The sequence below is a fragment of the Ambystoma mexicanum genome, chromosome 6p (genome assembly GCF_040938575.1).
Source record: "Ambystoma mexicanum isolate Mex_15411 chromosome 6p, UKY_AmexF1_1, whole genome shotgun sequence".
Classification (NCBI taxonomy): domain Eukaryota; kingdom Metazoa; phylum Chordata; class Amphibia; order Caudata; family Ambystomatidae; genus Ambystoma; species Ambystoma mexicanum.
In genome coordinates this window covers 5,570,584-5,711,813 of record NC_090935.1, presented here as the reverse complement: position 1 = coordinate 5,711,813, position 141,230 = coordinate 5,570,584, and the positions used below count along the sequence as shown (strand labels likewise).

Sequence of the window (141,230 nt, the reverse complement as noted above, 5' to 3'; positions counted from 1 at the left end):
ATGAGGTGCCACACTAGTCTGGTGAGACCTCAACCAGACGAGGTGCTACACTAGTCTGGTGAGAGCACAACCAGATGAGGTGCCACACTAGTCTGGTGAGACCTCAACCAGACGAGGTGCTACACTAGTCTGCTGAGAGCTCAACCAGATGAGGTGCCACACTAGTCTGGTGAGAGCTCAACCAGACGAGGTGCTACACTAGTCTGGTGAGAGCACAACTAGACGAGGTGCCACACTAGTCTGGTGAGAGCTCAAGCAGACACGGTGCCACACTAGTCTGGTGAGACCTAAACCAGACGAGGTGCTACACTAGTCTGGAGAGAGCCCAACCAGATGAGGTGCCACACTAGTCTGGTGAGACCTCAACCAGACAAGGTGCTACACTAGTCTGGTGAGAGCTCAACCAGATGAGGTGCCACACTAGTCTGGTGAGACCTCAACCAGATGAGGTGCTACACTAGTCTGCTGAGAGCTCAACCAGATGAGGTGCCACACTAGTCTGGTGAGAGCTCAAGCAGATGAGGTGCCACACTAGTCTGGTGAGACCCCAACCAGACGAGGTGCTACACTAGTCTGGTGAGACCTCAACCAGACGAGGTGCTGCACTAGTCTGGTGAGAGCTCAAGGAGACACGGTGCCACACTAGTCTGGTGAGACCTAAACCAGACGAGGTGCTACACTAGTCTGGAGAGAGCTCAACCGGAGAGAGCTCAACCAGATGAGGTGCCACACTAGTCTGGTGAGAGCTCAACTAGACGAGGTGCCACACTAGTCTGGTGAGAGCTGAACCTGATGAGGTGCCACATTAGTCTGGTGAGAGCTCAACTAGACGAGGTGCCACACTAGTCTGGTGAGAGCTCAACCAGACGAGGTGCTACACTAGTCTGGGGAGAGCACAACTAGACGAGGTGCTACACTAGTCTGGTGAGAGCTCAAGCAGACACGGTGCCACACTAGTCTGGTGAGACCTAAACCAGACGAGGTGCTACACTAGTCTGGAGAGAGCCCAACCAGATGAGGTGCCACACTAGTCTGGTGAGAGCTCAACCAGATGAGGTGCCACACTAGTCTGGTGAGAGCTCAACCAGACGAGGTGCTACACTAGTCTGGTGAGAGCACAACTAGACGAGGTGCTACACTAGACTGGTGAGTGCTCAAGCAGACACAGTGCCACACTAGTCTGTTGAGACCTTATCCAGACGAGCTGCTACACTAGTCTGGTGAGAGCTGAACCAGTCGAGGTGCCACACTAGTCTTGTGAGAGCTCAACCAGACGAGGTGCTACACTAGTCTGGTGAGACCTCAATCAGATGAGGTGCCACACTAGTCTGGTGAGAGCTCAACTAGACGATGTGCCACACTAGTCTGGTGAGACCTCAACCAGACGAGGTGCTACACTAGACTGGTGAGAGCTCAACCAGACGGGGTGCCACACTAGTCTGGTGAGACCTCAACCAGACGAGGTGCTACACTAGACTGGTGAGAGCTCAACCAGACGAGGTGCTACACTAGTCTGGTGAGAGCACAACTAGACAAGGTGCTACTCTAGTCTGGTGAGAGCTCAAGCAGACACGGTGCCACACTAGTCTGGTGAGACCTAAACCAGACGAGGTGCTACACTAGTCTGGAGAGAGCCCAACCAGATGAGGTGCTACACTAGTCTGGTGAGAGCTGAACCAGATGAGGTGCTACACTAGTCTGTTGAGAGCTGAACCAGACGAGGTGCCACACTAGTCTGCTGACACCTCAACCAGACGAGGTGCTACACTAGTCTGGTGAGAGCTGAACCAGACAAGGTGCTGCACTATTCTGTTGAGAGCTCAACTAGACGAGGTGCTACACTAGTCTGGTGAGACCTCAACCAGATGAGGTGCTACACTAGACTGTTGAGAGCTCAACCAGACGAGGTGCTACACTAGTCTGGTGAGAGCACAACTAGACGAGGTGCTACACTAGTCTGGTGAGAGCTCAACCAGACACAGAGCCACACTAGTCTGGTGACACCTAAACCAGACGAGGTGCTACATTAGTCTGGTGAGAGCTCAACCAGACAAGGTGCCACACTAGTCTTGTGAGAGCTCAACCAGACGAGGTGCTACACTAGTCTGGTGAGAGCTCAACCAGACACAGAGCCACACTAGTCTGGTGAGACCTAAACCAGACGAGGTGCTACACTAGTCTGGTGAGAGCTCAACCAGACAAGGTGCCACACTAGTCTTGTGAGAGCTCAACCAGACGAGGTGCTACACTAGTCTGGTGAGAGCTCAACCAGACAAGGTGCCACACTAGTCTTGTGAGAGCTCAACCAGACGAGGTGCTACACTAGTCTGGTGAAGCCTAAACCAGATGAGGTGCTACACTAGTCTGGAGAGAGCCCAACCAGATGAGGTGCTACACTAGTCTGGAGAGAGCCCAACCAGATGAGGTGCTACACTAGTCTGGTGAGAGCTGAACCAGACGAGGTGCTATACACTAGTCTGGTGAGAGCTCAACCATACGAGGTGCTACACTAGTCTGGTGAGAGCTCAACCATACGAGGTGCTACACTAGTCTAGTGAGACCTCAACCAGACGAGGTGCTGCACTAGTCTGGTGAGAGCTCAACCAGACGAGGTGCTGCACTAGTCTGTTGAGAGCTCAACCAGACGAGGTACTACACTAGTCTGGCGAGAGCTCAACTAGACCAGGTGCTACATTAGTCTGGTGAGAGCTCAACCATACAAGGTGCTACACTAGTCTAGTGAGGCCTCAACCAGACGAGGTGCTGCACTAGTCTGGTGAGAGCTCAACCAGACGAGGTACTACACTAGTCTGGCGAGAGCTCAACTAGACCAGGTGCTACACTAGTCTGGTGAGAGCTCAACCAGACGAGGTGCCACAATAGTCTGGTGAGAGTGCAACCAGACGAGGTGCTGCACAGTGCTACACTAGTCTAGTGAGACCTCAACCAGATGAGGTGCTGCACTAGTCTGGTGAGAGTGCATCCAGACGAGGTGCTGCACTAGTCTGTCGAGACCCCAACCAGACGAGGTGCTTCACTAGTCTGGTGAGAGCTCAACCAGAAGAGGTGCTACACTAGTCTGGTGAGAGCCCAACCAGACGAGGTGCTACACTAGTCTGCTGAGACCTCAACCAGACGAGGTGCTACACTAGTCTAATGAGACCTCAACCAGACAAGGTGCTACACTAGTCTGGTGAGAGCTCAACCAGATGAGGTGCTACACTAGTCTGGAGAGAGCCCAACCAGACGAGGTGCTGCACTAGTCTGGTGAGAGCTGAACCAGATGAGGTGCTACACTAGTCTGGTGAGAGCTCAACCGGACGAGGTGCCACACTAGTCTGCTGAGACCTCAACCAGATGAGGTGCTACACTAGTCTGGTGAGAGCTGAACCAGACGAGGTGCTACACTAGTCTGGTGAGAGCTGAACCAGACGAGGTGCTGCACTAGTCTGGTGAGAGCTGAACCAGACGAGGTGCTGCACTAGTCTGCTGAGACCTCAAACAGATGAGGTGCTACACTAGTCTGGTGAGAGCTCAACCAGATGAGGTGCTACACTAGTCTGGTGAGAGCTCAACCAGATGAGGTGCTACACTATTCTGGAGAGAGCCCAACCAGACGAGGTGCTGCACTAGTCTCGTGAGAGCTCAACCAGACGAGGTACTACACTAGTCTGGTGAGAGCTGAACCAGACGAGGTGCCACACTAGTCTCGTGAGACCTCAACCAGATGAGGTGCCACACTAGTCTTGTGAGAGCACAACTAGACGAGGTGCAACACTATTCTGGTGAGAGCTCAACCAGACACAGAGCCACACTAGTCTGGAGAGAGCCCAACCAGATGAGGTGCTACACTAGTCTGGTGAGAGCTCAACCAGACAAGGTGTCACACTAGTCTTGTGAGAGCTCAACCAGACGAGGTGCTACACTAGTCTGGTGAGAGCTGAACCAGATGAGGTGCTACACTAGTCTGGTGAGAGCTCAACCAGATAAGGTGCCACACTAGTCTTTTGATAGCTCAACTAGATGAGGTGCTACACTAGTTTGGTGAGACCTAAACCAGATGAGGTGCTACCCTAGTCTGGTGAGAGCTGAACCAGATGAGGTGCTGCACTAGTCTGGTGAGAGCTGAACCAGACGAGGTGCTGCACTAGTCTGGTGAGAGCTGAACCAGATGAGGTGCTACACTAGTCTGGTGAGAGCTCAACCAGATAAGGTTACACACTAGTCTGCTGAGACCTCAACCAGATGAGGTGCTACACTAGTCTTGTGAGAGCTGAACCAGACGAGGTGCTACACTAGTCTGGTGAGAGCTGAACCAGACGAGGTGCTGCACTAGTCTGGTGAGAGCTGAACCAGACTTGGTGCTACACTAGTCTGCTGAGACCTCAAACAGACGAGGTGCTATACACTAGTCTGGTGAGAGCTCAACCAGATGAGGTGCTACACTAGTCTGGTGAGAGCTCAATCAGATGAGGTGCTACACTAGTCTGGAGAGAGCCCAACCAGACAAGGTGCTGCACTAGTCTGGTGAGAGCTCAACCAGACGAGGTACTACACTAGTCTGGCGAGAGCTCAACTAGACCAGGTGCTACACTAGTCTGGTGAGAGCTCAACCAGACGAGGTGCCACAATAGTCTGGTGAGAGTGCAACCAGACGAGGTGCTGCACTAGTCTGGTGAGACCCAACCAGACGAGGTGCTACACTCGTCTGGTGAGAGCTCAATCAGAAGAGGTGCTACACTAGTCTGGAGAGAGCCCAACCAGATGAGGTGCTGAACTAGTCTGCTGAGACATCAAACAGACAAGGAGCTACACTAATCTGGTGAGACCTCAACCAGACGAGGTGCTACACTAGTCTAGTGAGACCTCAACCAGGCAAGGTGCTACACTAGTCTGGTGATAGCTCAACCAGACATGGTGCCACACTAGTCTGGTGAGACCTAAACCAGATGAAGTGCTACACTAGTCTGGTGAGACATAAACCAGACGAGGTGCTACACTAGTCTGGTGAGAGCCCAACTAGACAAGGTGCTACACTAGTCTGCTGAGACCTCAACCAGACGAGGTGCTACACTAGTCTGGTGAGAGCCCAACCAGACGAGGTGCTAAACTAGTCTGGTGAGAGCTCAACCAGATAAGGTGCTACACTAGTCTGGTGAGAGCTCAACCAGATGAGGTGCTGCACTAGTCTGGTGAGCGATCAACCAGACGAGGTGCTGCACTAGTCTAGTGAGACCTCAAGCAGAAAAGGTGCTACACTAGTCTGATGAGACCTCAACCAGACAAGGTGCTACACTAGTCTGCTGAGACCTCAAACAGACAAGGTACTACATTAGCCTGGTGAGACCTAAACCAGACTAGGGCCAAGGCAACAGGGCTGTGGTTACGAGCACTGTACTGCATGACCTAAACCAGACTAAGTCCAAGGCAACAGGGCTGTGGAGACTAGTACTGCACTGCACTGCATGACCTAAAGCAGACCAGGTCCATGGCAACAGGGCTATGGTCGCTAGCAATGCACTGCACCACCTAAAGTAGACTAGGGGCAAGGCAACAGGGCTATGAACACTAGCACTGCACGACCTGAACCAGATTAAGTCCAATGCAACACGGCTATGGTCACTAGCACTGCACTGCACGTCCTGAACCAGACTAGGTCCAAGGCAACAGGGCTATGGTCACTAGCACTGCACAACCTGAACCAGACTAGGTCCAAGACAACAGGTTTATGGTCACTAGCACTTCGCAACCTGAACCAGACTAGGTCCAAGGCAACAGGGCTATGGTCACTAGCACTGCACTGCCCGACCTGAACCAGACTAGGTCCAAGGCAACAGGGCTATGGTCACTAGCACTGCACGACCTGAACCAGACTAGGGGCCTCATTACGAGTTTGGAGGCAGCCATGCCCTTAATAAGGGAATGGCTGCCTCCAAACTCGGTTCCGGGTCCGTAGTCCCTGAATGGGGAAATACCGGGCCATTCCAACTTTGGAGGGCCCGGTATTTCCCCATTCAGGGAACCCGAACCCGGACCATCCCCATTACCATTTGAGCCCCCATAGGGCTCAAAGGGAATGGGGAGCATGCTAACAATGGGCCTGTTAATGACAGGCCCATTGTTAGCATGCTGGTCCCCTCGCAGGACCCGCAAAGGACGTATGGTCTGACCAGACATCCAGAGCGGGTCCCACGAGGGTACCTTGTAATGAGGTGGTACGGGGTTAACGGCGCCGGCACCTTTACCGGCGCCATTAACACCTTACCGCCTCACTTGTAATGAGGACCTAGGTCCAAGGCAACAGGGCTATGGTCACTGTAAAGACTGGAGGGGGGTGCCTGTACTCCTGCTCTCTATATGGTAGAGGAGAGGCACAGAGGACCCCAGACAAGATTCTCTATTTGGTAAACATGGGCGAGCAATCAAGGCCTAGCTTCTCAGGAGGTGATGCGGGCTGGTTCTTAAGTACAGTGTAGTCCACAAGCACCCACAAAGGAATGTCTGCACACTGTATTAGTTAAAACACAGTCTTTATATAATTAAGTTAACGGTTATGTACAATCTCACGATAACTCACTTGGTACTCGGTTATCTACAATGGCAAATCTATACAGTTCTACGTGGTACCACAATCACTATTCGATCTCTTTAAAAGTGCATCAACTGTACGGTTAAATGTCACACACATCAGTTTGTAAAGGAAACCAACAATAGATTTAAGAGGAAAGCAGTTGGTTAGAACAATTAGCAGAATACTGGCCCCTACCACTAGACACAGTTCTGTGTGGAGATCCCCCCTCCTGGACAACCTGTAAAATAAAGATATATCACAAGCCCAGTCCATATATTGTTCACAAGAGTCTTTCCAATAGTTCCGCAACCCCAAAGTACCTGGTGTTGTGGAGTGCTTCATCAGGAAATCGACGGCCCTTCTTGAGTGCACTCCCTTTAAGGCAGGAGCCACGGTTCGTCGAACATCCGGCGATGAACAGGGTGAACTACGTCATTGAAGTGGCAGCTTCGTTCCTAGCGGTGCTCGTCAATGACGGAGCGTAGATGTCCTGCAAGGAAGAGGTGTGCGGGGCACCTCAATGTCGATAGTTCAGGACCGCAAAGAGTTTGAAGAACTGTGGCCCAGCAAGGGCGTCGAGTCGTCCGGCGTCTCTGTGGTCTTCAGTTGGCGGCAAAAGCACCGGCAGACAAAGTGGTTGACAATGCAGACGAGAGCGTCTTTGGATCAAACGTTCTGAGGCAATGGGAGCACTGGGGCACTGGTCGGCGACGGCGGTCGTCGACGGTGACGGACAACAGTCTGGGTGCTTCTCCTTGGGATTCTGCGGCAGTCCCCATATCCGGTCGGCAGCCTTTCATAGGTCTGTCTACCAGGGAGCTTTGGCAAAGATCAGCTGGTGCACGATGGTCCCTCATAGCTCGGGAGAGGTCTCCTTGCAGGTCCTCTCTTGGATCAGTTCTTGGAGACACAAACGCTTTCAAATCGGCGAAGTAGAGCAACAGCAATTCTTCTCTTCCAGCAGGGCTTCAAGGTCAAGCTTCAGTTTCAACTCCAGTTTCTCTTCAGCTTCTGAACGATTTCTAGCAGTGAGAGGCCCCCCAGATATACTAGTTGATCTCTCATTCATTCCGCTGGGTCACACTCAGGCAACCAATCACTCAGAAGGGCATTCAGCAGTCAGTCAGCCAATCAGGCGCACAGTGCATTCAGGCCATTCTTCTCCATCCAGACACTCACAGCACAGAATGTGGATTCGGACAAGTACCACGCCATTCAACACTGCACACTGCATTCATACCAGTTTCGGGCAGGGCTGTCTCAGTCATTGTGTCAAACACCAGAGACGAGACCTCCACAACAAGAAGTGTCTATTTGTCACATACTCTATTCACCCAGGTCCTACCCACAGGTGTACCCAAAACATATGGTCATTGGGAAGGCTCCAGCCAGTCTGGTCGGCACTTCCCCATACTACCATATATGGAACTTCCTCCCAACAACCAGTCAGGGGGAATGGACAGAGTCAGGGCTCCCCAGGACTTTGGGAATACAAGGTAACAGGCGATGGAAGGCAAGAGGCCACGGGGACCATCTTGTTTCCATCAGAAATCTACCAATTCCAATGACAGGGCCTGAGCTACCCAAAATGGAGGACGCTCAGCGCACCAGTAATTTCAGCATGGATCTGCCACCAGCCCGTGCCCTGCTCTGTGGGCCACCCACAGGTGCCCAAAAACATACACTAGGGGCACAGGGTTCCGCCCCCACCCATGGGTGCTATAAGGGTATCCCATGGGTCTGTACACCAAACCAAAAGAGAGAGCTGCACCGCCAGGAGTCCCACATGAACTCCTGCGTGGAAAACACGACAGAACACATTATAGAAAGCAGTAAAGGACAAGGATACGGAGGCCCTGTCCCTCCGATGCATTTCCAGCATCACAGTTGCCCCCACACCCTCATCCAGACAGTCAACATACCTTCTGGAAAGGCCATCTGCGTTATCGTGACTCTTCCCTGGTCTATGCTCTGTGGTGAAGTCTAGCCATTGCAGGCTAATGGACCGCCTTCATCTGCATAAGCCACTTCAGGGGCTTATGATCTGTTTGGACCTTGAAGGTAGACCCGGTAAGTTAGGGACTAAAATGCCTAAGGCACCCAACTATGCTAAAACATTCATTTTCAAAAGTAGCCCACCTAAATTCTCTACCCTTGAGTTGTCTACTGATGAATATGATCGAATGTTCTCTTCTTTTGTCATCTAACTGGGACATGACAGCTCCAATTCCGGTGTTGCAGGCGTCAGTTTGAATGATAAAGGGCTTGCTGTAATCAGGTGCACACAACACAGGTGCCCTACACAGACTTTCTTTCAAGCCATTAAAGGCCCTCTGACAGTCTTCAGTCCAATTAACTTTCCTAGGTTGTTTGGGTGAAGTCAGAGCTGTCAGTGGTGCAGCTATGGTTCCATAGTCCGCCAAGAAATTGCGATAATACCCAGTGAGTCCCAAAAAGGCTCTCACCTGGGTTTGAGTAGTGGGAGTCTCCCAGTCATGTACATCCTGTACTTTACTGGGGAGTAAAAAAACAGCAGGCATGGCAGGAGGAGATCCCATTTCCTCCTGAGGGGCGCTTCCAAAGCACCTAGCATGCCCTTGAGAGTTTTATTAAATCTATCAACCAGACCATTGGTCTGGGGATGGTAAGAGGTGGAGAACTTGTAGGTCACTCTGCACTCTTTCCACATGGTTTTCATGTAACTAGACATGAAGTTGGATCCTCTGTCAGAGACAACCTCCTTAGGGAATCCAACACAGGTGAAAATGCCCAGGAGAGCCCTGGCAACCACCTTGGCAGTTACAGTCCGAAGGGGTATAGCCTCAGGGTACCTGGTGGCATGATCTACCAAGACCAGGATGAACCGATGTCCACCTGATGTGGGAGGGTCCAGGGGACCGACAATGTCGATGTCCACCCTCTCAAATGGGGTGCTAACCACTGGCAATGGCTGCAGTTGGGCAATGACACTGCCTCCAGTCTTGCTAGACAACTGACAAGTTGGGCAGGTCCTGCAGTGGGACTACACTTCTACTCCCATCCGAGGCCAATAGAAATGGGCAGAGAGCCTCTGCTTAGTCTTCTTGGTACCAAGATGACCAGCCAAGGGCACCTCATGCGCCAACTGCAGTAGGAAGGGCCTGTAAACCTGGGCTACCACCAACCTCTTGAGGGCACCAGGTTCAGGCTTAGTGGGCTCACTAACAAGGAGCTCACCCTCCCAATATATCTGGAAGGTCCTAGGCACTTCTCCTTGTGCCTGGGACAGGGCCAGTTTCCTCAGACCCTCGAGAGAGTGGCACTCTCTCGGCCCCGTACAGAAGTCTGCCCGGGAGGGCCCCCCTCAGCTAACAAGCATTGAAGATCGGGATGATCCTCCGGGTTGAGAACTTCTCCCACAAGAGAGTCTTCTGGCTCTTCTCCCACAGGAGTTGAGACAGGGTTTACCACTGGATCCAGCCCGTCCAGAGCATGGATCCCAATGGGTGCTGTAGAAACAGCAGGAAGAGAAGGGGCCCCTGGCACAGAGGTTGCCTTCTTGTTCTTCCTTCGTCTTGCCTTAGACCTCGCCTTTGGCTCGGGTACCTGACTCACAGCCAGACCCTGTCTCAACTGTGACCTAGTGACTGCAGCAGCAGTCATGGGAAGACCATCCGAGATCAACCTCAACTCTATTAGAACATTATCTAATAGAATGTTAGCAGGGACATTGTACTGAACCAGGACAGGAAGCTTTGCTGTCTTGTCTCCAATTATGAGTGTGACTAAGGCTACAGGCGATAATTTGGGAGGCCCACCAGCTAACCTGGTGGTTCTCAGAGGAGCACCTACATAGTCCTCTGGCTTGAGCAGGGTCCTGTCCACCACTGTCATGCTTGCCCCAGTGTCTCTCAAGCCAGTAGAAGGCTGGCCATTCAATAGGACACTTTTCAAAAACCTACGGGTCTTCTGTGGGATAGTCGTCAGTACTTCAGCGTACTGGTCCCAGGCCCCAAGGGACACTAAGAAAATCTCTACAGGGGCACCAAATGTGATCCCTGTAGAGGAGGGGAGGACAGTGGCCTCCACCTCAGACATGGGGTAAGGGTAGGTCAGGCTGACAGCCTGTACTCCAAGTGCCTTACCTTTACACTTGGAGTCACCCCTTCTGTGATCCAGAGCCCCACAATCCCAACAAGTGCCGGGAGTGTGGGGTACGGTACTAGAACCACTGGGAGCCTGCTTTGCAGCAGGTGGACCACTACTCTTATTCCCAGCCACAGATGACTTATCGCCACTAGATTTTTGGGTCTTAGGAGAGGAGGGTTTAGGTTTACCCGACTGTGACTGCTTTTGGGACTCCTCAGCTTTCTGAGAGGCCCCCTTTTCTTTGTCCTTGTCCTTCCCACTGGAGTCCTTAGGGGACACCCAGTGGGAGACCCACGTGTCAGCCAACCTAGCCAGCTTAAAGGGATCCAAAATGTTCTGGTCAGCAACATACTGACTCAGCTCTGGTGAACAGGCTTCCGAAAAATTCTCAAAAAACAATAGGTGGGACAATTCAACAAAAGTTTTCACCTTGTAACCATCAATCCACCCCCTTATGTTCATGTGTGCAGCACTCACCCAGTCAACCCACGACACATTCTCTCTTTTCTTAAAATCCCTGAACCTTTTAAGGTATTGGGTAGGTGTCTTGCGAAACTTGGCAATCAAAGCAGACTTCATACACTCATACTGACCCCTTTCCTCCACACTCAGCTTCAGAATACAGTCATACCCAGTCTGAGGCACTCTGCTTAACACTTAGCCCAATCTCTTTTGTCAACATCATGAATTGCACAAGCCATTTCAAATGCTTCAATCCATTGGAGGATATCAGAACCCTCCACAAACACACCAACCAAATCATTCATAAACTTGGTGGCTGGGGACCTGCCACTCTCAAATGGTTTCGCTGAAGTCTCCACTCTAGCTTTCTCTAGCTGGATTCTCTGACATTCAGTGTCCTTGCCTTTGAGTTCAAGATCCCTATTCTTGAGTTCCACTTGCTGTGCCAGCTCCTCTTTCTTAAGATCAGCTTCTATCTCCAACTTGCGGTATTAAAAGGCCAATTTCATCCTTAATAACTCAAGTTCTATGGAACTGCTGGGGTTCGGAACAGAGGCAGCAGGAATGGTGGCATTCCCAGAAACCGATTCAGCAGAAACCCCAGGGGCAGAGTCCTCATTGGTTGCATTCCCCCCTCATCAAGAGTTTCACCATCAGTCTGGTAGTCCACCAGGGCAGCTATCAGCTCAGCCCTAGACTTATCCACAAAGTCTAACTATCTGGGTTCACAAGCACTCTGGAGAGCCTCCAAGCTCATCCGAGTCAATTTACCATTTGCAAAAGACTCCATTGCGTGTAATGCAGTTATCTTGTACACAACTAAACCTTAATTTAATAAAGTCCAGATATTTTGTAAGTGGCACGGTTATACACAGATTCTTAAAAACATAAGCATCCCACCGCTGCCACCAGTGTAAAAGACCAGAGGGGGTGTCTGTACTTCTGCTCTCTATATGGTAGAGGAGAGGCACAGAGGACCCCAGCCAAGATTCTCTATTATGGTAGCAATGGACGAGCAATCAAGGCCTAGCTTCTCAGGAGGTGATGCAGGCTGGTTCTTAAGTACAGTGTACCCCAAGCCCCCAGAAAGGAATGTCCACACACTGTATTACTGAAAATACAGTCTTTATATAATTAATATTCAAAGGTATGTACACTATCACAATAACACACTTTGTACTCAGAAATCAACAATGGTAAATGTTAGGGAGAATTCTCTGTTTAGGCTGAATTTCCCTACCTAGTGAGTCCCCCAGCAGCTTTGCTGGATTTCTGGGGTTTCTTTTTTTCTCCTGCCAAGAGTGAGACTCTTTTACCCTCACTCTTGGACATGTTGAAGTGTGTTTTCTTGGTTAAACCTTGTGTTGAATGGGCTATGGGGTCTTTTACTCCATAGGGCCTCATGTATTTTTGTGCTGTGGGTTACACAGCACCCTCTGTGCCGTGACCCAGGGGTGTCCTAGGGACTCCCCAACATAGACTCCATACCCTGGGACTGACTACTGTCTCCCAGGGCATGTAAAGTCACCAAAGACTTTGCTAGTCTTGAATCCTGAACAGAACCAGTACAAACCATCCTATTGTGGACGTACTGGCTGGGGCAATTCGATTGCCCCAGGGTCTGTTAGTCGAGGGGGCACGTCTCCGTCCCCCCTGATCGAGTTTTGGCTGGTGGCAGTGGAAACTACTTTTTATATTCGACCGCGAATATTTCCCTATGGGATTTCCCATTGTTTTAGGCTAACACATTTAATTATTTATTTACGGTAGCCTTAAACATACCGCCGGTTTATATATTTATTATTATAACTCCGGTTGGGACTTTTTGCCAAAACTTGATTCTAAAATGGCGTTGGCGTTCGCCTCTGTAACTCTGACCCAAAGTGGAGCCCTTTGTTCCACTTTTGGCGGGCTTCTCCACAGAAGCCCTCCAAAGTGGTGCCACTCTGTCTGGGGTACCTAGGAGGGGTGGAGGGGGATTTAGGCACCCTGGACTGAGTTACCTTGGTAACTCAAGTCGCACTCCGTCCTGATTGGCCCAAATGGTGAGCCGGCCGGCTCACCACTTAGCATGTTTGAGTGACAGCTAGGCTGGGTGAATGGGGGTTTGCTGCATAAAAGCAGGGCTTTGGGGACTGGAACTTCAGAAGTCGCCACAGGACCAAGAATCCGACGAGGGAAGAGCTGAGCCGACCTGCTTCGACGACACCACCCGGTGGAGCCCTGCTGAACCGTCTCACCACTTTTCCCGACGACCGAGGAGAACTCTTAACGGAGTGGCTCCTTCCCTTGACTGGTGGGGACAACCAGTTTTCGCCTTCTTTTCGCTTCTCGAGGTATCTCGTGGCCCCCTTGCCAGTGCCAAGCACCCCGGCAACCGGAACCCCACCACTTTTACCCCAACCACGAAAGTCGGTACAACCCTTTAACCGGAGGACTCCGCGGCTGGTTTCTTCCCGGGCAGTGCAACGACCCTCTTCTTCTGCTCTTCAGCGAGAACTTCTTCTCCCCTGACCGACGTCGAGCCTTGCTGCCACTGCCTGGAACAACTGCCACCGCTGGAGGACCCTTTCCGCTTAAGGTACCGTGTTCCGCCTGGCTTCCCTTGCCACCGACTGTACGGGGTAGATTTAGCCCCCGGCTTTCGAACCTGGGAGTGCCTGGAACACCCTGGCTAAACTTTCTAAGCCACTCTAAACTCTTTCTAACTCTTTGCAAGACTTTGAATCCCTAATAACAGTGTGATCTTGGGCACATTTTCGCTCCGGCTACTCTAAGAGTGGGCCCTGCCTAGTGACTTTTGCTCACCTGTGACTTTGTGCTTCTTTGAGCCTATTGCAAGTGTTCTGGACCTTAGAGTGGTGTGTTTAACCCATTTCTGTTTCTTTTTTTTATCCCTTCCTTGAACCTACTAGAGTGTCATCTAACGTTAAGCACTCACCTCTGTTTTAATTATGTGGTGTTAACTTAGAGTTGGCTAGATATGAGTAAGGGTTGAAACTGCTTTCATTATAACTGTGTTTGAAGTGTTTTACTATATATTGCTAGAGTGTTTTCAACTTATGTGTCCTTGAAAATAAATCACTATATACTTGTGAAACCAAGCTCTGGTCAGTGTTTGCTTGTGCTATTGTGTCTGAGTACATATTGTGTATACTTTGCATACTGCCTAACTCTTCTTGAGGGAAGTCTGACTGCTCAGCCACAGCTACCAGGTAAATCTGGGTGGTGCAGACTGCTCCCAAGTGGGTTTACTGCTATACCTGTAGTCTTAAATCTTTTGCAGTGTTCCCCAAGGGAACTGCACAGGTTTCTGCCTAACAGTAAATATATACAGTTCTACAGTGGTACCACAGATATTATTAGATCTCATTAAAGTGCATGAACTATACTGTCAAAATGTCACACAGATCAATAAAGAGGAAACCAACAGTAGAGATAGGAAGGAAAGCAAGATGGCTGAAACAATAGGCAGAATTCAGGACCCTACCACTGGACACAGTTCTGTGTGGAGATCCCCCCACCTGGGCAACCTGTAAATTAAAGATATAGCACAAGCCCAGTCCATATTTTGTTCTGCCAGTCTTATTTCCATCTACAATAGTTCTACAGCCCCGATGTACCTAGATTTGTAGTGTTTGTCGTCGGGGAATCGACGGCCCTTCTTGAGTGCCCTCCCTTTAAGGCAGGAGTCATGGGTCGTTGAATGTCCGATGGAGAATGGGATGAACTACGGCGGTGAAGTAGCAGCTTCTTTCCTAGCGGTGCTCGATGACGACGGAGCGTTGGCGTCCTGCAAGGATGAGGCGTGCGGGGCACCTCGGTGACAATAGTTCTGGACCGCAAAGAGATGATGAAGAACTGTGGCCCAGCAAGTGCGTCGAGTCATCGGTGTCTCTGTGGTCTTTAGGTGGCGGGAAACCCACCGGCGGATGCTCCTCAGCGCGTCGAAGGTCGTTCCTTCTCCAGTGGGATAAAGCGGGCGACGATGCAGATGAGAGATCAAATGAAGCTCTTAGGCACACGGGAGCACAGCGGCTCCGGTCGGCGACGGCGGTCGTCAACAGTGGCGGACAACAGTCCGGGCGCTTCTCTTTGGGATTCCGCGGCAGTCCCCGTCCCCGGTCAGCAGCCTGTCGTAGGCCTGTCTACCAGGGAGCGTTGGCAAAGATCAGCTGTGCACAATGGTCCCTCGTAGCTTGGGAAGAGGGTGCCTTACCAGGTCCTCTCTGGGTCAGTCCTTGGAGACACAGCAGCTTTTAGAATGTGAAGGAGAGCGACAGCAATTCTTCTCTTCCAGCAGGGCTTCAAGGTCAAGCTTCGGTTACTCCAGTTACTCGTCGTAGTGGACTTCAGCTTCTGAACAATTTCCAGTGGTGAGAGGTCCCCAGATATACTATTCTGCCTCTCATCCACACTGCTGGGTCACACTCAGCAGCCAATCATACAGAAGGGCATTCATGCAGTCATTCAGCCAATCAGGCACACAGTGCATCCAGGCCATCCTCCTCCCTCTCAGACGCTCACAACAAGGAATGTGGATTGGGACAGTACCTAGCCATTCAACACTACACACTGCATTCAGGCCAGTTTCGGGCAGGGCTGTTTCAATCTTTGGCCCTCTTTACGAGTCCGGCAGGTAGCCATGCCGCTATTGGCAGCATGGCTGCTGCCGAAATTGTGTCCGTGTCCGGGTCCTCGGAATGAGGACTTATCGGGCCATTCCGAGTTCGGATGGCCCGGTAATTCCTCCCTCAAGGACCCGGACATGGTCCTTCCACATTCCCATTTCAGCCCCCATAGGGCTGAATGGGAATGGAGAGGGAGTAAACAACGGGCCATTACGAGATGGCCTGTTGTTTGCTCCCTCTTCCCCTCGCGGGACCCGGTAAGCACGCCTGGTTTTCCCAGGCGTGCTTACTGTGTCCCCCGAGGGGACCTCGTAATGTGGCGGAACGGGTTGAACGGCGCTGTCACCTCTTACGGCGCCGTTTAACCCATTCCGCCAGGGTCGTAATGAGGCCCTATGTCTCTCATACCAGAAACCAGACAGCCACAACAAGAAGTGCATATTGGTCACACACTCCATTTACCGAGGTCCCACCCACAGGGTGTACCCACAACATACAGTCACTGGGAAGATTCCAGCCAGTCTGGACTGGACTTCACAACAACACCATATATGGAACTTCCACCCAACAGCCAGTCAGCGGGAAGGGACAGAGTCAGGGCTTCCCAGGACTTTGGGAAAACAAGGTAACAGGCAATAGAAAGCAAGAGGCCACAGGGGCCATCTTGTTTTCCATCAGGAATCAAATGATTCCAATGGCAGGGCCTGGGTATCCCAAAATGGAAGATACTCAGAGCACCTGTCAAATTCAGCATGGAGCTGCCACCAGCCCATACCCTGCTCTGTGGGCCACCCACAGTTGCCCAAAAATATACACTAGGGGCACAGGGTTGTACCCCCACCCATGGGTGCCATAAGGGTATCCCATGGGTCTGTACACCAAACCAAACGAGAGAGCTGCACCGCCAGGAGTCCTACACAGACTCCTGCATGGAAAACACGACAGAACACACGATAAAAGGACAAGGATACGGAGGCCCTGTCCCTCCGATGCATTTCCAGCATCACAGGTCCCCTTCAGCAAACAAGCATTGAAGGTCGGGTGTTCCTCCAGGTTTAGTACCTCTCCCACAGGAAAGTCTTCTGGCTCTTCTCCCACAGGAGTTGAGACTGGGTTCACCACTGGACTCAGCCCATCCAGAGCATGAATCCCAGCAGATGTTGCAGCAGCAGCAGGAAGAGAAGGAGTCCTCTCCACAGAGGTGGCCTTCTTACCCTTCCGTTTCCTTCACGCCTTGGGTTTCCCATCAGGCATGGTCCCAGGCACGCAGCTGGAACCTGTGTAACCTGCGATTGGGTGACTGCCAGCAGCCATGGGTAGACCATCCGTGATCATCCCCAACTCGACAAATTCGTTGCCTAACAAAATGTTCACAGGCACGTAGTCCTGAACCAGGACCGGAAGCTTTGCTGTCTTGTCTCCAATCCTGTTTCAAAAAAGGTAGCTGGCGCTCCTCTCCAGAAAGAACAAGGCATGATAACCTGTTCTGAGATGAGAGTTTGCAGCACACACTTTTTGCTCACTGTGCCTTTCACAGATGGGAAATATCCATTTGTATATCAGCCTTTGTCCCGCCCAAATGGGCAGTCCAGCACCGACATGCTATGGCAATTCCTCTCTGAACAGGAGTACCAAAAGCAACCCCATACAAGTGTTTCAGTCTTGTAGGGCCTCATCAGTGAGGTGAAGCTTTGCCTCTATGAGCACAGTGAGCAGGGAGTCCAAGTCTGGTTGCCCCCAGGTAACTCAGGGTGACCAACCCCAAGTTCCTTGCAAATATTTCAAAAAAGGTAGCTGGCGCTCCTCTCCAGAAAGAACATGACATGATAACCTGTTCTGAGGTGAGAGTTTGCAGCACACGCTTTTCGCTCACTGTACCTTTCACAGATGGGAAATATCCATTTGCATATCAGTCTTTGTCCCGCCCACATGGGCAGTCCAGCACCAAAATGCTATGGCAATTCCTCGCTGAACAAGAGTACCAAAAGCAACCCCATACACGTGTTTCAGCCTTGTTGGGCCTCATCAGTGAGGTGAAGCTTTGCCTCTCTGAGCATAGTGAGCAGGGAGACCACGTCTGGTTGCCCCCAGGTAACCTAGGGTGACCAACCCCAAGTTCCTTACAAATATTTCAAAAAAGGTAGCAGGCGCTCCTCTCCAGAAAGAACATGGCATGATAACCTGTTCTGAGGTGAGAGTTTGCAGCACACACTTTTTGCTCACTGTACCTTTCACAGATGGGAAATATCCATTTGCATATCAGTCTTTGTCCCACCCACATGGGCAGTCCAGCCCCGAAATGCTATGGCAATTCTTCTCTGAACAAGAGTACCAAAAGCAACCCCATACACGTGTTTCAGCCTTGTTGGGAAGCTTTGCCTCTCTGAACACAGTGAGCAGGGAGTCCACGTCTGGTTGCCCCCAGGTAACGCAGGGTGACCAACCCCAAGTTCCTTGCAAATATTTCAAAAAAGGTAGTTGGCGCTTCTTTCCAGAAAGAACATGGCATGATAACCTGTTCTGAGGTGAGAGTTTGCAGCACACGCTTTTCGCTCACTGTACCTTTCACAGATGGGAAATATCCATTTGCATATCAGTCTTTGTCCCGCCCAGATGGGCAGTCCAGCACCGACATGCTATGGCAATTCCTCTCTGAACAAGAGTACCAAAAGCAACCCCATACAAGTGTTTCAGCTTTGTAGGGCCTCATCAGTGAGGTGAAGCTTTACCTCTCTGAGCACAGTGAGCAGAGAGTCCACGTCTGGTTGCCCCCAGGTAACTCAGGGTGACCAACCCCAAGTTCCTTGCAAATATTTCAAAAAAGGTAGCTGGCGCTCCTCTCCAGAAAGAACATGGCATGATAACCTGTTCTGAGGTGAGAGTTTGCAGCACACGCTTTTTGCTCACTGTGGGCCTCATTACAAATCAGGTGTTAAGGGGTTAACGGTGCAGTAAAAGGCGTTGGAGCCGTTAAACCCTTAACGCCTGATTACGAGGTCCCTTTGCGGGTTGCACTTCACCGCCTGCTTTTAGCAGGCGTTAAATAACGAACCCGCAAAGGGACCTTGGAGGCAATTACGGCACCATAATTTACGGTGCCGTAATTACCGCCTTCCCCATTCCCATTGAGACCTATGGGCCCAAAATGGGAATGGGGAGGGGGCAATGGTGAATGGCGTATTACCGACTCGCCAACCTTGGAATGGGGCGGTAATTCCGCCATTCACCATGCCGGAATCCGGCATGGACCATGGTGCAAATAGCACCATGGTCCAGCGCCTGGGTAGTAATGAGGAACTGTGCCTTTCACAGATGGGAAATACCATTTGCATATCAGTCTCTGTCCCGCCCACATGGGCAGTCCAGCACCGACATGCTATGGCAATTCCTCTCTGAACAAGAGTACCAACAGCAACCCCATACACGTGTTTCAGCCTTGTTAGGCCTCATCAGTGAGGTGAAGCTGATGCCTCTCTGAGCACAGTGAGCAGGGAGTCCACGTCTGGTTGCCCCCAGGTAACTCAGGGTGACCAACCCCAAGTTCCTTACAAATGTTTCAAAAAAGGAAGCTGGCGCTCCTCTCCAGAAAGAACATGGCATGATAACCTGTTCTGAGGTGAGAGTTTGAGCACACGCTTTTTGCTCACTGTACCTTTCACAGATGGGAAATATTCATTTGCATATCAGTCTTTGTCCCGCCCACATGGGCAGTCCAGCACCGACATGCTATGGCAATTCCTCTCTGAACAAGGGTACCAAAAGCAACCCCATACAAATGTTTCAGCCTTGTAGGGCCTCATCAGTGAGGTGAAGCTTTGCCTCTCTGAGCACAGTGAGCAGGGAGTCCACGTCTGGTTGCCCCCAGGTAACTCAGGGTGACCAACCCCAAGTTCCTTGCAAATATTTCAAAAAAGGTAGTTGGCGCTCCTCTCCAGAAAGAACATGGCATGATAACCTGTTCTGAGAGGAGAGTTTGCAGCACATGCTTTTTGCTCACTGTACCTTTCACAGATGGGAAATATCCATTTTCATATCAGTCTTTGTCCCGCCCAGATGGGCAGTCCAGCACCGACATGCTATGGCAATTCCTCTCTGAACAAGAGTACCAAAAGCAACCCCATACAAGTGTTTCAGCTTTGTAGGGCCTCATCAGTGAGGTGAAGCTTTACCTCTCTGAGCACAGTGAGCAGAGAGTCCACGTCTGGTTGCCCCCAGGTAACTCAGGGTGACCAACCCCAAGTTCCTTGCAAATATTTCAAAAAAGGTAGCTGGCGCTCTTCTCCAGAAAGAACATGGCATGATAACCTGTTCTGAGGTGAGAGTTTGCAGCACACGCTTTTTGCTCACTGTGGGCCTCATTACAAATCAGGTGTTAAGGGGTTAACGGTGTAGTAAAAGGCGTTGGCGCCGTTAAACCCTTAACGCCTGATTACGAGGTCCCTTTGTGGGTTGCACTTCACCGCCTGCTTTTAGCAGGCGTTAAAAAACGAACCCGCAAAGGGACCTTGGAGGCAATTACGGCACCATAATTTACGGTGCCGTAATTACCGCCTTCCCCATTCCCATTGAGACCTATGGGCCCAAAATGGGAATGGGGAGGGGGCAATGGTGAATGGCGTATTACCGACTCGCCAACCTTGGAATGGGGCGGTAATTCCGCCATTCACCATGCCGGAATCCGGCATGGACCATGGTGCAAATAGCACCATGTGCAAATAGCACCATGGTCCAGCGCCTGGGTCGTAATGAGGCCCTGTGTCTTTCACAGATGGGAAATACCATTTGCATATCAGTCTCTGTCCCGCCCACATGGGCAGTCCAGCACCGAAATGCTATGGCAATTCCTCTCTGAACAAGAGTACCAAAAGCAACCCCATACATGTGTTTCAGCCTTGTTGGGCCTCATCAGTGAGGTGAAGCTTTGCCTCTCTGAGCACAGTGAGCAGGGAGTCCACGTCTGGTTGCCCCCAGGTAACTCAGGGTGACCAACCCCAAGTTCCATGCAAATATTTCAAAAAAGGTAGCTGGCGCTCCTCTCCAGAAAGAACATGGCATGATAACCTGTTCTGAGGTGAGAGTTTGCAGCACACGCTTTTTGCTCACTGTACCTTTCACAGATGGGAAATATCCATTTGCATATCAGTCTTTGTCCCGCCCAGATGGGCAGTCCAGCACCAAAATGCTATGGCAATTCCTCGCTGAACAAGAGTACCAAAAGCAACCCCATACACGTGTTTCAGCCTTGTTGGGCCTCATCAGTGAGGTGAAGCTTTGCCTCTCTGAGCACAGTGAGCAGGGAGTCCACGTCTGGTTGCCCCCAGGTAACTCAGGGTGACCAACCCCAAGTTCCTTACAAATATTTCAAAAAAGGTAGCAGGCACTCTCTCTATAAAGAACATGGCATGATAACCTGTTCTGAGGTGAGAGTTTGCAGCACATGCTTTTTGCTCACTGTACCTTTCACAGATGGGAAATATTCATTTGCATATCAGTCTTTGCCCCGCCCACATGGGCAGTCCAGCACCGACAAGCTATGGCAATTCCTCTCTGACATTTTTAACGAGTCCTAGTTCGTACACCATGTAGTAACCAAGGCAAAGTAAGCGAAGCTAGAATCCATCTCCGTGCTGGGCCGGTGCTTTTGGGACTGTGAACGCCTGGGAAAGTTTTCTCCAGAGCGATAACGAAAACAGATTTGCATCAGAAAAAGAAGACTTCTTATTTTACTTCTAGCTCGCAGGGGCAGAGTCTCAGTCACCAGCAACGCCTTGCACCAAAACACACAGCCCACACACCAGACTCTACACCTAGTGTGATGTATGTGCCTGTATGTACACTGAGAGGGAGCTGGTTGTCTGTATGTACACTGGGTGGTTGCTGAGTTCTTGTATGTACAATGAGAGGGAGCTGTGTGCCTGTATGTGTTATACTGCTGAGGTGGGCCATTCACACGCACACGGGATGACAGACACAGGAGCCATTGCCTCTCCAACCTTCCCTTTATTCCTCCAGGCTCTTACTGATTTCCCTCTTCCGTCGCCCCTCCCTTTCCTCCCGCTTCCCGCTCCCTCCCATAGTCTCGAGCTCTCCCTCTTAAAGGGGCTCTGTCCTTTTTCCCTTACAACACTTCCCCCTTGCTTAACATGAGACTTCCGAGGTTACATTTGCTCGATGAGCCGTTGGGGTCTCTTTGTGGTTCGATGGGGTCTGCTTGGTTGCTCGTGGCTCTCCTCTGCACTCTCTCGTTGCGGTGTTTCATGAGTCTCCTCTCTCTCTTTTATCTCCATCTCGATCACCTCCCTTTCCGTTGGTTCATGCTCTTCAAAGTATAACTCGTGGAGGAGGGAGTAATTTGGCATCATATTGCTGTAGTTCCTCATCGTTTTTGTCACTTGTTCTTTGTCCCTTGTCGCTAGGATGGGATCTGCGCTGTTCGTCTGTCCTTTGGCTTTGCTTGTCTCTCCCGCATCTTGCTCGGGCACGTGGTCCTTCTTGTGGGTTACTTTGAATGACCTATAGTGGAGACTGATGAGTGCGTGCTGTAGTGCTGTCCGGTAACTGAGACGGCTGTGTCCTCTGGCGGGACTTGGTATTGTGCGGATGGTGTCCGGCACTCTGCGGTCTCCTTGGGTTGGGTCACGTTGTGACCGTCCTTTAGGCTGTTCTGTCTGTGCCGTCCTCCATTGGATGGCATGGTCTTGGGGTTTGTCTAGGGGGTATTCTTCCGCCCTTGTCTGGTACTGTTGCCTTGTACTGACGTTTCCTGTGACTTCCATTCCCCCCCCCCCCGTACGATATTTCAAAGGGTACTGGGCAATTGCAAAGCTCATAGTCCTCTTGCGGAACGGGTGGGGTTTATGTGCCAAGTGCCGGTCCGTCCCCTTTGTGGTGGGCTAACTCAGGGTAGAGGTTGTGTGCATGCCTGAGACCTCTGGGTGGGCTGGTGTTCATGTCCTTGATGTCTTTCCTGACGTCTAACCGTGCTCTAGGTGTACCCAGGCATCTTTCTTGAGGTGTGGGTTGGCATGCCGAGCTTGTGGGTGGTCCAGTTCTGCACATTCCTTGAAGGTGACCTTCCTGGCCACAGCGCCAGCATGTTCGTCTAAGAGCTGGGTATGGTTGTCTGTGGGTGTTATTCCACCCTCGCCCGTGGCATTGCTCTTTGCTCGGGCTTTCTTGCCGGTGTCTTCTCTGTTTCTTTTTTCTCCAGGGTCGAGTGAGCTCGGAGTGTTGCGATTGCTTTTCCGTGAGGGCCGCGATGGCGTCGCGTTCAACTTTCCTCTCAATGGCAGCTGCCTGTGCGTCAATTCTCTCGTATGTTTTTGCCATATTCAGTATTTACGCTAGGGGTAGGGGCTTTATGAGAAGGTGTTTTCTGAATGTTGACGAGGTGCACCCTTCTATGATCCTTAGTCTTATAGCTTCTTCATCATTGAAGTTGGCGAAGTCGCAGTCTCCTATCTTCTGCTGGAGACATATGACGAACTCTCCAATTGATTTGTGTGAACGTTGCCTGTGTTGGTTGAATGCAAGGCGTTCATAGTCTTTGTTGGATCCTAGTATGAGTCTGTCGTTTATTGCATCGAGGAGACGTTGGTACATGGTTTTGTCTGTGGCAGGGATTGTCTTGATGATGTCCTTTACCTCTTTTCCTACCAAATTCCTAAATATGCTGAGTTTGTTTGGCGGGTCTTTGTTCCCAATTGCACCTAGAAAATCCTCAAATTCTTCGACCCATTCCTCCCATCTTGTTCCTTGGTCGTGGTACGGGATCAAGGCGAATGGGTTGGGCTGTCTCATGACGGTGGCATATGACGTGGGGCCCAGGTCTGCTAGGGCTTGCGCACTTGCGTCGGCATCTGCTTGCTCTAGATCGGTCATGGTTGCCGGTGTTTAGTTCGGGTATGGATTTGCGGTGCACTTGCGTGCGGTCTTTGGCGGCAGATCGCTGTGTTTTGGTCCTTTGGTTTGTATGGGTGGTGTTTCTTTTACTTTCGCTGTTGCCGGTCCTGTCTGGTACGGGTCTTCTCTGCTGCTGGTACGCATGAGTTTGGGCAGCTTTCCAATATCTGTCTTCTCTTTGTCTTGTGCGTGTCCTTGTGGTGGTGTTGGCGCAGCTAGGCGCGAGTGCCACTGCGTCCTTGTGTCTCAGTAGGTGAAGTTGGGGAGGTGGGTGGTCACCATTAATTTTCCATTAGTGAAACGCCCCTATTCACTATCGCTACCTCCACGTTACCTTTGCGTTGGTCAGGGCAGCCGGGGTGTTAGCAGGGTGCTGGGTGCCCGTTTGTGTGCTGGCTCTGGTTGTGGTAGCTGGGCATTGGGGTCTGCCGCGTCCGTTCCAACGTGGTGGCGCCCCTGTGTATGCTGTAGCTGCTTAGGTGTCACAGGGCACTGTGGTCACTTGTTTAGTGTACCATGATGCGGCCATTCCTTATAGGTACTTCTGCCTGCTGGTTTGGTAGGGTATGGCCAGCCGTGTTATTCTTTGCCTCTTATTGTTCATATATTGCAGTTGAGTCATAGTGTTTGGCCTTTATTCCTGCTGTCACGCTTATGCTCATTCTTATTTCCTTTTACGTTTTCTAGGGTCACTGGGTGGGAGACACGGGGTCAATGCCGCTGGGCCATACGTTGTAGCTTTTATTATTTTAGTTTCCAATGTCACTTGTGGGAGACACGGGGTTTCCTTTGTTTTAGCTATATATATTTTTTTTTTTGAGTGTCACTTGTGGGAGACACAGGGATTCCCTTGTTTGTTTTGGTGGTGTTATTATTATTTTTTTTTACTGTCACTGCGTGGGAGACGCAGGGTTTAGTACCTGCAGCCGCTGCGCACTCCTCGCGGCATCTCGCTCTCGCCGTTGGGGCTGCTCCTGGTGGCGGCTCTGCTTCCTGCTGGGGGCCGCTTCCGCGTCATCCTCTGCTGGCCAGGGATCCTCTCTGCTGTCGGCTGCATCTGGCGGTCTTCTCCTTTGTCGGGGTGGGCTCCCGCAGCTCCTCCTTCTAATGGGCTGCGTCCGGCGGTCTTCTCCTCTGTCGGGGTGGGCTCCCGCAGCTCCTCCTTCTGCTGCGCTGCTTCCGGCGGTCTTCTCCTCTGTCGGGGTGGGCTCCCGCAGCTTCTCCTTCTGCTGGGCTGCGTCCGGCGGTCTTCTCCTTGTTGACGGGGTTGGCTCCTGCGGCGGGGTCACACGCACTCGCTGCGTCGTCCTACTTTGGTAGCCATTACATTAGGCCATCACTGCGTTCCTCTTCTTCGGGGCCCTCCTCCTGGGCTCTTCTCACTGCGGGGCACACGGGCCCTCCTCCGGAGCTCAACACACATTATCTTCTTTTGCGGGCGCACGGGCCCAGCTTCTGCCTGCTGGGCGTGCCGGCCCACCGTTGTTCCCGGGCACACAGGCTCCTTTCAGGGCACACGGGCCCACCGCTCTGCTGGGCGCACTGGCCCACTGTGGTTCCAGGGCACACGGGCCAACTGTTACTGCAGGGCACACGGGCCCACCGCTCTGCTGGGCGCACCGGCCTACTGTGGTTCCAGGGCACACGGGCCCACTGTCACTGCAGGGCACACGGGCCCACCGCTCTGCTGGGCGCACCGGCCCACCGTGGTTCCAGGGCACACGGGCCCACTGTTACTGCAGGGCACACGGGCCCACCGTCATCACCAGGCACACAGGCCCTTGCAGGGCACACGGGCCAAGCTTGATTGCTGGGCTCACGGGCCCGTCCTCACTTCGGGCTCTCGGGCCCCCGGTTGCAGCTGGGCACATGAGCCCCCCTCGCTGCTGGGCTCACGGGCCCCCGTTACTGCTGGGCGCACAGGCCCTCTGTTGTTGCTGGGCGCACGGGCCTCCACTGCTGCTGGGCACCCAGGCCCTTCTATCTTCCGCATGGGGTTCCTCCTTCATCATTTTCTCCACAGCGCGGGACGTTTCCCTTCGTCGCCAGTTGTTATACTGCTGAGGTGGGCCATTCACACGCACACGGGATGACAGACACAGGAGCCATTGCCTCTCCAACCTTCCCTTTATTCCTCCAGGCTCTTACTGATTTCCCTCTTCCGTCGCCCCTCCCTTTCCTCCCGCTTCCCGCTCCCTCCCATAGTCTCGAGCTCTCCCTCTTAAAGGGGCTCTGTCCTTTTTCCCTTACAACAGTATGTACACTGAGAGGGAGCTGTATGTCTGTATGTACACTGGGAGGGAGCTGTGTGTCTGTATCTACACTGGGAGGGCGCTGTGTGTCTGTCTGTACACTGGGAGGGAGCTGTGTGTCTGCCTGTACACTGGGAGGGAGCTGTGTGTCTGTATATACACTGGGAGGGAGCTGTGTGTCTGTATGTACACTGGGAGGGTGCTGTGTTCTTGTATGTACAATGAGAGGGAGCTGTGTGCCGGTATGTACACTGGGAGGGAGCTGTGTGTCTGTCTGTACACTGGGATGGAACTGTGTGTCTGTATGCACACTGGGAGGGAGCTATGTGTTTGTATGGACACAGGGAGGAGCTGTGTGTCCATATGTACACTGGGAGGGTGCTGAGTTCTTGTATGTACAATGAGAGGGAGCTGTATGCCTGTATGTACACTGGGAGGGAGCTGTGTGTCTGTATGTACACTGGGAGGGAGCTGTGTGTCTGAATGTACACTTGGAGGGAGCCTTTCTGAATCCTACATCAGAAATAATCTGACATGATGATTTCAACAAGACACAGAGGTCATTAACAGTTTGGGCCTCATCACGAGTTGGGCTATTAACCCTACCGCCAAACCCCCCGGCGCTATTAGTGCTGGATCACGGCTTTGGTGGAACGTTTAGTGCCATTTCCCCATTGGGCCCATTCGGGAATTCCTCATTCCCCATTGGGCCCAATGGGGAAAATTTGCGCTATTACTGCCGGCGGATTTCCTGCCGGCGGTAAACGTGCCGAAAATCTGCAATTTTGCTGCGGATTTCCCCCCAGCTCGGAGCTTTGGGGAAATCCGCCAAGGCCATGATCAGGCGGACCCTTAAATGCAGCGGTAATAGCGCTACCGCCACATTTAAGGGTTACCGCCAGACTCATGATGAGGCCCACAGACGGCATTAACAGTTTATTAAACACAGAGGCCATTGAAAGTTTATTAGACACAGAGGGCATTAACAGTTTATTAGATACAGAGGCCATTGAAATTGTATTAGACACAGAAGACATTGGCAGTTTGTTAGACACAGACGGCATTAACAGTTTATTAAACATTGAGGGCATTAACAATTTATTAGAATGCATTTGTAGAATGTAGGTGTGGAGCATGCGGAGCGTCTGCCGTCAAATTCACAGGAACATTGTTGTGGACAATTGAGTTTCCCTAAGGACTGCCTTGCTTGGAACACCAGCAGCCTTGTGAGCGCTTGTGTGGAGTGTGGTGAGAGTGTGCAGTCGACTGCAGTCTAGGTAAGGCAGTGGAAGGAGGTCTTGGACTTTGTCCGTTGGTCGCTGTGTGGCGCGGCAAGAGTAGTTTTTCCGCTGCCCCCTGTACCTTATACCTGAACACGGTTAAACTGAACATTTCTTTACTGGGTGTCTCAGTAAACAAGCTTCTTGGGTACCCGTTGAATTGAGCCCAGTTGTCTGGGGCGTGGGGGCTTGAGGGAAGTTATGCGCCTTTGATTCTGGCCAGCCTTTCAAGCACTGTTTCCTGTACTGCATTACTTGTGTTATATTGGCTAAGGAACATGCAAGCGGTATGTCTCAGCCTATCCGCCCGGTACTGGTTAGTCCTATAAAATCCCTCTAGAGTACTACGAGTCGGGATCACATCACGTCACCAGGGGATATTATAAGTACACCTATAAACAGGACATTGTTACCAGCAACCCATATAACGTCAAAGATTCTGTGCCATGAGTTAACAAGCTGAGCCACGAGGATTTAATAGAGGACCTGGATCATTGTCAGAACATGGACTTGATTTCTGAAGTCTCAATCCTAGCCCGGGTGATACCGCAGGAACTAGCAAAGAAAGTTCAATCATCCCTTCATCTAAGGTCACTGACACCCAACTGGTGCTTACTGGGAGATGATTTACTCGAAAGATACGGAAGGGACTGGTAATACCCTACAACGGCCTGGGGGATATTGGACTTTCTAGAAAAGGGAAATGGGGAAAAGACCATGGGCCTCATTACGACTTTGGAGGTAGCCATGGCGCTATTGGCAGGTGGTAAGTGCGAGAATAAGCTGTAGACAACAGGTGTCTGATAAGTGCTGGAAGGGGACTGTGGGGTTGCAGATAGAGCTCCAAGTGGAGGGGTTGCCAGGAGGCAGTGCTGGTGTGTGGCTGGGAAGGCAGGGATCTGGGCCCGAAATCAGAGGGTAGCCAGGTACCTGGTGCCGAAACAGACAGAAATCAGCAAGGGAGAGGAAGAGCGAAGGCAGAAGAAAAGAGGAAGGTCTCAAGGTGCTTCCGGAACCGAAGATGGTTCTCCTCAAGTTTCAGAGTGGCAGGGAGGCTGTTCCAAAGGGAGGCCACCGCCGTAGAAAGAGATGTACCACCAACTCATTGCTTGGGGAATCGACTGACCCAGAGGGAGTTGGAGCCAGAGGAGTGAAGAGCTTGAGAAAGAAGGTATTTACGGAGGGAGAGTTGAAGGTATTGTGGACCCAGGCCCAGAAGGCTGGGTGGACAATGCAAAGGGTCTTCAACTTGATCCTTGCAGTCACTGGGAGCCAATGTAGAGATTTCAGGGCTGGAGAGATACGATCCCTGGGATTGAGGCCAGGGACAAGTCTCGCCGTCCTGTTCTAGAAGCCGGCAGATTTAGAAAGAGGCAGTTGCAGTAGTCCAGCTGACAGAGAACCAGAGCTCTAGAGACAGTGAGCTTCTGGGGGAAGGAGAGGAAAGGAAGAATACCTCTGAGGAGGTGTAGCTGGTAGTTTGACATCTTAGAGACGTCGGAGATGTGAGGAGAAAAGGAGAGTGTGGAGTCGAAGATGACCCGAGGTTCTTAGCCTCAAGATGACCCGAGGTTCTTAGCCTCATAGGTGGGAGTAGGAAGAGGGCCAAGGGAGGCCGGCCAGAGAGTGACATAAAAGAAGGTGCAGAGGTACAGATGAGGAGGATCTCAGTCTTACTGGCATTAAGGCAGAGGTCATTGGCGGCACACCACTCTGGATAGCAGACACACAGTCGGAGATGAGAGAGGGAGAAGAGGTGGCAGAAGGGAGCCTGATAATGAGCTGAGTGTCATACGCATAGCACTGAAAATTGGAGCAGAGAGCTGCAATGAGATGGGCGAGGGGTGCCAAGTATTGGTTGAAAAGCCAGGGAGAGCGGTTAGACCCCTGAGGAACACCACAAGTGGAGAGTGAGATGGAGGAAAGTAAGGACCAAAGTTGGACCTGGGAGGGTCGGTTGTAGAGGAAGGAGGTCAGCCACTCCAGGGCCTGATCGGTGATTCCTAGATTATCACAGAGATGATTGAGCAGGATGGCAGGGTTGACCATGTCAACGGCAGAAGGGAGATCTAGTAGGATGAGGACAGAGGGGAGATTAGAATCAAGGTTGGAGAGCAGGTCTTCACAGATGCACAGGAGAACAGTTTCCGTGCTTCTGGCTGCTCTGAAGACAGACTGATTGTCATGGAGACAGCCAACAGAATCAGTGTGAAGATTAAGCTGGGAGATGGCCAGATTTTCCAGGAGTTTGCAGAGGAAAGGAGTGATAGAGATCGGGCGATAGTTAGCAGGGCCAGAGGGGATGGCAGTTGGTTTCTTGAGTGTGCTTCGGAAGGGAGGGGAAGACTCCAGAGGCTAAGGGGTGGTTGCAGAAATCGGCCTGGGCAGGAGCAAGGGTGTCAATATGGTCCTTGATGGTTTTGGATGAACAGGGAAGAACCTGTTCTTCCAAGACTTTCATAGATCAGACTTGTCTGGAAATCTCGTATGGGGAGAAAAGAGGAAGGGAATAGAAAGGGGGAGGAGAGGCATCTGCAGGGGGGCTGGAGGTAGCAGAGAGAGAAAAGGGAAGAGGATGAGAGGGTGGACAAGATATTCTGGGTTTTAGAGATGAAATGAGAGGCCAGGGCTGTGCAGAGGGCCTGGGAGATGACAGGGGAAGTAGAGGCTGCCGCAGGATTGGCCAGCTCCTTGAAGAGTTTGGCCGAGTTGTAAAATGCTGCGGAGATGCAGGCTTGGATGTGAGCTCTCTTCTTAGAGGATACACAAGAAGCCCGCCATTTCCTTTCAGCAACCCTACACTTGCGTTTAAGGGTGATGAGGTCTGAGTCGTACCAGGAGTTGCACTAGGCTCTGGCTTCAAGCGGATTCTCATGACAGGGGCAAGTACATCAAGAGTATCAGAGATAGTAGAGTGGAACTTGGAAAGGGCAGTGTCAGGATGAGAGTCATCCCAAGTGGGAGGAGGGGGAGAGAAAGTGGCAGCGAAAGCCTCAACTGACGTACACTTCATGGGCGGGGTGACCGAGAAGGTAGGTGGTAGTGCTGGAGCAGGCTTGGCTTGAGGGGTAGGGAGGGAGAGATGAGAGGAAAGGAGACAGTGATCGTGCCAGGAGAGAGGAGTGGTGAGAGGGTTAGAGAGGGGGAGATCTGAAGAGATCAGAGCATCGAGAGTGTGACCTGCAGAATGAGTAGGGCCAGAATGAAGAATGGAGAGAGAGAGTCACAAAGGTTGCGAAAGAGTCCATGTTAGGGAGAATGATCTTCTAAGGCTAATTCCCCTTACCTATAGAGTCCCCCAGCAGCTTTGCTGGATTTCAGGGGTTTGTTTCTTTACTCCTACTAAGAGTGAGACTCTTTTTCCCACTCTTAGCTGTATTTTGATGTATGTTTCAGCCTATTTTTGTGCTTATGGTCTATGGGGTTTTCTCACCCTCATAGGAATCATCTTTTTAACATGTGTGGTACACAGCACCCTCAGTGCAGTGACACAGGGGTGTCGTAGCGACCCCCAAACATAGACTCCATACCCTGGGACTGACTACTGTCCCCCAGGGCATGTACAGTTACCATTACCTTTACTAGTCAATAGTTATGAACAAAACCAGTACATACCATCTTACTGTGAAAGTACTGGGAAGGGTTCATAGTTTTTCCCTGGTGTTCATTTTTGAGGGGGTACCGTACAGTCCCTCTCTCCAAAGTTTCTGGCTGGTGACAGTGGTTACTACCGTAAATATTCAACCGCAAATATTTCCCTATGGGATTTTCCCATTGTTCGAGGCTACCACTTTTACTGACAGCCTCTAACATACTGCTGGTTTATTTTAATATTAACTTTACTCCGGTAGGTTTTTATTGCCAGAACTTTAATCATAGTTTTTTCTCGTGTCTTTCTCTGAAATCCTAACCCAGGTCAGGGATCCTTTGTTCGTCCTTTGGCGAGCTTCTGCACAGAAGCCCTCCTTTCGGTGCCACTGAGTCTGTGGTAGACAAGATGTGTGGGAGGGGGAATAGGCACCCTGGACAGGGTTACCTACGCAACTCAAGTCGCACTCTGCCCTGATAGGTCGGGGGTTATCCCGCCAGAATAGCCACCCCACTGTGTGAGTTACAGCTAGGCTGTATGAATGGGGGGTTTTCTGCATAAACGCAGGGTCTTGAGGACTGGAGGACAAGACATTGCCACTGCTACTAAGAAACCGAAGAGGAGAGAAGCTGAAGACATCTGCAACGACTGAACCACCGGTGAAGCCCTGCTGCAGATCCTCACCCCTTTTCTCCAACGACTTGATAAGATCTTCCTCTACAAGAGTCTTCTTCCCTTGAGCTGGTGGGGCCAACCAGTTCGCCAATCACCTTCCCGGACCTGCCTTGGTCGAATCGCCAGTGCCCTGCACTCGGAGACCGGATAGCCAGGCACCCGTCCACCACGACCGCGATTTAAAGGAGCGTACCTTTAATACGTTTTGGCAGCACCGCGGCTGGTTTCATCCCTGGGCAGAGCAGTAACTCGATCATCCAACATTGTCTTTCACCTTCAGCAACCGCCTTTTCAAATCTTTAAACAAAGACTTGACTGCAGCTACTAGAACATTTTGAACCCTGGAACTTTGCCTTGTACCACTGACTCTGGCACAGGCCTATTGACTCTGGCTAAATCTGTTACAACTGCCTTCTCTAGATTGCTTCTCACCTAGAAATGTGTTGGTTCACCATACTCTTATAACCACCTTTTTACTTCCCCTTTTTTAACTTGTGGAGTGCCATTTTGCTTGGTTTTCATCTAAGTATTGTTGATACTAAAGTATTGCCTTGCCTAACTTGTTGACAATCTACTTGGGAAGTGTTGCTGGTGTGTTAAAGAATCTAACCCTGTATTACTTGTCCTTTCCCTCCCTTTTGAGAAATAGTTAGAGTGCCATTTCTGCTTGGTTTACACTGTGCCGCTTTGCTCAGTTTTCACTCTTACTCAAACTTGTCTACAATTTAAATAGGGAGTTGTGTATACTTTTCTCGACTAATTTAACTTGTTTTATTAATAGTGATTTGTGTGTGAACATCAGAGTGTGTAAAATATATATATATATTCTTTTTGATACAAAGCTTTGCTCAGTGTTTCCTTGTTCCATAATACTGAGGGCCCTAATGTGTAAACCCTGAATACTGCTCATCTCCCTCTTGAGATAAGTCTGACTGCTTAGCCACAGCTACCAACTTAATGTTTGTGGTACAGACTGATACCAAAGGGGATTTATTGCATATACCTGTAGTCTTAATCTTCTGAAGTGCTCCTTCAGGGAACTGTACAGGATTCTGCCTAACAGTACAGAGGTGGGATAGGAAGCATCCAGGTAGATGTTGAAGTCAGCAAGGAGGTTGAGTTGAGTGGTGGAGGCACAGAGGAAGAGAGGTCCGCCCACTCATAGAGGAAGGCAGAGATCTGACCAAGTGGCTGGTTGATAGTAGCCACTGTGAGGGAGTGGCCAGGAGAGAGAATAAGAATACAGACCAGGCGCTCAAAGGAAGAGTATGACTGCATAGGAATGATAACGGCAGGAATCCACTACCGGAAGATCAGGGCTACACCACCACCAGAACGGTTGGATCTTGGCACGGAGAGGATCTTGTAGCCATCAGGCAGGAGAGTGTCAAAGCTTGTGATAGAGCTGGCTGTGAACGATGTCTCGGTGAGACCAAGGACATCAAGATCGAGTTCTTCCAGCAGACGCCAGATGTCAGAGGAGTGTTTGACGGCTGAGTGAGCGTGGTGAGGTGGAGAAGGTTGCCATCCTTGAAAGACTTCCGGGGAGGGGTACAAACCAGAGTTACTCCGTGCGGAGGTGTAGAAGGAACCCGGGGTGTGGCAGAAGCCGAGGGAGGAAGTGAAGGGACAGAAAGAGAGGGACGGAAATTGACAAGGTGTGGGAACGTTCTATCAAAGAGGAGGAGGTTGGCTTGAGGGCCTTGGACCAAGACAGTGCCATTCAGGTAAATATTAAAAATGACCTTAGAGGAGTGAGCCAGGAGGGCCTCCCACCGGGTGCCACCAGTAATGGGAGAGGAAGGGAAAGGATAGAGCACAGAGACCATATGAAGAGTCCATAGGTCAGGCCAGGGAGCGACAAAGAGGATGTCGGTGAGGGTCTTTCTGGAAGAAGCGCTGGTATAGGTATCAGCGATAGGGAGGCCTGGGTTGGATACCAGGATATCCATTTTGAACTTCCTACCAGACATAGGGCCTCATCACGAGTTGGGCGGTAAAGCTGGCGCTATTAGCGCCGGCGCTAATAGCCCTACTGCCAAACCCCCGGTGCTATTAGCGCCGGATCACGGGTTTGGCGGAAGGGTTATTGCCCATTCCACATTGGGGCCATTGGGGCCATTCGGAAATTCCTCATTCCCCATTGGGCCAATGGGGAAAATTCGCGCTATTACCGCCGGCGGATTTCCCGCTGGCGGTAATCGTGCCGGAAATCGGCAAATTTGCTGCAGATTTCCCCCCCTCAGAGCTGGGGGTAAATCCGCCAAATCCATGATTTGGTGGACCCTTAAATGCAGCAGTAATAGCGCTACCGCTGCATTTAAGGGTTACCGCCAGACTCGTGATGAGGCCCATAGTGAGGAGGGGAGGATAGTTGATAGTGAAACAATTAGAGAAGATAGGAGAAACAGAGAGAACCAAGAATGAAGTGTGAGAGGGAGGAGGAGAGGAGAGGAGAGATGGCTGAGTGGGATGAGGAAGGGTTTGACGGGTATGGGGGCACTAGGGGAGAACAGTGGAGTGGGGGGTGCAGGAAAGATGAAAGCACAATGCAGCCACTGGGCACACGCAGATTCAACATAAGCAGGGCAGCTGGAAAGCAGAGTGAGCCACTAGGGGCAAGTAGATTTAAAATAAGAAGGGGAGCTGGAAAGCACAGTGAGCCACTAGGCCCATGCAGATTTAACATAAGCAGGGCGGCTGGAAAGCAGAGTGAGCCACTAGGTGCAAGCAGATTCAACATAAGCAGGGCAGCTGGAAAGCACAGTGAGCCACTAGGCGCAAGCAGATTCAACATAAGCAGGGCGGCTGGAAAGCACAGTAAGCCACTAGGCACATGCAGATTCAACATAAGCAGAGCGGCTGGAAACCACAGTGAGCCACTAGGCGCAAGCAGATTCAACATAAGCAGGGCGGCTGGAAAGCACAGTGAGCCACTAGGCGCAAGCAGATTCAACATAAGCAGTGTGGCTGGAAAGCACAGTGAATCACTAGGCGCATGCAGATTCAACATAAGCAGAGCCGCTGGAAAGCACAGTGAGTCACTAGGTGCTTGCAGATTCAACATAAGCAGGGTGGCTGGAAAGTGCTGTGAACTACTAGACACAAGCAGATTCAACATAAGCAGGGCGGCTGGAAAGCACATTGAGCCACTAGGCACATGTAGATTCGACATAAGCAGGGTGGCTGGAAAGCACAGTGAGCCACTAGACGCATGCAAATTTCACATAAGTAGGGCAGCTAGAAAGAACAGTGAGCCACTAGGCGCATGCAGATTTAAAATAAGCGGGGCAGCTGGAAAGCATAGTGAGCCACTAGGCACATGCAGATTCAACATAAGCAGGGCGCCTCGAAAGCACAGTGAGCCACTAGGCGCAAGCAGATTCAACATAAGCAGGGCAGCTGGAAAGCACAGTGAGCCACTAGGCGCATGTAGATTCAACATACGCAGGGCGGCTGGAAAGCACAGTGAGCCACTAGGCGCATGCAGATTTAAAATAAGAGGGCGGCTGGAAAGCACAGTGAGCCACTAGGTGCTTGCAGATTCAACATAAGCAGGGCGCCTCGAAAGCACAGTGAGCCACTAGGCGCATGCAGATTCAACATAAGCAGGGTGGCTGGAAAGCACAGTGAGCCACTAGGCGCAAGCAGATTTAAAATAAGAGGGCGGCTGGAAAGCACAGTGAGCCACTAGGTGCTTGCAGATTCAACATAAGCAGGGCGCCTCGAAAGCACAGTGAGCCACTAGGCGCATGCAGATTCAACATAAGCAGGGCACCTCGAAAGCACAGTGAGCCACTAGGCGCATGCAGATTCAACATAAGCAGGGTGCCTCGAAAGCACAGTGAACCACTAGGCGCATGCAGATTTAAAATAAGAGGGCGGCTGGAAAGCACAGTGAGCCACTAGGCGCATGCAGATTTAAAATAAGAGGGCGGCTGGAAAGCACAGTGAGCCACTAGGCGCATGCAGATTCAACATAGGCAGGGTGTCTGGAAAGCGCTGTGAACTACTAGGCACAAGCAGATTCAACATAAGCAGGGCAGCTGGAAAGCACAGTGAGCCACTAGGCGCAAGCAGATTCTAACTAACTAACTAACTAACTAACTAACTAACTAACTAAAGAGTTTCTTATATAGCGCAATCACTCACCCAAAGGTCTCAGGGCGCTTACATAACAACACAAACAAATAACATAAATTGAAAAAGAAGAGGAATAAGAAATAGCAGCGATGGCGACTAACACGTCCTGAGAGATAGCCAGAGATCTTAGGATTCAACATAAGCAGGGCAGCTGGAAACCACAGTGAGCCACTAGGCGCAAACAGATTCAACATACGTAGGGCGGCTGGAAAGCACAGTGAGCCACTAGGCGCAAACAGATTCAACATACGTAGGGCGGCTGGAAAGCACAGTGAGCCACTAGGCGCAAACAGATTCAACATAAGCAGGGCAGCTGGAAAGCACAGTGAGCCACTAGGCGCAAACAGATTCAACATAAGCAGGGCAGCTGGAAAGCACAGTGAGCCAATAGGCACAAGCAGATTCAACATAAGCAGGGTGGCTGGAAAGCACATTGAGCCACTAGGTGCAAACAGATTCAACATAAGCAGGGTGGCTGGAAAGCACATTGAGCCACTAGGTGCAAACAGATTCAACATAAGCAGGGCAGCTGGAAAGCACAGTGAGCCAATAGGCACAAGCAGATTCAACATAAGCAGGGCGGCTGGAAAGCACATTGAGCCACTAGGTGCAAACAGATTCAACATACGTAGGGCGGCTGGAAAGCACAGTGAGCCACTAGGCGCATGCAGATTCAGCATAAGCAGGGCAGCTGGAAAGCACAGTGAGCCAATAGGCGCATGCAGATTCAGCATAAGCAGGGCAGCTGGAAAGCACAGTGAGCCACTAGGCACAAGCAGATTCAACATAAGCAGGGTGGCTGGAAAGCACATTGAGCCACTAGGCGCAAACAGATTCAACATACGTAGGGCGGCTGGAAAGCACAGTGAGCCACTAGGCGCAAACAGATTCAACATAAGCAGGGTGGCTGGAAAGCACATTGAGCCACTAGGTGCAAACAGATTCAACATAAGCAGGGCAGCTGGAAAGCACAGTGAGCCAATAGGCGCATGCAGATTCAGCATAAGTAGGGCAGGGCAGCTGGAAAGCACAGTGAGCCAATAGGCGCATGCAGATTCAGCATAAGCAGGGCAGCTGGAAAGCACAGTGAGCCACTAGGCACAAGCAGATTCAACATAAGCAGGGTGGCTGGAAAGCACATTGAGCCACTAGGTGCAAACAGATTCAACATAAGCAGGGCAGCTGGAAAGCACAGTGAGCCACTAAGCGCAAGCAGATTTAGTAAATGAAAAGGGATCTATTCAAAGATTTCTAAAAGCAAGGCCAGAAGAGGTTCTGGACTTCAGTATGTTGATGGTTTATTCGGACCCAGATTTGCCGAATTTGGAGATAAATGGGTGTCTTGACATGTGTTGTGTTAATAAATCTTCGAACACTACCGTTACATTGCTTAAGTCTAAGAATTCTGCTGGTATTAGCTCCTTGCAGCCCTCACTTTAATCCTGCAGCAGGTCAATCTTCTGTCTCTGCACAGGTGTTGCCCATCTTCCTGACTTTGGAGGAAGGAAGACAAAAACGAATGGTGCAACCGGGAAAGTCGCTCCTGGACAATCCTAATCTTCTTCAATCTAAGAATAGCACAGCTGTAGAAGCTTCTAGGTTCCAGGATGGGGTTGACTTTTCCCCGCACTCATTTGAAGGGAATTCTGAAATAGCTTTGCCGTCAGTCGAGCTGGTGATGTGCATTTTGTATTCTTGGAACGGCCTTTTAAAGTAAAAGGTGATGTTATTATTGTTTCAAATTCCACATTTGAGGCTTATTTCATGAAATGATTTGGCACAAGTTGAGTTCATTGATTACTCACGAGGGGATCTTGTAAAAATGGGTCTCTATTGCAGGTTGGTCAGAAATTCCATTTTGGCAGAGGCACCTGCCATTTGTTACACGTAGGGCCTCATTACAACTCTGGCGGTAGAAGGGCACGGCTTCCGCCAGAGTTGCATTTTTTCCGGCACCTGCGAATGGGCAAGAACCGGGTCATGCCGAGCTTGGCGGACCCGGTAATTGGCCATTTGCAGGAGCCGGAATCAAGGGCGTCCCGGCCCCCATTCTGCCCCATAGGGCTGAATGGGGATGGGGAGGTCGGATGCACGGCACATATAGAGTTGTGCCGGTGCATCCGGCGCGCTCTGATCACGGGTGCCGTTATACCCACCAGGAAAAACCTGGCGGGTGAAACGGCACCCGCGAGCAGAGCATGTAGTATGGTGTTCCGGGAACTCTGGTACCAGCATCAGGGGCGTTGCTAGGGGGGGCTAAGAGGGCTATAGCCCCTGATCTTTTGGTTGTAGCCCCGGATAGAATCCCAGGAGCTACAGCCAAAAGTCTAGCTAGCCCCCAGTCCCACCAGTTCCGACATCAGCTTAGCCCCGGGTCTTTTCCAGACCTAGCAACTCCCCTGACCAGCATGCTTACCGGTACCGTAGTTCGCGGACAGCCATGGTTGTCATGAGGCCCTTAGACTGTGATATCTTTGATTAATTTACAATTATTATTATTTGGAAACTGAAAACATGATTATTGTCGTGAGACAATGGTGGTTGGGGAGAGAGAGAGGCAGCGCGACCCATTGGTTATTAGTATAAGACCAGGGGACGAACAAGGTTGTTCGACAGATTTAGATCAGTCCCATATGGCTGGCCCCTTATGTTAAATGCTTTGGTTGGGTGGTCTCAATGCCCAAGTCAACTCATGGAACACGCGTGGCTACTCTCATCTCCTCAACAATCCTGACTTGTTTACTAATTATGATATATTTGGTTTCAGGAATCCTAGATCACTGATCTTCCAATAATTGATGGTTTTAATATTTGCTATGAAGCAGCAGTCGGGGGAAAGAGGGTGCCCCTTTCATGGCCTTCTGAGTGCAATTAAATCTGACGAAGGTCGACGCGCAGAGAAAGGATGTTTTAATGGTGAGGTTAAATTGGCGGGAAGAAAGTAGAGCCTGTGTAGCTCAGATGTATTGCTAAATATACACTTCAATCCAAACCGCACACATTTGGGTGTGTTTCTAAATGCTTTGTCTGACCTATTAATCCTCGGTATATCTGAGGTTAGCACTTCTCTTATTCTGATGGGAGACTTGAACAGCAAATGTTTGGACGCTGGATTTTATTCTTTGAGTCAGCAAAGATGTCTTTCCAATGGATCGAGAGATTGTGGGCTGGAAAGTAGAACCCAGATGGAGGCCTGGGACCCGATGCGCCTGAATGGCAACATTACACATGACATAACACTGTTTCTGAATCGACTCTGGATGACAATCTTGTTTCCAGAGAATTGTTGAATTCATGCTCCGAATTGGAGGTCCTGGGTACCCGTAGAGTGACCATAGATTATTACCTTTAACAATGCATGAGTCATTGGGCCTCATTACAGGTTGGGCGGTCCGGAAATGACAGTGGCGGTAAACCCGTTGCCACTGTTAATTCCGGACCGCCCGATCCCGAGTCCTGCAGGCGGGAGGTGGCATTCCCGCCAGGTCTGACCTGGCGGGTTTACCACTGCCCCCCTGCAGGCAGACGTGGAAACACCGGCACGAGATGGTGCCGGTGTTTCCATGATCCCCATTCCCATTGAGTCCCATAGGACTCAATGGGAATGGGGATTTACACCATTCTGCCTCCAGAATTCCCAGGTCACTGGGGTTGTAATGCCCCGGGAATCACGGAGGCGGAATGGTAATATGAGTCCGGCGGTAACCAGGTGGTTTTATCGCCTCGGTTACCGCCGGACTCATAATGAAGCCCATTGTTGCTGGATTTGCATAGTCCCCTGTAATCATAGAGACTAGAGAGAGAGGCCACTTTCCATTGCACTACACTTCAAACGCTCTAGTAGTGGAATCCAGCAACCAGGACATAGCAGTGTCAACAAATGCTTAAGTTTTAGAGTCTTTTACGAGGTCTTACAAACAGGAAGGATATTACATTCCGCATCTGTGGTAAAATTCTGTTCCCACAAGTTTGATGAATTGGTTCATTATAAGAAGAAAGAGCTGCAGAAGAATATAAGAGAAATTAGGAAACAGTTGGGGTCATTCCGAGGTTGGTGGTAGTCATGGCACTATTTGCACCATGGCAGCCTCCAATAACGGGACCGAGTTTGGTGTGGTGCAATGGGGACTTAACGGTCTAGTCCGACCCTGGCGGGACCGGTAAGTCCCCATTGCACCAACCATTCCCCATTCCTATTTGAGCCCCCAAAGGTCTCAATGGGAATGGGGAGGGCGCAAATAACGGGCTCGCAAATGGCAAGCCCGTCATTTGTCGCCCCGGTCCCTGATTCCCGCTAAGGGACCTCGGAATTGGGCGGTAGGGGATTACCGGCACCAGTCTCCTTACCGGTGCCCGGTATCCCCTACCGCCCACCTCAGAATGACCCCCAGTGTCTGGGTGGTCACCCCTTGATAAAGAAATTAAAACAGCGCTTTGCTAATCGGGTAAAATTCACAAAGACATTTGATGTTTCTTAGGGATGCAGAAGCCATGTTGGAATGTATCGAACAAAAGGACGCTTCTTTGTTTGGAACATTAATCAAATATCCTGGGGTTCAGAATTCATTGCAGGCCCAGCTTGTTTCTGAAGAGGTTTGGCTTCACCATTTTGTCACTCTTGATTCTTGTGCTCGCCTTTCATTAACTATATCTCTTTCGGAGTGTTTGTAGTTTGGCATTCGTGTGAGTGCGCAAGGAGTGGTGCCCTGTTGATCGAAGAAACGCTCACTGCTCCTCTGACTAAAGCTCCTTTATAAGAGAACTCAGAGCTCTGGCAGACAGAAGGCATAAGATCTCTGGAGCAGACGATCCTTCTTGCGACAGAAGGCAGAGGAACTCTGGAACAGACTATCCTCCCTGCGACAGAAGGCAGAGGAACTCTGGAGCTTGTTAGGCAGAAACCTGTGCAGTTCCCTTGGGGAACACTGCAAAAGATTTAAGACTACAGGTATAGCAGTAAACCCACTTGGTAGCAGTCTGTACCACCCAGATTTACCTGGTAGCTGTGGCTGAGCAGTCAGACTTCCCTCAAGAAGAGTTAGACAATAGGTACTCAAATACAATAGCACAAGCAAACACTGACCAGAGCTTGGTTTCAAAAGTATATAGTTATTTATTTTTAAGAACACATAAGTTGAAAACACTCTAGCAATATATAGTAACACACTCTAAACACAGTTATATGGAAAGCAGTCCCAACCAATATTCCTATCTATACAACTCTAGGTTAACACCACATAATTCAAACAGAGGTGAGTGCTTAACTTTAGATGACACTCTAGTAGGTTCAAAGAAGGGAGAGAAAAAGCAGAAATAGGTTAAACACACCACTCTAAAGTCAAGAACACTTGCAATAGGCTCAAAGAAGCACAAAGTCACAGGTGAGCAAAAGTCACTAGGCAGGGCCCACTCTTAGAGCAGACAGAGCGAAAATGTGCCCAAGATCACACCGTTATTAGGGATTCAGAGTCTTGCAAAGAGTCAGAAAGAGTTTAGAGTGGCTTAGAAAGTTTAGCCAGAGTGTCCCAGGCACTCACAGGTTCGAAAGCCGGGGGCTAAAACTACCCCGTACAGTCGGTGGCAAGGGAAGCCAGGCGGAACACGGTACCTTAAGCGGAAAGGATCCTCCAGCGGTGGCAGTTCCAGGCAGTGGCAGCAAGGCTCGACGTCGGTCAGGGGAGAAGAAGTTCTCGCTGAAGAGCAGAAGAAGAAGGTCGTTGCACTGCCTGGGAAGAAACCAGCCACGGAGTCCTCCGGTTAAAGGGTTGTACCGACTTTCGCGGTTGTGGTAAAAGTGTGGTATTCCGGTTGCCGGGGTGCTTGGCACGGGCAAGGTGGCCACGAGATACCTCGAAGAAGCGGAAAGAAGGTGAAAACTGGTTGTCCCCACCAGTCAAGGGAAGGAGCCACTCCGTTAAGAGTTCTCCTCGGTCGTTGGGAAAAGTGGTGAGATGGTTCAGCAGGGCTCCACCGGGTGGTGTCGTCGTAGCAGGTCGGCTCAGCTCTTCCCTCGTCGGATTCTTGGTCCTGTGGCGACTTCTAAAGTTCCAGTCCCCAAAGCCCTGCTTTTATGCAGCAAACCCCCATTCACTCAGCCTAGCTGTCACTCAAACATGCTAAGTGGTGAGCCGGCCGGCTCACCACTTGGGCCAATCAGGACGGAGTGCGACTTGAGTTACCAAGGTAACTCAGTCCAGGGTGCCTAAATCCCCCTCCACCCCTCCTAAGTACCCCAGACAGAGTGGCACCACTTTGGAGGGCTTCTGTGGAGAAGCCCGCCAAAAAGTGGAACAAAGGGCTCCACTTTGGGTCAGAGTTACAGAGGCAAACGCCAACGCCATTTTAGAATCAAGTTTTGGCAAAAAATCCCAACCGGAGTTATAATAAGAAATATATAAACCGGCGGTATGTTTAAGGCTACCGTAAATAAATAATTAAATGTGTTAGCCTAAAACAATGGGAAATCCCATAGGAAAATATTCGCGGTCGAATATAAAAAGTAGTTTCCACTGCCACCAGCCAAAACTCGATCAGGGGGGACGGAGACGTGCCCCCTCGACTAACAGACCCTGGGGCAATCGAATTGCCCCAGCCAGTACGTCCACAATATGATGGTTTGTACTGGTTCTGTTCAGGATTCAAGACTAGCAAAGTCTTTGGTGACTTTACATGCCCTGGGAGACAGTAGTCAGTCCCAGGGTATGGAGTCTAAGTTGGGGAGTCCCTAGGACACCCCTGGGTTACTGCATAGAGGGTGCTGTGTAACCCATATCACAAAAATACATGAGGCCCTATGGAGTAAAAGACCCCATAGCCCATTCAACACAAGGTTTAACCAAGAAAACACACTTCAACATGCCCAAGAGTGAGGGTAAAAGAGTCTCACTCTTGGCAGGAGAAAAAAAGAAACCCCAGAAATCCAGCAAAGCTGCTGGGGGACTCACTAGGTAGGGAAATTCAGCCTAAACAGAGAATTCTCCCTAACACTCGCCCCCCCCAGACTAAGGGACAGGAGGATTTAATCCACTCCTGGATGAACCTCATACCTCTAGTCGATGATATACATCCTAGAGAGTCCATCAGCATTTTGATGGTGACACCCTGACCTGTGCTCAATGGTGAAATCAAACCCTTGCAGGCAGATTGACCATCTCAATAGTTTTGGATTTTCCCCTTTCATTTGCATCAACCATCTCAAGGGTTGGTGGTCAGTCTGAATAACAAAAGTAGAACCATACAAGTATGGCCTAAACTTCTTCGGTGCCCACACAATAGCAAAGCATTCTCTTTCGATTGTTGCCCACCTTGTCTCAGGATCCTTCAGTTTTCTACTGATGAAGCAAATGGGGTGCTCCCTACCCTTCTCATCCAGTTGGCTAAGAACTGCACCTATACCTACATTGGAAGCATCAGTTTGTACAATGAAAGTTTGGTGGTAGTCAGGAGCTCTTAATACTGGAGCTTGGCAAAGAGCTCTCTTTAGTTTTTCAAAGGACTGATTGCACTCCTCATTCCATTTTACCTTTTTAGGGAATTTAGGAGAGGCGATTACATTCAGTGGAGAAGCTATGGTCCCATAGTTCTCAATGAAATTCCTGTAATACCCAGTGAGGCCTAGGAAGGTTCTCACTTGGGTTTGAGTAGTTGGTGTTGTCCAATTTTGCACAGCTTCAATCTTGCTGAGCAAAGGCCTTATTTCTCCACCTCCTACCTCATGTCCAAGGTAGACCACTTTACTTTGACCAATCTGGCACTTACTGGCTTTGATTGTCAACTGGGCCTGTTCCAGAGCCTGAAACACATGTCCTAGGTGGTTCACATGTTCCTCCCAGGAGTGGCTGAAGACTGCAATGTCATCCAAGTATGCCATGCAGAAATCTTCCATCCCAGCCAGAACTTGGTTCACCATCCTTTGGAATGTGGCAGGTGCATTTTTTAATCCAAAAGGCATGACCTTAAACTGGTACAAGCCAACTGGGGTTGAAAATGCAGTTTTCTCCTTGGCATGGTCTGTCAGGGCTATTTGCCAATAGCCGGACGTAAGGTCAAATGTGCTGAGGTACTTGGCTGCACCAAGTTTATCCACCAACTCATCTGTCCTGGGCAAAGGGTGGCCATCAGTCTTGGTGACTGCATTTAGAGCTCTATAGTCCACACAGAATCTCAAGTCTTTGGATCCTGCCTTTGGTACTAACACAACTGGGCTAGACCATGGAATAGTAGAGGGCTCTATTACCCCGAGATCAAGCATCTTCTTGACCTCTCCTTTGATGTGGGTTCTGATGTGTTCTGACATTCTGTACCCTCTGCTTTTGACTGGCAGACAGTCACCAGTGAGTATATCATGCTGGCCCCAAGGGGTCAAGCCTGGTGACAGTGAGAACAGGGAGGCAAACTGATTTAACATAGATTTGCACTCCTCTTGTTGCTCAGGGGTCAGGTCTGAAGAGAGATTGACTCCTTCAACTTTTTCGTCTAAAGGCACACCTCTGAGGAGATCCGGGAGAGATTCACTCTCTTCTTCCTATGCAGCTGAAGCTAGAAGCAAGGCTCCTACGTCAGGTCTGGAGATGTATGCTTTTAGTCTGTTGGTGTGGAAGACTCTAGGAGCTTCCCTGGGTCTGCCCAGATCCACCAGATAGTTGACCTCTCCAAGTTTTCCCACAATCTTGAAGGGTCCCATCCACTTGTCTTGCAAGGCCCTCTGCCTTGTTGGGAGCATAACTAGAACTAGCTGGTCTTGAGTAAACTCAACCATGTTAGCCTTCTGGTCATGCCAATGTTTGACCAGAGCTTGACCAGCTTTCAAGTTGTCACTTGCTTCTGCCATCATGTGTGACATTCTCCTTCGGAGACCTATCACATAGTCAGTCACTCTGACTGGCTTGAGGGGAGGAGCACCTTCCAATCCCTCCTTAATCAGGGCCAATGGACCTCTGACCGGATGGCCATAGAGAAGCTCAAAGGGAGAATAACCTACTCCCTCCTGAGGGACTTCTCTATAAGCAAAGAGAAGGCATGGCAGTAGAAGTTCCCACTTCTTTTTAAGGGGTTCCTCTAAAGCACCTATCATGCTCTTCATGGTTCTGTTAAACTTTTCAACCCATCCGTTTGTCTGAGGGTGGTATGCTGTTGAGAACTTGTAAGTAACTCCACAGGTTTTCCACATGGCTTTCATGTAGTGGGACATAAAGTTTGACCCCCTGTCAGAGATTACTTCCTTAGGAAACCCAACCCTGGTAAAAATACCAAGGAGGGCCTTAGCCACAGCCAGAGCTGTAACAGTCCTCATAGGAATTGCCTCAGGGTACCTAGTAGCATGGTCTACTACAACAAGTATAAACCTGTTGCCTGAGGAGGTTGGGGGATCAAGGGGACCAACAATGTCAATCCCTACCCTCTCAAATGGGACTCCCACAACTGGGAGAGGCACTAAAGGTGCCACATTCTTGGAACCAACCTTACCAGAAGTCTGGCAGGTATGGCAGCTCTTACAATATCTATCTACTTCGGTCCCCATCTTTGGCCAATAAAAGTAGAGAGAGAGCCTTTCCTTGGTCTTCTTGAAACTCAAGTGACCAGCCAAAGGTATCTCATGGGCTAGTTGTAAGAACTGTTGTCTGTTCTCTTGTGGGACTACAAGGCGCTTGTAGTCTCCAGGTTCAGACTCAGTTGGTTCACTGTAGAAGAGGCCATCTTCCCAGTGTAACCTATACTTCCCAGGCTCTTGCCCATCAGCCTGAGAAGCTGCCTGGTGGCGGAGACCTTCCAGAGTTGGACACTCTCTTTGCCCCTTACGAAAAGCCGCCCTGCTAGGCCCACCTTCTGCCAGTAAAGACTGCAGCTCAGGATGGTCCTCAGGGTCCAAATCTCCAATAAGGTTTGGGCCTCCTTCTAGCTCTTCCTCAGAGTCTAGTTCAACCACACAGGGTTGTACCTCCCTCTCAGCCTCAGCTGGAGGTGAAGTTACAGGTAACTTTGGACAACCTCGGGGAAGTCCTTGTTGGAAGCACTGGAGTGCTTGCTGCTGGCTTTTTCCTAGGAGTCTTGGGTTGCCCCTTTTCTCTGGATCTGGTTGTTACTGCAGTAAGTTGCTCCAGTGGGAGAGGAGTGATTTCTGTCATCATCTCCTGAGATAACCCTCTCAGGGTTTTCTCTCTTGCAGGTCTTGTGAGCTCCTGTAACCTTTTACTAGGTGGTCTGGGGGTATGAGACACAACTCCAAGAGCTTTGAGGTCATTACCCAACAGAACCATACCTGGCACTTCACATTGTACACTGACAGGTATTTTCACAGCCATATCATTACATTGGATGAGAACTGGTAACTGGGGACACATCTGCACAGGCCCACCAGCTAACTTGGTGAGGCATTTGGGTGCCTTAGCAACATCCTCTGCCTTGAAAAAGGATTCATCCACCACAGTTATGCTGGCTCCAGTGTCCCTAATGGCAGGAGTCTCCTGACCATTCACCTGGACACTGTCCTTATAATACTCTTTAGTATTATCTGGGATAGAGTTATAGACATCTAAATTCTGTTGTTCCCACAACCCCAGAGAGACTAAAGAAACACTAGCTGAGACTCCAGTGGGTTCATCAGCTAGTAATAGAAAGTTTCCACTTGCCATATGTACTTCCTCTTCTGGAGCGAAGGCTAAGGAGGCAAGCTGGACCCCTGAAGGTTTACCCTTACACCTGGGATCTCCTTTCACATGGTCAGTAGCCTTACAAACAAAGCATGAGCCAAAGGCTCGCTGGAATGGAGGCTTGTTCTGATCTCCCTCTGGTCGAGGACCAGAAGGTACACTAGCCTGATTCGGTTTCCCTTGTGGCTTACCCTTATAGTTTTGTTTGGGGCCCTCTTTGGAATTTGTAGTATTTGAATTCTCTTTGGAGTCCTTTTTAGGCTGTTTCTCCCCATCCTTTTTCTGAGTTACCCCAGAATCCTTGTGAGTGGCCCTGTTGGCAACCCACAAGTCAGCAGCCCTAGCTAGTTTCCAGGAATCTAATTCCTTGGAATCAGCCAAGTGCTGTCTGAGCTCAGGAGAGCAGGCATCATAAATAGTCTCCAACATAAACAAATTCTTCATACCTTCATAAGTGTTCACCTTGTAACCCTTAATCCATCCCTCTAAGTTTTTCAACCCTTCACTCACCCAGGTAGCCCAAGGGGTACCATCATGCTTTTTGAGGCTCCTAAACCTCTTAAGATACTGGGAAGGGGTCTTCCCAAACCTAGCTATCAAAGCTAGTTTCACACATTCATAGTCCTTCTTATCCTCCTCCCCCATCTCCATTACCACATCAGTTGCAACAGGGGGAAGCCTAGAGAACAACCAGGTGAGTAAGTCATTTCCTGTGATGTTCTGGAGCCCATGATTATATTCAAACAGAGACAACCAATCCAACACATCCAACTTAGGCTCATACATACCAACCAATTCTTTAGGCATCCGGGGTCTTTTAGGACTGGAACTTCTAGAGGAGCCAGAGAGAGAAGCATTCTCAACAGATAATTTCTTCATTTCTAGCTCATAATTGAGCTCCATTTCCCTTAGCCTTAGTTCTTTGTCAGTTTGAGCATTAAGTTTCTTATACTCCAATTCTAGTTTCATTTTCTCCAGTTCAAAGTACTGAGGACTAAATGTGGGGCCTGGTAAAGGCCCAGTAGGTACAGCAGGTAGAGCAGGCAGAGGCCTAGGGGGGACAGTCACAACAGCCTCACCCTCCTCTTCTGACTCTTCCTCAGAATCATCAACATTTTGCTCCATGTTAATTTCAATACTGTCATCTACAGTTGCTGGAGTGGTAGGTTCCTCTGAACCCTCACCCAGACTTTGGTTAGCTAACAATCTTTCAATCAGCTCCATTTTCTTGCCCTTAGTCATGAGATCCTTATGTTTACAGAGCACTCTTAAACAATCAGCAGTTTTGGCTGCAAGGGACTCTTGACTACAGCTTTCTATAACTGACATGTTAGAGGTTTACTTTTATAGTGCTAAGCTTTGTGGTTAGTTGCACTAAGGTATCTAAAGCACACCAAAATGTATACTCAATACAAATCCCACCGCTATACACCAGTGTTAGGCAGAAACCTGTGCAGTTCCCTTGGGGAACACTGCAAAAGATTTAAGACTACAGGTATAGCAGTAAACCCACTTGGTAGCAGTCTGTACCACCCAGATTTACCTGGTAGCTGTGGCTGAGCAGTCAGACTTCCCTCAAGAAGAGTTAGGCAGTATGTAAAGTATACACAATAGGTACTCAAATACAATAGCACAAGCAAACACTGACCAGAGCTTGGTTTCAAAAGTATATAGTTATTTATTTTTAAGAACACATAAGTTGAAAACACTCTAGCAATATATAGTAACACACTCTAAACACAGTTATATGGAAAGCAGTCCCAACCCTTATTCCTATCTAGACAACTCTAGGTTAACACCACATAATTCAAACAGAGGTGAGTGCTTAACTTTAGATGACACTCTAGTAGGTTCAAAGAAGGGAGAGAAAAAGCAGAAATAGGTTAAACACACCACTCTAAGGTCAAGAACACTTGCAATAGGCTCAAAGAAGCACAAAGTCACAGGTGAGCAAAAGTCACTAGGCAGGGCCCACTCTTAGAGCAGACAGAGCGAAAATGTGCCCAAGATCACACCGTCATTAGGGATTCAGAGTCTTGCAAAGAGTCAGAAAGAGTTTAGAGTGGCTTAGAAAGTTTAGCCAGAGTGTCCCAGGCACTCCCAGGTTCGAAAGCCGGGGGCTAAAACTACCCCGTACAGTCGGTGGCAAGGGAAGCCAGGCGGAACACGGTACCTTAAGCGGAAAGGATCCTCCAGCGGTGGTAGTTGTTCCAGGCAGTGGCAGCAAGGCTCGACGTCGGTCAGGGGAGAAGAAGTTCTCGCTGAAGAGCAGAAGAAGAAGGTCGTTGCACTGCCCGGGAAGAAACCAGCCGCGGAGTCCTCCGGTTAAAGGGTTGTACCGACTTTCGCGGTTGTGGTAAAAGTGTGGTATTCCGGTTGCCGGGGTGCTTGGCACGGGCAAGGCGGCCACGAGATACCTCGAAGAAGCGGAAAGAAGGTGAAAACTGGTTGTCCCCACCAGTCAAGGGAAGGAGCCACTCCGTTAAGAGTTCTCCTCGGTCGTTGGGAAAAGTGGTGAGACGGTTCAGCAGGGCTCCACCGGGTGGTGTCGTCGTAGCAGGTCGGCTCAGCTCTTCCCTCGTCGGATTCTTGGTCCTGTGGCGACTTCTAAAGTTCCAGTCCCCAAAGCCCTGCTTTTATGCAGCAAACCCCCATTCACCCAGCCTAGCTGTCACTTAAACATGCTAAGTGGTGAGCCGGCCGGCTCACCACTTGGGCCAATCAGGACGGAGTGCGACTTGAGTTACCAAGGTAACTCAGTCCAGGGTGCCTAAATCCCCCTCCACCCCTCCTAAGTACCCCAGACAGAGTGGCACCACTTTGGAGGGCTTCTGTGGAGAAGCCCGCCAAAAAGTGGAACAAAGGGCTCCACTTTGGGTCAGAGTTACAGAGGCGAACGCCAACGCCATTTTAGAATCAAGTTTTGGCAAAAAATCCCAACCGGAGTTATAATAAGAAATATATAAACCGGCGGTATGTTTAAGGCTACCGTAAATAAATAATTAAATGTGTTAGCCTAAAACAATGGGAAATCCCATAGGAAAATATTCGCGGTCGAATATAAAAAGTAGTTTCCACTGCCACCAGCCAAAACTCGATCAGGGGGGACGGAGACGTGCCCCCTCGACTAACAGACCCTGGGGCAATCGAATTGCCCCAGCCAGTACGTCCACAATATGATGGTTTGTACTGGTTCTGTTCAGGATTCAAGACTAGCAAAGTCTTTGGTGACTTTACATGCCCTGGGAGACAGTAGTCAGTCCCAGGGTATGGAGTCTATGTTGGGGAGTCCCTAGGACACCCCTGGGTCACTGCACAGAGGGTGCTGTGTAACCCACATCACAAAAATACATGAGGCCCTATGGAGTAAAAGACCCCATAGCCCATTCAACACAAGGTTTAACCAAGAAAACACACTCAAATCATGCCCAAGAGTGAGGGTAAAAGAGTCTCACTCTTGGCAGGAGAAAAAAAGAAACCCCAGAAATCCAGCAAAGCTGCTGGGGGACTCACTAGGTAGGGAAATTCAGCCTAAACAGAGAATTCTCCCTAACAGAGCTGACTATCCTTCTTGCGACAGAAGGCAGAGGAACTCTGGAGCTGACTATCCTCCTTGCGATCTCTGCTAGTCAGCAGGTGGTCTTGTGGTGAGACACGTTTCATTGTATCCACTTGTAATTACCTCAGTCTTTGATCCTCTGCTTGGTGTGCTACATTGAGCCGTCAAGGTGGAGGAGACAAGGGGGTGAGACGGTCCAAAACAATTGTGTAAAAGTGTCTAATGGGCCCTTGCCCCCTTTGTATTTAGTCTAAAGAAAACCGTTCTTTGTAATTTACTAGACTCCGGCTTTAAGGGCTCAACTGTACTAGTCAAAGAGCGTCTTTGTGAAGTGAACGAAATACACATTGTTCCCCATTTTTCTATAATAGATGCCGCTTAAGAGAATTTACAATCTACGCCGGAAGGGTAAATCCGGTGACACTGTTCAAACGGCATAGGCCATGCAAGTGGGAGAGACTGGTTTTCAGCACATTATTGGAGCAACACGTGTTCAGTCATCAGCTCCTCACGCATTCATATCTCAAGAGGCATCAATAACTACTAAGTATTTTAAGGTACCTTTAAGAAATGCAATTCCTGAAATTACCAAAAGGCGTGCCCCGTCCTGGGTATCCATGTAGGACCTGCAACCGCTCCAACAGAGATCGATGATAACTCTCAGCTTAATCTCGGTCTATCTCTCCAAAATGCAGTACACCATCCACTACTCTAATAGTCCTAGTAGGACCTGGAACCGCTCCTACAGAGATCTATGATAACTCTCGGCTTAATCTCGGTCTATCTCTCCAAACTGCAGCACAACATCCACTACTCTAATAGTCCTAGTAGGACCTGGAACCGCTCCAACAGAGATCGATGATAACTCTCTGCTTAATCTCGGTCTATCTCTCCAAAATGCAGTACAACATCCACTACTCTAATAGTCCTAGTAGGACCTGGAACCGCTCCTCCAGAGATCTATGATAACTCTCGGCTTAATCTCGGTCTATCTCTCCAAACTGCAGCACAACATCCACTATTCTAATAGTCCTAGTAGGTCCTGGAACCACTCCTACAGAGATCTATGATAACTCTCGGCTTAATCTCGGTCTATCTCCCCAAACTCCAGTACAACATCCACTACTCTAATAGTCCTAGTAGGACCTGCAACCACTCCAACAGAGATCGATGATAACTCTCGGCTTAATCTCGGCAACTGCAGTACAACATCCACTACTCTAATAGTCCTAGTAGGACCTGGAACCGCTCCAACAGAGATCTATGATAACTATCGTCTTAATCTCGGTCTATCTCTCCAAACTGTAGTCCAACATCCACTACTCTAATAGTCCTAGTAGGACCTGGAACCGCTCCAACAGAGATCTATGATAACTCTTGGCTTAATCTCGGTTTATCTCTCCAAACTGCAGTACAATATCCACTACTCTAATAGTCCTAGTAGGACCTGGAACCGCTCCAACAGAGATCTATGATAACTCTCGGCTTAATCTCGGTCTATCTCTCCAAACTGCAGTACAACATCCACTACTCTAATAGTCCTAGTAGGACCTGGAACCGCTCCTACAGAGATCGATGATAACTCTCGGCTTAATCTCGGTCTATCTCTCCAGACTGCAGTACAACATCCACTACTCTAATAGTCCTAGTAGGACCTGGAACCGCTCCAACAGAGATCTATGATAACTCTCTGCTTAATCTCGGTCTATCTCTCCAAACTGCAGTACAACATCCACTACTCTAATAGTCCTAGTAGGACCTGGAACCGCTCCTCCAGAGATCTATGATAACTCTCGGCTTAATCTCGGTCTATCTCTCCAAACTGCAGCACAACATCCACTACTCTAATAGTCCTAGTAGGACCTGGAACCGCTCCAACAGAGATCTATGATAACTCTCTGCTTAATCTCGGTCTATCTCTCCAAACTGCAGTACAACATACACTACTCTAATAGTCCTAGTAGGACCTGGAACCGCTCCAACAGAGATCTATGATAACTCTCTGCTTAATCTCGGTCTATCTCTCCAAACTGCAGTACAACATACACTACTCTAATAGTCCTAGTAGGACCTGGAATCGCTCCAACAGAGATCTATGATAATTGTCTGCTTAATCTCGGTCTATCTCTCCAAACTGCAGTACAACTTCCACTACTCTAATAGTCCGAGTAGGACCTGGAACCGCTCCTACAGAGATCTATGATAACTCTCGGCTTAATCTCGGTCTATTTCTCCAAACTGCAGTACAACATCCACTACTCTAATAGTCCTAGTAGGACCTGGAACCGCTCCAACAGAGATCTATGATAACTCTCGGCTTAATATCGGTCTATCTCTCCAAACTGCAGTACAACATCCACTACTCTAATATTCCAAAACCATCGGACGTGATCTGCATGGAAAATATTATGTTAAGGGACGAGGAGGCGGTGCTGGCAAGTGCCAGTCAACGACTTTCCTGCTCCCCTCCATTAATGGGGATAATTCAGGACGCTGTATCTGAGGCCAAAAGTCAGAGTTTAATAGGTGATTATCAGGATGGGCACACCATCCCAATTGCTGTGGACGAGAACCTTGTGGGTGATATATTGTGAGAGCAAAAAAGCTCCTCGGAAGAATATTCAAGAACACGTTGAGAATGCTTCAATTCATGTGAACTGAGGATGATTCCATTGAAATAACCTTAATGGAGCCTCCTCCTATACAGGAGGTGGGAAGCCTGAGTGGTAAATCAGCCAACGACTCTACAAAGACCTTCATTATGCTTCCTTGGACCTCTTTGGATGCTTACCAGCTCTTCCTGTTTTACAGAGCAGCGATCTGGACTTTGTGGAACAGATGGAGGGTTATTTCTCCGTAGTAACTAGGGTGCATTGTAAGGACCCCGAAAGTCCAGCAGTGGTCAGGGGTAATGCGGCATCCCTATAAAAATGGGGTTATGACATATAGTAGTCATTAGTGAGAAGCAGCCGCGAAAGTGAAAAGCCATTGGGGTTCCGCACGTCATTAATACCAATCAAAAGTGTAAAGCCGTTCCTCAGCCACCAAATCTTTCGGATGAGCTAATGGCTAAATCCATAAGGAACGGCTGCTTTCGTGTTTACCTGTCTCCAGCCAGTATTCCTAAAAATCATCTAATATTTTTTTCCTGGAATATTCGTGGACATTACCTCTTATTTTCAGAGGGTGGCTCTTATAGCCACTTTTTTTTTTTATAAAACGTTTATATTGATTTTTTAACAAGTTCGACATATTACATGTTGGCTTCACAGTACTAGTCAAGGGCGTGTCGGTACAACAACTAGAATGTGAGAATCTAAAAGAGAAACAAAGCGTAACTTGTCATAACTGCCCCTCCCTGCCTGTCCACGCCCCTCCTCCCACCCTCACTCATCGTGATTTAATGGGCGGGACTTCACATAGCACCACTCATTGTACCTAATTTACAATGCACAGAGTACATCACAGGTTCATTCACATTAAAGGGAAGTCAGTGGGTGACTTGAGGCAATTCTAGGGGCATTGCTCAGTAATCTCTGCCTGGGTATCAGTCCGTTGGTCTTACGGATTCCCAGTATGCTGTGTAATATTCTAAAAAGGGTAACCATATCAAGTCTATGTTCTTACGAGATTCCATGACAGCGGCTGTCAGACTTTCCATTTCATAAGTGGCGTGTGCTTTGGCTAGCCACTCTCTTTTTGTGGGAAGGGAGGCTGCCTTCAATTTGACTGTGAAACATACTCTTGCCGCCAACAGTAGCTTGCGAGGCATATGCGAGAGTGACTCACAAGTGTCTTCGTCATCCGATTCAACGGCAAACAAGATTAGCACTTATGTGAGAACTCTGGGTATCCCATCTATGGCCTGAATCCACCCCAGGACTTCCTTTCAATCCTTGGGCCTCATTATGAGTCACCCGGTATGGAAATACCAGTGGCGGTAAATCCACCGCCACCATTGTTTCCATACCGGGTGATCTCGAGTACTGCAGGAGGAGGCGTCATTCCCGCCAGGTCTGACCTGGCTGGTTTACCACCACCCGCCTGCAGGCAGACGTGGAAACACCGGCACCATCACGAGATGGTGCCGGTGTTTCCACTTCCCCATTCCCATCAATGTAGATGGGGATTTCCCAAATGCCGCCTCAGGAAATTCCAAGGTCACCGGGGTCGTAATGCCCCGGTAATTCCGGGAATCACAGGGCGAAATGGTAATACGAGTCCGGCGGTAACCTGCCGGAATTTCAGGTACGGTCACCGCCAGACTCGTGATGAGGCCCATTCCCACCACTGATGCCAATAGTCACACCTCTCGCCACAACCTCTCCAACAGTATGGGGAAGTGCCTGGAAACATTTTCGACAATCTTTGGGGAGTGTAGTGCCACCTGACCAGTAGGCGCGCATTATGCTATAGCCACTTTTTTGATTAAAATATAATATTACTCCAGGAAACATGGCTGATGCGGGAGGTGGTTTTCGGTGGCTCCATGGGTTTTTCTAAATCCGCCAGAAAAGTTGATACGGATTGCCCATATGGTGGATTATTGACCCTTTGTGCGAACACCCTTTGGGCAAGGGAAATTGCTACAACAGTTGAGAGCCCTAATTTCCTGTTGGTAGATGTTGAGCTACGTGATGGTCATCATATATTGGTGATACATCTCTGCAACCCTCCTGGGTGACCCAATCGGGAGGTGATCCAATCGGCCATTCACGAAACCGTTTTTTCAGATACTAATAACCATCAGGTCATGGATCTTCTAATTGGGGGAGATTTGAACCTGCAAACGAAGAAGCGGAGTTGCCTGTATTGGTAAAAGATACCGAGCAATGTCCCGGCAGCCAAGACTTGGCACAATGGTTTTAGACAATCGACTATTGATTATTTGTATGGGGGTAAGCCCTGTACAATGTCTGTAAGATTTACTGATTTTAGCAATCAAGCTACATTGAAAATTAAGTTCATTGTACAGTCAATGAATAGGGCTGGGAAGGTAAAAGTGACAAATGCTGAGAACAGGATAGGCTGGCCGGACAGAAGCATAGAGGCAGTTACGAGATATATGAGCGGCCTCAATGCATACCCGGGATCAGCACGATGACGAATTGCGTTCTGTTTAGAGGGCAAGGAACAATATCCAGGATTGGGTCTAAACATACTTATCGATATGAAAACGGTATAATCCAAAAAAATAATTTTGAGGCAGGAGATTAAAAAGGGAAACTCTTGCATACCAATAGTTTGATTAAACATGCACAAATCATGAAGCTAAAAATCCATTAGCGCTCCTGGCTGAAGTGTGAACATCCCTCCTGTTGTACACATGCCTGGAGCGATTTATATAATGTAATTCGTAAACATGATACTAAACCCTTGTGGCTTTGATTTAACTGCAATAAAATTCAGCCACAGTCTTCCATGGCTGATCCTATTGCAGAAAACCTGGGAATTGTATCTGAGCAACACGTTTGGTGCAGAAAGAGCCTTTATCTGAGCCTCCCACCCAACACTAAATTGTCCTTAGATACAGAAAATTTGGTTAGCATTGTAAGGAATCTTTATAGAATCCTGAGCACCCAGTCTGAACTGTGTCTCAAACTTAGTTATGAGGTCTAGCCGAAACTTTGGCCAGATATATTGCTACCCCTCTTTAAACAAACTGCAGGGAGAGGTCTAATTCCCATTTCCAGGAAAGAACCCCATTTCATACCAATATTCAAGGGTGGCACAACAGACAATCCTTCTAACTATAGGATACTATCTCCACGAGATGGTCCGGATACAATATTTTATTGAATATTGGAAAGAATTGGTGAAAATCACATTCTCAGTTGTTCCCAGGCGGGATTAAGGAAGGGCCTATCCACAAATTAAAACATGTCTATCCTTAATTCTTTGATCCAACAGGTTTGTGTTAAATCGACATTACCACTCTATATAGTATGCGTGGACTTTGCGTCTGCATTTGACACGATTGACTGTTCACTATTGTGGGACAAATGAAAGAATTTAATTAAGGATGCCAAAGGATTTACTTATTGCCTGTCAACTATAACACAAACAATACAGCATGTGTGAAGCTGAATAGTAATGGTGAACTATCTGCACCCATTGGTATTGCTAGGGGAGAGAAGGGGGGGGTGCATATTGACCCCTGCATTGTTCAATCTGTTTATGTCAGATATTGGTGAGTATTTAACCAATACTCACATTTTTCCACCCAAGGTGGACGAATCAAAAATTCTATATCTGCCATGAAGACCTGACTATCTTTGATACTACCGACGCTGGTTTATGTAGAAGTGTGAACGCAACGGTAGAATATGCCAAATCTAACAACTTGGTCCTAAACTTAGATAAATCCAAAATATGGGAAATCTGTTCCAATTAGGACCTGCTCTGGATCGTAACTCGGAGTAACACCTGACTAATCGTAACTCATTCTGTGCATGAACCAGGGTAATAAGACCTCTCTTGTTTCGGCCGCTCACCCTTCTCTCAGCCTTCAATGGATACCCATGGAACCTCGGGAGGAGACATTCATCTGTAAGCCAAATTTCCTGTAGATAGATGATGTCAAATTTCATTACATAATTCCTCCAATCTGTATCATTAGACTATTTCTACTACATCATTATTTTTGGGAAATGTTGACACCTGTGGCCCATCTAGACGATTGCTAGTTAGAGGTGGATTTGTCCTTGTATCATAGTACCATCATAAACCCTTTCAGTCGTGTGTTTAGACAAAAGCACTTTAGGTCTGAGCTCTCGTTTTCTTACTACTAAGTTAGTTAAATCAATAATACCCGGATCATGCACGTTCAAGGGCGCAATGTAAAGACTGGAGGATGGTATCTGTACTCCTGCTCTCTATATGGCAGAGGAGAGACACAGAGGACCCCAGCCAAGATTCTCAATGCAGGAGCGTAATGGAACAATCAAAGGCTTCAGCTCTCAGGGGGTGATGCAGGCTGTTTAGTCCCCGAGCACCCAAAAAGCAATGTCCACACACTATGTTAGTGAAAACACAGCTCTTTATATAAATAAGGTTCAAGTTATGTACACAATCACAATAACACACTTTGTGCTCCGACAATTCTAAAATGGTAAATATATACAGTTCTAGGTGGTACCACGATTACTCTGATTCCATTAAAATGCATCAACTGTACTCAGTTTAAATATCATATGAATCAATACAGCAAAGGATATCAACCATAGACTTAGGAGGAAAACAAGTTGGTTAGACAACTGGCAGAATATTGGGCCCCTACCCTAGGCACAGTTCTGTGTGAGGATCCCCCACCTGGGCAACCTGTAAATAATGCAATTCAACAAGCCCAGTCCATATATTGTCTATTAAAATCTTATCTCCTTCTATAAAAGTTCTACTGCCCCAAAATACCTGGTTTCGTAGAGTTCTTCAGTGAGTCGTCAACGGGCCCTTCTTGAGTGCACTCCCTTTAAGGCAGGAGCCACGGTTCGTTGAGAGTCAGTGAAGAAAAGGGTGAACGATGTTGTTGGGGCAACAGAGTCGGTCCTTGCGGGGCATGTTGACGAAAGCTGTGAACGTCCTGTGAGGAAGAGCTGTGCAGTATACCTTGATGATGATAGTTTGTTGTCACACAGAGTCAATGAAGAACTTTGGCTCAGCAAGGGCATCGGGTCTATGGCGTCTGGTGTCGGTGGACGGGACGGGAGCACGGCTGGCTTCAGTAGCTTTGTCTGCGTCTCTAAGGTCTTCGGGTGGCGGGGAAATCCACTGGTGGATTCTCCTCGGCGCGTCGGCAACCTTGATTCGCTCTGGCAGGAAAAAGCGGTCGTCCGTGCGGAGCGATGGAGTCCTTGGATCAAATGTTTTAGGCAAGAGGAGCACTGTAGATCCGGCTGGCGACGGCGGTCGGCAACGGTGGACGGCTGTCCGGTGCTTCTCTTCGTTCTCCTTGGAGGTCCCCTTCTCCAGTCGGCAGCTTTTCGTAGGTCTGACTGTTAGGCAGAAACCTGTGCAGTTCCCTTAGGGACCACTAGGGACTACAGGTGTTGGCAGTAAACCCACTTGGTAGCAGGCTGCACCACCCAGATTTACCTATTTAGCTGTGGCTGAGCAGTCAGACTTCCCTCAAGAAGAGTTAGGCAGTATGCAAAGTATACTCAATAGGCACTCAGATACAATAATACAAGCAACACTGACCAGAGCTTTGGTATCAAGGTATATTATTATTTATTAAAAACACACAGTTGAAACAATCCAGCACTCTTATTGTAAAATATTCTAAACACAGTTACGATTATGATATATACACCCCTTTTTCCCTATTAGAAAATCACAGTAAACACCACTTATTTTCATACAGAGATGAGCGCTTAACTAGATTGCACTCTACTAAGTTTGTGAAAAAGGGAGGGAAAAAGATAGAATAAGAAGAGGTACACCACTCTACGATTCCAGAACACGGTTAGCAAGGCAGAGAGCAAAAAGTCACTGGTGAGCCAAAGTCCAAAGGCTGAGCCCACTCTTAGAGAGAGCAGAGCACAAAGGCGCCCAAGATCACACAGTTACACTAGGCTTAGAAAGTCTTGCAGAGGGTTCAGCAAATCGTTTAGAGAGGCTTAGAAAAGTTTAGCCAAGGTGTCCCAGGCTAACACAGGTTCGAAAGCCGGGGGCTAAATCTACCCCGTACAGTCGGTAGCAAGGGAAGCCAGGCGGAACACGGTACCTTAAGTGGGAAGGATCCTCCAGCGGTGGCAGTTGTTCCTGGTAGTGGGTACAAGTTGCGTCGTCGCCCAGGGGAAGAGAAGATCTGGACTTGGAGGAAAGATAAAGGTCGTTGCACTACCAGGGCAGTAACCAGCCGCAGAGTTTTCCGGTTAAGGGTGGTACCTTGGTTTTGCGGTCGTGGTAAAACGTGGTATCCCGGTTGCCGGGGTGCTTGGCACAGGCAAGGCGGCCACGAGATACGTCGGGAAAGCGAAAAGACGGTGAAACTGGTTATCCCCACCAGTTAAAGGAAGAAGACTCTCTGGCGGGAGATCTCCTCTGTCGTTGGGAAAAAGTGGTGAGACGGTCCAGCAGGGCTCCTCCGGTCGTGATATCGTGGCAGGTCGGCTCAGCTCATCCCTCGTCGGATGCTTAGGTCCTGTGGCGACTTCTGAAGTTCCAGTCCCCAAAGCCCTGCTTTTATGCAGCAAACCCCCATTCACTAAGCATAGCTGTCACTCAAACATGCTAAGTGGTGAGCCGGTCGGCTCACCACTTGGGCCAATCAGGATGGAGTGCGACTTGAGTTGCCTAGGCAACTCAGTCCAGGGTGCCTAAATTTCCCTCCACCCCTCCTAAGTACCTCAGACAGAGTGGCACCACTTTGGAGGGCTTCTGTGGAGAAGCCCGCCAAAAAGTGGAACAAAGGGCTCGACTTGGGTTGGAGTCACAGAAGAGAACACAAACGCCATTTTAGAATCAAGTTTTGGCAAAAAATACCAACCGGAGAATTAATATTAATTAAATAAACCGGCGGTATTTTCGAGGCTACCGTAAATAATTTAATAAAGATAGTAGCCTAAAACAATGGGAAATCCCATAGGAAAATATTCGCGGTTGAATATAAAAAGTAATATCCACTGCCACCAGCCAAAACTCGATCAGGGGGGACGGAGACGTGCCCCCTCGACTAACAGACCCCGGGGCAATTGAATTGCCCCAGCCAGTACGTCCACAATATGATGGTCTGTACTGGTTCTGTTCAGAATTTAAGACTAGTAAAGTCAATGGTGACTTTACATGCCCTGGGAGACAGTAGTCAGTCCCAGGGTATGGAGTCTATACTGGGGGGTCACTATGACACCCCTGTGTCACTGCACTGAGGGTGCTGTGTAACACACATCACAAAAACACATGAAGCCCTATGGAGTAAAAGACCCCATAGCCCATTAAACACATCTAGATTCAAAGAAACACACTCAAATCATGTCCAAGAGTGAAGGTAAAAGAGTCTCACTCTTGGCAGGAGAAAAAAATAAACCCCAAAAATTCAGCAAAGCGGCTGTGGGACTCACTAGGTTAGGAAATTCAGCCTAAACAGAGAATTCTCCCTAACACTGACTTCTAGGGAGCTTTGGCAAAGGTCAGCTGGTGAACGATGGTCCCTCGTAGCTCGGGAAGAGGTCCCTTAGCCAGGTTCTCTCTTGGATCAGTTCTTGGAGACAGTGAAGTAGAGCAGCAGCAATTCTTCTCTTCCAGCTGGGCTTCAAGGTAAGCATCAAGTATCAACTTAAGCTTCTGAATGATTTCTAGCAGTGAGAAGCCCCCAGATATTCTAGTTGTTCTCTCATTCACTCTGCTGGGTCACACTCAGACAACCATTCACTCAGAATGGCAATCAGGCAGTCAGGCAGCCAATCAGGCTCACAGTGCATTCTGTCCATTCACTTCCCTCCAGACACTCACAACAAGGAATGTGTATTGGGACAAGAACCCAGCCATTCAGCACTCCACAATGCATTCATACCAGTTTCAGGCAGCACAGTCTCAGTGTTTATATTACATACCAGATACAAGACACCCAAAACATGAAATGCGTATTCGTCACACACTCCATTCATCCAGGTCCCACCGCAAGGGCGTACCCACAACATACAGTCATTGGGAAGGCTCCAGTCAGTCTGGGCAGGACTTACCCACAATACCATATATGGAACTTTGACTCAACAGCCAGTCAGGGGGAAGGGAAGGAGTCGGGGCTTCCCGGAACTTCGGGAAAAACAAGGTAACAGGTGATGGAAAGTAAGAGGCCACGGGGGCCATCTTGTCTCCATCAGGAATCCACTGATTCCAATGACAGGGACTGCGCATCCCAAAATGGTGGATACTAAGGGCACCTGTCAATTCAGCATGGAACTGCCACCAGCCGATACCCTGCTCTGTGGGTCACACACAGGTGCCCAAAAACATTACACTAGGAGTTCAGGGTTGTACTCCCACCCATGGGTGCCGTAAGGGCAACCCAAGGGTATGTTCAACAAACCAAAACGAGGAAGAGCCACACCACCAGGAGTCCCACATGAACTCCTGCGCAGAAAACAAGACAGAACACACACGATAAAAAGCAATAAAGGACAAGGATAAGGAGGTTCTGTCCCTCCGATGCATTTCCAGCATCACATGCAACAACCCCTAATGGTCCATTGCAACCCTTACGTACAATCTCGAGGGGGTTGGGATAGATGATCCGCAATTTTCTAGTTAAACCATGGCTCATGAATATGACAGCGCTTGGCGTTTACATCCAGAAAGATTTCAGTTAATTTCTCTGCCAGAACATCTCTACACTGGATTAGACAGGCTTGGAAATGGTGTTACACCCCCCACAATACATACAATCAGAAACAATACCAACATTGGAACATTTTAAAAAAAAATTCAATTAGACCTAATGGGCTTCATTACGAGTTTGTCTCGGCGGAGCAAGGAGGCATGCAAATGTTTTGGAGCTGCCTCCAAACTCGGGTACAGGTTCCTTGAATGAGGAATTACCGGGCCATCCCAACCTTGAAGGACCCGGTAATTCCTCATTCAATGTAGCCATCCCCATTCCCATTCAAGCCCCCATAGGGCTCAATGGGAATGGGGAGGGAGCTAACAATGGGCCCGTTAACAACGGGCCCCTTGTTAGCTCCCTGATCCCCTCGCGGGACCCGCAAATTACGTCTGGTCTGACCAGATATCCAGATCGGGTCCTGCAAGGGAACCTCGTAATAGGGCGGAATGGGTTTAACGGCACCGGCACCTTTACCGGCACCGTTAAACCCATTCTGCCAGGGTCGTAATGAGGCCCAATGTCTCTTGGATCGCCGCTACCAAAGTCTGCTTATAGGAGTTTTAGTTCCTGTAGTGGCGGGCTTTGAAGGTCACAATTAAGTTCTGTTTTCAGTTTCCTATATTCCCAGATTGAGTGGGGTTCCTCCTTTGATGGTGGAATTGGGTTCTTGCTTCCCACTAGGGGCTCAAAGGACCCTACCCTCCCAGAGCTATCCTGGACATATATCCAGAAGTGGTCTGAGTCAACATCATTAAGTTCCCAATATTTTCCGAGGCCAGCTGACTGTTTTTTCCATTTGCTCTGACAATAGGCAATATTGGTACAAATGGATCCATGACACCATTGGTGTTGATGATTGCTGGTTCTTATACCACACCAGAAGCATAGTTTGCAATGGGCAGGTTTACTACAGCATTCCGTGGCTCATTATGCGGGGAGGCAGGAGCTTCCGTATAGTGTTGATGTTTTTTTTTACATGATATGATATGATATGGCATTTATATTAAGACTGGTTCCCGGCCTATCTGATAATTGATTTTTCCCACACACCCCACCACTCCTACATCTGGGTAGTTTGGAGTATCCCAGATGAGGGCGCCCCTCTCCACCAGGCTCCACTAATATCCCCTTATTCAATATGTCCATTTTGTATGTGGCCTCCTTCGGCTCTCAGCTAAAAAGGTTTTCTTCATAGAGCCTACCAATCGATATCTTGAGCGCTCTTACAATCGTCCTATCTGATATATAGAGTACCTCTCGGCGGAGCAAGGAGGCATGCAGATGTTTTGACTGAGATATAAGAGGTGGGCTGTTTGCCAAGTCTGAGACCAGTCAAGTCCAACTCTATTTTACGCCCAGTGGTGGGCCAGATCTCCTTGTTCTTCAGTCCGGCTCTCTCTCTCCCCCACCGGCTATCTGGTTAATGCATGATCACTATGAACGTAGCTAAGAGCTCAAAATTGGAAGCTCTGGGCCATAACGCCTCAACCCCCGGCATTAGAATTCGTGAAAATGGGTTAACATATTCAGGCAGCCAAATATGGTTAAATTAAAAGTCTGGGGCTCCATGTCATTTCATTGCAGGATGTTTTTTCGCAGGGTATTTTACTGCAAATATTTTTACGAAAAGGGGGTCGAAAAGCAGGTGACCGATGACACGTGACCGGGATGTATGCTGTTTGAAGGAGACGAGCCCCACGAATGCAATATTGTGTACTTGGGCCATCGGAAGTTGGGCAGTTCAATGAAAAGGAGGGAACGAACGAATAATGTACCATGCACTAGGATACAGATCTAACTTGTTCCGAGATGGTCCTGCTAGAAACGTTGGATTTAAGAAAATCCTCAAGATAGGATTACAGTCTACTATGAAGACAACCCCACTTATCCGTTGAATGGTCAAACAATTTGTACCTTTACGCGGTCCAGGTGATTACCAGTTTTTATGTTGATGTGGAAAAGAAGAGCATGCCAAAGTTTTATGTCCTTTTGTTGAGCTCCCCTGAAGAAGTTCTTACAAATGAGTTATTTATGTAAAAGGAACGAGACATGTTGGGTGTTATGTACGCTGTAATATAAAACAGTGTTTGTCAATAAGTTATTGATAAAGTGTAGAACCTTGTTAAAAATGTTTAAAGGATTCGCCCAATAAGTCTAACATAGGATTGAAGAGTACAACCTGTATTGTTAGGAGTTCTCTTGTTACCTGACAGAAGTGCCAGATACTACATAGGTCATACTCTGATCAAATTTAGTTAGCGGAAGTGTGTTTTCTTAAATTTGTGTATACCATTTTTTTCTATTGTACTTTATGAAATATTTTGACATTTATGATAATGTGCTTAATAATGTGTAATGTTTTTTTAACTGTATGTGATTGCTTTTAATGAAACTTGAATTAATTAATAAAATTGTTTATACTTCAAAGAAAAGTATGCCTTTGGTATACGAGAGAATACAGCTCCACTTGTGTTAGTGGCCTGCAGAACAGTGTTCTTGTCCACCAGTAGGATTTACAACATGAAGGCCGCGAGATCCTCAAGTTTAGATGGGGATGGATCTCGGAGCCTCTAAAATTATTTCCCTGTGTGTCTTAGTTGTTTTTTTAGGATGTCGTACCAAGTCAGGATATCATCTCCAAAACGTAAAAGTTCAATAATCTATAACTTTTTGTAAAGGTGAATGTGTTCTATCCCTCCATCACTCATGGGTTTACAATCTCCTGGGTCTTAGGTTAGTGACAATGGGGTACCACCAACTCCTGTGGCAGGGTAGACTCACTGCTGAAACTCCACCATGAGGTTAAGCTTAATTTGATCATTCCATTTTACTCCTATCTGACACCACCCAAGGGATCCTTGCCCGGTTTACACAGGAAGGCTATCATGGATCCCCAGTCCCGTTGTCCTGGCTTCAACACTCTTTGGCTTAACCTCTCACTGCCTCTCTACTCCAGTTCACCCTTGTTCCTCTACAATGCCTTACCATGTGCTCATTCCTTGTCTCACCTTTTGCTCACCTCAACCGGCACTCCTTCCTACTTCTGATGAGACCTCTCCACCTCCTCCTCAACTCCTACTGTGTTTGTAATGATGTACATTTTTTGGATTTGTAGTGTATTGTGCTTTGTATATTTTGATTGTATTTTCATTTGTTATAGTTGTATAGTCTTTTTTATATGTTGTCTTTTATGGAGCTTTCCGCTTCAAAATAAAGATTATTTCTAATTTATTTTCTAGCAGAGACGACTTCTATCCTCAGAGCATTGGTAAATTCTCTTCCTCAATTTCTTGCAGGGAAGACCTCAATATCTACAAAGGATGCTGCCCTCTCACACCTGATGGGAACGAGAGTGAACCCTCAAAGGTCATAATGAGACGAGCAGACCACTCTGCTTGAACACTTCAATCAATCCTCAAAGCTTTCTAGTCCCTCATCCCCATTCTGGAAGAAGACCAGGACAGCATAGATTTATAGAAATGATCAAAGTTTTTAGAAGAAGCTGTAACACTCAAGGGTCAGTCATCTGACACAAGCCATGGTATCTCAAACTCCTTGAACCACCAACTATCTCCCCCAAGTATTCGTAGTGTCTATCTATTTTGCTGCTCATAATTTTCTAAAATAGTAATAGTTTTAAACCTTCTTCTGCCTAAAATGTGCCTTCATCATGCAGATCAATGGGAACAAACAACCCGCCAGATATGCCGGAGTTCTCCCTTTTCTTCCATGTGTTTTAGGAGAATTGACAGGTCTGCAACGCGGATAGAGTTATAGGACAACCTGAAATTGAATCTAAAAATTAAGAAGCCCCACTGCAAACCTCTCCACCCATTAAGTACCTAAGGCAGGTGAAATAGGTCCTATTAAAGTCTACCCGCAATAAAAAGTATTTTTGACTCTTGAGAGAGGTTTGGCTGGGCGGTTGATTTCATTGAAGTTGATAGTGTGTTGGGAACGGTGAAAACGTTTCAGCGGCAGGTGACACCCTCCAAATTCAAGTGATTTGAAAGGTGTGCACGTTAACAGTTAAAAACTTCAAACACAAATAATGACCAAATATAGGATGAAGGAAAACAGTGGCGAGGAAAGAGGCAAACAGACAACCCTGAAAATCTGAGAAAACTGAATCTGTAACCAGTGCAACATGGAACTCATCGAAGACAAAACCCTCTTTCTCCATCGCCAACACTGCACCAGGTATGAGCACAACCCTAAAAACCTGATGAAGACAGCATCTGTAACCAGTGCAACATGGAACTCATCGAAGACAAAAACCTCTTTCTCCATCACCAACACTGCACCAGGTATGAGCACAACCCTAAAAACCTGATGAAGACAAAATCTCTAACCAGTGCAACATGGAACTCAACGAAGACAAAATCCTCTTTCTCCATCACCGCCACTGCACCAGGTATGAGCACAACCCTAAAAACCTGATGAAGACAGATTCTGTAACCAGTGCAACATGGAACTCATCGAAGACAAAAACCTCTTTCTCCATCACCAACACTGCACCAGGTATGAGCACAACCCTAAAAACCTGATGAAGACAAAATCTCTAACCAGTGCAACATGGAACTCAACGAAGACAAAATCCTCTTTCTCCATCACCGCCACTGCACCAGGTATGAGCACAACCCTAAAAACCTGATGAAGACAGATTCTGTAACCAGTGCAACATGGAACTCATCGAAGACAAAATCCTCTTTCTCCATCACCAACGCTGCACCAGGTATGAGCACAACCCTAAAAACCTGATGAAGACAGAATCTGTAACCAGTGCAACATGGAACTCATCGAAGACAAAAGCCTCTTTCTCCATCACCGCCACTGCACCAGGTATGAGCACAACCCTAAAAACGTGATGAAGACAGAATCTGTAACCAGTGCAACATGGAATTCATCGAAGACAAAGCCTCTTTCTCCATCACTGTCACTGCACCAGCTATGAGCACAACCCTAAAAACCTGATGAAGACAGAGGGCCTCATTACGACCCTGGTGGGAGCCGTGGCACGGCTGCCGCCGGTAATGATTTTTTACCGGGTCCAAGAAAAGGGCACTAACCGGGTTATGCCGACCTTGGCAGACCCGGTAATTGCCCTTTCCTTGAACCCGGTAAAAACCAAACCCCATTCCCATTGAGCCCCATAGGGCTCAATGGGAATGGGGAGCATGCTAACAACGGGTCCGTTAATGATGGGCCTGTTGTTAGAATGCTGGCCCGATCGCGGGACCCGCTAAGGACGTCTGATAAAACCAGACGTCCAGAGCGGGTCCCGTAAGAGGACCTCGTAATAGGGCTTCCCATAATGAACGGTGCCGGTCCCGTACCGGCACCATTCATTACAGGAGCGCCAGGGTGTTTAAGAGGCCCAAAATCTGTAACCAGTGCAACATGGAACTCATCGAAGACAAAACCCTCCTTCTCCATCGCCGCCACTGCACTAAGTATGAGCTCAACCCTAAAAACCTGATGAAGACAGCATCTGTAACCAGTGCAACATGGAACTCATCGAAGACAAAAACCTCTTTCTCCATCACCAACACTGCACCAGGTATGATCACAACCCTAAAAACCTGATGAAGACAAAATCTCTAACCAGTGCAACATGGAACTCAACGAAGACAAAATCCTCTTTCTCCATCACCGCCACTGCACCAGGTATGAGCACAACCCTAAAAACCTGATGAAGACAGATTCTGTAACCAGTGCAACATGGAACTCATCGAAGACAAAAACCTCTTTCTCCATCACCAACACTGCACCAGGTATGAGCACAACCCTAAAAACCTGATGAAGACAAAATCTCTAACCAGTGCAACATGGAACTCAACGAAGACAAAATCCTCTTTCTCCATCACCGCCACTGCACCAGGTATGAGCACAACCCTAAAAACCTGATGAAGACAGATTCTGTAACCAGTGCAACATGGAACTCATCGAAGACAAAAACCTCTTTCTCCATCACCAACACTGCACCAGGTATGAGCACAACCCTAAAAACCTGATGAAGACAAAATCTCTAACCAGTGCAACATGGAACTCAACGAAGACAAAATCCTCTTTCTCCATCACCGCCACTGCACCAGGTATGAGCACAACCCTAAAAACCTGATGAAGACAAAATCTCTAACCAGTGCAACATGGAACTCAACGAAGACAAAATCCTCTTTCTCCATCACCGCCACTGCACCAGGTATGAGCACAACCCTAAAAACCTGATGAAGACAGATTCTGTAACCAGTGCAACATGGAACTCATCGAAGACAAAAACCTCTTTCTCCATCACCAACACTGCACCAGGTATGAGCACAACCCTAAAAACCTGATGAAGACAAAATCTCTAACCAGTGCAACATGGAACTCAACGAAGACAAAATCCTCTTTCTCCATCACCGCCACTGCACCAGGTATGAGCACAACCCTAAAAACCTGATGAAGACAGATTCTGTAACCAGTGCAACATGGAACTCATCGAAGACAAAATCCTCTTTCTCCATCACCAACGCTGCACCAGGTATGAGCACAACCCTAAAAACCTGATGAAGACAGAATCTGTAACCAGTGCAACATGGAACTCATCGAAGACAAAAGCCTCTTTCTCCATCACCGCCACTGCACCAGGTATGAGCACAACCCTAAAAACGTGATGAAGACAGAATCTGTAACCAGTGCAACATGGAATTCATCGAAGACAAAGCCTCTTTCTCCATCACTGTCACTGCACCAGCTATGAGCACAACCCTAAAAACCTGATGAAGACAGAGGGCCTCATTACGACCCTGGTGGGAGCCGTGGCACGGCTGCCGCCGGTAATGATTTTTTACCGGGTCCAAGAAAAGGGCACTAACCGGGTTATGCCGACCTTGGCAGACCCGGTAATTGCCCTTTCCTTGAACCCGGTAAAAACCAAACCCCATTCCCATTGAGCCCCATAGGGCTCAATGGGAATGGGGAGCATGCTAACAACGGGTCCGTTAATGATGGGCCTGTTGTTAGAATGCTGGCCCGATCGCGGGACCCGCTAAGGACGTCTGATAAAACCAGACGTCCAGAGCGGGTCCCGTAAGAGGACCTCGTAATAGGGCTTCCCATAATGAACGGTGCCGGTCCCGTACCGGCACCATTCATTACAGGAGCGCCAGGGTGTTTAAGAGGCCCAAAATCTGTAACCAGTGCAACATGGAACTCATCGAAGACAAAACCCTCCTTCTCCATCGCCGCCACTGCACTAAGTATGAGCTCAACCCTAAAAACCTGACGAAGACTGAATCGGTAACCAGTGCAACATGGAACTCATCGAAGACAAAAGTCACTTTCTCCATCGCCGCCACTACACTCATTACAAGAAGGGCGATAAAGAGATAAGAGAGCCGGTAAAGGCGCCGGAGCCGTTAACCCCATACCACCCTATTACGAGGTCCCCTTGCGGGACCCGCTCTGGACGTCCGGTTTTACCAGATGTCCTTAGCGGGTCCCGCGAGAGGGACAGCATGCTAACAACGGGCCCGTCATTAACGGGCCCGTTGTTAGCATGCTCCCCATTCCCATTGAGCCCTATGGGGGCTCAAATGGGGATGGTCCGGGTTCCCTGCATGGGGAAATACCGGGCCCTCCAGAGTCAGAATGGCCCGTTATTTCCCCATTCAGGGACCCAGACTCGAGTTTGGAGGCAGCCATGCCCTTATTAGGGTCATGGCTACCTCCAAACTCGTAATGAAGCCCAAAGTATCAAAACATGAAAATCTACTGGGCCTCATTATAAGTTTGCCAGTCCAGAAACAACGGTATCAGTAAGCTTGCCGGTACCGTTGTTTCTGGACTGGCAAACTACGAGTTCTGCTCGCGGGTGCCTTTCGGTGTATCTGGCCTCCCCATTCACACTGAGCCCTATGGTGCTGGAATGGGACTGGGGAGCATTTTTTTCCACTGCTCGGGAATGGTTAATACTGGGTCCCGATAATGCCTATTCCTGGGCGCCGGAAAAAAATTATACCAGCGGCAGCCATGCCAGTGTTACCGGCCCAGCTACCGCCGGTCTCATAATGAGGGCCATTTTCTTGGAGACCTTGAAAAGAAGTTCACAGGCTTCCCAGAGCTGGACAATGAACAGGCATTGTGAATTCTACTGGATTAAATCTGTGAAACAGTAGCAATAGCATACTTGCCAACCCTACCGATTTAGGCGGTAGGATACCGCTTTTTAAGCAGTCCTACCGCCTACCGATTTTTTGACATCAAATACCGATTGTTTTAGTAAAAAAAAATATATATATATATTTTTTTTTTTACTTTTTTTTTTTTTTTTTGCCCTCGCCAGCTCGGGGGAGTCTTTCAAGGGCTCCCCCGAGCTGGCGTACCGGGAGAAGGCCCGGCATGCAGGCTTTTAATGTCAAAGGCACCCACGGCGGTGGGCTAAAGCGCCCCTCCGCCGCGGGTGCCTTTGGCAAAAGGCGCCATTAGTCCCCCACCACGCCAGCTTGGGGGAGTCTTTCAAGGACTTCCCCGAGCTGGTGTAGCGGGAGACGGCGTGGCATGCAGGCTGTTAATGTCAAATGCACCCACGGCGGTGGGCTAAAAGCGCCCCTCCGCCGCGGGTGCCTTTGGCAAAAGGCGCCATTAGCGCCCCACCACACCAGCTCGGGGGAGTCTTTCAAGGACTTCCCCGAGCTGGCGTAGCGGGAGAAGGCGCAGCATGCAGGCCTTTGTTGTAAAAGGCGCCCACGGCGGTGGGCTAAGGGCGCCCCTCCGCCGCGAGTGCCTTTCACAAAAGGTGCCATTAGCCCCCCACCACGTCACCTCCGGTGAGTCTTTCAAGGGCTCCCCCGAGCTGGCGTGATGGCAGAAGGCGTGGCAGGCGCCTCATTGTCATTGAATTGACCCGCGGCCGCAGGCTCATTCAATGACAATGGGCTGCTTACGCGCCCTATTCCTATCATTACCTCCTCGCCTGACTATTTTTGAAACTTTAAGATTCCTACAGATTTTTGGTCACAGAATGTTGGCATGTATGCAATAGTGGTGGAATATCTAACATTTTAAAACAATATAAAACATCAAGACTCTAACCCATACAGAATAGAGTATCCGAACACATTTTGCATGCTTCCTGACCTATACTCTAATGCTGAATATGTATTGTACTTACACACTTGTCAACCCTACCGATTTACGCAATAGGCTACTGCTTTTTAAGCAGTCCTTCAGCCTACAGATGTTGTTTATAGATCTTACAGATTTTTAGCTCCTCCCTGGCTGCTGTCGGACTCAGGCACAGCCAGCAGTCCTGCAAGAGCAGCATCCAATCATGCACAATGTGGAGGTGGGTGGGCTAATGGTGCATGCATGTGATTGATGCCAACAGTATTTGCAGCCTGGGTCTGACCTGATGTGAGACACACAAGGTCCAGGCGCGTCTCACAGCTATGAATGTCTTCCATCTGATTGTTAGTCAGGTCATTAAAATGTGTAAACTAATACATTCGATTTTTTATACATGATATAGTTTGATTTGACAAGCCAATGTGTTGAGGGCAGTCACTAGCATCTCATAATTAGGACTCACCCACTGCATCTCACAACCCGCACACAACAAAGGCCGCATCCTTGACTGGATAGCTGACCTCAACTGCTATACCACCATCCTCTCCAACACACATGCGCCTGGACCGACCACCACCTCTTTACCTTCACCATCAACAAAGACACTCAAACACCTGTTTCCCCTCCCAATGCTCCACCTACACTCACAAGAAACAGCAAAAATATCACACTTGAGAAACTCCTCCCGCTCCTCTAACCTATCATCGACTTCTCACCCACCATTACCAGCCCCACTGAATTAGTAGATCTCTATAACACAACCATTCTCAAGGCCATAAACACTGTAGCACCACTCAAACTACGGAAAGCCAAACCACGTGTGCATCTCAACTCCTGGTTCACTCCCGAACTAAAAAACTCTCAGCAAAAACAAAAGACAAGCTGAATTAGCGTGGAAACAGTCTCCTTCCACTAACAATAAAACATCCTACACACTAGCCTTCAATACGTACAAGTCAGCAATCATCCAAACAAAAAGAAAACATGTACAACGAAAGAGTCTGCAACGCCAAATCCAACACCAAAGAGCTCTTCAATATCCTGAGAGACCTCGAGTCCCCCTCCCTCATCCCAGACACATGTACCAAAGACATTTCTTCGTGTACCAACATACAAGAAGCATTCCTTGGCAAAATTGCTATGTTACAAGCCAAAATTGAGTCAAAGAAAGAAAGTCTCACTTTCGCTGATAATCCTACCCCTTCCACCCACTCCCCACGAATGGATGACAAAAACCTATTCGAATTCACCACCATACCTACCAAACAGGTTGAAGATATAATTAAATCTCTGAAACCATCCAAATGCCAAGGTGATATCTGCCCGGCACCAGTCATCAAAGACGCGGCCAAACATCATGCTCCCCTCATCACATCCCTCATGAACTCATCTTTCACATCCAGCATAGTACTTAACAACATAAAGGATTCCTGGGTTCTACCACTTCTCAAGAAAACCACCTTAGACGCAAGTGTACCCACAAATTACAGACCTATTACGACTGTGCCCTTCCTCCTAAAAATCCTTGACAGAGCTGCCTACCTGCAGATACAGAACCACCTTGAGAAAAACAACTTACTAGGACTAAGACTATCGGGCTTCCGCCCCAAACACGGCACAGAGACTGCCCTGATTGACCTCAAGACACAAATGGACAACATCAAAGACAACGGCAAACTAGTCCTTCTTCTCCTCCTCGACTTGTCAGCCACCTTCGACTTAGTCAACCATGACATCCTTTGCAAACATTTAACCTCAGCAGCCAAATCCTCCGACAAAGCTAATGCATGGATTCAATCATTCCTGAACAACAGATCCATGAGGGTCTTTGCTCCCACAGCCTCTGCCAATCCAGCCCCGGTCACATGCGGCATCCCCAGGGCTCCTGCGTTTCCCCCACGCTATACAATGTATTTACAAAACCCCTCTTCGACATACTGGACCGCTTGGGTGTCATCTACACAAATTTATGCAGATGACACCCAAATACTCATCCCACTAACAGGCGACTATTCCACAGACAACACAGTACTCAACAACATTTATTCCATTATCCAAGAATGGATGGCCAAACACAGCCTGTGCTTCACGACGACAAGACTGAGCTTCTTCTCCTAGGCTCCCAAACCAGACTCAATAAACTTGACAAACATTACCAGACATTCACCATAGACAGCAATAACATTTCCGTCTCCAACAGCGTCAAAACTCTTGGGGTTTACCTTGACTCCTCCCTTACACTGACAAGACAGATCAACGCCATCTCATCCGCCACTGCTTACACATGTAAGCTCATCAATGCCAGCAGACATTACCTCTCGTCTTCCAACTGCACCACCTTAGCCAGAGCACTTGTTCTCTCTAAGGTCGACTATTGCAACGCTCTCTACTTGGGTACCAGCCAAAAGAATATCAACAAGTTGCAAGTTATCCAAAACAACACACTAAGAGCAGCTCTGAACATACCCAAACACGAACACATCTCTGACGCCAGACGATCAAGCCAATGGCTATCTATAGCTCAAAGAATTGAATACAAAACACTCTCGCTCACACACAAATGCTTATCCAACCAACCACCCAGATACCTCTCAGACAACTTCACACACCACACCCCATCTCGCCCAACCAGATCAGCCCAAACACACTGCCTAAATATCCCCAGATACAAACTCCAAAAAGCAGGAGGCTCAAGCGTCCCTGTGCTTGCCACGAAACTTTGGAACTCACTACCAGTCGATCTTAGAACCAAACCATCCTTTCACCGATTCAGACATAGTGCCAAAACTTGGCTGCTGGCCAAAGAAGTTTAGAATGCTAATCATTACCTCACAAATGTTCTTACTGCTTGCACAATCTGCCCAACCTCAATCTGTGTAAATTATGTCATATTATGTACATTACCTGTAACTGTTTTATATTGTCTATACTACCTGTATTGTTTACCTATGACTATTGACTTGCTCGCAACTCTTGCTACATTGTAACCATGTCAAGCGCCTGGATGCTCCAGGGCCAGGCAGCGCTATACAAATAATAAACTAAACTAAACTAGCAAACTGAACATTCAGTGTGATTATAAAAATGGAAAAGCAGCCAAGTTAACTAGGGGTTAACTGGAAGTTATACAGTTTAAAGAAAGGTTTCAAGCGCATACATGCCAACCCTCCCGATTTAGGTGGAAGACTCACGATTTTTAAATTAAAAATATTGCCATTTTTACTTACTCTTACCTAAAATAATTAAATCCCCAATGCAATCCAATGGGGAAATTCCTGCCTCATGTTTTTGTCGTAAAATATCCCTCTCAAGTGCTCGAGAATGTTGGCATGCATGCAAGCGTGACCACTTAAAATGTTTCCCTCAAGTGTGCGATGGGTTGTATTTGAAAGCTCCAGTGGGGCTGGACTTGATTGAGAAGTGAAATAGGTTTGTCACACTGATTTATTAGGTTTTCTAACTTTTTTCCTCCATATGTTATTAAGATGGATTGTATTGCAGATTTGACCACCTTTTCTACTGCAAAATGTGAGTGGAGGAACCTGGTACCCCTTCTTCCACCCCCAACCTCACAACCCTCTATTGACCATACCTCAACTTAGCACATATAAGTCATCAAATAGCCATTCGCTGAGAGTGAGGAATAGCTGTCAGACTACCTACGCTGGGGGATGAAAAGTCAATTGGCCCACATTACAAGTTTGGTAATTCCGTGACCAGCACTTTTTCAGGACCAGCAAGGTTCAATGATTTACCTCCAGCCAAGAGCTGGAGGTAAACAGGTGCCCACTGGCCAAACACAGACAGTGGGCCTCATTCCAACCCAGGTGTTAAGGGGTTTACGGCGCCGTAAACGGCGCCGACCCTTAACGCCTGATTACAAGGTCCCTTAGCGCCATGGTGAGTTTAACGCCTGCTTTTTGCAGGCGTTAAAATCCATGGCGCTAAGGGACCTTGGAGATAATTACGGCACCGTAATTTACGGTGGCGTAATTATCTCCTTCCCCACTCCCATTATGCCCTATGGGGCAAAAATGGGAATGGGGAAGGGTAAATGGGAAATGGGGATTTACCGCCCCACTCACCTTGGAATGGGGCGGTAAATCCGCCAACCACCATGGCGTAAATGTAGTTTACGCCATGGCGGTAAAGGTACGACCCAGGTGGTAATTTACCGCCTGGGTCGTAATGAGGCCCAGTATATCCGGCAACGGTATTATCGAGGCTGGAAATACTGGCAATCCCTTCATGGAGTTCTATGGGACTCCATGCAATGGGGATTTATCGTCCTTTCCGCCACCTGTAATATCCTGGTAATTCCAGGATATGAAGTGGAGTAAGTCTGTTTGCCGGTATCCCACCGGTATTACCAGCGTGATACCGGCAAAATGAGGACCAATGGCTCTCTTTAAGAGTATGAGGGAGGGGCAAAAAAGTGTCGGTAGCGGAATTACTGCCACTTTTACCGCTCCGCCATATTCTGCATTTCCAACTTTCCGTAGAGAAATCAGAGGAATTACTGCTTATGGTAATTTCGATGAAATCCATGTGGAGTACAATGGACTCCAAAGAATGGGGGCTAACTCTGCCTACCACCACATGTAATAATCCATGGTAAATCCATCGGACCCAGTGGCGGTAATGGTAATTCCGTTTGGCAGTATTTAAGCAGATTTCCCACCAGTATACCGCCAAACTCGTAATGATGGCCAATGGGCCTCATTACAGTTATGGATCTACATGCCGCTTTTTGCGGCATGGCTACGCCCATACCGGGTACCGGGTCCGGGTTCCCTGAATGGGGAAATACCGGGCCATTCCGACCTTGGAGGGCCCGGTATTTCCCCAATCCCATTTCAGCCCCCATAGGGCTCAATGGGAATGGGGATGATGCTGATGACGGGCCTGTTGTTAGCATCCTGGGCTGCTCGCGGGACCCGCTAAGGACGCCTGGTTTTACCAGGCGTCCTTAGCGGGTCCCGCGACCAGACCTCGTAATGGGGTGGTAAGGGGTTAACGGCTCTGGTACCTTTACCGTTGCTGTTAACCCCTTACTGCATTCCTCGTAATGAGGCCCAATGTATTAGATTTGAAAATGATTATACTGTGTTGCTCATGCATCACATGACATCATTTTGTATGATGTCATCATATTGCTAATTACAATTTTTGAATCGTTCAGATTTTTGGTCAGAGAATGTTGCCATGAAAGTACTTATCTGCTACCTACCCGATTGGTTTGCTTGTCTGTATAGCTGATGTAGCCCCGTACCATGAGGCGTGTCTCTGCCAGACTGTACAACTACCTGATCTTGCCTTGACTGACTGTATACCTGATGTAGCCCCGTACCATGAGGCGTGGCTCTGCCAGACTGTACAACTACCTGATCTTGCCTTGACTGCCTGTATACCTGATGTACAGACATGCCAACATTCCAACTCACCTGAGCGGGAGATTTCATCTGAGAAATCGGGAGTTGCACATTTTCCCATAGGGATACATTGGGGCTAGAAATACTTTAGGCAGGAGAATGTGAAAAATAGCAATATTTTTTTCACAAAAAGTCTGGATTCTCCCACCTAAATTGGGAGGGTTGGTGTGGTGCTGGCCCTTTAAGGGCACGCACGCGACGGAGTGACGTTTCACTTTGTCGTGTGCAGCTATAAATAAACGGGGCATTCCCGGCGGCCTCAGAGCCACCGGGGAGCCCGCACTATGAACACTGCGTACTGTGTGTCTGTGTTCGGGGAGTGAGGGGCTCACGGGGCGGCGGTTCTCCGAGACTGCTAACAGTGGTGACGAGCTGCGGATTATCACCCGGGAAAGGCGGTAACCTTCTGAAGTGCACGAATGATTGATTATGAGGCACATTTCACGGAGCATGTCGCGGAGAGGTGACTAATCCGCGCGATGGTGGCCATTTTGATTAGTAGGCCCTGGGAGGTCACAGCTTCTCACGAAGCATCAGTGAGCCATCCAGCCTTCATTTTTGGACAATCTTGTGGTGGACAGCCACAGGAAGCAGTACCTGCATTTTGGAAGTGAATTTTTCACAGTTTCACTGTTTTTCGTCGAGTGATTGGGTGTGGAACCAAGGAAGGCCTGCTGTCTGTGCACACCCTGGGCCCACCCTGCTCAATTTTTGGGACCTCTACACTGCCTGGCATCTGCTCTGCAACATTGAGGAACATTGTGACTGTGGGGTTGCCAGTGGCCACATCTGGGGCCTGTCTACTGCTGAATGATTACCTGCAAGTGTGGTGGTGAGTTGCGGCCCCATTTCTTTTGTACTTCTGGGGTGCCTGTGCCCTTGCCATCATGAGCCAGGGACAAGCTGCAGCCACTGACCAACAGCAAGCCACTCCAGTAGTGGGCCAACAGCCTCTATCCATACACTGCCAAGACCTTTACCCAAACCACCTGGAGCCCTTCAGCCAATGCCTCAGTTTGATATCTCGGGCACACCATCAAGTCTGGGGCCAAGGTGGAAAATGTGGATGGACAGGTTACAAATGTATTTTAGGGCCACCATGGAGACTAGTGATGACAGTAAGTTGGCCACCCTTCTGTACTGTGCTGGCACTGCGTCACATGAGGTATTCCTGTCCCAACAACCACTAAATGGGTCATATGTGGCGGCCAAGGACACGCTCCACAATCATTTTCTGCCCATGGCAAATGCAGATTACGAACGCTTCCTGATGGGTGCGGCACGCCAAAAGGATGATGAGACTCTAAATGTGTTCTATGGGAGGCTGCGCAGATTGGCAGTACCGTGTGCGTAGAATGACCCAGACACAATGATAAGAAATCAATTCATCCAGGGGTGTGGCAAGCTGCGCCGTCAGATCCTGAGGGAACCGGGCATCACCCTTCCCCGCATCCTAGAACTGGGGAGGTGCCATGAGGTCTCTGAGTTGTGGGCGACCAGAATGGAGGCAGGAGTGCGACCGAGCAAAGGGGAAGACATCTGTGCCGTCGGCAGGGGCCGAGGGTCTAGACGCCCGACCGGCAACCAGGGATTAAGAGCACAATCAGTGAGCAACTCATGTCTGAAGTGCGGTTTTGACCTCCCACATCCGGCGGAGTGCCCAGCAATAGGAAAGTCGTGTGGCCGCTGCAGAGGGACTGACCACTATGCCCGCATGTGTAGGGCCGTGACACCGACAGTTGTTCCCAGAGGGCCCCTCCGGGCAAGTTTCTTCCGCCCAGAGCGATCATCTAATGTGGCACAAGTGGACCAAGGGGACGACAGCAACTGTCCCGAGGGTGATGAAGAAGAAGAAGAAGAAAACGTGCTCTTCGTGTCCAGTGTGGGCATCCTGAAATCCAACTCAAAGTGACAGCCCAGGTGTAATGTCCTGGTGAATGGGGATTCAATACCAATGCTGGTGGACACTGGTGCGTCAGTCAATGTAATGGCCAGGGAACACTATGGGGGTCATTACGACCCAGGCGGTAACCATGGTGCTAGTAGCACCATGTTTGCTGCCAGTATTTTACCGATTCCGCCATGGTGAATGGCGGAATTACCGGCCCATTCCAAGGTTGGCGGGGCAGTAATTCCCCATTCACCATTGGCCCTTCCCCATTCCCATTTTTGCCCCCATAGGGCTCAATGGAATTGGGGAAGGCAGTAGTTATGGTACCGAAAATTGCGGCACCGTAAATACCTCCAAGGTCCCTTTGCAGGTCCAATCCTTAACGGCTGGTAAAAACCAGCCGTTAAGGTAGGGACCCGCAAAGGGACCTCGTAATTAGGCCGTAAGGGGTTAACGGCACCGCCACCTTTTACGGCGCCGTTAACCCCTTACCGCCTGGGTCGTAATGAGGCCCATGACACTATGCAATCCCCACCGGGCCTGTCTGCACCGAAGGCGCGCATCTTCACATTCGGGGGTGAACAGCCAATCCCGTTGGGCGGTGCTTTTGTTGCGAATGTGAAGTATGGTGAGACCTCTGTCCGGACCAAGTTCTACATCACACCAGTGAGTAACACCACCCTACTGTGCTGTTCTGCGGCAGAGGCCCTTGGCATTGTAACATTTGCGTACTCAGTGTACCTAGACGACATCCCGGTGTTATTAAGCAAGCACTCACCTCTGTTTGAGGGCATTGGACAGATGGCAGGTGAACCTGTCCGGCTACATATAAATGAGTCCATTCAACCGGTGGCGCTCAAACATCGACGAGTGCCCTTCCACCTCAGAGACCTGGTGGATCAGGAATTAGATAGCCTCGTTGAGCTGGACATAATTGAAAAAGTGGAGGGTCCTACCCCGTGGGTATCTCCTATTGTGATTGCCCACAAGCCCAAGCAACCAGATGCAGTGAGAATTTGTGTGGATATGCGCCTGCCCAACAAGGCGATAAAGCGGGAGAGGCACCTAACCCCCACCACTGACGACATCATAACGGAGCTGCAGGGGGTCTAGGTTCTTTTCCAAGCTGGACGTCAGGGCTGGGTACCATCCTGCACCCTGAATCACGCTACATCACAACTTTCACCACTCACCAGGGGCTATACAGATATAAAAGACTCAGTTTTGGGGTCTCCTCAGCGGCAGAGGTGTTCCAAAACATCATCAGAGGGGCCCTTGCGGACCTGGAAGGTGTACTCAATATCAGCGATGATATTCTGGTGTTCGCAAGGTCGGAGACTGAACACCTGGCACGCCTGGCAAAGACATTTGAGCGCCTGCGCTCCCTGGGACTCACTTTGCACAGGGACAAGTGCGAATTTCTCAAGATCACGATTGAGTTTTTCGGCTTTGTCTTTAAGGCAGTTGGCGTGTCCCCTGATCCACGCAAGGTGAGAGACATCAAGGACGCCAGGCCGCCAGAGAATGCAGCCGAGGTGAGGAGTTTTTTGGGCATGGTTACGTATTGAGGCCGATTCATCCGGAACCTAGCGTCCCGCTCTGAGCAGCTGCGGACAATAACAAGGAAGGACGTTACTTGGCAGTGGGGGCCGCTCGGGCAGGCTGCCTTCGATGATATCAATGGCACCCTCACTGCTGACGACACCATGGCGTTCTTCGACCCGGCCCTACAGACTGAGATAATTGTAGATACCAGCCCCTACGGCCTTGGAGCGGTCCTCACGCAGGTGGAGGTTGATCAAGAAGTCCGCCCAATAGCTGATGCCAGCAAGGCGCTCTCCGAGACTGAGCAGCAGTACTCGCAAATTGAGCAGGAGGCAGGAGACGCTGGCCATGCTGTTGGGCTGTAGACACTTCCGCCTATACATCCTGGGAAGGCCAGTCACTGTGATCATGGACCATAAGCACCTACTTCCCATAATGGCTGGCTCATCGTCCAAACCACCGGTGAGGATAGAGCGATGGATGCTGGCACTCCTGGAGTATGGTGTGTCACTGATTTACCGCCTGGGCAGCAACAACGCTGCTGACTACCTCTCCAGGCACCCGAGAGGGGGTGCTCAGCCGTCCATGGGTGCGGAGGAGGAGGATGAGCATGTACGGCGGTGATCGAGGCGGCTACCCCAAACTCCGTGCAGGTGGAGGAACTGGAACAGGCATCAAAGACAGATGAGTGTTTTGGGATCCTGAAAGCAGCCATGGAACAGGGAGCCTGGAAAACGGTGATGGAGTCCCTGGGCCAAAGGACAAATGAGGCAAAGGTGGCCCTGGAACAGCTCTGGCGGGTTCATGAAAAACTGGTATTCTCGGACTCGGGACTATTACTTAGAGGATACAGAATTGTGGTCCCCCCGACCAAGATTCAACAGATCATCGCTCTGGCTCACCAGGGACACCAAGGGGCACCCAAAACAAAGGCTTGCCTGCAACAAAAAGTGTGGTTCCCGAAACTAGAGAGGAGAGTGGAAGAGTTTGTGGTCTCCTGTGTGTGATCACTTGACACAAGAGGACCAGGGGGAGGGTCTCATACCTGAGTATAGCCTTATATATTCACACATTGGAAGGCTCAGGTTGATCAGTTCTGTTGGAGATATTTACTAAGTTCTTTAATTTTGGGTTTGGTTCGCCCTCTTGTGAGGTACTTGAGATTTCTTTAAAAACTGCTTCATAGATGAAAAATTGTTTTTATTGGGTTTCTCTTATCCACAGGGTGTTTAAAAAGAAAATACATTAAAACGTATTTCTATTGGATACTTCTGTTTCTTTATCCTAAGGAATAGTATCCGGTTTTTTCAGATTTTCTTAAGAGTTAAATTCTCCCGTATTTTATTCTCTTTCCTTCTATTCTGGTTTTTATCATTATTTTTCAGAGTCCAGTTTAGAAATCTTAACAGTTCCCATTTTTTCTAGGGGGCGAACCAAACTCCTGTGTGTGATGCTAGGTAACCTCACCGGCACAACGTGAGCCATCCATCGAAAACATGCTTAGACGAGGCCGTGGGAAGTTGTCCACGCAGACTTTGGATCCACGACCAGAGGCACCCACTTCCTAGTGGTTGTGGACGAGTGGTCCCGATACCCGGAGGTAGAATTTGTGGAGTCTGTGGCGTTTGATAGAGTGGTGGTAGCACTGGAGAAGATCTTTGCCACCCATGGACTGCCTAAAGTCCTATACTTGGACAACGGGGCCCCATTCCAGGGCAAAAGGTTCGCCGACTGCATGAAGTAATACAGAATCCACCACAGGAAGGTCACTCCGCTGTGGCCTCGTGAGAACGGTGAAGCGGAGCGAATTATGCGCACGCTGAATAAGGTATTCCGGATTGCACAAGGAAAGGGTGAGTGCCTACAGAGGGCACTATATTTATTCCTGCGAGGATACAGAGCCCCTCCACACTCATCCACAGGAGTGGCGCCAGCGGAGGCACTCTTGCAGCGGTGCCGGAGGGACATAATACCACAGGTGGGGGAGCGAGACCCGGCCGTCATCAACAATGACCAGTTGGAGGAGGAGAGAAAGGCACGGACATAAATGGAAAATAACAGGAGAGGTCTAAGACCACCAAGGCTGGCCCCGGGTGATGAGGTACTAGTGAGGAATGTTCACCCGCAGGGCAAGTTGTCTCTCACCTATGAGCCGGCTCCATTGGACGTGGTGGTGGTCAAGGGATCCATGGTGACCGCATCTGATGGAACAGCATCTGTCACCAGAAATGCCAGCTTCTTTAAGAGACGGGGTGAGCCAAGGGCAGAGACTATGGGGGACATGGACCTGGAGGAAGCGCCGGACGAAGGAGGGGGACAGCCCGCCCAGGTGGAGTCCCCGACCCATGATGGTCAAGGCGAAGGAACTTCGGCCAGAGAGACAGGCAGGAGGTACCCCCTGAGGACAGGGCAAGGGAAACCTGCCCATCTTACGGACTATGTCACGGGTAAGTGTGAGTTGATGTGTAATGAAGACTCTTAAGCCGTTTAAGTATGGTGCCACCTGGGGATCCAGGGTGGGTATCAATAAACGGGGGCATTTGGGTTTGTTGTTATTGTGTGATGTTATATTTAGTAGTTAGGTCCTCCTTTTCAGTTTGTTATGAAAAAGGAGGAGTGTGGCGCTAGCCCTATAAGGACACGCACGCGACGGAGTGATGTTTCACTCCGACGCGCGCAGCTATAAATAAACGGGGCATTCCCGGCGGCCTCAGAGCCACCGGGGAGCCCGCACTACGAACACTGCGTACTGTGTGTCTGTGTTCGGGGAGTAGGGGGCTCACGGGGCCGCGGTTCTCCGAGACTGCTAACAGTTGACATATATGGATGTAGCCCGTGTACCATGAGGTGTGGCTTCTGCCAGACTGTACAACTACCTGATAGTGCCTTGACTGTCTACCTGATGTAGCCCGCGTACCATGAGGTGTGACTTTTCCAGATTATGATTTTCAAGAACCACTTGTAGGCTGTGTTGCGTAGTGAATACGCATAAGGCGCATGCGCGAGCCTCGTTACAGGCCGCGCATGTGCATGTTGAATAAAGGAGGTCCTTGCCGGCAGTTGGAGCCGGGACCCCGCATCGGCAACACGTGTCCTGTGTGTGTTTTTGTATATGCATGCGTGTGTGCATGTGAGTGCCCGCGGGGGCCTGGTGACTACTCGCGCTCCATAATACTCGAGACGAGGAGCTGTGACGGCGAGAAACCAGGCATTGCTCTGACTTTTGTTGGGTTGGAGAAAGTGTCTTTCCTCACGTCTCGGACCTACACACTTTGGCTGGTGGCCATTTTGAGGTACGCGGATCGCTGCGTTTGAGGCCCGCCCGGGTGCTCGTGCGCCGGCTGCGATCGGAGCCCTCAAGGACAATTTTTGGACCCTTCATGGCCCTTTTGATATAAGGGCCTTGAAAAAAAAAAAAGAAAAAGGAGGAGGAAAAGCAGCTGTCAGCACCAATTCATCCATCCTGTGCCTGGTGATATTTGGGCACCCATCCTGAGGCCTGAGAGACAGTACAGGTGATCCAGGGCTGACCCAACTGAGATTCTCTTCACCCAACAGACACCATGGGTGAGGAAGGTGAAGAGGCGGGAGCCCCTGCACCTGTCCCACGAAGATTGCACAGCACCCTGGCACCCATGCCTGAATTTGATACCACAGGACTGCCATCGAAGCTGGGGCCGAAATGGCTTCTATGGGTGAAGAAGTTGGAAATGTTTTTCAGAGCTTCGAGAGAGACGGATGATGACGCAAAGGTAGCCACAATGGTATATTCAGCTGGCACGGAGGTCCATAGGATCTATGACTCGCTAAATCTTCAGGTGGTCACCTATGATGCAGTGAAGTAGGCCCTTCAAGACCACTTCCTCCCCATGGCAAATGTCGACTTCGACAGATTCTTAATGTGTGCTGAGAAACAGCAAGTTGAGGAGTCGCTGGACCAGTTCTGTGCACGGCTGAGGCACCTCGCAAGCACCTGCAGGTGGGTGAATGAGGAGGAGATGGTGCGGAACCAACTGATTCAGGGGTGCAGCTCGGGGAAGTTGCAAAGGCAAGTACTGAGGGAACCAGGCCTGACCCTGCAACAGATCCTTGAAACGGGGAGAGCGTACGAACTAGCGGAGTGCAGAGGGGCGAAGATGGACGCTGCTGTGTATCCTGCCAAGAGTGAGGACGCTTTTGCCATCGGGCGTACCACCCCATGTAGGGCGCGCTGGGCCCCTAGGAAGGTGGACGGCCCCTCTGCGCCATGAGCCCGCAGTCATGTCCATACCGTGGGTACGACCTGCCTCATGTGGGGGAATGTCCGGCAAAGACTAGAGTCTGTGGACGGTGTGGCACGTCGGGACACTATGCAAGGGTGTGCAGATCCTCGGCCCCAGTGACTGCATCAAGGGGGCCCGCAAGAATAGGCGGGAGTAACGCCTGGCGAGTGAGGGGCGTGTCGTCGATTGAGCAGGGAATGCAAGATCTGGACATCGCCGAGGAAAAAGAGGATGAGGAGGAAATCTTCATATCAAGTATCGCCACAGGGTCCAGGCTGAGCAGGCAACCTACGTGCACAGTGAACATTGGTGAGGTGCCCACCCCTGTCTTGATAGACACTGGAGCTTCGGTTGAACATTATGAGGCTCTACCAGGCCCTCCTAAGCTGGAAGAGTCCAAAGCCCGGATTTATTCATTCGTTGGGGATACGCCACTGCAGATTCAAGGAGTCTTTGTAGCTCTGGTGTCACATGGGCCCCACCAGATCAAAGCGAGGTTCTTTGTGACGAGAGTAAGCCTGCACTCCCTACTCAGTTGTGCTGCATCCGAGGCCCTTAACATTGTACATTTTACACTGGCAGTATACCACACTGACATTGATCGCCTGCTGCAGCGGTTCGAGGGCATCTTTCAGGGGGTCGGAAAGCTGAAGGGTGACCCCATCAGACTTCACATTGACGGATCTGTAAGGCCAACAGCCCTCAAGCATCGAAGGATCCCCTTCCACCTGAGGGCGCAGGTGGAGAAGGAACTTCAGTCACTCATCGACTTGGACATTATTGAGCGAGTGGAGGGCCCCACCCCGTGGGTCTCACCCATTGGGGTAGCACCGAAGCCCAAACAACCTGGGGCTGTTCGCATCTGCGTGGACATGAGGCTGCCCAATGCTGCCATCAAGAGAGAGCGTCATCTCACACCCACGCTGGACGACATTGTGGGTGAGCTACAGGGGGCAAAGGTCTTCTCCAAACTGGATCTGAGGTCCGGCTACCATTAACTGGAACTCCACCCGGAGTCGAGGTACATCACCACCTTTATGACTCACGAGGGACTATACCAGTTCAAAAGGCTCAGTTTTGGTGTCTCATCAGCGGCGGATGTCTTCCAGAACGTCATCCGGGGAGCCCTGGCGGGACTGAAAGGTGTGATCAACATGTCGGACGACATCCTGGTCTTCGCGCAGTCGGAGGCTGAGCACCTGAAAAGACTGGAACGGACATTGGAGAGACTCAAAAGTCTGGGGCTGATCCTGCACTGTAAGATATGTGAATTCCTCAAGGACCGGACTGAGTTCTTCGGGTTCGTGTTCCACGCAGGGGGCATCTCGCCCCACCCGGAGAAAGTAAGAGACATACACGAGGCGGCCCCGCCGGGATCACCAGCCGAGATGATTCCAATCATGGAGGGTGCCTCCTCCAAGTATCCGCCCCGCATCGAGAGGTGGATGCTGTCGTTGATAGAATATGGAGTCAAGCTGCAGTATCGCCCAGGCACCCACAACCCTGCGGACTATCTATCCAGGAATCCGGGAGCGGGACGCTCTCGAGACGCTGCCGAGGTGGTGGACTGCATCGAGATGGTGCATAATGTCATAGCTCTCAACTCACCCGCTTTTGGCGGGTGTCACCCGCCTTGCAAAGGGCGGACTCACCCGCCAAGCCTCCTGCACGCCCATTCATTCCAATGGGCGTCTCACCCGCCAAAAACAAAATCGGGTGATTTCACCCGCCTTTGCGAGACAAATGGTTGAGAGCTATGATAATGTTGTTGAAGCAGCCCTGCCAGTGGCCCTGGCACGCCAGGAGAATGCGGATGCGTCAAATGTGGATGAGGTGTTCCTGGACATCAAGGAGGCCATGGGCTAGCGGAGAATGTCCAGAGGTCCTATCTAACAATGCCAGGATGGAGATCGGAGCACAAAAAGATCTCCAAGCACTGTGGAGGGTGCGCAACGAACTGTTGGTTGCGGACGACGGACTTCTGTTGAGAGGGCGTCAGATCATCATCCCTCGAGCACTGGTGATGAAAGTGCTACAGCTCGCCCACCACGGCCACCAGGGGACTGCAAAAACAAAGGCACGGCTAAGGTTGAAGGTATGGTTCCCGGACCTGGAAATGAGGGTGGATGAGTTTGTGAGCTCGTGCGTACCGTGCCAGGCGTCCAGCCCTGTGAAAGGGGACCGCCCATCAAAATAATGGAAAGAAGCGAACAGCCATGGGGGACGGTTCATGCTGATTTTGGCTCCACGGGCAGGGGACTATATTTTCTTGTAGTAGTCGACCAGTGATCGCGCTATCCCGAGGTGGAGCTGGTGGAATCCACGGCTAGTGACCACACCATTCTGGCCCTGGAGAAGATGTTTGCCACCCACGGGTTCCCCACCGTCAGTGGCGGCTGCTATCATAGGGCGGCAGGGCGCCGCCCCCCCACCAGGACCCCCACCAGTGACTAAGTGTGTTAAACAGATTCAGAAGATGTTGAAGTTCTTCTGAATCTGTAGCAGCGCGGGGGCGCTGTGGAGACAAACTTCTATTGTCACAGTCGGGCCAGCCCATGAATAGGAGTCCTATTCATGGGCCGGCTGCAAAAGCGGGGCGCGTCCCGTTTTACATTGCTCTTGCCCATTGTAAAGTGTGTGGAGCTCGTAGCTCCACGCACTTTACGTAACACTTTTAAGTAGGAGGCTGGCGGGGCGCTTGAAGGGTGGCCCCGCCAGCATCACTATGTGCGCAAACAGCGCACCAAAGATCTATAATCTGCAGGGAGGGAGGGAGTGTCCCTCCCTCCCTGCATAGATACAGTAATGTCATTGGCTATTTGCCAATGGCTGGCAAGCAGCCAATGACATTACCGTATCTGCAGGAGGCAGCCAATCACTTGAGAGTCGGGGTGGGGTGATGATGACTCAGGGGTGCATGAACCACCCACGCTTCTCTCTCTCTTCCATCTTGATTTCAACATGTTGTTGGTGTTTGTGCTGCGCTGCCCTGCCCACCAGACAGAAAGAGTAGGCCAAGTTTGCCCTCTGGTTCCGTCTCGGTCCGCCGCTGCCGCAGTAAGTAGATCTGTACTGGGCTGGCCATCAGGCCATGGCAACTTTTTCTTGTTGCTTGTGCTTGGCCTTCTAGTGCGGTGTTCAAGTGAGTCACTGATTCGCTCCAAAAGAAGCCACCGACTTCTAATGAAGCGACTCACTGGAACACTGCACTAGAAGTTCAAGCCAGTCGGGCAGCTGCGCCTGCACCTCTCTCTCGTCATGCGACTGCAAGAGAGGCAGGCGTGACTGCTTTGGCTTCTCAAGGTGGGGAGAGGGGTCTCAGAGCCGGCCTGGCCTTGTAGGCCCGTCTTCTCATGGCAGGGTCACCCAGGCATGAGAAGACGGGTCTGCAAGGAACGTTTCTCGAGCCAACGAGCAAGACACTAAGGTTGCGGGAGCCGGGCTGCTGCGTCTGCTCACCGCTGTCGCCTAGAAGCTGCACACCTGGTGGCGACAGGGTCTAGGGGGGAGGACTGGGGGCTGCCGGCGGCTGCGCTAGCATTAAACGAATTAGAGGGCCTTGTGGCTGGGTCAGTAACTCGGAGTTACTGACCCAGCCACAAGGCCCTCTACATTTCATTTCTCAATTTACCCTGGTTGTTTTCGGGAGGCAGTAAGGGGGGTGTAGACTGTAGAGTGGCAGTTGAAAGTTATTATTTTATTTTTTTAAAGAAATGTTTCCCTAAAAAAAACTGTTGCCTCACACTGCATACCTCTGCCTCCTGTTCCTACTGAAATAGGAACATTATAGTAAACAAGAATGTGAGCTGTTGTTCATCAGCAGCAGGCCAGCAGCGCGCACGCACAGGGAGTAGCAGGCCGTGTACTTTACTCTCCAGCACACCTTGGGGCACATGGGGCAGGCCTGGGCCCTGATAGTGCTGCGTGGAGCGCATCTGACTTCAGGCCTGGTGACCATGGCTCCGATAATTTAGCCTTGCTTTAAAGATGGCTCATGTGTTTTATTGTTCGTCCCTGTAGTGCACGGGAATGGCAGGGGGCCTGCCGTGAGTATTCCTTGCACACTCGCACACGCTGAAAAAGCACGTATTATCTATTTATTTAATTTTAAATGGCTTCTCGTTTTTTCTCCCCAAAAGTATCCAGTGGCAATCTTGAATGCTGGTAAATTTAGCAGTGTCTAATTCATCACAAGTACGTGGGCCAATCTACATGAATATTTTGCACACATTTCAAAGTTACATTGAGTGCCTCTAGTTGTACACTGTCAAATAAGTGCATCTTTTAGTTCAGTGGCAAGAGACCACACTCAATTGGAACCGTGCCATGTGATATGTGCTTTTAAATGCATTTATTATGGAAGATGTCATTCCTGTGGTCCGGGAACGCAATTTGTGAAAGGTTTGTGTTGTATCCAACACGTTATAGAACTTAATGTTTCATGCAAACTCTATACTTATAAGGAGGACTTTCTAAAATTGCAATTGGGGCATGGTTTATGTGGTGGGCATTTTTGCAAGTTATGCATTGCCATGAATTGTCAGTGAGCGCTGTATCTTCGGTTGTGAACTTTTTCCTTTGCTTTGGGCGTTTGCATCATTTTGTTACACCGTCACCGGTTCCGTATCTTGAACTTTAGTTTCAGCGCATATCTGTTTGGCAGTGATTTTGAATGACTTAACATTGCGAAGGTTTACACTCGTATTGCATTCTGAATTGCCCGTCTGTTGGTGTCTCCGTCGGTCGCCATGTCAAGTCACCTGCTTTTGCGCGAAAATGCCTTTTGTGTCGTCTGGGGGAAAACACTGCAGTTAGCAGTTGCACCTGATGCCGACTTGGAGGTGCAGCTGCGATGAGTGGGACTTGGTCAAACATTGAGTCTCTGCTATACTACTATATTTGCGCGCATTGTTTTTCTGTGGGAAAGGGAAATAGAATGATTTGCCCAAGATCACACACTTTGCCTGGCCCCTGCCCTCACGAGCCTGCACTCCCCAGCACCACTGCTTGTGCATTTTTTTTTTCAATCGCCACTTTCTCGGTTGAAAGATAAAAAGGCACTCACATTTTGTTTGACAAATTGACATCACTGGCATGCATTTCTAATATCATACTGTGTGCAAATGTTTTCCATACACAACAGTTGAAAATGATTTAGGTGACGATAAATCAGTACTTGTCTTAACAATAGTATCCATATTAAAAAGACCCCACTTTACTGCTCCCCCACTTCCTGTGAGCTTAGTTTTTGTGAGTGTGAGACGTCATGAGGGGCAGAGTTTGCAATAAATACCATAACATGCATGTAAGACGGTGGCCATGTCCATTGGACATTTTTGCCCAAGCCCCAGCATGTCACCAAAGCGGCCACTTTGCCCGAGGGTGGCGATAGGCCTGGACACGCAAAGTAGCCATTGGGCCTGGCCAAAGGCCTGGCTAGGCCACTGGGCATCTGGTCAGTCCAGTGGCCATGTTACTCCCATTGTGGGTCATCTATCTTTCTCAGCCTATCTATCCATCTCAGTGTATCCATCTCTGTGTATCTATCTTTCTATCTGTCCATCTTTTTCTGTATACCTCTTGTGCCTATGTGGAGTAAGCATGGGCATTTTTTGTCAGTACGTTTATATCGTAAACTCACCTGCATTTTGAGCTACACGCTGTGACAGAGTCATTCATAAGGGGCTAGCAGATTGAGACAGGGGAACTCAGAGGGTACCTTCCCCATGTCCCATTGTGATGTGACCTCTGAAAATATTAGACATGTGTGATCATCCAGCCTCCCCACCTCAGAACCTGCAGCGAGAATGATAAAGGAGGTAGGGAAGGAATCTCTAGAGTATAAGGGGTGGAATTTAGGGAGGGCAGAAACACATAATGGAGGGAGTGATTCCTGGAAGGGTCATTCATTGAATCATTAGCCTTTCATCCTTCTGAGGTCGATAATTGAGTACCACTCTGTGGAATAATAATGTCTTCTCTTATTTCAGCGCTCTGAGACCTATGGGTGTGTAGCACTATATAACAATGTATTATTATAACTATTATGTTGAGGCTTGATTAAAGTGAGCTGCAAGAGTTCCCATGAGGAGATGTTTTGGGCGGGGATGGACAGCAACTGGGTGGGAATGGCCATAGGGATTACCATAGCCATAGGCAGTCAACGGGTGGGTAAATAACCATAACATTTAAGTTGTTCTGTTATGTTTTTGTTTTATAAATAAGGCAACACATTTCGGTGGGGTGGAGGGGCTATTCCTTCAATTGTAGGAAGGGTAACTTCAGGGACATTGGGGACAGGGCAAACTCACTTGTGTGGGGGTATCTAAGTTCTTTACCCATTGTAATGAGACTATTCTGGTGCAGCTTCAATGTTACAAGCAGTTGTTACCTCCCTAATTCACGTCTGAAACCATTTTAATACTGCTCTGAGCCTATGTTGCCCTTTCTCAGACCAGTCTCTCACTTTCTCTTTCCACCATAGTACCAGCAATTCTCAATACAAGCTGCTGTAAAATACACCATCACACTTGCACACATAAGAATAATTTACCATTAGTATGTAAAACCTAATGCTTCTTGACATATTTCGGTGGTTTTTTGGACAGTAAATTGAAAATTTTGGAGGCCATGTTTCAAATAATTCCACCCCTTGAGTGGTGAAGGCTTGCGCGCTGTGCGCGCATGCTCACAAATTGCACCAGGGAAATTTACGCCCCACCAGGTTTCAAACTCACCAGCCGCCAGTGCCCACCGTGCTCTGTTCGGACAATGGCTCGCCATTTCAGGGGCAACAGTTTGCCCAGTACTGCATGGAGAGGGGGATCCAACACCGTAAAGTTACCCCGCTCTGGCCCAGGGCGAATGGGGAGGATGAGCGCTTCATGCGGACACTCAACAAGGTCTTCAGAATTTCGCTGGATGTGGGAGGGCAGTTACGTCGCAACCTCTTCGAATTATTGCGAGAGTACCGCACAACCCCACATCAGTCCACCGGGGTCGTGCCGTCCGAGGCCCTATTCAAGTGGTGCCCCAGAGGGCTGCTACCAGACATGGAGGGGCGCCACCCGGGGGTGATTGACAATGACTGCATATGGGTGGAGTGGAGCATCACGAATGAGTGGGAGAGCGCACACCGGAACCTGCCAGAGAAATCGATTGCAGTGGGCTACACCGTTCTGGTCCGGAACCGCAGGCTGGAGGGCAAGCTGTCTCTCCCGTACGAAGCCCAGCCGCTGGAAGTAACTCATGTCAAGGGGTCCATGGTCACTGCAGCTAATGCCAGGGGCACCGTTACGCGGAACGTGTCCTACTTCAAGCGGTTTGAAGCCGCACCCCCTCCCGCGCCACCAGAGGTGCCAAGATCCGGGCCTGGACCAGGGTTGTTGCCGAGGAACGAAGAACCTCCCGAAAGTCCCGGAAGCACCGGGGACACCTCGAGAGGAGCCCAGGAGGTACCTGAGTCGTGCGGGGTGAAAACCCCTGCAGAGGTTCCAGGACTTTATCATGGACCCCACGTCATAACGGGTCGAGAACTGTTCCTGAGTTCCATGACTACACCTGTTGTTTGTTAATGTTATGGTTACTCACTGTTTGGGGAAAAAGGAGGGATGTTGCGTAGTGAATAAGCATTAGGCGCATGCGCGAGCCTTGTTACGGGCCGGAAATACGCATGTTGAATAAAGGAGGTCCCGGCCGGCAGTTGGAGCCGGGACCCCGCACCGGTAACACGCGTCTCGTGTGTGTTCTTGTGTATGCATGCGTGTGAGTGCCCGCAGGGGCTGGGGACTACTCGCGCTCCATAGCAGGCTGTAGCCTCTATAAGTCGACTTTCACTTTAAAGAATGTTCACCTTGCATTCACTGTAACTGGCGCCCTGTGTGCAGCATAAATAAACGGGCGTTTGCCGGCCGCGCAGAGCGACCGGGAAGCCCGAACAGCAAGGACCTGTGTGAGGTGTCGTCCTTGTTAGTTGGGGGCTACGGGACCGCATGGGGGCATGGACGAACCCTCAACAGTGGCGACGAGTGGGGGAAACGATGCCCGGACCCGGCGGTGAATATTAATACAATTTTTTTCACCGAAACGAGGTGAACGCAACACTTCGTTTCTTTGCCGCGGGTAGTGCGTTACCCACGCGGCTGGCGGCCATTTTGGAACACAAGCTGTGGCACTTCACGAGGCTCCGGTTTCGGCTCGGAAGCGGCCCCAAGCTTAATTTTTGGAACCCCTGACAGCAGGAACGCATACCTGCAGGACTATGTGCCTATCTTCAATTTTGGCATTTTCTTTGGGTTTACTACGTCGAGTAGAAGCAAGGAAGAAGGCTTTGGGCATAGGATCAATATGACCCACACACTTTTTCCTCTTCTAATTTTTGGAACATTTGAAGGCTGAACAGTTCATCCTCATCTCTTTCATCATCAGGCTGATGGACACACTCTGTTTCATCCCCTTCATCATCAAGGTGGTGCATCTTCATCAGCAGGTGGGTGGCCACGCTGATTTCACCCTCTTCATCATCACAAGGTGCTGCAGTGACTGTGGAGTTTGAGTTGTGGCCCCGGTGTTCCATGCTGGGGTGCCTGTGCGCTCAGACTCATGAGTGACACTGAGGACCAAGGTGGCGCAGCGGCAGTTCAGCGGCCTCCTCCAACCCCACCACGTGCGCCACCTCAGGGGCAGCTTGTGCAGCAACCTCCATTTGTTTAGGCGGCTCCTCAAGGTCAGGTCTTCCACCTTTGGTACAGCCAGCGGCGGGGCCCGTTGCTCCACAAAACCTTCCGGTCATGGCCCAGGTGCGCACCCAGGCGGCTCTGCAGCCCATCCCCGAGTTTGATGTGTCGGGCCCACCATCTAGCCTAGGGCCCAGATGGAGAAGGTGGGTGGACCATCTGGACATGTACTTTCGAGCGGCCCAGGTGGTGGATGATGACACCAGGCTGGCAACCATGCTGTATTCGGCAGGACCGTCCCTGCAAGAGATTTTTGAATCGCTGCCGCCTGGGGATGGATCATATGGTCAGGCGAAGACTGCCCTGCAGGCTTACTTCTTGCCTCTTGCCAACGCGGACTATGAGCGTTTTGTGATGCTATCGGCCAAGCAGAAGGACGATGAATCTCTGGACTCATTCTATGGCCGCCTGAGGCGTCTCTCCTTAGCCTGCGCCTGGGGGGATGCAGAGGACATGATTAGGACAATGCTCATCCAGGCGTGCTCATCAGGCAAACTCAGGCGCCAGGTGCTACGAGAACCAGGCATCACGCTGCAGCGCATCCTTGAGTTGGGGAGGTGCCATGAGGTGTCAGAGGCGAGAGCAACCAAGATGGAGGCAGGGTCGCGCCCCATCAAGACTGAGGAGGTATGTGCGATGTGGCGCGGCGGCAGGGGTGTCAGAAGGCCTGGAGGTGTTCCCCGAGAGAGGGCCGGAAGGGCAGGGGAAATTTGCTTAAAGTGTGGCTATGACCTGCCCCACCCAGCAGAATGCCCGGCGGCCGGAGAGACATGTGGGCGGTGTGGCTTGCCAGACCATTTTTCCACGGTATGCAAGGCAGCAACGCCTGTGCTGGTACCGAGAGGCCCAGGGCGGGCAAGTTTCACCCGCCAGGGTCGGCCGCCCAACGTCGCTCAGGTGGATCAGAGCGAAGAGGACGCCCAGGTGGAGGAAGTGGAGGAGGACGAGGAAGAAAATGTGTTTTTTGTCTCGAGTGTGGGGGTCCTGAAGAGTAAGAACAGGAGACAGCCCAGGTGTGTAATGAGGTGAATCAATCTCCTGTTCCGGTCCTCGTGGACACTGGGGCATCCGTCAATGTAATGGCACGGGGACATTATGATGTTATGGACCAACCCCCCAAGTTGGCGGCACCAAGGGCCCGCATCTTGGCTTTTGGTGGTCGTCACCCCATTCCCCTGGACGGTGCGTTTGTGGCCAAGGTGGAGCATGATGGCTCGCAAATTAAAGCACGGTTCTATGTGACACCTGTGAGCACCAACACGTTGCTGAGCTGCGCTGCAGCGGAGGCCCTTGGTATTGTTACCTTTGCGTATTCTGTCTACTTGGAGGACATAAATGACCTGTTAGAGAAATATGCAACGCTGTTCAAGGGAATCGGACAGATGGTGGGGGAACCTGTGAGACTACACATTGACGATTCAGTGCAGCCCATTGCCCTGAAGCATCGGCGGGTGCGGTTTCACCTTCGAGAACAGGTGGATAAAGAGCTGGATAGCCTGGTGGATCTAGACATAATAGAGAAGGTGGAGGGCCCCACCCCCTGGGTGTCCCCCATAGTAGTGGCACGAAAACCCAAGCAGCCCGACGCTGTCAGGATCTGCGTTGACATGAGGCTCCCAAACAAGGCCATCAGGAGAGAAAGACACCTCACCCCGACGATGGACAACATCATTGCAGAGGTACAAGGTGCTCGTTTCTTCTCGAAACTGGACCTCAGGGCGGGGTTTGATTTGATTTGATTTTATTTATAAAGCGCAAAAAACCAGGCCCAGGGGCAACCGGTATCATCAGGTTGTCCTCCACCCCGAGTCGACATACATCACCACCTTCACCACACATCGGGGGCTCTACCGTTACAAGAGGCTTAGTTTTGGTGTCTCCTCGGTGGTCGAGGTATTCCAGAACATAATCCGGGGTGCCCTAGCGGACTTGGAGGGTGTTCTGAATATTAGCGACGACATCTTGGTGTTCGCGAGAACGGAGGTCGATCATCTACGGCGTCTGGCAAAGACATTTGAGAGACTGCAGTCCTTGGGCCTCATCCTGCACAAGGAGAAGTGTGAATTCCTCCGACCATCCTTAGAGTTCTTTGGTTTTGTGTTCAAGGAGGGGGGAGTGTCTCCTGATCCCAAGAAGGTGCAGGACATAAAGAAGGCGCAGCCTCCGGAGTCTGTGTCTGAGGTACGGAGCTTTCTGGGCATGGTTACGTACTGTGGACGGTTTATCAAGAATCTTGCCTCCAGGTCGGAACCGCTCAGGGAACTAACGAGAAAGGACACGATCTGGAACTGGGGCCCACTGGAACAGGCCGCGTTTGACGATATCAAAGGCGCCCTGGCAGCCGAGGACACCATGTCCTTCTTCGATCCCATGTTACCATCGGAGATCATTGTTGACGCCAGCACGTTCGGACTGGGCGCCGTCCTGACCCAGGTAGACCCGGATGGGGGTGTCCGCCCGGTGGCCTACGCCAGCAAAGCCCTGTCAGAGGCAGAACAACGATACTCGCAAATTGAGCGGGAGGCACTGGCGGTGCTCTGGGGATGCCGGCACTTCCGACTCTATGTCCTTGGACGCCCGGTGACGGTCGTGACGGACCACAAACCGTTGCTGCCCATCCTGGCGGGGTCATCTTCCAAGCCACCCGCGCGGATTGAAAGATGGATGCTCGCCTTGCTGGAGTATGGGGTCACTCTAATCTATCGGACTGGGGCGAACAACGCGGCCGATTACCTCTCCAGACACCCGGGGGCACCCGGCGGAGGAGACCCGGACACGTGCACTGAGGAGGCCAAAGAACATGTCCGGGTGGTAGTGGAGGCGGCGACACCGAATGCCATGCCTCTCCAAGAGCTGGAGGTGGCGGCAGCCGAGGATGAGTGTTTTAACATCCTGAAGCAGTCCAAGCAGCACGGCTCTTGGAAGTCGGTGCTGGAGGCCCTGGCAGGGCGCACGCAGGAGGCCAGGACTGTGCTGGAGCAGCTATGGAAAGTCCGGGAAGAGCTATCATTTTCAGCGTCCGGGCTCCTGCTCAGGGGTGACCGGATTGTGGTGCCCCAGTCGAAGGTGGGCGACGTGATCGCGCTGGCCCATCGTGGTCACGAGGGTGCCGCCAAGACCAAGGCCCGCCTAAGGCTGAAGGTGTGGTTTCCGGAACTCGAGCGCAAGGTGGATGATTTCGTGGCGGCCTGTGTGTGGTGCCAGGTGGCTTCTCCACTACAGTGAGAGCCGGAGATAGAGGCGATGCCTCGCGGGACGCGACCATGGGAGGTCGTCCATGCGGACTTCGGCTCCACCACGATGGGCACCCACTTCTTGGTCATAGTTGACGAGTATTCCAGATATCCAGAGGTGGAGTTCGTGGATTCAGTAGCGTTCGAGCATGTTGTGGTGGCCGTGGAGAAAATTTTTGCGGCCCATGGATTCCCTCAGACACTGTGCTTGGACAATGGCTCACCATTCCAGAGCGAACGCTTTTCGGAGCTGTTGGAGAGCTATGGGGTGGTGCACAGGAAAATCACTCCCCTGTGGCCAAGGGCCAATGGTGAAGCTGAACGGCTCATGAGGACCCTCAACAAGACCTTTAGAATTGCCCAGGGGCAGGGACAGCCATTGCAGAGAGCGTTGTACCAATTTCTGAGGGTCTATCGCACCACGCCCCACGCATCCACTGGAGTGGCCCCGGCGGAGGCCATGTTTTGGCGTTGCCCGCGTGGGCTGCTACCCGAAGTGGGGGAGAAGGAACCGGGCGTGATCGATGATCGGCAAGTCGAGGCTGATCGAAGAGCACGGATCGAGCAGGAGAATGCCCGGAGAGGGCTTCGCCCACAACGACTGGAACCAGGGGACGAGGTCCTCATTTGCAACAGACATCCACATGGAAAGCTCTCTCTGCCCTATGAGCCAGAACCGCTGGACGTTGTCGCGGTAAAAGGGTCCATGATAACTGCATCGGACGGCCGGTCTGCGGTCACTCGAAATGTCAGCTTCTTCAAGAAGCTACGGGATCCAAGAACTGACCCGCCTCCTGAGCCCGACCCCGGTGAGCTCCCAGAGGACACTGATGAAACACCGGGCCTGCCTGAGTCTCCAGCCAGACCAACACCTGTGGACAGATCACCCATGCCGGAGGTGAGCAGGAGGTACCCCCAGAGGGCTGGGCGAGGGAAACCTTGTCGCCTCACCGATTACGTACTTGGACATTTGGCCGACTACTGTAGTGGTAATCACTGTTGAAGTAAGGGGACCCGGGTGGCTGGTAATAAAGGGGTGTTTCCGACAACGGGGAATGTTAGAATGTTACTGTTATGGTGTATCGTGTGCAGTGCATAGTTGTAGTGTGTGTTTGTTTGTTCTCCTGGAAAAAGGAGGAGTGGAGTGTGGCGCTGCTCGATGACGGGCACGCTTGCGGCGGCGTGACGTTGCACGCCGCCGCGTGCAGCATAAATAAACGGGGCATTTCCCGGCCGCACAGAGCGACCGGGAAGCCCGAACAGCAAGGACCTGTGTGAGGTGTCGTCCTTGTTAGTTGGGGGCTACGGGACTGCATGGGGGCATGGACGAACCCTCAACAATGCCTGAGGGTTTGGTGTGCTGCAATAAATGTAAGAAATAAAAAGAAATAAATAAAACTCTTGTAAAAAATGTGGACAAAATCAGAACGTATCCCTTGTCTAAATAACATTGAATAATTATCAAAAATAAATGGTCCTCTTTTGCTTTGCAATATCTGTTTTCTTTTTAGTCGTGCAAATAAAGAATTATTGTATTATTGCCTTTTCCGCCTTGTCCTTTCATATTTTTTAGTGTACCCTGGGAGCAGGTCATCATTGGGCATGCACTTCAGGGATCCCTTTTCTACGCATGCTCATTTCGTGTGCCGTATATGCGCATGTGCTAATGAACCAATCCTCTGCGGTGTGCGGTTCCGTCTGCTGATTGTCGCTATAACGCGCATGCTCTAATGATACAGTCTCTGCGAAGCGCATGGTTTTCTATCGTCGCGCAAGCTCCAATTTAAGTATCTCTGCAATACGCATGCTCTTTTGGTGGTGTCTCTGCAGTGCGCATGCTCTTTTGGTGGTGTCTCTGCAATGCGCATGCTCTTTTGGTGGTGTCTCTGCAGTGCGCATGCTCTTTTGGTGGTGTCTCTGCAGTGCCCATGCTCTTTTGGTGGTGTCTCGCTGCTCTGCGCATGCTCTGTTGATATGAGTCTCTGCTCTGTATCGCGGCTTTGCTGCTTTGGCCCCAGCTCGTTGAAGCTGATTGATTTGGTGTACATGAAAGTGTTCATATACAACAACAGGTTTATATGAACACTTTCATTTACACCAAACAAGGCTTCTCGTGGCACTCCTCCAGTCTAACGCCACCAAAATGGTACCTATATTTGTGCTATTTTAGCACTGATATTAAACTGGAGGAGTACCACAAGAATACCCTTCCAAAAAGCCAGAATACGAGTGTGACGGTTGCTAGGTTGTTTTTCAACCTATCCTAGTAACTGCTACATGCATTCCGAAAGTGGTGCATTCCTTTCCGGCTTCGGTAGAATGCGCCACATTCAGAATAGGTCTTAAGTGCCGAAAAGTTTTTTAAGCCTTTTAACTTCCTTTCGGTACTTAACACTTGGATGGGAGAAGGGGCCTCACTGGAACTAGCGCCCTGATGTCTGAGTGTTTGGTGCGCTGCTATAAATGTAACAAATAAAAATAAATAAACATTTTGTAAAAAATATTAACAAAATCAGAACTTATGCCTTATTACAAATGAAGAATTACTGTATTAGTGCCTCTTCTGCCTTTTCTTTACATATTTTTGAGTGTGCCTTGGGGGTAGACCATCATTGCGCATGCTCTTCCGTGATACCCTTTCTAAGCCTGCTCTTGCCAGTGTCCGATGTGTGCGCATGCGCTGGTAATCAGTGCCTCTGCGCCACGCATGCTCAGATAAAACTATCTCTGCACCGGGCATGGGTTTTTGACCGTATCTGGCAGTGCGCTTGCACCTAAAAGTGGCCCTTGCAGCACACATGCTGTTTTGATCACTTGTCTGCAGTGCGCATCCTTTCTTAATTAGTATCTCTGCACTGCACATGCTCTGTTGGTCCCTCTCCCTGCACTGCACATGTCTGCTCGGGCATCTTCGGCAGCTCTGGAGGTTCTGAGGCTGGATGTGTCCTGGGACCCTCCTGGCCCCCCCTCTCCACTGATGGTCTGTGAGCCATAAAGCAGTGATTATGGCATCCTGTCCCGCAGGTGAGTGGGGAGAAGAGAAGCTTCTCAGGAGAGATCTTGGCTCTGCTTCTCTCAAGCTCTTCCCCTCTGCATGTGATGGAGAGGGGGCTCCTGTGCATGTGATGGGGGAGGGGTGCAGCTCCCTGTGCATGTGATGGGGGGGGGGAAGGCAGCTCCCTGTGCATGTGATGGGGGGAGGAGGCAGCTCCCTGTGCATGTGATGGAGGGGGAGGAGGCAGATCCCTGTGCATGTGATGGAGAGGGAGGAGGCAGCTCCCTGTGCATGTGATGGAGGGGAGGAGGCAGCTCCCTGTGCATGTGATGGAAGGCAGCTCCCTGTGCATGTGATGGAGGGGAGGAGCAAGCTCCCTGTGCATGTGATGGAGAGGGGGCTCCTGTGCATGTGATGGGGGAGGGGTGCAGCTCCCTGTGCATGTGATGGGGGCAGCTCCCTGTGCATGTGATGGAGAGGGGGCTCCTGTGCATGTGATGGGGGAGGGGTGCAGCTCCCTGTGCATGTGATGATGGGGGGCGGCTCTCTGCATGTGATGGAGGGGCGGAGGGGAGGAGCAAGCTCCCTGTGCATGTGATGGGGGCAGCTCCCTGTGCATGTGATGGAGAGGGGGCTCCTGTGCATGTGATGGGGGAGGGGTGCAGCTCCCTGTGCATGTGATGGTGGGGGGCGGCTCTCTGCATGTGATGGAGGGGCGGAGGGGAGGAGCAAGCTCCCTGTGCATGTGATGGAGAGGGGGCTCCTGTGCATGTGATGGGGGAGGGGTGCAGCTCCCTGTGCATGTGATGGGGGGGGAGGCAGCTCCCTGTGCATGTGATGGAAGGCAGCACCCTGTGCATGTGATGGAGGGGAGGAGGCAGCTCCCTGTGCATGTGATGGAGGGGGGAAGGCAGCTCCCTGTGCATGTGATGGGGGGGGGGAGGCAGCTCCCTGTGCATGTGATGGAAGGCAGCTCCCTGTGCATGTGATGGAGGGGAGGAGCAAGCTCCCTGTGCATGTGATGGAGAGGGGGCTCCTGTGCATGTGATGGGAGAGGGGTGCAGCTCCCTGTGCATGTGATGGGGGCAGCTCCCTGTGCATGTGATGGAGAGGGGGCTCCTGTGCATGTGATGGGGGAGGGGTGCAGCTCCCTGTGCATGTGATGATGGGGGGCGGCTCTCTGCATGTGATGGAGGGGCGGAGGGGAGGAGCAAGCTCCCTGTGCATGTGATGGGGGCAGCTCCCTGTGCATGTGATGGAGAGGGGGCTCCTGTGCATGTGATGGGGGAGGGGTGCAGCTCCCTGTGCATGTGATGGTGGGGGGCGGCTCTCTGCATGTGATGGAGGGGCGGAGGGGAGGAGCAAGCTCCCTGTGCATGTGATGGAGAGGGGGCTCCTGTGCATGTGATGGGGGAGGGGCAGCCCCCTGCATGTGATGGAGTGGGAGGAGGCAGTTCCCCCCTGTGGACATTTCCATTGTATGTTTTCTCTGGATGCTCTGTACTTGGAGTATTTCATTTAGATCTTTATTATTGTAGATTAATTAATCATATGCTAATGTTTGCTTTCCCCAGGGCTGAATGCGTTATTGGTGTGTCCTCGTGTTCACCAAAAGTAAGAAGCATGGACCACAAGAGGTAAATAACTGCTGTGGATTATTTATGCCTCCCCGCAAAGGTTGTTCTTTCCTTCTGTCGCCTGACCCGCGTGTCTGCGCCCCCCTCACCCCCGCCACCTCTTCCCTTCTCTTTTTGAGAAGCGTAACAAGCTATCCCAGCCCCTTAGCGAGATTTTCAATGGGGGGGTAGGGGGAAGGGGGTCAAAGGGTGCCTTTCAAAGTTCATGAGCCATATTTTATTTGTATTAATACACATATGGCAACATGCCCTGCATATGCAACATAACATACAACACACATATAAAAACACAGATCAGTAGTGCTTATCAACAACAATTTCTAAAACTTGCATGCGCATTTCATCTATTACTTTGGCAACCGGTACAAATTTCATCAATTAACCCGGCTGTTTTAAAAATACCTAAAAACAATAAAAACAAGACATCTAAAAGGTACATGATATCTGTATGATTTCGACACATTTCCCATAATGTTTTACAATGTGAAAGATCAGATTAAAATGGCCTCCATTAAGAAATGCCTTGAGATATTTCAAATATGTGTCTAGTTCAAGCAAGATCTCTATCCTCAGAATACTCAATTCTGAGGATGTTGATCATCAAATGACAGAGAAGGGACATATGTGTATGGCGTATTGCTACCAGTAAACGTGGCATTGTTGCCCACGGGTCATGGTTTGCATGAGATTCAGGAGGAGTGTGCGGGGGCTGTGACTCCAGAAGATAGTGAAGACAGGATGCCCTTAAATAGTAAAGATGCTTTTGACGATAACCGGGTTGTGAAAGAACTGTTCACTTTGGGCACAGTAAGGATCATGCACTGTTGAAGAAATTAACTGGTCTTGGTTGCTGTCTACATTGGGCCAAAGTAAAACATCTGTTGGGGTTAAATTCAAACTGTAGGACAAAGAGGTCAAAATTGCCTCATGGAGTTGTAGTGCGTGTGCGAAAATGAGCTAAACAACATGGCGCCGGAGAGGTATGAAAGTCTACGTTTTTGCGAGCTCAGTTTGAAGGCAGACATGATTTCTGCAACGGTTGCGATATTGTAGCATTAAGCAGATGAGCTCAGTATGGATGATAGTTATTGGGCCTCATTACGGGTCCGGCGGTATCCCTGCCGGTGCTACTGGCGTGTTGCCACCAGACCCGTAAAAAATGACCAGAGCCTGACTTCGTGGTGCCACCGGGCTATTCCAAGTTCGGCGGCCGGGAAGTCAGGTGCCAGTAATTTTGTTTGTCTTGCTCTTCTCAATGTGTATTACCATGCCAGTCAGATTCGCATATTTCCCTAGTTATTCCACAAGACTCTTTAATCCCCTTGGAGTGTGGTGAACGAAAACCAAGTCATTGGCAACTTATTGAATCGCGACCTACTTTGACCGGACATAGGAGAGAATTTAGGAATTCCAGCCCCATATTAGATACGTATAGATTAAAGAGGGTAGCTGCAACCACACACCCCTGCTTAATGCCACAACGGGTGGCAAATGGGACAGTTAAGCTGCCCTTGCCATCCAATCTTATTCTGACTGAGTTGTTAGTGTATAGGGGCATTAACATCTTCAACAGCCTGGCTGCCATAACCAGCCACGTAGCACCGTATCAACCGCGGCTGAGAAGTCTATGAAAGCTGCATATACTTTGACATTCCTTCGCACCCATGCATATTCAATCGAAGAAATCAGTATCAGTAGATTGTATGCCGTGTTAGAGTGTTTAACAAACCCCATCTGATTTGGAGGCAGAATCCCATTTGTGTCAATCCAAGTATTCAACTCGATCAACAAGACTTTTGCCAATACTTTGGAGAGAACATCTAGCATTGCCAACATACGATAGTTAGCTGCCAGATTCCCAGGGCCTTTCTTGTGTACCGGCAATATTTCACTTTCTCTCAAAGTCGGCGGTATAACACCCACAGCGCCAATGTGAGCGAAAAGCAAATATAGCCCCTGAGCCCATAGATCAGGGCTGTGTTTAATCACAGCATTGCAAATACCGTCCGGCCCAGAGGCTTGAGATTTATTTAAATGTCTAATGATGTTAGCTATGTCGTAAGCAGTCGGCTTGCATATCTATATTTCAGTACTGTGTGGGATAGTCGCATCACTCTTGCTCGCACCCAAAGTTTTTTCGTATGTGTTCTTCCAATTCCGGTTCGTTGTCATCGATGGTGGGTATTCCACGCGGTTGTGCACCGCGCATTAATTCCCAAAAATGATTGGTGTCTTTTTCTAAGGCAAGCTGCTCAATGTCTTCCATTTGTTCCTATTCTGTTTTTTTTCTGCGATCAGACAACCATTTACGATCTTGCCCTTTGATAGATCTGATACAATGTGCAACATCATGGGCCGAGTGGGGTCTAGGTTTATGGTAAGCAACATTACGGATTGCCTTTCTAATAGCTTGCTTGGCTTCGGCTATTTTTGGACCGTAATCAGTTCATGAGTTAAGTTGTTTATTACTCATTTCTGCTGTGCTTTTGTAGTTACGTGTCATCATAGATGCATTTGATGTTAGCAACCGTTTGTACAAAAGCAGAAACAATGGGCCTCATTACAACTCAGGCGGCCCGGAAATAACGGTGGCGGTAAACTCGCCGCCACCGTTGTTTCCGGACCGCCTGATCCCGACTCCTGCAGGCAGGAGGTAATGTTCCCGCCAGGTCTGACCTGGCGGGTTTAACACCGCCCGCCTGCAGGCGGACGAGGAAACACCAGCAGCATTACGAGATGCTGCCGGTGTTTCCCTGATCCCGATTCCCATCGAGTCCCATAGGACTCAATGGGAATGGGGATTAACACCATTCCGCCTCTGTGATTCCCGGAAAACTGGGGTTGTAATGCCTCGGTAATTCCGGGAATCACGGAGGCGGAATGGTAATACGAGTCCGGCGGTAACCAGGCAGTTTTACCGCCGCGGTTACCGCCGGACTCGTAATGAGGCCCAATCTCTTCTCTTTTGGCCTCACTGTTAGGGTTCTCATAGGTACCATAAAATGTAATAACAAGCGATTGAGATAAGATGGCCTTTTTTTCGATCGTTCCATCGAATACCATTCCCTTGTGTATTTATGGAAATATTTCCATTTGAGGCAGTTAATGTTAACTGATTACTTTTTCCTAGTGATGTAAGCAGCACACATAACGGAAAGTGATCGCTTTCACTCCAGTGTAAGATCGCCATATCCTTAATGTGTGGATCCCAATTTGGTTCACAAATATGTAATTAAGGGTTGTGGCCGACTTACCGCATATGCGTGTATAACCCATCGGGATGTCACCTCTGCAATTCCCATTTAGAAACAGCATGGTATACTCCTCCATTAGGCAGCCCCAATTCTTGCCACGCCCAGTGGCGGCACTTGTTGTGATGACAAGTTCCGAAAGGTGGGTGTCACATTGACTGAATCTATTTTAATGAAGGCATTGAAATCACCTACTAATAGTATGGGAACGGATTTATGGTGTTTCCTCAGAATGTTTCCTACCATCGCAACATTATCATCTGCAGCACTATTCATCGTAGGGTCATATACATTTGCGGGTTGTACCAAGGGACAGCTTTGCTACTAATGCCGTGGGTGCAATACTCTCTATTTTCCAAGGTGTCGCAGCAGATGTCATAAATCCACCCATCGGTCTCCCCTTAGGCTCTTTAGTTGAAGTCTGGGCAATGGTTGTGCGTCCATTAAAATCCACCTGCTCACAGAGCCGGGTCTCCTGTAATGCGACCAGTGAGTAATTGCTTAGGTGAGATATGAGTCCTCCATCACTGAATATATGAGCGAATCCTCTGGTGTTCCAGGACATAGCCAAATGGATGTCATTGAGACATTTGCTCAAAGGGATTTTTAAAGATTGAAGGAAGCCATTGCCAGTACCTGCTTTCTGCTTCGTTAGTATCAGTCGGGACTGTGGGTGCCCGTCGTTGGCCCACCAGTAACTCTTTGTTACTAGTGTCAGTATCATCATGATCAATTGTATCGCTCATCAGCCCATTTAGGCGGGCATTGTTTCTATGGCTGCATTGATGCATGTCCAGAGGTGGCCTGCCCATTAGATTTCCTGATGAGTAAACAAGAAAGTTAAGTTGAGTTAATACAGATAACGAACATCCAGACCTTTCATGCACAAACAAGGAAAAACATTTAGCATAATTGGAGCTCCCTAAAGCAGGTGAATTGCACAAAGCTTGTTTTAGCATATCAAAGCATGCGGTGTCCGGTCATTTGGTCGACAACAAACTGGTCGACGGGACAACTGGTCGACACCATTTGGTCGAATGCCAAATGGTCGATTTTTTTTTTTTTTTTTTTATATATGTGTTTTGTGGGTTTTCGTGTGGGGAAAAAAAAAGAAAGAAAAAAAAGGGGGTTGGGGGGGGGACCCCCCCAAAAAAAAACAAAAAAGGGGTAAAAAAAAAAGAAAAAATTCGACCATTTGGCATTCGACCAAATGGTGTCGACCAGTTGTCCCGTCGACCAATTGTTTTCGACCAAATGTCCTACAACCAAAGCATGCCTGATGTTCTGGTGACCATGGCATTGGAGTTGGTGTCTCTTTGGTAGTGAGAATGAGCAAAGGTTTTGCTAAGAAAGAAACATTGGGAATCCATTGGCGGCAAAATGACATCATACCTAAATACCCTCTCACTTCTTGCTGTGTGGTTGGAGCTTCTGTATTGAATACAGGTTTTATTCTCTGTAGATTTAATCTCCTTTCTGCCTTTGATAGGAGATGACCCAAATAAGTAACTTGCTTTTGGCAAAACTGTAGCTTACTCTGAGAAGCTTTTTGACCCAGTGGTGCTAAGAAATTCAATAATTGGACTGTACAGTTTAGGCATTGCTCTTTGGGGTCAGCAGCTAAAAGTAAGTCATCTACGTACTGTTAGAGGGCTGTACCACTAGGAAGTGAAAAGCAATCTAGTTGTGCTTTTAAAGCTTGACTGAAAATACTTGGACTCTCTGTATAGCCTTGTGGAGCTCTACAGAATGTATAAGACCTTCCTTCAATATTAAAAGCAAACAAGTACTGGCTATTGTCATGGATTGGAACGCTAAAGAATGCATTCTTAAGGTCTATCACTGTAAAATACTGGGCAGTAGGTGGGATAATGGTAAATTTATAATTCACAAGAATTATAAATCTTAGGGCATACTTAAATGCAGTATTTTTCCTATGGTTATAATAATACACGCAAAAGAAAAAAAATGAGAGAAGAGGAAAAATAAAATAAAAAATGTACACGACTTGAATTTTGCAATAGTAACTTCCAACAACCCGAAACACTCCCACTGGATTTTAGATGTCGTTTCTCTCGTCAGCACATCAGCACACACACATGTCTGTGTCAGAGCCTAATCAGCGAACGTCGCTCTGGTCTCAGACGGGGGAGCCTTCGGTCACAGATGCATCATCTTGTTGAGCAGTAGTTGCAGATGTGGTCTGAGGTTTCCGTGGCTGTTCGGAACAAGGGCTTCCTATTTTAGCAGTGGCCTCCACAAATTCATCTGAGCTGCACTGATCAACCGTTAACAAAAGGTCCAAGCTGGATCCGTCTGTTAACGAAGTCCCACCAGAGTCGGCAATTGGAAACAAGGGGATTTACAACACCATGGGCCTCATTACGAGTTTGGCTGTAGCCATGGTACTACTAGCACCATGGCTGCCGCCAAACCGGGCTCCTTTACCGGGTTCCCAGGATGGGGAATTTCAGGGCCATTCCGAGTACGGAGGGCTCGGTAATTCCTCCCTCTGGGAACCCGGGCCAGGACCTTCCCCATTACCATCTGAACCCCCATAGGGCTCAATGGGAATGGGTGAGGGAGCTAACAATGGGCTGATTACGACCGGCCCGTTGTTAGCTCCCTCTTCCCCTTGCGGGACCCGGCAAGGACGCCTGGTTTTACCAGGCGTCCTTGCCGGGTCCCAGGAGGGGACCTCGTAATCAGGCGGAATGGTGTTAACGGGTCCGCACCCATTAGCGGAACCCGTTAACCCATTCCGCCAGGGTCGTAATGAGGCCCCATGTGATTGGATTCGCCCTGTCTGAAAATAATAGAAAACAGCAGTTTTACATCATATATTTACAGACTCCGTCACAGAGGTTTCACACAAGCTTGCATTTATTCAAAACACTTAAGTGGGAAAGCCAATAGCACAATGACAGAAAGAGAGCTATTGAAGCCTACTGGCTGACAAATTCTATACACAATGTTCATGGTTATTGTTGTGTATGGTTTGTCTGTGTAGAAGGAATGTTGTGATGCAATGTGGAGTGTTTATGCCTGAGTTTTGGAATGTATGTGTGAATGTTCTTAACTCGTCAGTTGGTCTGCCCTCTGCCTGGGTGCTGGGCTGCCAGTGTTTTATTGTCCTATATGTAACTTAAATATGACATGATTGACTGCTTGTAATGATTCCTATGAAGCTGGAAATAAACCTACCATGTCAACCTAAGAAGGCTGGGAGCTGCTTCGTTAGTTATATAGGCAGTTTATCAGACAGCATTTTCAGACTGATTAATCGCCTCTCCGTCACTTCTGCAAAATTATCCTATGCGTCAGGAAATATATGTATTTCAGAAAAGGGCATTTTCGCGTCATACATCACAGGGTCATGTTTGATTAAAGAAGGGGAAAATGAAGAGAGCAGCGCAAAATGTGGGTATAAAGTTCAAACCACGAGCAGATTTTCTCCCAGAAAAGGGAAGTGTTCAACTGTTCTCGTTTATTAATACATTCCTTTCCTGTAGTTTACGGTGAAGTTCGACTAACATAAGCTGAATTTTGTCACATCTGGGACGGTCTGATGTACTTTTAACACAAACATATTCAGTGAGAGGTCCAACTGTGTTTTTCCTATATTTCAGCAAGAGCGAGCAGTTTATCCATGCATCGTGCGTTTGAGCAGCGAGGTCTAATCTTTTAGCTTTTGCAGTTTACATTATAATGAGCAGGCTCTCTTGTAAGCCATATTGTATGAGCTGATGAGCAGATCAAATCGAGTTACCCACAGATGTCTTCAGGGTTATTCAATGGTTTCCTTAGTGATTTACTTGTTTTTTGTGTGGGGATTTCATTTACCACTTGTGATTTAGTCACAGGAATATGTGTAACAACACTTAGGTAGCCCATTTTGAATAGTGCGTCCTGCTGTAAAATTATGTACTCTAATAGTTCACTGACCTTAAAGCAGACGTTTGTAATGTTATAGTGACCATGCATGATCTACTTGGTCGACGAGTACTAATTTGTCAGGTAATATTACACGCAATGGTGCAATATTATGAAATAAACGGAGTATTGCTGACCTACTCAGTGGAGTGGCATAAGGCTTGTAGCTGAAGTACCTTTAGCAAGTGAGGCCTGTGTGGCACAGCGTTTCCATTTTGGGAGTTAGTGATAGCTTCTGGGGTTGGGTTACTCATAGGAGCTCATAGGTCAGGGATGGACCTCCGTTCCGGGAGGCTATCATTTCTGGAATTCACGCTTCGGTTGCCATCTGACGCAACCTGAGGACTTCCTGCAGCCCCATCATTTATCACACCATTATTTTTGATTGGTGCTGTGTTTCCAACTCTCTGTTTAGACATAGGGCCTCATCACGACCTCAGCGGTAACGCCAGCGGTATTAGCGCGGGGGCTATTAGCGCGATCACCTAGCCCCCGGCGCTAATAGCGCGGGATCACGAGTTGGGCGGACTTGGAAGTCCACATTCCCCATTGAGCCCATTCTCCATTGGGCTCAATGGGGAAATTTCACGCTCATACCGCCGGCGGATTTCCCGCCGGCGGTATGAGCGCGAATTCTCGGTGGATTTCACACCAGCTCAGAGCTGGGTTGAAATCCGCTGAGGCCCTGATTCGGCGGACCCTTAAATCCGGCGGTAATAGCGCTACCGCCGGATTTAAGGGTTACCGCCGAGGTCGTGATGAGGCCCATAATGCTGCTCAGGGCACCTGTGGCATTGGCTGTTGAACCAGATGCCGCAGGCGCACTAACTAAGGCAGTTGCTGTTGTTTTGTCCTTCTGCTTATCACGTAGTCGTTTAGCGTACATTACTGCCTCAGACACAAATCAGTGTTGGTGGAATGGGCAATTTTCCTTCCTCGAATTAATACTTTTGTGCAGTGGTAAGGATTGCAAGTCCAACTTAATTTCCAACTTTTCACATTTGTCTATGAGTGCTTTTAATGGTCGTTTGAACGCCTGGAACATTTCATCCGAGGACATGCTATCCATGCTCGATGCACTGGCTGTTCTAACTGTTGCAATACGTGATGTGTATCATTGCTTGTATTCTCAGCGTGTGCTGGTTCAAGTTCTTCATCAATATGGTCATTATTTGCAGAATTGGTAACTAGTGACAGTGGTGTTGGCGCAGCATTCTTAGTTACAGCTCAGGCAGGGGTACAGCGCTTGTTATGGGAGCCTAGGACATTTATGGGTACATCCTTCCTACTAGTTATTTCGTCATCTATTTGTGCCGCTGTTTTCAATAGGGATTGCTGTGAGTCAGCTGGGTCGCTTAGCGGGGGCAAGGAGTGGTCTAGTGAAGGACACAGAAACTCACTCCATTTCATCGATGCTAGTGTTGATGTCAATTTGATAGTTATTGGGGATTAGAGGACCAACATTGCTCAAGGTGGGGGCATGCGCTTGTGCCTCAATGGTGAAAGAAGTAAAGGTGGCTACAGTACCACGGCCTGAATTACCGGCCACCAACCCGCCCATCTCCTGTGCCCATATTCGTCAGTTAAAGGTAGGTTCGTTTTATCAAGGTCAGAGCTCGATGTTTGACCCACATCAGTTTGTACTTTTGGGTCACCATGGGTGCCAGACTGTGCACTATTAGCTTGCTCCAGACTTGCTAATTCAACATTAGTTTCCGAGCTAAATTGGTCACCAATTTCAGATACAGTTGCACTCCCGAGTTCGGGTACTTTTTCACTGTTTCTCGGGGGTGCAAGTAGTTCACTGACTAATTTTCGAGCCCAGGCAGCTGAGCTAGTCTTGAAGCTCGTTGGTTACATCTAGTGCCGCCTGCAATGCTTCGGTAGGATCAAGGTTGCCGACTTCAGAATAATATGTAGTCCTTTTACGAATGACCATTTGCTTTCCGGGGTGCGTGATTATCTGTGTGTGACAGACTCGCTGTCCGCACTGTTTTGTGAAGGTATCACTTTGGCTCACACTCATGGGGACCGTACAGAGAGTCAATCTAACGCCAATCAAATGCCAATTGCACGTGATTCCGTGTGTAAGCCCTTCTAATCGCTATAAGACACGCGGGTCCTCGTATACTCACACAGCTTGGTTCACAGTTAGTGTAGCTGCCTCCTATAGCATTAAGCACCTTGACTCGGCCGTGGGAAATGCAGCACTAAGGTATACTGCATACGCTTGTCGCATGCTATTTTCTGTGTTGGTGGAGCAATGCGTGTGTATATTGCAGGGCCAATAGGGGGCAGGTTGCAAATCTAATGCTGATTACATCTAATATCCCACGTGTACTTCAAATCTCAAGGCATATATACAGGGGCCCCATTACACAGAAGGCTGTGATCCAGGGTGCTATTAGCACCCTGGACCATGCCGGTTAATTACCGGCACCGCCTTGGCGGAAAGGGGATTTACCGCCCCATTCCAAGGTTGGTGGGGCGGTAAATCCCCCTTCCACCATTGCCCTTCCCCATTCCCATTTTTGCCCCATAGGGCTCTATGGGAATGGGGAAGGCGCTAATTACGGCACCGCAATTTTGTGGTGCCGTAATTAGCTCCGAGGTCCCTTAGCGGGTTGGTTTTTAACGCCTGCAAAAAGCAGGCGTTAAAGCACCAACCCGCTAAGGGACCTCGTAGTAAGGCGGTAATGGTTAACGGTCACCGTTACCATTAACAGTGGCCGTTAACCATTACCGCCTTCCGTGTAATGAGGCCCCTAGTCAGGCCTGTTATGCAGTGATCGCGATTGCAATTCAAATTACAATTACAGTTTCAGTTCAGCTCCGGAACAATTCGATAGCATAAAACTAGCAAGAACTTTACTTTACCGCCACCGGATCGGACAGAGACACTTCTGAGCGCCTGCGCGCCAAGTATATAGGAAGTGGTGCTTAGAAGAGGCAGAGTCTGAAAAACTGCTTGAGGGTAAATCCACGTGTTGACAGCAGCAGGCAGAACTTTCTCCAGCCACACAGACACTTCTGGTGCACTTCCGCAGTTTGCGTGCACTCCAAGTATATAGGAAGTGGTGTTTAGAAAACTGCATGAGGGTAAATCCACGTGTTGACAGCAGCAGGCTTTTCAAGTGCAACATAATTACACAATGACAGTGTTTGTGTTCCAGCCTAGATACAGGATCCGTTCTTTTGATAGGTATGCAGCAGGTATATATGCAGAAGTATTCCTGTAGGACACAGAGCAGGTACATCTACCCCAGCATAGGCACAGGATCCGGTCTGATAATATCAAGTATGAGGCAGGTGTACAGGCTGTAGTATAGATACAGGACACATCAGGTACATCTACACCAGCATAGGTACAGGGACACAGTCTCATAATAGCAGGCACAGAACACAGTATAATAATAGCAGGTACGAGGCTGGTGTACGGGCTGTAGTATAGATGTAGGACACAGAGCAGATGCTTCTATCCCAGCATAGGCACAGGACCCAGTCTAATAATAGCAGGGACGAGGCAGGTGAACAGGCTGTAGTATAGATGTATGATACAGAGCAGATGCTTCTATCCCAGCATTGTTCCAGGACCCGGTCTATTAATAGCAGGTACGAGGCTGGTGTGCGGGCTGTAGTATAGATGTATGATACAGAGTGGGTACATCTACCCCAGCATAGGCACAGGACCTGGTCTAATAATAGCAGGTACGAGGCAGCTGTACTACTGGAAGGTGTACTAATGGATATGTTCATAGCAGCCATGCAGTACTACTGGAAGGTGTACTAATGGATATGTGCATAGCAGCCATGCAGTACTACTGGAAGGTGTACTAATGGATATGTGCATAGCAGCCATGCAGTACTACTGGAAGGTGTACTAATGGATATGTTCATAGCAGCCATGCAGTACTACTGGAAGGTGTACATATGGATATGTTCATAGCAGCCATGCAGTACTGCTGGAAGGTGTACTAATGGATATGTTCATAGCAGCCTTGCAGTACTACTGGAAGGTGTATTAACGGATATGTTCATAGCAGCCATGAGGTACTACTGGAAGGTGTACTAATTGAGATGTTCATACCAGCCATGCAGTAAACCTGGGAGGTGTACTCATGGATATGTGCATACCAGCCATGGAGTACTACTGGAAGGTGTACTCATGGATATGTTCATAGCAGCCATGCAGTACTACTGGAAGGTGTACATATGGATATGTTCATAGCAGCCATGCAGTACTACTGAAAGGTGTACTAATGGATATGTGCATAGCAGCCATGCGGTACTTCTGGAAGGTGTACTAATGGATATGTGCATAGCAGCCATGCAGTACTACTGGATGGTGTACTAATGGATATGTTCATAGCAGCCATGAGGTACTACTGGAAGGTGTACTAATGGATATGTTCATAGCAGCCATGTAGTACTACTGGAAGGTGTACTAATGGATATGTTCATAGCAGCCATGTAGTACTACTGGAAGGTGTACTAATGGATATGTGCATAGCAGCCATGCAGTACTACTGGAAGGTGTACTAATGGATATGTGCATAGCAGCCATGCAGTACTACTGGAAGGTGTACTAATGGATATATTCATAGCAGCCATGCAGTACTACTGGAAGGTGTACATATGGATATGTTCATAGCAGCCATGCAGTACTGCTGGAAGGTGTACTAATGGATATGTTCATAGCAGCCTTGCAGTACTACTGGAAGGTGTACTAATGGATATGTTCATAGCAGCCATGAGGTACTACTGGAAGGTGTACATATGGATATGTTCATAACAGCCATGCAATACAGCTGGAAAGTGTACTAATGGATATGTCCATAGCAGCCATGAGGTACTACTGGAAGGTGTACATATGGATATGTTCATAGCAGCCTTGCAGTACTACTGGAAGGTGTAATAATGGATATGTCCATAGCAGCCATGCAGTACTACTGGAAGGTGTACTAATTGATATGTTCATAGCAGCCATGCAGTACTGTTGGAAGGTGTACATATGGATATGTTCATAGCAGCCATGCAGTACTGCTGGGAGGTGTACATATGGATATGTTCATAGCAGCCATGCAGTACTGCTGGGAGGTGTACATATGGAAATGTTCATAGCAGCCATGCAGTACTGCTGGAAGGCGTACTAATGGATATGTTCATAGCAGCCTTGCAGTACTACTGGAAGGTGTACTAATGGATATGTGCAAAGCAGCCATGGAGTACTACTTGAAGGTGTACACTAATGGATATGTTCATAGCAACCATGCAGTACTGCTGGAAGGGGTACATATGGATATGCTCATAGCAGCCATGCAGTACTACTGGAAGATGTACATATGGATATGTTCATAGCGGCCATGCAGTACTACTGGAAGGTGTACTAATGGATATGTTCATAGCAGCCATGCAGTACTACTGGAAGGTGTACTAATGGATTATGTTCATAGCAGCCATGCAGTACTGCTGGAAGGTGTACTAATGGATATGTTCATAGCAGCCATGCAGTACTGCTGGAAGTTGTACTAATGGATATGTGCATAGCAGCCATGCATTAATACTGGAAGGTGTACTAATGGATATGTGCATAGCAGCCATGCAGTACTACTGGAAGGTGTACTAATGAATATGTGCATTACCGCCATGCAGTACTACTGGAAGGCGTACTAATGGATATGTGCATAGCAGCCATGCAGTACTACTGGAACGTGTACTAATGAATATGTGCATGGCAGCCATGCCGTACTACTGGAAGGTGTACTAATGGATATGTGCATAGCAGCCATGCAGTAACCCTGGAAGGTGTACTAATGGATATGTACATAGCAGCCATGCAATATTGCTGGAAGGTGTACTGCAGGCATTACTGCCTGGTCTGTAGAGAGATTGTACAAATTCATGTTACTTTACACGAATTGCAATTTGCAAAGAAGTGTGAATTATAAAGAGAACTGTTTTAGTTGCAGTATTTTATTTAAGTTAAAATAAATTCCTACCCTCTGAATGAGTTACATTTTTACACCCTCGTAAAGTAGTTTTAATGATAACTTCAAAACATAGGAAGTAACATTTTCCAACTTCAAATTATTTGGAACCCATTTTAATACAATTGTAGAATGATGTATTCTCACGTGGCTGTGGAGTAAGGATAGCTCAGGGGCAACGTGTTTGTCTTGGAAGCAAGACAATGCAGTGCAACACAGGTTTGAATCCCAATCATGTGCTTAGAAACCACCCGCTGGTATTAAGTGTGATATAAATGAACAATTATAAATACATTATTATAAATTATACATTATGGTTAATTGAACTGAGCTTGGCACAATACATGTGGAAAGGGAATGTTCATCAAGGGTGAAACCTGGAATCTCCAACATTACTCCGGAAGTCAGAATGTGCACGACATGCATGACCCATCTGGATGCCCGTCTAGCAGAACACTGCCTGGAATCTGCAACATTACTCCGGAAGTCAGAAAGTGCACGACATGCATGCCCCACCTGGATGCCCGTCTAGCGGAACACTGCCTGGAATCTGCAACATTACTCCGGAAGTCAGAATGTGCACGACATGCATGCCCCACCTGGATGCCCGTCTAGCAGAACACTGCCTGGAATCTGGAACATTACTCCGGAAGTCAGAAAGTGCACGACATGCATGCCCCACCTGGATGCCCGTCTAGCGGAACACTGCCTGGAATCTGCAACATTACTCCGGAAGTCGGAATGTGCAGGACATGCATGCCCCACCTGGATGCCCTTCAGGTAGAACAGTGCAGTGTTTTTCCTTTTGCAGCAATTTACAGGGTCCCACTAGTGTCCAATACCGTTGCCTATGTTTATTGCAGCGCTTAGGGTCAGTAGCTTGTACCTCCATGTGCTGATCCCAGGCCAGAGAGCGAGTGCGCATGGGAGGATGTATGTCCACTTTTAAAGTGCTATTTTTTATGAAATTGGTTTGCTGTGAAGGGCGTGGAGAAACTGGCAAGTGTTTCATTAAATGACATGGAAATGAATTTAACAAGTGACCTTTGTGCCCAGAGCAGTGAGGGCACATGAAATAGACATCTTCACTGAACTGTGAGGCACGATAGATAACCTGTATAAATCTGAAAATGAAATGGTACATTTCTGCCTGAAATGAAAGGGTTTTAGACATAATGATCTCATAGCAGGCACGCAGTACTACTGGAAGGTGTACTAATGGATATGTCCATAGCAGCCATGCAGTACTACTGGAAGGTGTACTAATTGATATGTTCATAGCAGCCATGCAGTACTGTTGGAAGGTGTACATATGGATATGTTCATAGCAGCCATGCAGTACTGCTGGGAGGTGTACATATGGATATGTTCATAGCAGCCATGCAGTACTGCTGGGAGGTGTACATATGGAAATGTTCATAGCAGCCATGCAGTACTGCTGGAAGGTGTACTAATGGATATGTTCATAGCAGCCTTACAGTACTACTGGATGGTGTACTAATGGATATGTGCAAAGCAGCCATGGAGTACTACTTGAAGGTGTACACTAATGGATATGTTCATAGCAACCATGCAGTACTGCTGGAAGTACTGCTGGGAGGTGTACATATGGATATGTTCATAGCAGCCATGCAGTACTGCTGGGAGGTGCACATATGGAAATGTTCATAGCAGCCATGCAGTACTGCTGGAAGGTGTACTAATGGATATGTTCATAGCAGCCTTGCAGTACTACTGGAAGGTGTACTAATGGATATGTGCAAAGCAGCCATGGAGTACTACTTGAAGGTGTACATATGGATATGTTCATAGCGGCCATGCAGTACTACTGGAAGGTGTACTAATGGATATGTTCATAGCAGCCATGCAGTACTACTGGAAGGTGTACTAATGGATTATGTTCATAGCAGCCATGCAGTACTGCTGGAAGGTGTACTAATGGATATGTTCATAGCAGCCATGCAGTACTGCTGGAAGTTGTACTAATGGATATGTGCATAGCAGCCACGCAGTACTACTGGAAGGTGTACTAATGAATATGTGCATTACCGCCATGCAGTACTACTGGAAGGTGTAGTAATGGATATGTGCATAACAGCCATGCAGTAACCCTGGAAGGTGTACTAATGGATATGTGCATAGCAGCCATGCAAAACTGCTGAAAGGTGTACTGCAGGCATTACTGCCTGATCTGTAGAGAGATTGTACAAATTCATGTTACTTTACACGAATTGCAATTTGCAAAGAAGTGTGAATTATAAAGAGAACTGTTTTAGTTGCAGTATTTTATTTAAGTTAAAATAAATTCCTACCCTCTGAATGAGTTACATTTTTACACCCTCGTAAAGTAGTTTTAATGATAACTTCAAAACATAGGACGTAACATTTTCCAACTTCAAATTATTTGGAACCCATTTTAATACAATTGTAGAATGATGTATTCTCACGTGGCTGTGGAGGAAGGATAGCTCAGGGGCAACGTGTTTGTCTTGGAAGCAAGACAATGCAGCGCAACACAGGTTTGAATCCCAATCATGTGCTTGGAAACCACTCGCTGGTATTAAGTGTGATATAAATGAACAATTATAAATACATTATTATAAATTATACATTATGGCTAATTGAACTTACCTTGGCACAATACATGTGGAAAGGGAATGTTCATCAAGGGTGAAACCTGGAATCTCCAACATTACTCCGGAAATCAGAATGTGCACGACATGCATGCCCCACCTGGATGCCCGTCTAGCAGAACACGGCCTGGAATCTGGAACATTACTCCGGAAGTCAGAAAGTGCACGACATGCATGCCCCACCTGGATGCCCGCCTAACGGAACACTGCCTGGAATCTGCAACATTACTCCGGAAGTCAGAATTTGCGAGGCATGCATGCCCCACCTGGATGCCCGTCTAGCTGAACACTGCCTGGAATCTGCAACATTACTCCGGAAGTCGGAATGTGCACGACGTGCATGCCCCAGCTGGATGCCCATCTGCAGTGTTTTTCCTTTTGCAGCAATTTACAGGGTCCCACTAGTGTCCAATACCGTTGCCTATGTTCATTGCAGCGCTTAGGATCAGTAGCTTGTACCTCCCTGTGCCGATCCCAGGCCAGAGAGCGAGTGCGCATGGGAGGATGTATGTCCACTTTTAAAGTGCTATTTGTTTATGAAATTGGTTTGCTGTGAAGGGTGTGCAGAAAATGGCAAGTGTTTCATTAAATGACATGGAAATGAATTTAACAAGTGACCTTTGTGCCCAGAGCAATGAGGGCACATAAAATAGACATCTTCACTGAGCTGTGAGGCACGATAGATAACCTGTAGAAATCTGAAAATGAAATGGTACATTTCTGCCTGAAATGAAAGGGTTTTAGACATAATGATGTCATAGCCGTTCTATCTGAATTCCAAGAAGGACTACTGGACACAAGTGTTTACCAAATTAAACTGATCCTGGATAAGCTGACATGTCAAAACTAAACTGTACCGACCTAAGTTCATAAACTGAATTAAAAGATGATTATAAGAATATTGTTTGTACCTCCATTTGTATGTTAAATTGCTTTCTTTTTTTGCCTTCACTTTTGTGTAAACTGCTTCCTGGATCAGAGGCGATTAATTTGTTTTAATTAGTGGGGTGACCGTCTCCATTTCAGTTTTATTTTAGAAGAAATGTGTTTGTCAAATTTATCGTCGTGTTTGTTTTGAGACGGAGACCGCCCAGGAGAATGAAGATAAGCACCGGACATTCCATCCACCGTCGTCGAAGCCGTGTTACCCAGAAGCGGGGACTGCCTGACGCAGTGCCATCGATGACCGGAGCCGCAACGCTCCTTGCCTAAGACTTTTTGATTCATGGACACGCTCGTCCGCACTGCCACCCGCCTTATCCCGCCGGAGAAGACCAGGCCGTCGACGCGCCGAGGAGCATCCACCAGTGGGTTTCCCACCACCCAAAGATCGTAGAGACACTGGACGCCCTTGATGGGCCACAGTTCTTCACAAACTCTTTGCGGTCCTGAACTATCGACATCGAGGTGCCCGCAAGCCTCTTCCTTGCAGGACACCTTCGCTCCGTCGTTGACGAGCACCGATGGGACCGAAGCTGCCGCCTTGATGCCAAGTTCACTTTCTTCGAGGTATCTCGACGATGAGTGGCTCCTGCTTTAAAGGTTGCGACTCAAGAAGGATCCGCCGACAACTCGTCGTCGAACTCTGCTATTCCAGGTACATTGGGGTGGTAGAAACATTGTAAAAGGAAAATAGAACAATATATGGACTGGGCTTGTGATATATCTTTATTTTACAGGTTGCCCAGGTTTGGGGGGTCTCCAGACAGAACTGTGTCTAGGTAACAGGGCCAGTATTCTGCCAATTGTTCTAACCAACTGCTTTCCTCCTATATCTGTTATTGGTTACCTTTTATTAAGTGATTTGTGTGACATTTGACCAGAGTACAGTTGATGCACTTTAATGAAATCTGATAATAATTGTGGTACCACTTAGAACTTTATATATTTGCCATTGTAGATTTACTGAGCACAAAGTGATAATTGTGATTGTATATATAACTTTGAACCTTTAATTATATAAAGACTGTGTTTTAACTAATACAGTGTGTGGACATTCCTTTGTGGGTGCTTGGGGACTACACTGTACTTAAGAACCAGCCTGCATCACCTCCTGAGAAGCTAGGCCTTGATTGCTCATCCGTTGCTACCAACAATAGAGAATCTTGGCTGGGGTCCTCTGTGCCTCTCTACCATATAGAGAGCAGGAGTACAGACACCCCCCTCCAGTGTTTACACTCTGACACAGGCTTGTTCTTTCTGTCAATTCTGTAGGAGAACAATCTGTTTGGGGTGTATTTGGGTTTAAAGTCCATGGGTCTCATTGCGAGTTTGCCGGTACAGTAACAACGGTACCGGTAAGCTTGCCGGTACCGTTGTTACTGTACCGGCAAACTACGTTTCTGCTTGCGGGTGTCTTTACATCCACCAGGTCTGACCTGACGGCCGTGCCGGCACCCGTGAGCAGAACATGGCAGTAGCACCGGTACCGTTATTAGCGGTACCGGTGCTACCGCCCTCCCCATTCCCATTGAGCCCTATGGGTCTCAAATGGGAATGGAAAAGATTTTTTTCCGGCCCAGAAATGGGAAATTACCGGGTCCGGCAAGGCTGCAATGACCCTGTAATTGGCCGTTTCTGGGTGCCCCGAAAGAAAATGAATACCGGCGGCAGCCTTGTAATAAGGCCCAATGTTTGAATGTAGTGCCATTCTCACTGTGGGAAGAGACTGGCGCTTTTTCTTTAAATCTCAGTTCAGCTCTCCTATTCTTCAATAGTGCTATTGGATATATATTTGTGTTTGGGGCAACATACATTTGCTGATAGGTAATGAGGTCATCACTAATGTCATCATAGACTGGTCTAAAGATATGTCTGATTGGTATCAATGCTGCTGCTTTTGTATAGATAGATTTATCGTGTCTATAGAGGAATTGGGAGATTTTGTGTACTTGTTTAGAGATTTCTGAATAAATAAAATGGTGGAACATATATGCATTGTCCACATGAAATGTTTTGTTAACCAGGCTGTATGATTTGTTTTTCTACATGCTCTTGGATAAAAATGTATCTCATATCATCGCTATCACATTGTATTTTATCATTTGAGTGCCACTACTCTGCCACCTATTGGGGTGCCTTTGCCCAATAGATCACACTTCTACAAGGCCGATTCATGGAATTAATGTGCGCCGAAAATTTCAGCGAAAGCGTGCGAATCACAGTGCCAGTGCGAAAATCGCAGCGAAACCCGCGCACAGCGCATCATGGAAGTCCGTGCACGTGGAAATCCATGGATGTGCGCCAAAATCCTGCTTGGCGCACGCTGGCGCACACGTCTTCAAAAAGTGTGCGCTAAGCGCACAGCAAAAGCGCACATAGCGCGGCGCACACAACAAAAGTAGGCGTAACGCGGGGCGTGACACGCGGAATGGGGAACAACGCGTGAAAATGTGGGCGTCACGGGGGAAGTACAGGAGGCAAGTGTGCGAAACGCCCACACGCTCGCCTACAACACGTATTCATGGAATCAAACGGGGATAACGCGTGCGCCAAAAAAGATGTGCTAATCCGGAAACACGTACGCCAGCAGGAAGCAGACGTACGTGGACCCGCGCAGCATAAAAGTGCGCGCAAACAACAAACAAGCTCAGACACCAGGATGAATATACCGTTCCTAGCAGCAGTGGTCGTCGGATACCGCAGGAGGAGGAGGAGGAGGATAGTCAGGCCCAGAATTTTCACACCCAGAACCAGCCTTTTTGGGATGCCTGATGATCAGGTGTATGGGAGGTACAGGTTTCCACCTCACATAATACTCGACCTGGTCAGTGAGTGGGAGGATGACCTCTCATCACCCACCCTGTGCTAAAAGCACTCTGCCCCCTGGAGAAGGTCCTCAATGTACTGCACTTCTTGGCCACTGGATCATTTCAGCGGACAAGTGCCATAGTGGGGGGGGGGTGTCACAGGCCACGCAGTCACGCTGCCTGCACCAGGTGTTGGGCATCATGACTGCACGCCCATCAGTCCGCAGGCACATATACCTGCCCAGAACACCTGCAGAAAGGCAGGCTGTCGTCCAGGTTTTTTACGGGGTGGCACACTTCCCCAAAGTGCAAGGTGCCATTGACTGCACCCATGTGGCTCTACGTCCTCCCAGGGCATCTGAGCACATCTATAGAAACCGCAAGCACTGGCATTCCATTAACGTCCAGGTAGTATGTGATGCCAAGGGAATCATCACCTCAGTATATGCCAACTATCCAGGGTCCACCCACGACAGTTTCATTTACAGAATGTCAACCCTAAACCGGGACCTAGAAGCTGGGTGGCATGGCGATACATGGCTGCTTGGTGAGTATAAATGCCACTGCACATGCATGCATGCATGTCAGATACTGAGTAATGTCACAACCCCACTAATGATACCCATCACCACCTCCCCAGGGGACAGTGCCTACCCTTTGAGCACCCACATGATGACGCCAATTCGGAACCCCACCCCACCACCCCACCCGAGGTAAGATACAACACAGCCCATATTGCAACCCGGGGCATAGTGGAGCGCACGTTCGGAGTGCTTAAGTCACGCTTTCTCTCCCTTGACCGTTCTGGTGGGCAGCTGTTGTACGCTCCCCCAGTAGTGTGCAGGATCATAGTGGCAGCATGTGTCCTGCACAATGTTGCAACCCGCCGGGGCCTGCCGGTGGACATGGTGGTGCCCCCACATCCCCAACCACATGCACACCCGCTGCGCATGGGTGGAGAAAGGGCATGTGGTGAGGCAGCCCGTACACAGCTGGTGGCTAATTACTTCACATAAAATCACACCCCTGCGGAGTGCACACAGCCCTGGCACATACCAGCTGACAATCAATGATGATGACATAAGGGACAGTCAACTGTCACAACCATACCAGCCTGAGATTGGTCACCTGGAAGTGTTACATTGTGTGCATCCCTACCTACCCAAACACCACCAATGCTGTGTCATCAAAAGACATACATCTATGCTGCTAAATGCATTACCCCCTTGCAAAATACAACATGATAACAGCGCCATGTCACCCAACCCCTCCCCAGCTCCACCACCCAACCCACCAAGGCATGTCATGCAATGTGAAAGCAAACAAAGCAATGCACAAGACCTGACACAAGTGTCACAAAGTACACTGTCCCTAATGGAAACTGGCCACACACAATATGCTCCCAGTAATCTATAATTAACAGCACACATGACGAAATACTTACCAAAAATACAATGCAGCAACACAACATCAAAAATAGCAAAAACATGACAGTACTAAGTCAAATTAGTGGTAGTCTTACAACCTGATTATGCCAGCACATCGACCTCTTCCAACTGTACAGTGTTGCTGCCACGAAAATGTTTAAGTGCACTGCATACAACATGAACTCCATCTCCAAAGTAGATGGCCTTGTGAAGACATGAGGAATGAACCTGCAAATTAGGAGGAAGACATGGATGCACAGGCACATATCAATACACCATGCAGTGTACAATACAACAATATCCACTAGGAATGTATACACAGTATTGACTACAGACTGCCCACACAGCTCATGGGAGTCCAACGTCACTGTGTAATTCACTGTCACTTGGGCACACCCTTTGCAAGCCCATGGAAACGGGAAGCAGGAGGGGTGTGTGTCTCACAAACCCAAGCATCTAACCCAAACTCAGGACAAGCCTGCATGTGCCCAGCCGGAATACAGTGGATGCCCACGGGAGCCACACAAGGCAACACACTGTAAAACAAAAAGAAATATCAAAAATGGCCATATGTGGGCCTGAGGGGGTGGGGGGGGCACCCAGGAGGTTCGAGGACAGGGAGCACACCAACACACACCTGCGTGGATGTTGCGAAAAAAAATACCTCCTTGGGCTCATGGCCTGCACGGCTATGCCATTGTGAGAGAACTGCTGTCGCTCTCCTCACCCTCTGCTGCTGCATCAGGAGGTGGTGGTGCTATGGGAGGCAGCCCACGCAAATCCCTGGTATGGTCCTCCATGGCAGCAAGCATGCAGGTGTGGAAGGTCTTGTTCTGGAGGGTTATAGTGCAGAGATCCCCATGCAGCACCTGACGGGTTGCCTGCATTTCTGCATGCATGGCATCCCGTGATGCCCGGATCTCCCCCCGAGTTGCCTGCAGCTCAGCCGAGAGCAAACGTGTAAGCCGCTCCAGCTGCTGTTCTGTCCTCAAGTTAGTGGAAGCCTCAAGCTCAACAAGAGTCTCCCTGAGGTGACAGAGTTCTACCCTCAGGGCTTCCCTGTGGCCCTAGGACTCTAATGATATTGATTGGCGCAGATTCTCCAGTGCCGCCCGTCGGTCCCTGTTGGACGCCAACATGTCTACCCTGTGTGATTGGAAAATGGAGTCTGTTGCCTGCTGTAGTTGCTCCATCTGCCTTTCAGGGGGGACAATGGAAGTGGCCACCCTCTCCATTGCTTGAGCCATCATCTCAACTGATGCTGCCTGTTGGGTTGCCATACCGTACATGGATTGTTCCCATACGGTATTGCCTGGTGGCGTACGGCCACCATGTCGGCGGGCACCACACCTGTTTGGGTCAAGGCGATCTGCGCCTTGCTGTGCCGGCACTGCCTGAGGCTGCAGGACTGCAATTCCCCTCTGATCTGCTGGCCCAGGAACAGGATCAGATGTTGTGGAGTGTGACCCTGCATTCGTAACCGCCAAAGGCGCACTTACCAACACTGACATCCCCATAGAGGGTTCTACCCCTGGTGCAGGTGGGTTGGACAGAACAGAATCCCTGCCAGAAAGACTTACCTGCTACGGCACATAGGTCTCATCATCCTAATCAGCACCTGAATAGAGGTCTGGGGAGGTGCACCCAGAGACACCCCTGGACAGAATGGTCTGCAGCAAGATGGGGTTCTCACCCACCACCACACCACGTCCCCCACTGGTGCCCGGTCGTGCCTGAGATTCCTCCTGGGTCTGCACCATCTCCTCAACCTCAACAGCATCAAGTGCGTCATCCCCTGCAAAAACATGAAAGACAACAAATGGAAACAGGCATTAGCACCATAGCACACACATAGGCCTGACATGCCAGAGATCCAGTACATGATTTACACATGTCCCACATGACTTTAACCCTCCCATGCATGCACTGTCAATGAGTTGGAAGGGGAGGCAAAAAGCACACACAGAGGACACCAGGATGGAAAAGCAAGACATTTGCTGCATGCTGGGTAGCACTGGCATAACACATTAGACTGTGAGTAGCATGTCCAATACACATACATGACACATGCCATCACACAGATGGCATGTACCATAGCCATGGTACATTCCACAAGTACATCCATATGTCTGTGAATGAGTACTGTCATCCATCCATGTGAGATGGACATGATGAGATGAGATGAAAAATGCTACATAGTGTGACAAAATACGCATGTGCAACACATCCAGTGTACAAAAAAACAGTGATTGCAGGCCGATGTACACATCAATGGTTGTGCACTTCAACATGACAGGAAACAACTATCATGTTCCACATTCAAACAGGCCCCAAAAATGTATGTGATCAGGCCAATACTCAATCAGCCTGAATGGTCAAATCATTCACCTAACAAGGTAACACATGTGGGCCAATGTGGGGTTCATCAATGACAGAAGCATGTCACATATGTGACAACAGGGCTGAGAAATGCGTAGAAATGTTGTTGCAAGATGCCACTTCAAGGGCAACTGCTGTAAAGTTGTGCTAAATTACTACTGTGGGCAGAAGGGATACTGTCATACCCAAATCCAAGGCACGTGAATGTATGGGAGGAAGCACATGGGTGACCCATACCACTCAGGTGCACACACCCTCACCTGGCACTCAATCAGAACCCGTCACCCAAACAACATACACATGGATTACACACACATGCATGGGCACTCACCGGACAATGCGTCATAATCGGGTAGTTCTCCCACACCTTGGATCTGTTCCTCTGTGACGAAGGCCCCAGCAACAGACTCATGTTCAGTGAGTTTGTTGTCCTCTGGTGGAGACCCACCGCCAGTCACCAGAGTAGTGGCATGATTTGAGGCCAGCTTGTTCTTTGCTCTGCGTTTCAGGTCATTCTACCGCTTGTAGCAATCATCAGCTTTGCACCTCACAAATCCAAGGGGGTTTATAGTCAAAAATTCCAAAACTTAATTTCGAATAGCAAAAATGTCGAAAAAAAAATGTCGAATGTAAAAAAGTCGAAAACACATAAATATAATAGGAAAAGTCATAATTTCGAGAAAGAAAATGTCGAAAAAAAAATCGAAAAGCCAAAACACTTTTTTTTTTTTTTTTTTACACAAATCCTAATGGGGGGATTGGGGGGGGACCCCCCCCCCATAAAAAATGTTAGGATTTGTGTAAATAAAAAAAAAAAAAAAGTGTTTTGGGTTTTCGATTTATTTTTTCGACATTTTTTTTTCGAAATTATGACTTTTCCTATTATATGTATGTGTTTTCGACTTTTTTACATTCGACATTTTTTTTTCGACATTTTTGCTATTCGAAATTAAGTTTTGGAATTTTTGACTATAAACCCCCTTGGATTTGTGAGGTGCAAACATGGGGGGGGGGCATGGGCGTCCCTGATTGCTCCTCCACACATGGGGATCTAGGGGCACCCTGCAAATCCCCACCACGTCCCCTACCGCGTCCACCACGCCCACCTTTTGAAGGTCGGCCACCTTTGCCTCCCTTACTGCTTGGTCGCCTCCCAACCATGGCACTGATGTTGTTGTGCGTATGGGAGTAGCAGTAAACAATTGTCCTGGGCAATTGGGAGTAAAAGGGGTAGGGTACTAGATGGAATTCGTACCCTAGTGCTCTAACAAGGCTGTCTGTGACCCCTGGGGGAAGATGACGGGTCACACAACGCACAGGCAGCCCAAAAACAAAAATGAACGTGCACGCAACCCCTCGTAGACCACGTGCGTGGAAAAATGAACCCACACTACGCTGTGGCACCCAGAAACACAAAAATAAGCATACGCGTAATACACGCAGCCTACAATGACCTCTGAAGGGGTACGCGACACACGGGTCAAGCACAGTTGGTAAATACGTGCGTGACTCACCGTCTGCCTGGAAAAAGAACGTGAAAAAGAAGCACGTTTGCGCGTTGGCAACACCCCCGCCAAAAGAAGAATTGTACGCTGTCTGAGGAGACAGGACAAAAGGAGAAGTGAACGCTGTTTGAGGAAACAGGCCCAAAAAATGAAGAAAAATGAAAGCTGTCAGAGGTAACAGGGAGTACGAACTTGAAACGCTGTGAAGTAATCACGTGTGAACCGACAAGAAGTACAGAATCCACCCACTCGCTCTCCACAAAAAGCACGTACAAGGAAATGGCCTCCTACACGTACCTTTTAAACCGGCCCACACGTACAGTGTCACTTACGCGTATATGCGGGCCCTTTCTTCCAATTACACGCGCTGACACTCGGACGTGCATTTTTTTCACGCGCCATGAACCACTATGCCCACGTCATGAGGGAAACGCCCGTGCGCATAATGTCACAGACGCGCTTACACGCTAAGGGCCTTTTGTCCAATGAAATCACGTACGTGTGCTGACACGCTTACGCGCTAAGGGCCTTTCCTCGAATTACATGCAGACATGCAAGATTTTCACATGCCAAATCACTCCGTATCAAGCTGGCTGTGCGAAAACACACGGAAGACCACGCTCCTGCCCAGAAGGCCGAATTACTGCCCCCCAGAGCCCCGAGCACGCTCCCACCTGCCATCTGCTGCTGCCTGACTGCCTGCTGCCCATGTGCCCTGCTATTTGTTGCCTGCACGTCAGCCAGGGGTGCAGTTGCTGTGACCACCCCTGCTGGAACTGAAGACTCCCGACTGGGATACCATCGCTCCACAGCCCAGCCCCAGGACCCAGTTGCCCACCCACACCTGCCTCTGGGGTTGCCATGTCGGGCACACCACCATCTGGCACCACTGGCAACCCCCAGCCAGAGAGGCAGAGGGCCACCAGCTTCACTGCCACCGAAGTTGGTGTCCTGGTGGAGCAAGTCCTGGGGCAGTATGATGCCCTCTTTAGAAGTTCGCCCGCTGACAAGGAAGGATGGACCAGGATCTGGACAGACATCGTGACTGCCATCAACGCGGAAGGGGTGGCAGTCCGCGACTTACAACATGTCAAGAAGCGCTGGGGGGACTTCAGGTCCAGGACCCTCAACAAGGCCCGGCGCCTCCTGAAGGCAGGGGATGCTAAGGGGTGCCAGGGCCACCTGTCTGACCACCAAATGAGGGTCCTGGAACGCATATGCCCAGCGCTCCACGTCCAGGTCCTTGAGAGGCAGACCCGTCTGGAGTTGAGCGGTAAGTGTACATGCATACTGATAGGACGCTGTGCGTGTCATGGTGTGCCTGTAGTGGGCAGGTTGCACATGTGTTTTTGTAGGGCCATGTATGGATGTGTATGTACAGGGGGGTGATGCTGACACATGCGAGTCCTCTCATGTGTGAGACAAATGGATGGTGTATGTGTGGGTAAGCATGCAGGCCAAATGCAGATGTGGGAGCACACATGTTTGAAATTCTGTGTATGTACCTTGGCATGGTTGTGGTGTCACACATGGATGGTGGTTCCTGCTGCATGTATCTGCACTGTGTACATGTGTGTGTGTATTTGACAAGTGTGCAACTGTGATGTAACTTGGATGTGTGACACTGACATGTAGAAGGCTGAATGCCAGATGTCACATGGATGGCGATCTCATCACTGTGACAGTTGGTGGACATGTACACATGCATGTAAGTGTGGTGGTGTGTGTGCATGTGTTGTACACTCCCCGTGTTTCATGTGACGTCAGGCTCACCTTCGGATGCTCATGCTGTCGTATGTGTATGGATGGTGCTGGCTGATGCGATATGGCTGTGGAATTGCTCATGTGTGTGAGTTGAAATGACATGTGTGTTGGGGATTGTGATGCCATGTCTGAAGTTTGACACTGCCACTCATGTGCAACTGTCATGTGTGTATCAGTCCATTGTACAGTGCCCTGATGCCTGTGTTCTATCTCTCCCTGTGCCTGTGTTCTATCTCTCCCTGTCTGCAGCGTCAACTGATGAAGAGAGCGGAGAGGGTGCTGTTGAGCACAGCGGCAGGGATAGCAACGCCAGCCGGAGATGCAAGGCCCGGCTCCCCTCCCAAGTTGTCATCTCATCAGGGAGTGAGGAGTCCGGTGCCGCGTCCCAAGCCACAGCTGCCGAGTGTAGGTCCAAGAGGCGGAGGTCGGACTCCTCGGCAGCAGAAGGGGCAGCTGAGACCCCACAGGGTCCGACAGAGGAAGATGGCACGGAGTCATCCAGGTTGGTGGGGGGTTTGGTGGAGGTGGAGGCCGTGGAAGGGACAGACACAGGGTCTGGAGGTGGGTATTCCACTGATGCTAGTGGTGCAGTGCAGGGGCAGGGACAGGAGGCAGCTTAGGCTGCCGCGGAGGTGCCTGTGTGTAATCCTGTCCCCGATCCTGTGACTGCATCATCCTGCACCAGCAGGGATGCCTACGTCCAGACCCGTTTTCAGGGAGGGGATCTGCTTACAACAAGTGGCCTTCCTCTCCCTGCGGACGTGGCCATCCGGGACCGGGTTGAGCCTGTCCTGAGTGGGATGGAGTTGCGTCAACGGAACATGCGAGGTGACATGCAGTGTTTTCGTGAGGACACTACACGTCATCTTGAATGTCTCGTTGGCCGTGTTGACCTACTGGGACAGGTCACCAGGGCCAGATTCCTCCATTTGCTGGACCTTTTTCCGACCCCCTCCTCACCTGAACCCCGTATGCGCCAGTCGGCCTCCATGCCATCTTCCCACCCATGTATCACCTGGGTACCCTGTGGAGCTGCCTCTGACCCTGCGGCCAGGCTGGTGGAGGAAAGATTCCTGCCACAGTCGGGAGTCGGACGACCACCAGGGGTGGCCACCTCGACAACTGCACCCCAGCCGGAGGAGGACGTGCAGGCAGCAAGAGCCAGGGCACAGGCGCAGGCACAGCAGCAGCAGCAACAAGGTAGGAGCCATGATGGTTCGGGGCCTTCAACATTGGAGGGGCAGGCATCGGCCAGAGGGCAAGAGGACCCAGGACTGGAAGTGTCTTCCGTGTGGCAGTGGTTAGGCCATGCTATAGATGCGGAGCGGCAGCGGGCGGGAGAGGCACGGCTCACAATGGTCAGGGCGGAGAACTCCATGCGAAGGGCTCTGAAGCGGACCAAGTGCCTCGAGGCGATTCGCAGAGACTTGGAGGTCCACATGTCATCGTCCCTGCGAACCCTCGGGCCATGGAAGAGGACCGCCTCTGGGACATTGAGCAGGAGTTCGATGATGCCCTGGCCCGGGACATCAGGAAGTGAGCCATCAGACGAGCCCGCTGCCATTGTAAATAGTTTTTAGAGTTAGGTTTCCTTTTCCTTTTCCTTTTATTTGTGGTCAATGGACAATGCAATGGACAATTGTATATAGTTATTTATTTTAGGTAGTTTCTTAGGTAGGTTTCATTTGTTTGGTTGGGCTCATGGACCCTTTACATAGTTGGACAATGGATTGATTTCATATTTTTTTGGGATTTGGCGCATGGATCAATGGATTTTTATTTTGGACAATGGATTGTATATAGTTTGATCATGGATCAATTAGAATTTTTTTTTATTATGGACATGGAGTAATATTTTTTTTTATGGACAATGTATTGTAAATAGTTGGACTATGGATTCATTTCTCTTTTATTTTTCATTATGAACATGAAGCAATGGATTTTTGTTTTACCTTTCCTTTGGATTTGCGTTGGTGGAGGGAGAGTTTGGACTGTTTTTCTTTAAATACATTTTGGATTGCTTATCATTTTCATTCACTCTTATTTTTCACATGCTTTTCATTTCATGTTTGATATTTTGTTATGCTTTCATTTCATTTATTTATTTATGTACATAATACATTTTCATATTTTAGTTCCATGTGTGGGATTCGCTCATTGGGTTGATGCATGTGAAAATGTGGGTTTACACAATCAATGCCAACCAGTGTATGTGTGTGACGGACATGTGGTGATGTACATAGCTGACTTTTGGTTTGTGTCATGAGATAGGCATGTCACTGCTGGGGGGTGGGGGTGCAGGGGGACATGAGTAGGGGCCTGCTGGCAGGTGCCCCTGACTGCTGGGGGTGGGGGTGCAGGGGGCATGAGTGGGGGCCTGCTGGCAGGTGCTCCTGACTGCTGGGGGGGTGGGGGTGCAGGGGGACATGAGTGGGGGCCTGCTGGCAGGTGCCCCTGACTGCTGGGGGGTGGGGTGCAGGGGGACATGAGTGGGGGCCTGCTGGCAGGTGTCCCTGACTGCTGGGGGGTGGGGGTGCAGGGGGACATGAGTGGGGGCCTGCTGGCAGGTGCCCCTGACTGCTGGGGGTGCAGGGGGACATGAGTGGGGGCCTGCTGGCAGTTGCCCCTGACTGCTGGGGGGTGGGGGTGCAGGGGGACATGAGTGGGGGCCTGCTGGCAGGTGCCCCTGGCTGCTGGGGGGTGGGGGTGCAGGGGGACATGAGTGGGAGCCTGCTGGCAGGTGGCCCTGACTGCTGGGGGTGCAGGGGGACATGAGTGGGACATGGTGCAGGGGGACATGAGTGGGGGCCTGCTGGCAGGTGCCCCTGACTGCTGGGGGGTGGTGGTGCAGGGGGACATGAGTGGGGGCCTGCTGGCAGGTGCCCCTGACTGCTGGGGGGTGGGGGTGCAGGGGGACATGAGTGGGACATGAGTGGGGGCCTGCTGGCAGGTGCCCCTCACTGCTGGGGGTGGGGGTGCAGGGGGACATGAGTGGGACATGAGTGGGGGCCTGCTGGCAGGTGCCCCTGACTGCTGGGGGGTGGGGGTGCAGGGGGACATGAGTAGGGGCCTGCTGGCAGGTGCCCCTGACTGCTGGGGGGTGGGGGTGCAGGGGGCATGAGTGGGGGCCTGCTGGCAGGTGCTCCTGACTGCTGGGGGGTGGGGGTGCAGGGGGACATGAGTGGGGGCCTGCTGGCAGGTGCCCCTGACTGCTGGGGGGTGGGGTGCAGGGGGACATGAGTGGGGGCCTGCTGGCAGGTGTCCCTGACTGCTGGGGGGTGGGGGTGCAGGGGGACATGAGTGGGGGCCTGCTGGCAGGTGCCCCTGACTGCTGGGGGTGCAGGGGGACATGAGTGGGGGCCTGCTGGCAGTTGCCCCTGACTGCTGGGGGGTGGGGGTGCAGGGGGACATGAGTGGGACATGAGTGGGGGCCTGCTGGCAGGTGCCCCTGACTGCTGGGGGGTGGGGGTGCAGGGGGACATGAGTGGGAGCCTGCTGGCAGGTGGCCCTGACTGCTGGGGGTGCAGGGGGACATGAGTGGGACATGGTGCAGGGGGACATGAGTGGGGGCCTGCTGGCAGGTGCCCCTGACTGCTGGGGGGTGGGGGTGCAGGGGGACATGAGTGGGGGCCTGCTGGCAGGTGCCCCTGACTGCTGGGGGGTGGGGGTGCAGGGGGACATGAGTGGGACATGAGTGGGGGCCTGCTGGCAGGTGCCCCTCACTGCTGGGGGGTTGGGGTGCAGGGGGACATGAGTGGGACATGAGTGGGGGCCTGCTGGCAGGTGCCCCTGACTGCTGGGGGGTGGGGGTGCAGGGGGACATGAGTGGGGGCCTGCTGGCAGGTGCCCCTGACTGCTGGGGGTGGAGTGCAGGGGGGCATGAGTGGGGGCCTGCTGGCAGGTGCCCCTTACTGCTGGGGGGGTGGGGGTGCAGGGGGACATGAGTGGGGGCCTGCTGGCAGGTGCCCTTGACTGCAGGGGGACTGAGTGGAGGCCTGCTGGCAGGTGCCCCTGACTGCTGGGGGTGGGGATGCAGGGGGACATGAGTGGGGGCCTGCTGGCAGGTGCCCCTGACTGGTGGGGGTGCAGGGGGACATGAGTGGGGGCCTGCTGGCAGGTGCCCCTGACTGCTGGGGGGTGGGGGTGCTGGGGGACATGAGTTGCTGATCACTGGTGGAAAGTGACATGTGTGCTGGCTGGGGGGCATGCCCAGGGGTGCAGGGTAGTCCCCTGTGGTGTGGGTTGCCTGCAGGGGTCGTGGAGGGGGTAGAGGGCACACCTGGGAGGACCCACACTGCCAATTCACGTGTGCGACTCCCCGTGCACCCCACTGGATACACGTACCCGCTCTGACAGCGAAATCGCGTGTGAAACTTCACGCGAACCCCAGAAATACACGTACCCCGCTCGCCCAGGGCCTATCGCGTGTGAAATTTCACGCAAACCCCATTTATACACGTACCCCGCTCGCCCAGGGCCTATCGCGTGTGAAACTTCACGCGAACCCCAGTTATACACGTACCCTGCTCGCCCAGGGTCTATCGCGTGTGAAACTTCAGCCGAACCCCAGAAATACACGTACCCCGCTCGCCCAGGGCCTATCGTGTATGAAACTTCACGCAAACCCCAGAAATACATGTACTCCGCTCGCCCAGGGCCTATCACGTGTGAAACTTCACGCGAACCCCAGTTATACACGTACCCTGCTCGCCCAGGGCCTATCGCGTGTGAAACTTCACGCGAACCTCAGAAATACACACACCCCGCTCGCCCAGGGCCTATCGCGTGTGAAACTTCACGCGAACCCCAGTTATACACACACCCCGCTCGCCCAGGGCCTATCGCGTGTGAAACTTCACGCGAACCCCAGAAATACACGTACCCCGCTCGCCCAGGGCCTATCGCGTGTGAAACTTCACGCAAACCCCATAAATACATGTACCCCGCTCACCCAGGGCCTATCGCGTGTGAAACTTCACGCAAACCCCAGTTATACACGTACCCCGCTCGCCCAGGGCCTATCACGTGTGGAACTTCACGCGAACCCCAGGAATACACGTTCCCCACTCGGCGTTTGCTGTGTGGCGGCCCTGTAAACTGGTACAGGGTTAGCGCAGCCCTTTGCGCTGGATTAGGGATTTTGATGGCTTTTCCTTGCGCGAGGGCGTTCTTGGGGGCGTAACTGGCGCTGCTGCAGGGTCGCTGCGCCACTCTGCGCAATGGCTGGTTTTGGATGCTAAAATCCATGAATGGTGCAGCGCACGCGGCTGGCGCAGACTATCGCACGCGCACACTGTGCGCCAGCCGTGTGCGCCACTTTTCCGATAAATTCTATGAATTACCCTGTACGTCTTATTAATTATTATGTGAGTAATTAAGTAATGCACATCGCTACTACTGAGAGCCAGGCATTGATAAGTGTGGGTACAGTCCCCCTTTTCACCTACATAGCTGACACAGAAATGTGCTTTTCCTACATAATATACACATCCTCCTTGGAAGCTAAAGTAGTGGCAAACGCATGTCAAGGATTCTTAAGGATAAGAACTTCTAAAACTAAAAGAGGATGAGGATTATTGAAGACAAGACTAAAACATAGAAAAATAATTCTTATGAAAAGATGATGTACAAAGGACAAATTGTGGATTCAGAAATATATGCATTTAAAAAGAAGAGGATGACTGAGAATATTGAATTTGATGTAAGCACTGCAATGTTTAGAAATTGAAACAATTTAATAAACGATGGAAGTCATAACCAATGCTGAAATCTATCATTATTAAACAAAAGCCAATAGTTGCACTGGAATACCCACACTTATCAATGCCTCAATCGCTATTTGGAAATCAGAGCAGTTTATTTGTGGTGGATTACTAAGTAGAAATAAGCCAAAGCAGGAAGCTAAAAAACTATATTTGAGCACATGAAGAACTATATAACTGTTCCTTATTATAGTGTAACTACTGAGAGCCAGTCTGCCTGTTGTGATGCCTGCGACTGAGAACATGCGGACCAATCCGGCTGTTAGTTATGCCTGCGACGGAGAACATGCAGGCCAGTCTGCCTGTTGCGATGCCTGCGACTGAGAACATGCAGGTCAGTCTGCCTGTTAGTGATGCCTGTGACTGAGAACATGCAGGCCAGTCTGTCTGTTGTGATGCCTGTGACTGAGAACATACGGGCCAGTCTCCCTGTTAGTGATGCCTGCGACTGAGAACATGCGGGCCAGTCTGCCTGTTAGTGATGCCTGCGACTGAGAACATGCGGGCCAGTCTGCCTGTTGTGATGCCTGCGACTGACAACATGCGGGCCAGTCTGCCTGTTAGTGAAGTCTGCGACTGAGAACATGTGGGCCAGTCTGCCTGTTGTGATGCCTGCGACTGAGAACATACGGGCCAGTCTGCCTGTTAGAGAAGTCTGCGACTGAGAACATGCGGGCCAGTCTGCCTGTTACATGTGATGCTTGCAATTGTGAAGATGCTGAAACTAATAATGTGCTTCTCCTTTTTTTTCAATAGGTGATTGAGGCCCCAAAAACGCAACAGTGATTGTTCAATTCTCTGAACTAATGCAGTGCAAAGCGTCATTGATACTATGTGCAAAGTCATAAGATCTTAGAAGTGTACGTTTTGTGGTCCAGTTTTCTTTTCAGATTGTTCAGGACCTTGTATTGAGAAGCCTATAGAATACATGCTGGGTTTCATCCATAACACAACTACTATACATATCTGTCATTACAGACAATTGATAGCAACAGTGCTTGGTGTGCAATAAGAGAAGACGTTTTCTTTTGCTTATTATTCCTGAGAGAACACAATCGCAAGTGCTGTTTTATATACATTCTGAGATTTTGTGAAACACCTGTAAATGGTCGAACAGTATCCATGTACTGAATATTTTAAAACTTCAGTCAAAAGACAAATCTTTTTGTCACTAGAAAACACCTGAACATGGGAAAGCTCATCTGCCTGGTGAATCTGGGAAAAGGTTCAGTGGAACGAGTGAACCTGATGAAAAAAACCTGTACATCTTTCGAACAACCATACCAATGCATAGAATGTGTGACAAGGTACCCTCTAATGAAAATATCCATTGCCCACCTGAGAACATAGGTGTAAAACCTTATCGGTGTACTGAATTGGGGAATAACATCCATTTGCAAGATATGCTTATTTACCACCAGAGAACACATACAGCTGAGAAACCTCATGAATGCACTGAATGTGGGAAAGGGTTTGCTGATAAGGGAAATCTTGATATCCACCAGAGAACACATACAGGTGAGAAACCACATGTGTGCACTGAATGTAGGAAAGGGTTTGCTCAGAAGGGACATCTTATTAGCCACCAGAGAACACATACAGGTGAGAAACCTCATGCATGCACTGAATGCGGGAATAGATTTGCTAGGAAGGAAGAGCTTAATAACCACCAGAGAACACACACAGGTGAGAAACCGTATGTGTGCACTGAATGTGGGAAAGGGTTTGCTCAGAAGGGACAGCTTATTAGCCACCAGAGAACACATACAGGTGAGAAGCCCCATGAGTGCACTGAATGTAGGAAAAGGTTCAGTCACAAGGTAGGTCTTATTTACCATCAGTTCTCACATACAGGTGAGAAACCTCATGAGTGCACTGAATGTGGTAAGAGTTTCATTTTGAAGGGAAATCTTACTCTCCACCAGAGAACACATACAGGTCAGAAACCTTATGCATGCACTGAATGTGGGAAAGGATTTGCTAGGAAGGATGCGCTTACTAGCCATCAGAGAACACATAGAAGTGAGAAACCTCATGAGCGTAGTGAACATGGCAACGGGTTTGCTCAGAAAGGAGATCTTACTAGCCATCAGAGAACACACACAGGTGAGAAACCCCATGAGTGCACTGAATGTGGGAAAAGGTTCTGTCACAAGGCAGGTCTTATTTACCATTGGTTCTCACATACAGGTGAGAAACCTTATGAGTGCAATGAATGTGGGAAGAGGTTTGTTCAGAAGGGACATCTTACTCGGCACTGGAGAACACATACAGGTGACAAACCTCATGCATGCACTGAATGTGGGAAAGGATTTGTTAGGAAGGAAGAGCTTACTAGCCACCAGAGAACACATACAGGTGAGAAAGCTCATGAGTGTACTGAATGTGGGAACAGGTTTTCTCAGAAGGGACATCTTACTCAGCACCGGAGAACACATACAGGTGACAAACCTCATGCATGCACTGAATGTGGGAAAGGATTTGTTAGGAAGGAAGAGCTTACTAGCCACCAGAGAACACATACAGGTGAGAAACCTCATGTGTGCAGTGAATGTGGGAAAGGGTTTGCTCAGAAGGGAGAGCTTACTAGCCACCAGAGAACACATACAGGTGAGAAACCCTATGAGTGCAGTGAATGTGGGAAAAGGTTCAGTCACAAGTCAGCTCTTATTTACCATCAGTTCTCACACACAGGTGAGAAACCTCATGAGTGCACTGAATGTGGGAAGAGCTTCTTTTTGAAGGGAAATCTTATTCTCCACCAGAGAACACATACAGGTGAGAAGCCTCATGAGTGCACTGAATGTGGGAAAAGCTTTTCTAGGAAAGACCACCTTACTCTGCACCAGACAACACATGCAGGTGAGAAACCTCATGCATGCAGTGAATGCGGGAGAAGATTTGCTAGGAAGGAAGTACTTACTAGCCACCAGAGAACACATACAAGTGAGAAACCTCATGAGTGCAGTGAATGTGGGAAAGGATTTGCTAGGAAGGAAGTGCTTACTAGCCACCAGAGAACACATACAGGTGTGAAACCCCATGAGTGCACTGAATGTGGGAAAAGGTTCAGTCACAAGGCAGGACTTATTTACCATCAGTCCTCACATACAGGTGAGAAACCTCATGAGTGCACTGAATGTGGGAACAGGTTTGCTCAGAAGGGACATCTTACTCTCCACCAGAGAACACATACAGGTGAGAAACCTCATGAGTGCAGTGAATGTGGGAAAGGATTTGCTAGGAAGGAAGTGCTTATTAGCCACCAGAGAACACATACAGGTGAGAAACCCCATGAGTGCACTGAATGTGGGAAAAGGTTCAGTCAAAAGGGAGGTCTTATTTACCATCAGTTCTCACATACAGGGGGGAACCCTCATGAGTGCACTGAATGCGGGAAGAGCTTTATTTGGAAGGGAGATCTTATTCGCCATCTGAGAATACATACAGGTGAAAAACCCCATGAGTGCACTGAATGCGGGAAGAGCTTTATTTGGAAAGGAAATCTTATTCGCCACGTGAGAATACATACAGGGGGGAAACCTCATGAGTGCGCTGAATGTGGGAAGAGCTTTATTTGGAAGCAAAATCTTATTCGCCACCTGAGAATACATACAGACGAGAAACCTCATGAGTGCACTGAATGCGGGAAGAGCTTTATTTGGAAGCAAAATCTTATTCGCCACTTGAGAATACATACAGACGAGAAACCTCATGAGTGCACTGAATGCGGGAAGAGCTTTATTTGGAAGGGAGATCTTATTCGCCATCTGAGAATACATACAGGTGAAAAACCCCATGAGTGCACTGAATGCGGGAAGAGCTTTATTTGGAAAGGAAATCTTATTCGCCACGTGAGAATACATACAGGGGGGAAACCTCATGAGTGCGCTGAATGTGGGAAGAGCTTTATTTGGAAGCAAAATCTTATTTGCCACCTGAGAATACATACAGGCGAGAAACCTCATGAGTGCACTGAATGCGGGAAGAGCTTTATTTGGAAGGGAAATCTTATTCGCCACCTGAGAATACATACATGGGGGAAACCTCATGAGTGTTCTAAATGTGCGAAGAGCTTCTTTTTGAAGGGACATCTTATTTTCCACCAAAGAACACATACATGTATGAAACCTGATCAGTGAGAATAATAACCTAAATGGGCACCAGACAAAACATGCATGCGAGGGTCCATTTCATGATAATGAATGTGGGAAATACTTCACGACGCAGGATATTCTTCTCTGCCAGGAGAGAGAACATGCATGCGAGGGTCCGTTTCATGATAATGAATGTGGGAAATACTTCACGACGCAGGATATTCTCCTGTGCCAGGAGAGAGAACATGCATGCGAGGGTCCATTTCATGATGACAAATGTGAGAAATTATTCATGACGCATGATATTCTTCTCTGCCAGGAGAGAGAACATGCATGCGAGGGTCCGTTTCATGATAATGAATGTGGGAAATACTTCACGACGCAGGATATTCTCCTGTGCCAGGAGAGAGGACATGCATGCGAGGGTCCGTTTCATGATAATGAATGTGGGAAATACTTCACGACGCAGGATATTCTCCTGTGCCAGGAGAGAGGACATGCATGCGAGGGTCCGTTTCATGATAATGAATGTGGGAAATACTTCACGACGCAGGATATTCTCCTGTGCCAGGAGAGAGGACATGCATGCGAGGGTCCCTTTCAGGGTAGTGAATGTAGGAAATACTTCACGACGCAGGATATTCTTCTCTGCCAGGAGAGAGGACATGCATGCGAGGGTCCGTTTCAGGGTAGTGAATGTAGGAAATACTTCACGACGCAGGATATTCTTCTCTGCCAGGAGAGAGGACATGCATGCGAGGGTCCGTTTCAGGGTAGTGAATGTAGGAAATACTTCACGACGCAAGATATTCTTCTCTGCCAGGAGAGAGTACATGCATGCGAGGGTCCGTTTCAGGGTAGTAAATGTAGGAAATACTTCACGATGCAGGATATTCTTCTTTGCCAGGAGAGAGGACATGCAAGCAATGACATTTCTGCTTCAATTGAAGCTTCAGAGCACAGGGAGTACTTTTTCAGTGGTGCTGGGTTTGGCATTGCTATTGATTAAAACTGTAGAGAACTTGTCACCACAGCTGTTCCCAGTTTCTTTAGGCAAGATAATGGGCACCAACATTTTGAAAAAGCCAGAAGACATGGTGGTTGAATTAATCAATACATCTAGACCCTCATTGGATATACTAGGGTAATGACCTACAAATGTAATAGCAAGCGGCTGCCCAGCACTAAGTAAGCAATCATTGTGTGCTTGATGCTCGAGAAGGTATACATATGAGTAACCTCATCTGTGAATGTGGCTATCTATTAGTATTCTCTTGGAACTCTTGGGTGCCTTTGACACTATCTACCATTAGATCCTACTTAATCGAAGGGATGCTTGCACCAGGGACTCCACCTAATACTGTTTCAATCCTTCCAGGCTGATGGACCATAAGCATCTATGATGCTTAATTTGATATCAAAGTGGCTGCTTAAAAGATGCGGCATTACCAGGGTAGTGCCTGTTATGGCGAGGGGTTCTTAACCCCTATGCTTAACATTGTTTGTTCCAGGCAAATCTACTCCTACATCTTCAGATTACAATGCTGCAACACTCATATCTTGTGAGACTTAGTTTGGAGATCAGCAAAAGCTTCACTAAATGTTCAGAGCTGTCATCCATGAACGGATGAATATGATCTCACCAACTAAAGCTCAACCCTGACAAAACTGTTATATTCGTTTTTTGGGTTTCACTTGGCATGCTTCGCTGGCCTCCTTCTGAACTAGGTGCCCTAGCCAGCTACCTGAGTGCCAGAATTGACTGTGAGCGCACACTTGTCCCTTAAACACGTTGAGTGGTAGTTTATTTTCACCTTAAGCTTTTTGCTGAATAGCCCTGTTTTTCTTATCTTTCATACTCAGATAACGGTTGCTAAAAACGAATTGGTCATGTAGCCTTTTTGATTTACACTACATAGATCTGGAATGCCCATTGGTCTAAGATTACACGCCAGCACAGACCATGGGACTTTCAGATGCTTGCTGAAGACCCATCCATTTTTGATAGGCATCCCTTCCTTTTTGCTGTATTCTCTTCTGTTTTAATGGGCGTTTGCTGTCAAAACCCACAAACCTCTGGGTGAACAAGTGCCATAGAACATTTTTTTTTTCTTTAGAAGAAGGCAGCTCATAATACTTGATCTGCAGATAGGTGATGTACTGGCCACATGTATTCCCCAAGAATGTGCAAATACTCTTCACAAAAAACTAGCAATACTCCCAACTCTAAAAGTGGAAGCAATTGACATATAGGTGCCAGCCTTCCTGCTTTCGCCCACTCAGCTCCATGTATATGTTCATAGCAGCCATGCAGTACTACTGGAAGGTGTACTACTGGAAGGTGCAGGCATTACTGCCTGGTCTGTAGAGAGAAAGTAAACATTCATGTTACTTTACACTAATTGAAGTGTGAATTACAAAGAGAACTGTTTTAGTTGCAGTATTTTATTTAAGTTAAAAGAAATTCCTAGCCTCTGAATGAGTTACATTTTTACACCCTCACAAAGTAGTTTTAATGTCAACTTCAAAACATAGGAAGTAACATTTTCCAACTTCAAATTATCTGGAGCCCATTTTAATCCAATTGCAGAATGATGTATTCTCACATGGCTGGGGAGAAAGGATAGCTCAGGGGCAATGTGTTTGTCTTGGAAGCAAGACAATGCAGCGCAACACAGGTTTGAATCCCACTCCTGTGCTTAGAGAAACCACTCGCAGGTATTAAGTGTGATATAAATGAACAATTATAAATAAATTATTACAAATTATACATTATGGTTAATTGAACTGAGCTTGGCACAATACATGTGGAAAGGCAATGTTCATCCAGGATGAAACCTGGAATCTCCAACATTACTCCGGAAGTCAGAATGTGCACGACATGCATGCCCCACCTGGATGCCCGTCTAGCTGAACACTGCCTGGAATCTGCAACATTACTCCGGAAGTCAGAATGTGCACGACATGCATGCCCCACCTGGATGCCCGTCTAGCGGAACACTGCCTGGAATCTGCAACATTACTCCGGAAGTCAGAAAGTGCACGACATGCATGCCCCACCTGGATGCCCGTCTAGCTGAACACTGCCTGGAATCTGCAACATTACTCCGGAAGTCAGAATTTGCGAGGCATGCATGCCCCACCTGGATGCCCGTCTAGCTGAACACTGCCTGGAATCTGCAACATTACTCCGGAAGTCGGAATGTGCACGACGTGTATGCCCCACCTGGATGCCCATCTGCAGTGTTTTTCCTTTTGCAGCAATTTACAGGGTCCCACTAGTGTCCAATACCGTTGCCTATGTTTATTGCAGCGCTTAGGATCAGTAGCTTGTACCTCCATGTGCCGATCCCAGGCCAGAGAGCGAGTGCACATGGGAGGATGTATGTCCACTTTTAAAGTGCTATTTGTTTATGAAATTGGTTTGCTGTGAAGGGTGTGCAGAAAATGGCAAGTGTTTCATTAAATGAGAACTAAATGAATTTAACAAGTGACCTTTGTGCCCAGAGCAATGAGGGCACATGAAATAGACATCTTGACTGAGCTGTGTGGTACGATAGATAACCTGTATAAATCTGAAAATGAAATGCTACATTTCTGCCTGAAATGAAAGGGTTTTAGACATAATGATGTCATAGCCGTTCTATCTGAATTCCAAGAAGGAATAGTAGACACAAGTGTTTACCAAATTAAATTGATCCTGGATAAGCTGACATGTTAAAACTAAACTGTACCGACTTAAGTTCAAAAACTGAATTAAAAGCTGATAATAGGAATATTGTTTGTACCTCCATTTTTATGTTAAATTGCTTTCTTTTTTTGGTTTCACTTTTATGTAAACTGCTTCCTAAATTAGAGGCAATTCATTTGTTTTAATTAGTGGGGTGACCATCTCCATTTCAGTTTTATTTTAGAAGAAATGTATTTGTCAAATTTATCGTCATGTTTGTTTTTCTCTGAATTTTCCTTGAGATTAATCAATTCTGACCGCAAAAGGAGTAATGGTATAAGCACGGGATCCTATTTTATGTAATTAATTCAGACAACGTATCTTTCATACAACATAAAATGAGTCCATGTGTTGATGATAATACTGTCTGGTGTGGGTTGTGATGGCTGGCACAGCATGTGGCATCCAGCGTTATCTCCGTCCGTAGCCGTCGGAAGCTGGCCATGTTAGGGAAGGAAATCTCAAAAAAGAAATTGGAGGAAAAAAAGATCCGGTCTGCGACACAGTGTGATTTACGATGGTTGAAAATAGAGGAAGATGATCACCCTTCCCCCTCCCTCCTCTAACAGCACATCAATCCCTGAAGTAATGACAGAAGGCGCAAAATGTGAGGTGGAAGTGACTGCGTCGAGAGAAAATGTAACAAGATCATGAGCAGTGTCCAGAAGGTTTACCCACTGTTCTCTCCAATCTAGTGGCAAACGAAACACAAACATCCACTCATCAGCACTGCCCTCAAACCCATCCAGATGAAAATGATGACCAAACAGAAGCTCCGAGACAGATGGCAACAAATGCAAATCACATGACATTATCATGTTTTAAATAGTGCAAGTGAATTTAATAATACAATAATGCCTTCTTCCTAAATACCTGAGAACGTTATGATTAACATCGGAACACAAAAAAGTAGCTGACCTCATTGGCACCAATATTTATTTTTATTCCTCATGAGATTTAGGAAATGAGTGATTGACCAAATAGCATCTTTGCTCACTCCTGGTCAACCTGATA

General features: G+C 49.2%; 1 protein-coding gene across 2 annotated transcripts; it reads left to right on the top strand.

Annotated features, from left to right (window-relative positions):
• The first annotated feature begins 98,117 nt into the window (after window positions 1–98,117).
• On the top strand, window positions 98,118–140,262 carry LOC138511124 (zinc finger protein 850-like). 2 transcript variants are annotated; one of them, XM_069626610.1, is made up of 4 exons: window positions 98,118–98,391; window positions 99,937–99,999; window positions 132,583–132,723; window positions 133,146–140,262. In XM_069626610.1, exon 4 carries the CDS (start codon window positions 133,676–133,678, stop codon window positions 136,529–136,531), a length of 2,856 nt encoding a protein of 951 aa, XP_069482711.1. In that variant the 5' UTR covers window positions 98,118–98,391; window positions 99,937–99,999; window positions 132,583–132,723; window positions 133,146–133,675; the 3' UTR covers window positions 136,532–140,262. The 2 variants fall into 2 exon arrangements, with proteins under 2 accessions (XP_069482711.1, XP_069482710.1); XM_069626609.1 differs by lacking the exon at window positions 132,583–132,723.
• The last annotated feature ends 968 nt before the right edge of the window (window positions 140,263–141,230 follow it).

What these genes read in the sequence shown, in the direction of transcription:
- LOC138511124 (XM_069626609.1), top strand. Translation starts at nt 133,676, where the DNA reads ATGCATAGAATGTGTGACAAGGTACCCTCTAATGAAAATATCCATTGC.